General features: G+C 36.3%; 18 protein-coding genes and 3 non-coding genes across 36 annotated transcripts in view; 10 read left to right on the top strand and 11 right to left on the bottom strand.

Moving 5' to 3' along the window:
• Positions 1-13,723, top strand: part of LOC129786760 (autophagy-related protein 16) — a 125,803-nt gene extending 112,080 nt beyond the window's left edge. Inside the window, exons 5-6 of one of the 2 annotated variants that reach the window (XM_055821976.1) lie at positions 11,473-12,002; positions 13,172-13,723. In XM_055821976.1, the coding sequence (XP_055677951.1) occupies positions 11,473-12,002; positions 13,172-13,265 (624 nt within the window). In that variant the 3' untranslated portion in view covers positions 13,266-13,723. Of the gene's footprint in view, positions 1-11,472; positions 12,003-13,150 lie in introns of both variants that reach the window. The other variant, XM_055821975.1, reaches the window with a different exon arrangement.
• On the bottom strand, positions 12,699-16,807 carry LOC129786763 (isochorismatase domain-containing protein 1). The gene is made up of 3 exons (XM_055821980.1): positions 16,579-16,807; positions 16,043-16,294; positions 12,699-14,107 (listed from the first exon to the last, which is right to left on the bottom strand). The coding sequence occupies exons 1-3, from the start codon at positions 16,708-16,710 to the stop codon at positions 13,889-13,891; spliced, it is 603 nt and encodes a 200-aa protein (XP_055677955.1). The 5' UTR covers positions 16,711-16,807; the 3' UTR covers positions 12,699-13,888.
• A 57-nt stretch (positions 16,808-16,864) lies between these two features.
• LOC129786754 (mucin-2) lies at positions 16,865-38,805 on the top strand. 4 transcript variants are annotated; one of them, XM_055821959.1, is made up of 8 exons: positions 16,865-17,139; positions 23,060-23,397; positions 23,493-23,684; positions 24,995-30,123; positions 30,310-30,408; positions 30,510-30,654; positions 30,759-32,918; positions 33,885-38,805. In XM_055821959.1, exons 1-8 carry the CDS (start codon positions 17,109-17,111, stop codon positions 33,933-33,935), a joined length of 8,145 nt encoding a protein of 2,714 aa, XP_055677934.1. In that variant the 5' UTR covers positions 16,865-17,108; the 3' UTR covers positions 33,936-38,805. The 4 variants fall into 4 exon arrangements, with proteins under 4 accessions (XP_055677934.1, XP_055677935.1, XP_055677932.1 ...); XM_055821960.1 differs by having other exon boundaries at positions 33,790-38,805; XM_055821957.1 differs by having other exon boundaries at positions 30,759-38,805.
• An 850-nt stretch (positions 38,806-39,655) lies between these two features.
• LOC129786757 (S1 RNA-binding domain-containing protein 1) lies at positions 39,656-43,458 on the bottom strand. Its single transcript, XM_055821971.1, has 3 exons — positions 43,224-43,458; positions 42,232-43,157; positions 39,656-42,164 (listed from the first exon to the last, which is right to left on the bottom strand). Exons 1-3 carry the CDS (start codon positions 43,355-43,357, stop codon positions 40,825-40,827), a joined length of 2,400 nt encoding a protein of 799 aa, XP_055677946.1. The 5' UTR covers positions 43,358-43,458; the 3' UTR covers positions 39,656-40,824.
• A 942-nt stretch (positions 43,459-44,400) lies between these two features.
• Positions 44,401-45,248, bottom strand: LOC129786764 (uncharacterized). Its single transcript, XM_055821981.1, has 2 exons — positions 45,061-45,248; positions 44,401-44,974 (listed from the first exon to the last, which is right to left on the bottom strand). The coding sequence occupies exons 1-2, from the start codon at positions 45,179-45,181 to the stop codon at positions 44,493-44,495; spliced, it is 603 nt and encodes a 200-aa protein (XP_055677956.1). The 5' UTR covers positions 45,182-45,248; the 3' UTR covers positions 44,401-44,492.
• Positions 45,249-46,854: 1,606 nt separating this feature from the next.
• On the bottom strand, positions 46,855-47,647 carry LOC129786762 (uncharacterized). The gene is made up of 2 exons (XM_055821978.1): positions 47,490-47,647; positions 46,855-47,398 (listed from the first exon to the last, which is right to left on the bottom strand). The coding sequence occupies exons 1-2, from the start codon at positions 47,612-47,614 to the stop codon at positions 46,918-46,920; spliced, it is 606 nt and encodes a 201-aa protein (XP_055677953.1). The 5' UTR covers positions 47,615-47,647; the 3' UTR covers positions 46,855-46,917.
• A 1,809-nt stretch (positions 47,648-49,456) lies between these two features.
• Positions 49,457-65,756, bottom strand: LOC129786755 (PH and SEC7 domain-containing protein). 4 transcript variants are annotated; one of them, XM_055821965.1, is made up of 15 exons: positions 65,524-65,756; positions 62,369-62,435; positions 62,201-62,254; positions 61,616-62,121; positions 60,447-61,543; positions 59,461-59,852; positions 58,832-59,024; positions 58,563-58,756; positions 58,313-58,505; positions 56,307-56,473; positions 55,924-56,021; positions 55,557-55,832; positions 55,331-55,468; positions 54,979-55,265; positions 49,457-51,122 (listed from the first exon to the last, which is right to left on the bottom strand). In XM_055821965.1, exons 1-15 carry the CDS (start codon positions 65,656-65,658, stop codon positions 51,098-51,100), a joined length of 3,822 nt encoding a protein of 1,273 aa, XP_055677940.1. In that variant the 5' UTR covers positions 65,659-65,756; the 3' UTR covers positions 49,457-51,097. The 4 variants fall into 4 exon arrangements, with proteins under 4 accessions (XP_055677940.1, XP_055677937.1, XP_055677939.1 ...); XM_055821962.1 differs by having other exon boundaries at positions 55,557-55,835; positions 55,924-56,042; positions 65,524-65,730; XM_055821964.1 differs by having other exon boundaries at positions 55,557-55,835; positions 65,524-65,730.
• A 63-nt stretch (positions 65,757-65,819) lies between these two features.
• Positions 65,820-67,239, top strand: LOC129786765 (CDGSH iron-sulfur domain-containing protein 2 homolog). Its single transcript, XM_055821982.1, has 4 exons — positions 65,820-65,957; positions 66,298-66,349; positions 66,422-66,581; positions 66,740-67,239. Exons 1-4 carry the CDS (start codon positions 65,858-65,860, stop codon positions 66,827-66,829), a joined length of 402 nt encoding a protein of 133 aa, XP_055677957.1. The 5' UTR covers positions 65,820-65,857; the 3' UTR covers positions 66,830-67,239.
• Positions 67,240-67,311: 72 nt separating this feature from the next.
• Positions 67,312-67,383, bottom strand: Trnaq-cug (transfer RNA glutamine (anticodon CUG)). Its single transcript has one exon. It is a non-coding gene; the product is annotated as a tRNA-Gln (tRNA).
• Positions 67,384-67,928: 545 nt separating this feature from the next.
• Trnaq-uug (transfer RNA glutamine (anticodon UUG)) lies at positions 67,929-68,000 on the top strand. Its single transcript has one exon. It is a non-coding gene; the product is annotated as a tRNA-Gln (tRNA).
• Positions 68,001-68,918: 918 nt separating this feature from the next.
• Trnaq-cug (transfer RNA glutamine (anticodon CUG)) lies at positions 68,919-68,990 on the top strand. Its single transcript has one exon. It is a non-coding gene; the product is annotated as a tRNA-Gln (tRNA).
• Positions 68,991-69,043: 53 nt separating this feature from the next.
• Positions 69,044-72,121, bottom strand: LOC129786761 (transmembrane protein 181). The gene is made up of 7 exons (XM_055821977.1): positions 72,012-72,121; positions 71,188-71,863; positions 70,877-71,030; positions 70,723-70,803; positions 70,549-70,648; positions 69,870-70,475; positions 69,044-69,783 (listed from the first exon to the last, which is right to left on the bottom strand). Exons 2-7 carry the CDS (start codon positions 71,724-71,726, stop codon positions 69,644-69,646), a joined length of 1,620 nt encoding a protein of 539 aa, XP_055677952.1. The 5' UTR covers positions 71,727-71,863; positions 72,012-72,121; the 3' UTR covers positions 69,044-69,643.
• A 74-nt stretch (positions 72,122-72,195) lies between these two features.
• On the bottom strand, positions 72,196-74,250 carry LOC129786759 (pre-mRNA-processing factor 17). The gene is made up of 3 exons (XM_055821974.1): positions 74,005-74,250; positions 72,540-73,921; positions 72,196-72,451 (listed from the first exon to the last, which is right to left on the bottom strand). Exons 1-3 carry the CDS (start codon positions 74,179-74,181, stop codon positions 72,274-72,276), a joined length of 1,737 nt encoding a protein of 578 aa, XP_055677949.1. The 5' UTR covers positions 74,182-74,250; the 3' UTR covers positions 72,196-72,273.
• Positions 74,251-74,367: 117 nt separating this feature from the next.
• On the bottom strand, positions 74,368-78,178 carry LOC129786756 (probable serine/threonine-protein kinase kinX). Of its 4 annotated transcripts, none has more exons than XM_055821968.1 (6): positions 78,011-78,178; positions 77,753-77,866; positions 77,624-77,686; positions 77,294-77,560; positions 77,065-77,230; positions 74,368-76,999 (listed from the first exon to the last, which is right to left on the bottom strand). In XM_055821968.1, exons 1-6 carry the CDS (start codon positions 78,072-78,074, stop codon positions 74,443-74,445), a joined length of 3,231 nt encoding a protein of 1,076 aa, XP_055677943.1. In that variant the 5' UTR covers positions 78,075-78,178; the 3' UTR covers positions 74,368-74,442. The 4 variants fall into 4 exon arrangements, with proteins under 4 accessions (XP_055677943.1, XP_055677944.1, XP_055677941.1 ...); XM_055821969.1 differs by having other exon boundaries at positions 77,294-77,557; positions 78,011-78,175; XM_055821966.1 differs by having other exon boundaries at positions 77,065-77,560.
• Positions 78,179-79,000: 822 nt separating this feature from the next.
• Positions 79,001-94,771, top strand: LOC129786867 (myosin heavy chain 95F). 2 transcript variants are annotated; one of them, XM_055822116.1, is made up of 15 exons: positions 79,001-79,275; positions 86,815-87,005; positions 88,106-88,179; positions 88,325-88,454; positions 88,718-89,142; positions 89,234-89,640; positions 89,888-90,434; positions 90,502-91,129; positions 91,212-91,674; positions 91,753-91,983; positions 92,616-92,663; positions 93,061-93,181; positions 93,411-93,515; positions 93,591-93,717; positions 93,780-94,771. In XM_055822116.1, exons 2-15 carry the CDS (start codon positions 86,822-86,824, stop codon positions 94,016-94,018), a joined length of 3,729 nt encoding a protein of 1,242 aa, XP_055678091.1. In that variant the 5' UTR covers positions 79,001-79,275; positions 86,815-86,821; the 3' UTR covers positions 94,019-94,771. The 2 variants fall into 2 exon arrangements, with proteins under 2 accessions (XP_055678091.1, XP_055678092.1); XM_055822117.1 differs by lacking the exon at positions 92,616-92,663 and having other exon boundaries at positions 79,014-79,275.
• Positions 94,772-94,906: 135 nt separating this feature from the next.
• On the top strand, positions 94,907-97,044 carry LOC129786868 (putative nuclease HARBI1). The gene has a single exon (XM_055822118.1). The coding sequence runs from the start codon at positions 94,907-94,909 to the stop codon at positions 96,314-96,316; it is 1,410 nt and encodes a 469-aa protein (XP_055678093.1). The 3' UTR covers positions 96,317-97,044.
• On the top strand, positions 96,247-102,671 carry LOC129786869 (uncharacterized). 2 transcript variants are annotated; one of them, XM_055822120.1, is made up of 7 exons: positions 96,247-96,330; positions 97,548-97,682; positions 97,839-97,922; positions 101,121-101,290; positions 101,418-101,725; positions 101,806-101,973; positions 102,088-102,671. In XM_055822120.1, the coding sequence occupies exons 3-7, from the start codon at positions 97,871-97,873 to the stop codon at positions 102,164-102,166; spliced, it is 777 nt and encodes a 258-aa protein (XP_055678095.1). In that variant the 5' UTR covers positions 96,247-96,330; positions 97,548-97,682; positions 97,839-97,870; the 3' UTR covers positions 102,167-102,671. The 2 variants fall into 2 exon arrangements, with proteins under 2 accessions (XP_055678095.1, XP_055678094.1); XM_055822119.1 differs by lacking the exon at positions 96,247-96,330 and adding an exon at positions 97,197-97,482.
• A 170-nt stretch (positions 102,672-102,841) lies between these two features.
• Positions 102,842-105,966, top strand: LOC129786842 (pre-mRNA-processing factor 6). Its single transcript, XM_055822091.1, has 4 exons — positions 102,842-103,011; positions 103,083-103,142; positions 103,209-103,335; positions 103,400-105,966. Exons 1-4 carry the CDS (start codon positions 102,914-102,916, stop codon positions 105,908-105,910), a joined length of 2,796 nt encoding a protein of 931 aa, XP_055678066.1. The 5' UTR covers positions 102,842-102,913; the 3' UTR covers positions 105,911-105,966.
• Positions 105,967-106,003: 37 nt separating this feature from the next.
• On the bottom strand, positions 106,004-107,469 carry LOC129786844 (uncharacterized). Its single transcript, XM_055822094.1, has 2 exons — positions 106,717-107,469; positions 106,004-106,648 (listed from the first exon to the last, which is right to left on the bottom strand). Exons 1-2 carry the CDS (start codon positions 107,241-107,243, stop codon positions 106,207-106,209), a joined length of 969 nt encoding a protein of 322 aa, XP_055678069.1. The 5' UTR covers positions 107,244-107,469; the 3' UTR covers positions 106,004-106,206.
• Positions 107,470-107,499: 30 nt separating this feature from the next.
• Positions 107,500-109,321, top strand: LOC129786843 (adenylyltransferase and sulfurtransferase MOCS3). The gene has a single exon (XM_055822092.1). It carries the CDS (start codon positions 107,604-107,606, stop codon positions 108,912-108,914), a length of 1,311 nt encoding a protein of 436 aa, XP_055678067.1. The 5' UTR covers positions 107,500-107,603; the 3' UTR covers positions 108,915-109,321.
• On the bottom strand, positions 108,994-128,957 carry LOC129786840 (fibroblast growth factor receptor homolog 1-like). 4 transcript variants are annotated; one of them, XM_055822086.1, is made up of 10 exons: positions 127,919-128,957; positions 123,258-123,492; positions 114,005-114,131; positions 113,337-113,932; positions 112,685-113,140; positions 112,419-112,597; positions 110,628-111,548; positions 110,361-110,554; positions 110,152-110,292; positions 108,994-110,059 (listed from the first exon to the last, which is right to left on the bottom strand). In XM_055822086.1, the coding sequence occupies exons 2-10, from the start codon at positions 123,400-123,402 to the stop codon at positions 109,849-109,851; spliced, it is 2,970 nt and encodes a 989-aa protein (XP_055678061.1). In that variant the 5' UTR covers positions 123,403-123,492; positions 127,919-128,957; the 3' UTR covers positions 108,994-109,848. The 4 variants fall into 4 exon arrangements, with proteins under 4 accessions (XP_055678061.1, XP_055678062.1, XP_055678063.1 ...); XM_055822087.1 differs by having other exon boundaries at positions 128,364-128,957; XM_055822088.1 differs by lacking the exons at positions 112,419-112,597; positions 112,685-113,140 and adding an exon at positions 112,015-112,187 and having other exon boundaries at positions 127,919-128,936.
• Positions 128,958-137,299: the final 8,342 nt, after the last annotated feature.

Below are 137,299 nucleotides of genomic sequence, written 5' to 3'. Positions count from 1 at the left end.
TTGAGGCTCAATACCTGCAATATATATACATATGTACGTATGTATATTTTATTTAAAGGCCCCATGCAATGGGAATCTTCTCAATGGGCATCGGGAGAAAGAAAGAGGATTGCACTATTCACCTAGTTGCTTGCAATTTTATTACATGGAAGTATGAACATACAATTTTGCAACACGATGTGGTGCTCTTTATCAATAAATTGCCCTACGCTGAAACAATCATCGTACGATGCCCGTAATAACCGTGGGTAGGTCAATCGAGCAACAGGGAAATAAGTCATCAATGCAGGATATGTTAATCGATGTCCATCATCGTCGATATTGTATAAACGCGTGCATCATCTCGTGTATCAAATTGAATATTGAACACGAAATCATAGGTTGCACTTTGGTACAATGCAATTCACCAATGTAACAGTTCACGAAGGTATTTTCCTCATTCATCTTCCCCTTCTTTCCCCCCCAACACTCAACCATTTTGGTTGGTAAAATGCACACAACTTCCCAAAGGCCGCAAGTTTTAAGTGAGAGAAAAACACTCTGATTCATTAATGATGGCATTCCTCGTGCCAGAATTTTCTCCTTTGAAGTATTGTCGACACAATTAATTGACTCCACCACATCTCATGTGGATTTCATTGCATACACGCCATGACATTGCAAATGCCACAATTTGATGTATTTTATATGCCATGAGAATTATTCGGGGTCACATTGAAATTTAAATATGTATGTCAATACTTTATGTTTAGTGCATATTTCGGTTTACATTACGGATTACTGCGGTGGAGGGTTCTTAATTGAAAAATTCCACCAATTGATGACATCATGAATGAATCATCTGGGTGAAAGAGTCACAGAGACTTCATGAAAAAAAAAAACTTCTCCACCTAAAGAATTCTTTTGCAATAACTTTGGTAAATTTATCTTCATTCTTTCAGCTTCTTCTTTTTTTTTCTTTGCCATTAAGACTTCTTCAATGAATTTTTATTGCAACCACCACGTTAAATGGATGTCTTTACTTTTCGTCTTAACATTTTAATGAAATCATAAAATTAACATGAAATTCGATATGAAAAAAAAAGAACTCCAGCAGGAGAGACAATCATGTTTCATGTGTTAAGTATGTACTTAGTTGCAGGTGCAGATGTGGGTCAAATGATGTATCCGGTGAATTGATTATTATTAAAAATGATTTATGACTTTCGGTAGTTTTTTGCTAATCAATACTGATAATTTGCAAGAATCTCTCAAGTCTGGATGGACTTTTTTCTGCTAAGACTCATTAAATTTTCTCTCAAGTTCTTCTTCTTTGAGAATATTAAGATAAAATAGAAGAGAAATTAATATTTTATGCAATAGCCATTTTTTTTTAATTCTTTAAAAACCTCCTCAACTATAATTAGTCAAATGAATTTGTAAACAAATTCATTCAGAGATAAAATTAAAACTTTTCTCGTATCACCCATCTTAGCCAGATTTTTTTTAGTAAATAAATTTTAAAATGTTTACCAAATTGCTGTTTGGATAATAATTCAAATTTAGCTAAACAAAATACCTCTAAAACGAAACCGTTACAAACTCCGAGTAAACTATCTCTAAATTAGTGCAAAAACATGGCTAAAAAATTCACTTTTGAGAAAGGTTAAAAACGGCGGCGAAAACCATCTAAAAGACTCCTCTAGTGCTAAACGCGAGATATTTAATCAAAATATTCGAAAAATGGCCAAGAATGGGGAATTTTTTTTGTTATTTTATGATTCTTATTCATTTAGAAGTCTGGTGCGCATAATTTATGACTTAATTGATTTGGTCTCTCAGAGATGAAAGCAGGAGCACTCTTTTGGTCAATTTAGCCAAATTCATTCGCACACAAATTGGTAGAGGTAAATAAAGTTGGTGGCACTCCTGTGGGGATTAAGACGTGCACGCGGTGATTTCTTTCTCTGGCCTTTCTTGGGTGTCTCACTTGTTCTTTTTTTGGGCAAAACTCGCGGAATATGTCACAGAATGAATCTCTTTCGCTCGTTCGGTGGATGAGAGCAATTCCCACTTTAATCATCTTAATTTCACGAGCTGCGGGTTCTCGCTGTCGGATTTCTTCTTCTTCTATTGGAATGTTATGTCTAATGATGAAAAGTGATGAGAAATGTTAATTAAGATACCAAACGAATTTGCACCGATTGTATCGGGGGACATACTTTATTGAGCATTAAATAAAACGGTTAAAAAGTGGTCAAAAATCTCATTCCTCACTTGACGTATGTTATGTACCTATATGGATGGTTCTCACACGTTCTTTTTTTCTTTAACAAAACATTAATGTAATTCTCGTGTACTTAATTGAGCCTTTCTCTGGATTTGCTCTGTGTGCTCCCATCAAAATGTACCCACTGCTGCGGGATTTCTGCTGTAGTACATACAAGTCAACATTACCATCGAGGTAGAACGACGAGGGAAGAAAAAAAACGAAAATGCTGCGCATATTCACTTTCATTGAACCTTATCGATGTACCGGAGAATTGATGGGTAGCATACTGGTCAGGGTTTTATGTAGTACATACAAAAGCTAAACCATTCTTGTTGTGAGAGTTAGTTTTGTATCTAATTAATATAAGTTTTGTGTGAATGCGTGACAAAGTCACAGTGAGATCATACTGATCTTATGCTCTCTCAGTGCACATATTCCCAATGATCTTTTGCATAAATGGAGAAAGGAAGCCATAAATATGACCTCATGCTCAAATCGATGATAGTTTCTTCTCCCCATAGTGAATTGCTCTTATACCTTTTTCCACTCCATGTGTACCCCACCTTATTAATATGCAAATCGGTTACTGCCAAAGCACACACAAGTTTATGGTCCTTTACCTTCATGGTGTGCATCTCGTGGACTTTTCTCGCAAAGCGACAGAATCGCTGATCTCGTTGTCGTCGGCAGTCATTGCGCGCGGGTATGTACTATCATATGGATCTTACGGGTTAAGTCCACACGAGTTTTCCTCTCACCCAAAAATAAATTCATAAACTTACATTCACCTTGTTGAAAAATTCTTCAGCTTCTCACCAAAGAGGATTCTCATTTTGTGCTTTTTACATACACACTCCGCAAGCTTCTTTTGATGATTGTTTGTCCGCGAAATGGTTCTTTTGCTGTACTTTTAAGAGCTTTGGAGATATGTTGTATTTTGTGTTTAATTATTATGTATTTTGATACCCTTGAAGAGATGATAGAGAATAATTGTTAAATTTTAAAATAAAAATGAGAACATTGTGAATTCTCTCAAGGAGCAATTCTTATAGAATGCAAAAAACGAATTAAGAGAATGCTCACGAAAGATTAAAAAAAAAAACAAATATAAATGATACACACTCCTCCAGTTTCAGTCTAGGTCATGGATGGACCAAGTAAATTCAGCCAAAGAAAAAGCAATCCATATAGGAGGATGGTATCCCCCTTCCCCCTTCCTACATATTTTGAGAGATCTCGTGCGCGTGTGCCTCACATTTCCTAATGCCACCGGTAAAATTTATGCACGTAAATCCACTTGCTAAGTAACATGTCCCGAAAGGGGAGCAAACAGCGCAAAAACGCGGCTAGAGCATGAAGTCATGGATGGCATCGCTCCGGGTGCGCACTGCATTGAAAATTGGGATTCATATTTCATATTTAGTACGTGTACATGACATTTTCACGAGCTTGTGTGTCTCTCAAGTTGGTGCTTTTAAAATGAGTAAAAGAGATAAAAGACACCACCAATGAGCAAGAGACTTTCATCTGTGAACTAATTACACACCATCTTCGTATTCAAAGTGTTTCTTTATTTTTTTTTCTTCTTACCTATATGGGTTTTTCTTCTTTATGAATGAGCTATGATGGTGGAGAGGAGAGTATGCTCCTCATGGGGCCATTATATGTACACCACGGCTGTCCTCACAGTGTGGGGCCCATCGCGAGAGTGCATTGCGCATAATTTTTGCAAAATGCAAAGTATATTTTCACCAAAATTGTGACAGAGAAGAAGGTGCTCAACATTGCTCTCTCGTGATGCTTTCCCATTCACATGTGGGGGTATAATGTGTATGTTGCAGCAGTACAAAACAATATTCAAATTATTCCATCAGTATTCCAGTCAGCATCATTATAGTCACATTAATTGACGATATGTATTTGTGTCAATATCGCAATTATGGAAATTTTTAATTATTTTGCTTTTAACCGTAGTACAAGCGGAAGATACCATCTTTATTGCTCCGTTTTTTTTTTCTTCGCACCATTTACATGATATGTAATACATATGTAGGTATGTTAAAGGTATCAGTTTCCACCACAGATGCAAAAGAAGAGGTGCACTTGCGTCCCTCTCCACTCTGTCTCTCCCAATGCTTATAAACGCCTCTGCTTATCTTCTCAATGAATAATATCGATAATTAAGTCTCCTCTTGGGTTCTTGGGAGATTCAGAAGCAACTCAATTAACGTCCTTCGCGACTACGGAAGATTTTTCTCAACAAAATGCATCACCTTCATTATAAATGGTGTATTTGAATTTATTTTAATTTAACTCATATCTTGTTTTATCACTTCATCCCCTTTTTCAATGCCATAACCAATTTCAATGGCTTATGGCACACACATGTGCACCTAGTGTTAATTATGAGGTGCTCAAATTTCAAAACCTACACCTTGTGCAACATGTTTTATGACCACTGAGGTTCTTTTTTTTTCTTTATAATTGTCTATATATAGCACAAACCTTTGAGAGGGGAAAAGAAGTAACTATAAATACATATGTACATATGTAGGTACCTATATTACTTTTTTTACAGTTACAAAAAAAAGAAAAAGGTAAATTGTGCGTCCTTACTTGAAATTCATTGCGACATTGCCTCGGTCATCATTACGTAATTTCAAGAATATTTAACCAATTCAGAGAGCCGCGGGAGCAATTAAAATTCTCCAAGAAGTTGTCATTTCTTCCGCAAGTTATTCGACTTCTTTTCCATTTCACTCTACGTGTACAGGTACACATTGCTGGTGCAAAATAATATATATTCTGCGTGTCTGCAAAAACTTGATTTTGCTAAAATTAATCTCCATGCGAAAGTGATAGTTTTTAAAACTTGATTTGGAACATCTCTTCAAATCTCCTCTCTTCGATCAACTTGGGTTGCACACGCAAAGATGAGGAATTACCTGTAGGAAGAAGAAGCAAAAAAAATGAAAGAAAGAAAGATCACCGTCAACTTTTTAAGACAATTTTGTGAATTTGCTGTACTTTTCCCCCTAAACGCTATATCAAGTCAATGGATCTTTCATTGGATACCCATCTTTTTTTAGGCGTGCGCGCGCGCGACGAGAGAACGGGACGCATCCCAGCTGAGAAAATGAAAGAAATTCCACCTTGTGGATGGAAAGAAAGAAATAGTTTAGGAAATTACTGGGATGAATGGGTTAGGTTGATGTTGTTGTTGTGTATATATGAAAAACGGTTTCCATCTATAGTACAATGTATAGTTATAATGTTTCGTGCTCATGGAAAATAGTGCGATTGCCACTTCAACTGGTTTACTTTTGTAAAACATTTTATAATACAAAACCTAATTGCAAATCATAAATTTGCCCAATGAAGGAGGTGATTATTTGTAGCGCGGGTCGTTATATATCTCTCAAAATGGTTATTTAGATCAAATGTTGAAGTCGCGGAATTAAACTTACAGGAGAGGTACCACACCATGCTTTTCTCTCTGTTTGAAAATATGGTGAAATGCATGGAGAAAAAATTTTAAATTACGTGTGATTCGCTTTCAAGATGTTGAATTTAAATTACTTCCATCGAGTAAATATTGGTGGTAACATTTTGCAATTGGAGAAAAAAGATCCCTAAACACACTGTTAAAGTTTACACAACGTGTAACCACAGAAACTTGCTATTTAGTATGGTATAAATGAAGGAATAAAATGCGAAAAAATGTACAATACACTTGAAAAATCATAAACTTCCAACTAAAGGTTAATTTACCATACTCAAAGACACCTTAACCTTTATAGAAAAATTACCATTTTATGATCTTGTTGGGTATTGTAGTCTTTTTTTTTGCACTCTTGTTCGGTGAAAAAAATTCTCAATCTTATCTGACAAAATTAGTGTAAGTTACATACATAAAAAACAAAACTATTTTAACCGGAGAAGCTCATTTAAAAAATATTTTAGTTAAGAAAATTGTTTTTTAAACCTATTGTTTCGTATTCTTAAGGAATGTCATATTATTTTATTTATTATATATAATTAAAGCTTCAGAGTGATAAAAATGCATTTTTGCATAATTTTCTTTGTCATAACTCAAAACAAGAACACTTTAAACCGTCCCTTATACTGTGTTGTTAGCGTTCTTTAAAGATTTTCTTTTTTGCGCGATAGACTTTTCGTTCTTTGCGTGATAAATTTATAGGAATGTACCAACATAGGCGTGGTTAATTTATTTAAAACCATCGTTGTTGGAAGTTTATGAAGAACAAAAAATAAACAGTTTTATTGAGATGTATCTATATAATCAATTTTTGCAAAAATTTACAATCAAAAAGTAATTGGGTTTGCATCAATTGATTCTTCATGTTTAAACTGTTTTATAAATGATTGCGATATCATCTTGCGGAATAATTTCTCAAACTCAATGTTTCAACTTCTTTCACCTGAGCATGTTTTGTTGTTGTTGTTTTATTAAGAGCAATTGTAAATACATTTAAACAACATTTTATAATGAGAAATGATTCTTATCTTTTGGGTTGCTCTTATTGTAATGATTTTTTCGTGTTATTTAAATGTAACTTCCGCTGAATTCGCTGGTACGGAGCCGTGCAAATGCAAAAATTGTAACACATGAACTCATCTTGCTTTCGGTCCACTTCTTTCTTTTCTTCTCTTCGTTATAATTAAGATTTTTGCCCAAAAACATGTTGCCCCAAGGAAAACACGACGTTCTCTATATTATATTCTCAAAGTGAGAACATAAAGAAATTGTGCGAGGAAGTACTTTAGAGGAGGAGGAGGTTATGAAAGAATCCCGAGATGAAAGAGCCCCATCGTGTTGAATTTAAAGACTATCACTGTCGAATTCAATATAAATGATGATTTTGCTCTATATTGCAAATATGAGATTTTCTTCTTTTTTTCTTTTTCTTTCGACATACCTATAAACGTTCTCCATTCGGTACATCACACAGCACCAAGATAGTCGGAGAAAAATGTGCCCGAAGGTGCTAACAGTAGACAATGAAATACGACATGTATGTAATTTTATCATGCATAGAAAGTCGTTAATTCTTTAAGAGTTTAACGTCTCTATATTGAAAGTACTGGCGATGGTTGAAATATCTATTATTATTATAAATAGTCATATTATTATTGAATAAATGATAATAAAATCTCCATTGAGTTCATAACATTCACCTTCGAGGAGTTTGCATGCGCACCTCTCTCACTCACTTCCATTTTGCCATTCTCTATAGCAATTTAATTGATATTCAAATTGCCCAGGATACGCATCTCGTAAAATAAAGACAAAGTGATCAATCAAATTAAGAAGAATCATCCGGCATTTTGCACAGAGATATTTGCAAGGCAGTAGGGGATTGTGTCGCGCATACTACCTCTCGCAGGTACCTATATACTACCTTGAGGTGCATACAAAAATTGTTTTTTTTTTCTTTTTGTAAATTGAAAGAAGAAAACAGCATGAGATCATTGCGCCATTTCCACAAAACCAATAACTTTTTCACTGCCAACAAACATACTCCAGATTGTGGATTATGCTTCATAAATTTCCAATTCCACAACGGACGCGCTCAATGTATGCATATGGGAGTTAGGAGAAAGGGAGATTAAGAGATTGCAAGAAGTTGATATGACCGTGCGCCAATACACCAAGTACGCCCACGACACTTGGGGTTCACCTCCTCCCCGCATAAATACATATATATGTATGTATGTAGCATAAATAGAATATTAATGAGATCCATTCGCGACTATGGCACCAATCGACAGCACGACGGAATTCACATGCGGTTGGCAAATTATGGTCAAACAGAACAAAATTCCCTCCACACCTGATGGAGCACAGGGTTGTGGCAAACGTTGGACACAAAATATTGTTGGTAATTATTTATTATTAAAGTGGAAGGCGAGTCATTATTCAGATTCATTTGCTTTATAAATTAATCCTAATTCGCGCTTGAATAAATTATTGCATCAAATGTGTTGTGTGGAAGATTGGGCAGACAGTCGGTAAATCCTGCGCGGGGGCTGATCATTAATCGATTATTTTATTGTGACCAGTGGAATAGTTTAGAGAGGGTGCGTTGGTGATTAAACTAAAAGGTAAGACACCTTAGGTTCCAAAAAAATATTTTCAGAAATTAGAAAAAAAATCAAACATTTGAATAAATGTCAACCGTTAGGAATAGAACACATAAATGTTAAACGTCAAAAAATCAATGTCAAACGTTAGAATTTAACAGATTGTCAGAAGTTCGAATTCTTCTCAGTCGTTCTTTTTAATTCATAGCATTCTTTGAATAAAAAAAAATGTTTTCCCGAAACAAATCCCTTGAATAAATTTCCGACTGTTATCCGGAATTTTTGAGAAAATTATACCAGAAATTTTTTAATGATCCTATTCACCCAAATTTTTTATAATTCTAGTTGTAATTCTTTTCTTTACTTCTGTTTAATTAAATCAAAACATCTATTCAATGCTTAGAGACGAATCTCTGTTTGAGAAAATATTTGATACATTGCTCACCTGTGAAGAAATTAGAAGCCCCCGGTTGACCCCGGATGGCGGAGGTATGATTTTGCACACTATCCATAAGGTGGAGAAATTTACTTGTGAAGGGGAGGTGAGAGAAGTGTGGTGTGCTGTATTGAGAGAAGAGATGCATTTGAGCTTAATGATTGTCGTCAATTATCTGCTAAAGAATTGCAATCTAACATAGAGAGGAGAGGCTTCTCTTCCGCAATGGGTGTAAGAATAATATTTTTACTCCCTAATTCCCCTTTGGCCGCACCATCATGGTCCATGATGGGTATCTATATCCTACACACAAGTGTCTATTTGCACATAACAGCCTCCGAAAAGCGTTTGTAGGCATAGTGCATATGGGGTTCTCTCGCGGTAGCTAATGCAGCGTATATCGGTGGACGTTTCTTTCCTCTAAATGGAGTAGAGTCACGTCACTAATGGATTGGCATTGACTATGGCAAGTCTTGAAGTTGACACTGAAGAACTCTTAAAAGTGATCAGAAAGCCACTGTAGCCGTGCTATTTTATTTCCTCCCTGCAATCGCGCGCGCGCACTGTGTGTATGGTGCTCAAATGGGAGAAAATTAAATAAATTTCCATACTGCCAGCATCTCGTGCACATACTGACACAATGCGAGAAGAAATTAACGATGGAATTGTACGGAAGAATGGAGATAAGTTGAAGCCTTCAGTCAAATGAGAATTAATTGAATTCCTGTTTAAAAGTTTTGTAATAAGCTCCTCAAATCTTCCATATCATCTCTATATGTATACAACACCACATTTATAAGATTATGCTCCGAATGAAAACAATCTTTGCGATTGAGATCATTTGATTGGCACGATAAAAGGTTTTCTCGTTCTTTTTTTTTCTTTCTTATTCATGTTCCTTCCTCATCGCACAAGAGAGCCCACCATGAGACATTTCATATTCTAATGCTCACAAAAATCCCAATTTATACAACCTTTCACATTTCCCCAGAATGTTAAGCATAATATTCTTTAGGCAGTGTGGTATGATTATCAAGATGGGAAATAATCAATTTTACTTTGACTGAGAATGCGCGCAAAATCCAACAAACAAAGATTTTCATTCATGATCATCATTTTCATTTTGATTTTGTCTTCTATATCAACAGCAATGAGAACGGATGAATTGGGCGAAAGAGAACAAAAAGTGGCACCTCATCAATGGGATATGTTGTATCAAGAAAACGCCAGGAAATATCAAATCTTATACATCCCGCAGATTAAGAGATCAAGATTATGTGCGGAGAGCTTTTATTTATATTTCTCATGTTAAATGCTCCACAATTGCAAATTATGTATTGAGAAATCAACAAAATTTCTTCATTGAAAGAAGAAACATTCAGCAAACGCACGACAAACTGTCGGGTATGAAAATATACAAAAATTAATAGTAATTTGTTAAGATTTGTAAATAATGAAAAAGTGATCAATTTGCTGTTTCTCTTGCTGCAATTTTCATGCACAACACTCCCCATGATTGATGTTTACTGGGTGACACGCACAAGAAGGAATTCCAAGTAAAAGACAAACACCACACATTTGCCATCTTTTCAAATTCTTAATGATTTTTTCTTCGGCGAGTAAAAGAAAGAACTTCTTGCGTGCATTCTCCGCAGAGAGACCCACTGTTTGAGCACGCATCCATGGCGTTTTTCTCTTTCTTGTTCAATTGATTGGAGAGCAAACAGATTATTAGGTGTTTTGCAAGTTGAAAACCTATAATTATGATCATTTTTTTTCTCTCTTTAAACTCTCATGCTACTCTAAAAAAAGAATTCTTTAAACTCCTGAGGGAGTACGGGTGTTAAAAACTCAGATTTATTTATTTGTGTCTTTGTCTATTTATAGCCTTTAGGTTTTTTCTTATATAGTTAGTAGCACACTTATATTAACAAGGTAGAGCAGTTAAATGTTTCGTGCTTAACTCTTTTATGTCCACAATAGCTAATGCAGTGAAATTCCTATTTATTTTGCCATAATTCTGAATATTCTTGTTAGTTGCAGAAAAGTTATTCGTTTTTCAAGGCAATTCTCTATTAAGGTTTGCGTTGAAAAAATTTAAAATTCCGCCACGAAGTTTAGGGACGTCAAATAAAAATTTAATTAATTCTGTTCATTTTTCTTTGAAATTCTTGCTTGATAACTGATGAATTCTTGCGGAATAAATTGCTACCAATGCTAGCTATAGGTAGTTAATAGATAGAACACTATTTCTTTTAGATGAAGAAATTAATTAAAATACTTCCCTCTGGGATATTCTTTTCACGCAATTTTTATGACCCAATAAAATCACAAAATTTAGCTACTCACAGGATGCCCATGGCAAGAGAGAAAGAGGAGAAAAAAATTTGCCTGACCTGCACATCTGTGTGAAGTCCCTCACCTCACAATGTTACTTTTTTTTCGGAGGGGCAAGAAAACCCACAATTTGTCTGTTTCACGTTGGCTTCCCTTTTGAGTGGCGTGTATCGTAAATCATTCATTGGGTGTTTCTCTTAAAAATGCGTGTGATTGACCTCAAAGAGCGGGAATTACCTGTGTTTGTGCCCAAGCAAAATCTGTACCACTTGTTGGTATAGAGCATTCCCTTTGTGCCCAAAAACTCTAAACACGAGCATTTTCTCTTCTTGTCCAATTCCAGCACACTCTGACCGGGCACAGCGGGAAGGTAATGGCAGCAAAGTTTCTCAGTGAGCACACGAGGGTGGTCACGGGTAGTCACGATCGCACGCTCAAGGTGTGGGACCTGCGGAATCGCGCCTGCATTGAGACAAAATTCGCTGGCAGCAGTTGCAATGATCTCGTCACTACGGACGGGTCGGGATCATGCATCATCAGTGGGCACTTTGACAAGAAAATTCGCTTCTGGGACACACGCACGGATTCCTCATCCAATGACATTCTCCTCTCTGGACGCGTAGCATCACTTGATCTCTCGCGCGACTGCAACTACCTCCTATGTTGTGTCCGTGATGACACAATTAAAATCCTGGATTTACGTATGAATAACATTGTCAAGTCCTTCAGTCATGATGGCTTCAAGGTTGGATGTGATTGGTCACGGGTCTCCTTTAGCTCCGATGGAACATACATTTCGGCAGGTTCCGTCGATGGGGGTGTCTACATTTGGAATATCTCAGGACGTCTCGAGAATATCCTCAAGGATCACTCGTAAGTACCACCGCAACATTCTTTCCTGCGCGCGAGATTTGCATGCATTTCGTATTACATATTAGAAGCACTTTTGTGTAAATTATTGTGTAGTTTGTCTCAATTTGCACGTTTACGTGACTAATTTACCTTGTTGAATTTAACATTTTATTGTAAAATCTAAAAAAAATAGGTCGTTGATCTCTTTTCAACCCTTACACACTTAAAATTGAGCACTAAAACCTTTTCTAGTGTATCCTCGTACTATGAATCAGTACTATCTGTTTTAATTTCTTTGTAAATTCGTTTCTATATTTATTTGTATGTCCTGTAGATTTTTCTTAATTTTATTTATCTATTTTCCACGTCTGTTACTAAAAAAAAATTTTTTAAGTGGTGTCAGTATGAGTTTTGCACTTTTGCGCGATTTTTAATTATTTTGCAAAAGAAAACAAGTTTTTTCGTCTTCTTCATCGGGGTTAAGAACAATTAAATCAATGGGAAATAGAGTTTTAGATAATTTTTCCCAAGAAAGTCAGTTGGAAGAAAAATTCCAGCATAAAAATGAAACATTTGATCTCTTTATTTATCTTCATTTTACCAATTTATTAGCTTTTCAAAAAGAATTAGTTCAAGGGTTGTACTTAAAACTTTTTTGCTATAAAATTAATTCAACAAACTCCTCGACGATTTTCTTTAATGAATTAAAAGGCAAAATTTTTTTTTTAAATAAATTTTATTCACTCTTCCATACAAGTTTACTTACAAGAAATTTCTTTAAAAATAAATTTGAAATATCATTTAATTGAATATAAAAGGTCAACATAATACATATTAGTTTTTTTTGTTTTTTGTTTTTTAAGATACATAATGGCACTTTTTTATTCAAGTCTTGTTGCCTTATTTTTTACTTTAAATTGAAAATCAATGGGATTGCGTAAAGAATGGGTTTACGGCGCAGTTTTATCAATTTATATAAATCACCAAAAGGGGTTACGGAGAATCCTTTTGTTTCTTTGCCAAATTCGGACAATATGCAGCGACGCGGGTCAATTAGCGATGGTAAAAGCATGGAAATCTTGCACTGTATACACAAAACTAAAAAAATGTCTGTGATGAATGGATAAATTGTATATAAAATGACCATTCTGTTGTGTGTAAATCATGAGGAATGGCACATTTTTTGGCAGGTCTGCAGTTACAGCCACATCCTGGCACCCGTTTAGTTCGGTCCTCGCCACGGTGGATCGTTCAAAGAAGTGCACAATCTGGGCTGATGCCTGACCGCAATTGCATGCTTGCTGATGTGACTCCTCTTCCTCCGGCGTCAAAAGTTTTGCGAAAAATCAATTAGCAGAAAAATAAAAGAAAAGGTAAAACAACTCCAAGAAATTTAAGGAAAAAAAATCAAATAAAATGTGGATTGAATACAAATTCTCCCGTTGGGCAATGTTAATATGCTCACTCATCTCCTTTGCAGATTTCAATCATCCTATATATGTATATTTTCTTAAAATAATGATTGAAAAAGAAGTTTTTTTTTACAACAGCAGAGTATATATTGCGCTGTTTTGGACGTTGATATTTTTTTACATCACAAAATTATATATTGTTTTTCTTAACTATATACATAATATTTACTTTCAAACTCCTCAAGAAAAAAATCCCGAAAACAACCATGTACAGTTATGTAAAGTGGATTATTAAACATTTTTACCTTTTTTGGTTATATATAAACAAAAGCATAAGATATATAATTTTTCTTGCTCCTTTTTTGCCAATTTCTTTTTCTTTTTCAAACAATCTTCTTGTAATCTTAAATGCACAACATTACTGTTCTGGATCTTTCACCAATCCTCCTGTCTCTCCTGCATTGCCTTTTATGTATCCAACCCGCGCGCGGTGAATCACAATTTCGACAATCCCGTGTCTTCGGACGTGAATGTAACCAGTTTTCTCACTTCATTGAATTTCGGGTGGTTCTTGTCTTTCATGAGCTTGAAGATGATACTTTCACTGGTGGTAATGTGGCATCCAATCTCTCTAAGGCGTTGCAATGCAATTGCACGATCCTCAAGGGAGCGGGACATGGCACAGTCGGCAGCGATGTGCACTTGATAGCCCATCTGTGTGTGGTGGAAGATGGGGCGAAAAAGAAAAGAAAGAGAGAAAATGCTGAATATGCGGAAGGTGGCTTTTGATAATTTGTTAATTGGTTTGAAAAAGTAAATGAGATATTTTCAAGTCGAGATATTAATCACATGAGACCGCAAGTGCAGGTGCTCGTTTTTTTTTCACCTGTGTAATATGTAGAGTGTTGGTATATATAGGTTTTAAGCAAAGCGTCGGAAAGAGAAGAGAATTTACTCGCGCACAGAAGATGCTGTGAGAAATCCCTTATAAGTATCGTGATTTCATGTAGTTCCTTATCACACACAATTATGTTTTAAATGGTATAAATCTATGGAATTCACATACTTTGGTACTCACTATGTAATAGATTAGGGACAACTTATGGCTCATTTGATAAAATAAACTACTGAAAATTCTACACTCTCCCCTCTGACTACATAATCTGATTTGCAACATTGTAACTGCCGCATGTTGTGAGAAGAGAGAGAAAGATCTCAATACAATGATTGCTTATAGCCCTTTACCTACTTCTTTAATTAAATTTACCTTCCTGCCAAAGTCCTTCTTTTACGAGATCACACTCTTTCAATCTTCTCCATCAAAGAATTCACCAAGAAATTGCACCCAGATGATGCTATTGAAGCTCAAACAATTTACGTTTTACTCTCTGACTGAATGTACCCACTTGAGGGCAGAGGAATCAAGGCAAAAGAATCAAGTGCAATCTCCATCAAAAATCCCAAAGGCGATGATGAATGAAAATAAATCACAACCCCCCCTCGTAACATATCATATTTCATTAAAGAATTTTTGATTCATTTCCCAATAAATCATTTGCATAAGTATTTCCTGCGAAATAAACCCGTAACCTGCTTTATTTCTCGAGAATCTTATGCAGTTCTTCACACTTCATCAAGAGATATTTAAAAAGAATAAGAAAAAAATCTGCCAGTTGTGGATACTCATCCCATAACACTTGAAATGAAATAAATCTGTCTCTCAGGTTTATTTCTTTTACAATATATATTTTTTCCTTTATACTCTCCTTAAGTATGAATTGGTTTCGAGATAAAAACGACGCGGAATCCCTCCAACGATTGAACTACAATTATGTGGCAATTAAGGTCAGGTAATTGTAGATCTTTTCTCCTTGTTTTGAGTCTTTTGGTGACAATTACGAAAAGATTGCATTTTCACGGGGTGATTAAGATGCCACAGCACTGTGGCATCTCCACTCTTTACGAGTATTTATGAGACTGACTTATTTAATTTATTGTCTCATGAATAATACGTGTTTTAAATTACGCCAATGGATGGAAAACAATCATATAATACGCGCGCTGTTTTTTATTATTGATGTGTACCGCAGATAATTTCTTTTTCTATAAATAAATCTCTTAAATTGATTGAAAAACTTGAAATGAACAAATTAAAAAATTTTATTCAAGGTTCTCTATAGGTATATTTATAAAGCTATGCTTCAAATATAGAGCGTAGGTATTATTAAATTATTCTTGTTCCGTCCTCTATTGTAAAGGATCAAGAATCTTTATTTAAGATGATCTAAAACTGATCTTATTGAAATTCCTTGCTTTTTATTTATGCGACGTTTTGGAAATTTTTTTTTCTACTTCCTCGAGCATCAATAATTTGGGAATCTTTCGATCAATTTCTTGGTCACTCTTTGCATCCATTGGACAAAACTTCCGTTTCTCATCACCATAGCTTATTGACAATAAATTTTGAATTAATTAGTCTGGACTCCTTGCTTGCCCAACACTCGTATAGTCTTTGATTTTCTTCAAATAAACCCGACAACAAACATGAAGGTGATGATTAGTTTCCATTAGTGAGTATAATGAAGAATATAAATGATTAGATGTAATTGTGATCAGGACATGGACAGGACATCATTGTCTTCAACTCACATCGCACATATCAATGGCAGTCTGTTCCAGACAAATATGTGATTCCAGACCAAAGAGGACGATGGATTCCAAGTCTCCGGGAAAGAGTTCCTTCACCTTATTTCGCATTTCAGGTGTTGCCATACTGAAGAGTGTCTTCCCGTAAATCATCTTAGCATGACTTACGTCCAAGTCTTTAACAATTCTTCCCAATTTCTCTGGATAGTGTTCCGAAACGATTAGTGGCACCTCCAAATGTTTGCTGGCTGCAACCTTAAGAAGAGAAAAGTTCGTTAAATTTGAAAACTTGCACGTAGCGCCAATAGTGGTGGGTATACGAAGATATTGTGATATTACCGGTGCCATCTAATGGAAGGTTGGCTTTATTGGATGAAATTGAGAGAAAATAATCCTTTTTTAATATAAAAAAAAAGAATCATAAAATCTTTCAATTTCCACCAATATTACCTGATAATTCTGATAAGATTCTATGATGCCATAATGGTGTTATGAGATGTTATGCGAGGGTATAGGTAAGGGGAGTATATTTTTATTACCAATTTCTTACTGTTGTTGACCATTTGATCAAATAACTTCATCCCAGGTTTAAATTTATCCTGGATGTCACACAACAGGAAGAGGGTCTTCTTAATATCAAGCTGCCCAAGACGTGCCAATTGACGAGCCATTGCTGACGAAGGGAATTTAAATGAAAAATTTACGCACAAAAACAATTCACAAGGTCACGCGATTTTTATATGCTGCACAGTCAGGCAGGCAACTGTTCCCATGCGCAGAAAAATGGTAGCAACATGGCTGCCAATTGCCACATTATGCTGAATATGTGACAACTACACCATTCTGCCACAAGAGCAATAACTAATAATAATAAAAATAAGTGAGTGAATTTTAAAAATGATGTGGTACAGTGTGAAATGAATGCTGGTGATTATGATGTTGTTGTGTGCATTCTTAATGTTCTCCTGTACGTGCATATTGGACAGAAAGGAGTGAAATGTAATTCGGTGTGGCCTGGAAAGTGAAGAAATTCCTGGGCGCCGAATTCCTCCTGTCACACTCATATCAAATGAATCGCAGACAGTCTTTGGATAAAACAGGTAAATTTCCCATCATCCTAAACCCATCCAGAGGATCCTTGGGCAATGCATATGTAGTCTATTGTACATTTTTGGGATGAATTTGGCTTATAGGGAGTTTGAAATTTTGTGCAAGACTCCAAATTGGCACACACGGAAGACTCGCTCGGTACTTCTTCACGTTTTTCATCTCATAGATCATATACCTTCTCTCTCACTCAGCCGCCACCTGAGTTAGGTCCGAAAATTGGCCACACGTTCGAGAGAATTGGCGAAGCTTGGGCTTCCTCCATCTCACCAGGCAAAACTCTTCTTACTCACGACACACGGCCTTTCTTTCGCGGCGGAGAAAGCGCCATCAGCAACACAAGCTCGCGATTGCCTTCACCTTGCTTTCAATTGAAAGCACACACGATTGCTCCTTAGCATGAAGAAAATCCATCAAAAGGATCATCCTAGCATTAGCGTCTCAGTTGATCCTTGAAAATGAGGATCATATTGAAACAATATTTTAGGTTAGATAGTTACTTCAAAATATTTCTTTACAATTCGGTTTCTAATACGTTTTCCTACCCCCAACCCCTATGCGATTTTCTAATTTTATTTTTTTCATCTCCTTCATCATTCAATTCATTCAAAGATGCATTTAGTGAGAAGATTTAAGCCTAAAAAGGCAACTTTCTGTGATCTAAATTGTAAATTTGGTATTGAGGATGTTATTGCGGGATGAGTATGGCTGAGATGAGTTTTTTTTTCACCTCACACCTAAAATGTCGAGAATTTTACGTGTGCGGACGCAATTATATTAAAAATTTGTATTTTCAATGTTGTCAGCAAGAGAGTCTCTCTCTCTCAGGGGTGTCCCATTCTTAGTCTCTCTCTCACTCTCCATAGTGCACACACATACACACACAAATGAGCATTAGCATAGGTGCAAGAAAGGGAGAGAATGATAAAAAACCACCACAAACTAACAAAAACATATTGGGATTTGTTTTGTCGCGCGCGCACACACGCGATGAAAATGCTTCCTTCATTCATACATCGCAGCTGCACCACCATGAGCAAGATCAATATAATTGCTTCACTCATAAAAAAAATATGTATCCAACCAATACATTGGTAGGACATCCCTCTCCCTCTCTATAACAAGAGGGCGATGATTTACATTTTGCCATCTTTTCAACAACCCCAAAACTAAAATATTAATATGTACATTTATGCTTTTTCATAGTAATTAGTTTATCTTGCGACATATTTTCTCTATGATGCAAAAAAAATGTTGACATTTCGCACAAGATTTTCTCTTTTCTCATTTACACATTTTTGCAAAATAGGTATACGAATTGTTTATTCAATTTATATTATATTCTATTTTTACTAATTAAGTGGTAATTAAAACTACTACCTACACACAAAAAAAATCTCTATCATGTGACATTTTTTTTCATCGTCGTTGTTGTTTTCTCAAAAGATCTCAGGAAATAACATTTTTTTCTCAAAGAAAAAAAAAAGAGTTAATCAATGCAAATGAATTTGTTGCATTTTGTAAGTTGATTAAGTGTGTCCTGTTTTAAACGCGCTCAATAATATGGGTGATAAATGGTCTCCTTGTCTCCCCGTACAACATATGTACATAGAGCATATGTTCATCGCATTCACCCTTATCGTCATATCAATCGACTTATTCGCGCGAAATCAACACCAGCGCACTCACGTGTACAATTTATCGAAACAATTACACATACACATAGAAGCAACACACACACCCTCACATTGCGCATACATACGCATTTAAATCTCTTTTGGGAAAAGAGAGAGGGAAAATTAAAATCAGGTAGCAGCAGTTTTGGGATAAAAGAAAAGACCATGACTATGCTCGATGTTGTCTCTCTTTTTTTATGGCAAAAACGGAGCGTATAAGACGAAGGATGCGGAGAGGAAGTGAAGAAGGAGTATTTGGTATTTGACACGCGCATATATGATTCCCGAGACTTCTTCGACGTCGTCCACCCCGTTCTACACATGCCCCCCATCCTCCCTCGCATTATTTTGCTCATCGGAGGGCTTTTGGACGCCACCGAAAGAGAGAGGGTGGCGGTTGAGATGGGCAAAGGCCTAGACAATTTCGATCTTTGCGCTGTTTTCTCTTCGTCTGTGGAAAATGACAAGAAAAAGAAGTGGCGGGTATTATTTAAATTAAAATGAGACAGATATGTGCTCGTAGAATAACGGGGTTCTCTAATATTGAAGAGAAGAACAGTTTTAATAATTCGTCGACAAAGACATAAAACGCGATCTCTGGGATCGCGTCTCTTTTTTTTTTCTTTTCCTCCGCGAGATTTCCAGGTACTTATGGCCTAAATGTGGAGGCGCCTCCAACATTAGGAAAGATATACAAACTTTCAGATTTTTTTTTCATTTAATATTTTGTACACACAACAGAAACGTCTTGGAGATGGAATCACATAAATGGTTGTTATTTGTATTCAAAGTCAAACCTTTTGTTTTCCATTCAAGAGTTTCTGCATAGATTATATATTTATGTAAACGAGGGATTTGTGGTGGCTAATTAACTAATCACTTTCGTTAGCGAGTCTATTGAATGGGTAATTATTTAAGCATATATATTTAATAACATTAGTTCTCTGAGGAGATTAAACTGCAATGAGTCGTGAAAATAAACACAAGTGCGTGTATTTTGGGACTTTACACACAAAAGTACAAAGCCATACAACAGAAACGCAAGAGAATCATTATGTTGGATTTATCTTGATTTATCAGTAGGAAATTCTTCCTCTTCTTGCAAAGAGAGATACGTTTATCTCTATATTGTGGTCCAATTTTGAGATAAATTACCTATTGTATGTGCATGTTTCACATAAAGTTGGTGAAATTGTGAGACACCATGCCTACCACAGATATCTTATTTTAACAATCTGTCCCATTTGAAGCATCAATTACAAAATAAGTCAACTTGTTTTGAAAACAAATATTATGCAATTAGTGCGTCTTACATTAGAACATTTTGGAAGATTGAATTAATGCATTATGAGAGCTATTCCAGATGAAATTCAACGAATTATATAATTTCACAATAGTACATATCAAACTTAATGATTCAGTAATGGATTTATTTTTAACTCTTAAATGCATTAAAATTTAATTTAATTTATTGCATTTTATACTAATTTATAAGCGTCAAAACCAGCACTGCTCATTATAAATTCAATTAAAATAATACATATTGATTAATAAATTATAATAACTTTAGTCAGAATTATCTATATAAAATGCTACCAGATCCTTTTGGCTTTACTTATTTTATCAGTCATCTGCTATTTATTTTTTATTGCTGAATTGTAAAAATCTCGCAATCTATCCATCAAATGTACTAAAATGTTATGAATTTCAAATGTAAAACTTCATTAATTGCATTTTTATTATTCTGTATTTAAGTGCTGGAATACTCAGTTATGACTTTATACTAAAAAATTAAATCAAAATGCAACCGATAACATTTTTTTCCTAATGATATTATTCATAATAATTAATTTTATGATGATAATCAACATTAGCCTAAACAAAATTATCATAGCAAATATGATTGTGGAACCTATATAACAGCCCTATTCTGGAATATTATTAAAATACTAATATTGTTATTAAATTAATTCCTTAATCTACCAAATAATCATTGACATACTTAATTAATAAGAAATAGTTTCGATTTTTTTATCAAAGCTATTACAGAAAATGAAACAATTTAAACGAGATGTAAATTTTAATATTAATACCTAATTCATAAAGAAATAATAAATATTACATAGAAATTCTCTCGATGAAAATTAAATAAGTCAATCAGAAAAATTTTCTCATTGTCATCGGAGGTAAAGTGATAAAATATTCATGTTTGAAAATTTGATGAACATATTTTAGATGAGCATTGAGCATAAGAGTGTGGGAAGAGAAGGTCCTCCAATATTGCTGGAGTACATCCTGTGTGTAATGGTACTCACATTATAGACCACTCCCATGTATCCTATACTGATCCTTTTACTATATTCCCATTAAATATATATCTTTTCTATATACATAGGTAATCTAAACTACACATAGTATACAGAAAAAAAACTAAAAAGAATAACAAATAAAAGCTCATAGATAGTGATGCAAATTGAAGAAAAAAAATCCATAAAAAATGTCTTTTTCCCCTACAATTCCCCAAATATATACGGCGAACTTTTATTGATATCATAAACGTGAGCAATTATCGCTGTTGTATGGCATTGTTGGATCAACGAGCAAAAGCAGAAAAAAAGTGACGAAAATCTCGATATATACTTTTTTTTGTTAAAAATTTATTTCTGTCTCGATGGCACCACAATGTGGGGGGCGAGGGAAGAGAAGGAATGAGTATGTGTGTGCAATTTTTGGCAATTAAATTATGCCATTGTGAAATTGAAGGTGTCGCGCAAGTGGTTGAAAATATAACCATCTTCTCTCTATCTACTAAAAACCTTTTCTCGCTCTCTTCTCTCTCTGCAAACATTCTCTGTTCGCGTCATATATATGTATGTATATAGTTAAGCAATAATCTTCGACGACCATCCTCTCTCTCTCTTGGATTTGGATGATTTTCTTTCTATATTGAATGGCGAGAACATGAGTCACACGCATACAACTTCATAAACATTTTCCTCAGCATACACACATGCAGCATAAAAAAACATACAACATACAGGGTTTGCCCGAGAGAAAGAGCAAAGTTTGGCGCACGAAGGTACGTACAAACGATGGCCGAGAGTACGTTTGAGGATGGAAAGTCGCATAAAGAGAGGAATCAGTCAGAAGAGAGCGAGAGAGACTAAGAGTTTGAGAAGAGCATCGCATCAGAAAATATACCGTGTTGTAGATAGAATTGAGCATAAATTCGATGAGAAGCAAAATATGTATATAATCGTGTGCGATTGTTCCTGGGAATGAAATGGAAACAGTAGAAATGGATTTGCTTCTTGTGCGAGAGCAAGAGAGAAGGGGAGAGGCTGGGAGAGAAGAGATTTTGTATGTTGGGGAGATTCATAAAAAGAGCGTAATAAAGTGTGTGTGATTGACTACAAATGTCGATTTCTTCCAATATTTATTGAAAAATGGTGTTTATTGTCGCATTAAATTCCCATTTGTGATCAAATTGATGGAAGTACTTGGCGTGTAGTTGGATAGAGTTGAGGAAATACATGGGCGCATAGCGCTAAATGGGCGACAATTGATTGGCTGGAGTGTTTGACAATATCGCCACTTTTGTTTTGGTGTATATCAATCTACTCTTTTTGGTGCGAGACAAGAGAATCCCTCTATAAAGCCACAGAAGAAGAAGAACAAAAAAAGTGGACAAAAAAAACGAAGAGAAGAAAAAGGTGTAAGATTTTACTTTTGGAGGACCACTTTTGGCCCCTTTTTGCTTACTCGCATCTGGTGAAAAGGCTACTTTTTGCAATATATCGAGCAAATACGCTGTTTAGCCACACAATGGACAAGAAATTGGTTATCGCAAAATATATATACTACTGTTGGAATTAGATTGAAGACGAGGGACACAAATAAAAAAACGAACGAACGTCTCGCAAAGGAGGACTCATTCCGGGAGAGTCTCATATAGTCTGGCAAATATAATTGACTGCTCTTGGGCTCTTGAATGCTAATCGGTAAATAATAGCTTTTGAACTTGAAGAATAATTCGAGAATAATATTTTATTGCATTCGCCCTTCTCCCGATGTTCATGCAATATATATACCTACATATAAAGTGTTACGTGTAGTGCACATATATGTATCTATGTAGTGTATTCGTAAAAGTTGAAACATAATTTTGAGAATTGCCCATAATTATCTGAGAATCAATTTATACCTTTGAAATGAATTTATTTATTTTTCCTTCTAGGAATTCTCTCTCCGCCTGGTTCATTTATTGCACCTAGTCCGTCACCATCGATTCCGGCCAGTCCGCGACTGCAGCCGTCTCCCTCGCAGTCACCGTTTGGTCAGGATGTTCTGCTGGTGACCAACAATACGGTGGTGACTCAAGAGTCAGATCACAAGACAACGATCCCCACACGCCGGCCATCCTTCCATCAGGTGGCAAATAGCCCAAATGCCGGTACTGTTCTCTTTAGGCCGAGTCCCACGCAATCACCGGCGGGGGCGAGTACGTTTATCACGAACACTGGCACCGAACTCAATACAACCCTCGTGGGTTCCAACAATATCGCTCTAAATAAGGTATAATATACCACCTTCCTCCCCCATCCACTCCATTTTTTCTTTACAATAAACCCATTGTTAGAAATTAATATGCAAATTTGTTAATTTTACAGAAAATTGGAAAGAAAACAGCTCAACCCCATGGCGGCCATGGCCATGGAATGTCTGCAACGGCCAGCAGCCCAAAGGCATCCAAAAAAGCCATGTCGTTGACTAATAGTCCCATTACTAGCCCAAGTCCCATTGCCAGTCCAACGTTAAATACAACACTACGGCCGCCCACACCACAGCCAATTATTCAGCAGGTAATTTAGCTTAAAACATTATTTAGCAGTGAATCAAAAAAAAAAAACATAAAAAAGCCAAAAACTGCCCAACCCCAATATATTTATTTAAACCACAAAACTCAATACCCCCTTATGTAAACTCAATTTTGTGCAAAAGATATTGATTTCATTCCACACACTCACTCACACACAGAGATAAGAATATTCAAAGAATATATTGCAATCTTTACCTTGATTTGAATAAAGTCCTCTTGTCCTTGGAAGGCTCACTGATTTTATTAGAAGAATGACGTCAGACTTTTCCGGAAGTTCATGAAATAGAAAGCATCTTTATTTCGGCTCTGAAGAATCAAATTTTTCTATTTTCCTTTCTTGGAAGCTAGATAACTATGTATTCTGAAGATTTTCACTATATTTTACCCACTTACTTTGCAATTCTTGAGATAAAATTGATTTTCTAAGAAATAAACATTGGCGGCTTCTTCGGAGAAAAAAAAAACAAAAGAAATGTCAAACTATCAGAAAAATCATAGGTGGCGGTTTTTTATGTTTCAAACTATTTTTTAGGGGAAGGTGCGGTGTAAAGTGGGATAACTTTCAAAAATTTAATTTAATTTTCTTCCCTAACCTCAAATATTTTATGAAAAATTGTAAATAGTATAATTTTAATGAGAATTTGCCACACATTCTGTATAAAAAAAAGTTTTAATGACAAATTAAAATGTTTATTTGCTCAATTGACTGACAAACAGATTGAAAATAAGTTTAAGAAAAAAAAACTAAGATTTGCGTAAAGATATTAAAAATGTTTTTACGTTAAATTGCAATTATTTATCCGTTTTTATTGGACTTTAATTGTAAAAATCGAAAACAAAAAAATCAATGCTTACAGAATTACTGTTGGATTTATCGACAGTTAACACATCATTTATCATATCATTATGTATCGCATGAATGAAATTACCTAAAAGCCCTGAATTTATATCTGAAGCCTCCTGAGAGAGTCCTTAAACTGATTTGAAGTTCGATAGCCTAATCGAATATGTTGCAAAATGCTGATTGATATTGATGCTCGAGGGTCGTGTTGGGTTGCATAGGGCGGGAATGAGGTCAATAGCACCTTATGGCATTGAGGATAGCTCGTAAAAGGGCCAGTCCCATGTGCTTGGCGATGTGTTTCAAGGGCAGTGTGGTCTGGTTATTATAGTTTTTGGCAGAAATTCCCTTCAAAGTTCATCCACCCCTCAATATAGTATCTTTTGCATGCTCAAACAATCACTACCTACCGAAATGCGTCGCCTAATCAATGCCTTATCTCCATTGGGCAGATTCCGGTGATGAGTAGCGGCAATCAGTTGCTGCAGATAATCCAAGGACCACAGATAATTGCGCCACAGCGACAGGCTCACATCATTTCGTCGGCACAGGCCATTGCTCCGCAGCATACGCAGCAACCGGGCCAATTTGTGGGTCATCAGCAGCAACAGATAAAGAATAACAAGGCACCACAGCAAATCCTGCCAAAGCCCACGACTACGGTCCTTCAGGTGACTCCAGGTGGGAAGAATACAACGACTGTGGCAAAGGGGACGCTGCAGATTGGGCATCATCAGCCAAACCCATCGCAGCAGCAACAGACTCAGCTTCAGACACAAATTGTGCAGTCGCAGGCACCACAGGTTGTTCAGCAGGCACAACAATCTGCCCCACCGCATCAAGTGATCTCGGCAGCTGCACAAACAACAGCCACCGCCAATGCCACCCAGGGGAATATCATTCTCCCAACTGGGGGTCTCAATACGCAGCCCCTGCTGGTGAATCAGATGCCAGTGATTGTGCAACAGAACACCCCACAAGGTGTTCAGTTTATCCTGCGTCCGTCGGCACCGCAGATAACTGCACCCGGCTTGGTGATTCACAACACCCGGCCACAGCTTCCGCCCCCGCAGCCCCAGCAATTGCTGCGAATTGTGAATGCCAATGGATCGATGCAGCTGGCAGCAGCCACGCCGACATTCATTGTGTCATCCCAGGCGAATCTCATTCAGCAGAATTTGCAGGGTATCAAAACAAACACCGGCACACCACTCACACAACTCGGTGGGCTACAGGCACAGCGGCAACCGCAGCAAATTGCAGCAGCCATCAATCAACACCTGATTGGGCAGAGTGTGGCGCAAATACAGAATTTGCAACTAAATGGAAATCTCACGCACATCCAAATGCCCAATGGGCTCAATGGGCAGTTCATCTCGCAACTGCCGTCGCAGTTTCAGCAGAGTCTTACCGGTTTCAATCAGCTCAATCAGAATATAAGTTTGAATCAGATCAGCAGTACGAATTTGTCGCAAATTGCAGCTGCAGCAGCGGCATCGCAGAATATGGCTGCTTTCCAATCACCTCCACCACCGCAGCAATCACACGGAGGTGATTTGGTTGTTTCAGCCCAAATGCAATTTACGGCACAACACCAGAATACCATCACAGTGTCGCAGGCACAGCAATTGGCACAGCAGCAAATACCACCGATCCCCATATCGCCAATAATGTCGCCACAGCATCCAACAATCTTGCAATCTGTCACCCCGGAACCAGTGAGGAATCCACCAACTCCCGTCAAACACACTGCACACGGGAAGATGCAGCAAGTTGAGAAGATTGACAGCAAGAATGAGGGCTCATCGGGTGGGGGGAAGCACGACAGTGCATCCGGGAAAGCCACCTCAGTGTCCACGAGTAAGCCCAAGAAGGCGAAAAAGTCCAAAAAGAAACAAAGTTCATCGAATTCAGACACTGGCGGAGCTATAATGAGTACGGGGAAGTTGGATTTAGCGAATGTAATGAAGTTGTGTGGTATTATGGATGATGATGACTTAATGGATGGTGAAATGGACATGCCAATGACCACGGCGGATCCTCAGATGGAGATCAAGGAGACATCACCGCAAATGCAGCAGGAGCAAAATGTTGCATCCACAGCAGGAGATATAATGATAACGATACCCTTTTCAGGACAAAACACAGACATTCCATTCAGTTTTACAATTCCAAATAGTGTAGAGAATAGTGATACAATGCAGCAGCAGCAGCAGAAGGTTACAACGGCTGTGGCAAAGGTGACGCCGGAATTGAAGAGTGATCCCGTTGTGCAAACTGTCCAGACGAATTCAACTCCTGGCAGTGGAGCACCATTTATGATCACCATTGATTCAACTGAAGGTACTCTGGGGCAGCCGTATACTATCTCCATTCCACACATTCCATCCTCCGATAGTGGTGAGAAGAGTGGCGTTATCGTTTCGGGGCAATCAATGGCAACAGATGCTGGCGGAAGTGTCGGTATTACGCTTCCGCAAACATCAATGTGTGTACCAACATTTGTCAATACAGTCCTCAGTAGCACAGTTACACCCACACTTCAGAGTCAAATTAATGAGATTCAGAATCAATTGATGGGTGTTGTGACACCAACAACAACAACCACAGCCTCAGCAGTTCCATCAACAACTGCAAGTACCGCCAATACATCAACTGTCGTGACAATAGCGACACCAACAACACCCACGTCCACAACAAGCTCCACAACACCACCAGGAGGAACTGGCGGTGGTGGTTCGAATAAGAAGAAAAGCTCAAAGAAGAATAGCAAGAAATTGGAGAAAGCCGTGAAGAATCTCGTTGGTGTGGTACCAGGACAAATTGGGAATATACAAATATCTCAAGTGGATGGGACAAAAGCAGCCCCAATGTCGGCAAAGAATGTAATTGATAATCAAATTCAAATAACCCCAATAATGGATACAACGAAGGGGCAACTGCAACAAATGACTTCTGTTGCACCCCAACAGCAAATTATTGTAAGTGCAAGTCAGCAAGTTGTTGGTTTGCCTAATATTGTGACAACAGCCAGCTCCGGTGCAGGAACGAATGTTGTGCATCAACCACAGATACTGCAACATCAAATTGCCACTGCTGCGCCCATTCAGTCTGTTGCTGCGCCAAATGTGGTGAATTTGCAACCGAATATTGTTCAACCGAACGTCCAAATTAATCTACCAAACAATCTTCAGCCGCAAATTGCACCGCATCCCCTCATGCCACAACTCACGGGTGCATTGAGTTTATCACTCGCCGAGGATGGACGTTTGTTCCTGCGGCATGATGCAAATGCTCCGCAAGATGCTCAATCACAAGTTATCCTTCAAACCATTCTCAGTGGTGCTCTGGGGAATGTGACACTCATTACGGAACCCCCAAATGTGGAGAAGCAGCAACCGCAGCAGCAGCAGCAGCAGCAAGTTCTGGCTCAACAGCAACAATCAACGCCTGTGCAAAATCAACCCAAGATATTCACAAATAACATCATTGCACCACAGAAATCTCTCCCAACGCAACAGAGTATTGTCACCACGCATCAGGGGAAGAGTATTGTCATCCCCGCGGCAGCAGCTCAAGCCAGTACGGCGCATTTTATACCGCAAACACCAACATCAGCAGCTACAACGATTGCAAGTGGTGGTTCACAGCAGTTGAGTAGTGCACTGTTTAGCACGGCTCAGGGGCAAATTCTGCAGCAAACATCCCCCGTTGTGACGCAAAATACAATCTTTTCATCCCAGTCGAGTCAGCAGCCACAGAGTGTGCAGCTGACAACAACGGCATCTGTGATCCAACAACCTGAAGTGCAGCAGGGATTGAAGAATGTGCGAAAGGTGCAACAAGCAACGGCTCAGCTGCAAACATCAACTGCAACAATATCCCCGCAATCAACAGCAGTGTTGATGAATCCAAATATGCCCAAATTTGTGGAATTGCCAAAGATAGGGCCAAATCAGCAGCTATTCTCCCTCAATACGATTACAAATCAAATAACACAAATTAATCCGGGACTAACAACTGCATCCCTGGGTCCCATGGAGAGGTTACTCATTGTTCCGGCTGGTATTAATGCACAGCAACTGGCTCAGTGTTTGCTGCAGGGACAGATTCATTTCAATAACATCGGACAGGTTAATCAGGCGCAAGATCGCATTGAGTCGACGCAGCAGAGTCAGATGAATTCCCAGAAATTGCCTACAGTTGCAGGTCCTCAGGTTTCCTCAAGTACACTGCAAATCACCACAACAGCCGCAACGAGTGTCAGTAATCATCAAAGTGCAGTGCAGCAGCAGCAACTGTCGCAGTTACCAAAGGACCCGCCGAAGGTAACTGCAGCAGCGGTGAAAGTGAGTGAGAATAAAGTGAAGAAAGCAGCCAAAGTGAAGAAGTTGAAGCCAGTGAGTGAGGCAAAGGTGATAAAGATGACGCAACCGACAAAGAATGTCGTAATGATGGAGAATCGGACACTGCAGAAGTGCAATCATTTCAATGATAGCTCAACGAAGGCACAGGGACGTGCTTTGGTGCATCCGTGCACGGTAAGTTCCGCAGTTGCAACATCCAATGCTCTGAGCACAAGTTTGGGAAATGTTCAACTGAATACGACAGTTGTGTGTTCAACACCGACTACATCATCCGTACATGTGCCAAATACTGCAATAGTACGTCCGAGTATTATTTCAAACAATGCCCGGCATCAGGCATCATCAACAAATGCCCATTCACACCCAATTTTAAGTCCTGCCATCAATCAAGCTCAGCCGCAGCAGCAACCACAAGTTGTGCAACCAATGATTACATCACCAAGTCCCGATCACCATACGCATCATCAGCAACCACTGATTCAGCCCAAAGTTCACTCACAACCGGCAAATGCGGCAAATAGCAAGAATCATGCAACAGGCAGCACTGGGGGATCCCTTCCGCCCCTTGTGAGTGTCAATACAACCCTTCCGCGTGTTCAAACAATTCAACTGACACCGCAAAAGCAGCAAATGCTGAAGGATGTTCAAATGAAGATTCAAACACTTTCGGGGAAGTTGCAGAACAAGACTCTCCTGTCCACGCTCACCATTCCCATGGATTACGATGCTACGAGTTCTGTGTACAATCAACCCCTGCCAACACTCACGAATCTCCATGCAATGACCGATGCGGACATTCATGCGGCTCTCCAGCGACTGTTTCTGGAACAACAGAAAATCCTTGCAACGGGAAAAATTATTCCCACCATTCCAACATCACATTCCTTCCCCACAATGGCACCAGCAGCTGTACCAACAACGCAACTTCAGGTGGCTGTTGCATTACCCAAGCAATCTGCAACACCAGGCGGTGGCTTCCTCCCGTCGCCCATTGAGATAACACCCCCAATGGCTATAAAGCAGGAAATTCATCCATCACCAGCTGTAGCAGTCACCGCGGCAACAGCATCAACGGCCTCGCCAACAATCTTGTTGACAAATGCAAAAATATTGCCAGGAAATTCAAGTCATCAACTTCTTGCACCGAATGTCAATGCTGAGAGCATCAGTGCACCACAGATGAGTCCGAAAATGAAGATTCCCAGACAATGTTTGTGAGTATAAAGTAGCGAGTAGAGAGCATGTTTACTTCCTTGAAATTCCTCAAGAGAGTCCTTTTAAGCTCTCATCACGTTTCCCAATAGAGAGCACAGAATTTCAACAATTAAAAAGTTCTAAATTCTCAATAAAAATTCTTTGTTTTCTCCTTTCTTTTCTCCCAATTTTTTATTAAAATATAGATTTGAGAGGCAATTAGCAGTGGATCAGGAAGGATGTACAAATCCAGATGCTAAAACACCATTCCATAGTAAAGAGGATGCAATTAAGCGCTTAATACGGTATGTAATAATATGGATGATATTTAATATTTGTTTTGACTGTGGAAAGTATTTATTATTATTTATTTCAACAATGGCCTCAATGGCTCTTCCACTAATAGGTATCACTGCACATATGGCGATGGTGAGAATGAGGAGGAGGTTCAAAGTGAAATGGAGGCATTTGAGAAGACGGCAAATCAGTTTCAAGATCAATTCAATGGCATGATTAATAAATATCAGCTGCTACTTATGAAAGAATCAACGGTAAGAATAAAGCAAAATTCCACACGTGTTGTTGTGCTTTTGCATTGAATTTTATTTTAACAAATCATCAACTTATTCTTGTTCTCTTTCTCTCTCTTTTACAGCACCATGTTCAAACATCGGAATTGATGATGATTGATCGACTACTCGTGTCGGATATTCAAAAGGAAATCCTCAACATTCAGATGAATATTTCGAATGATTTGAATGTTTCGGCAAAGGTGCAGGAATCCAGTAGTGAAGCAGGTGAAATAGTGCCACCGTCGCATGTAAAGAGTGAGGTGAAGTGTGAAGTGAAGAAGGAGGATGTGATTGTTGAATCAAAGAGTGTCTCTGATGTGTCGTCAACTGCTGGCGCTGCTGCTGGAGATGTAACAACATCTGCCCAAAATCGACCACCAAGTAGAGCAACAACAGCAGTAGCAGCAGCAGCAGCAGCAGCAAGTGATGTGAAGCATGTGTCTGTTGTGCACTATGGCACAGCAAATAGTGGTAGTAGTGGTACAAATCAATTGAGTGCAAAGAATCCATCAAGTGATACGAAGAAGGAAATGGAACAATTTGATATTGAATCAGAAATAACGCCGAGTTTTATCATGAAAAAGTGTGAAAGTGCCCCAACAAAGAATCAAGATCTCGTTGAGGATGGTTATCAATTTGGTTTGGATTACTATCAGCAGCAGCAGCAGCAACAGCAGCAAGATGTTGCCATCAAGGATGCCGAACCACCGGATGAGGATTCCAAACCTGAACCGTACGATGAGTGGTTGTGCATCCAAAAGGAATTGGGTTACATAAGTGAGAGTAATAAGAGGAATGAGATGAAACTCAGTGAGATTTCCATGGGAACATCCCCAAATTCTTCGCCATTGGATCACAGTAAATCCGTGGAGAAGCAACTTTCGGAGATATTTGATCATCACAGCCCAAAAAGTGTTGAACATCAACTAAATGATCTCTTCAATCCTCCCTCAACGTCTGCAAAGAGTAACACGGAGAGTATTGTAACGTCTAACTCGCCATTGTCGGAATTCTTCAATACGGATTCAATTGTGGGCAATGCAGGTGATAAATCAGTTGAAACGCGCCTTGAGGCAATGTTTGGGGAAGCACCGGAAGATGATAAGGCGGATCTCGTGGAGACACGCCTTGAAGCACTCTTCCAGGGAGCCACGCAAGATTCCACAACATCCTACACAGCTATTAACCCGCATACAGCCAATAACCTGCATCCGGGGATGTTACAGAGTAATATGAATAAGCGACAATGGAATAATGGGGATATTCTCATGTCACCGGCAAGTGGGAATGATTCCGGGGAATCCACGTGCTTCCCCAAGAGATCCTTTATGGGAACAGCTGCGGATAATTTTGTTGATTCAACCACGCACATGGGGAACAACAATCGATGGATGTCTGATTACTCAAATACCCCAACAATGGATCATCATCCGCACTCGTTGGATCATCAACAGCCATCCAGTCAGCAGTATGACTTCATGGGGGATACAATGGATTGCGTTTTGGGTGAGACAAATCAACATCATCACACTGGGGAGGATGGAACGACGGAAATCAATAAGCGTCTATGGAATGGAGATCTCCTTGCGGCACATGCCGATGTGGTTCCGTCGAAGAAGATGTGCTTCATCAACAAAGATATGCTTGATAGGGATTTCATGGATATGGGTGGAACACCGACGCAACATCAAGTATCCGAGATGAGTATGCAGCATCATCATCAGATGAATCACACAGGATGTGGATCAATGAATACCATGACGATGGGAAGTGCTGGTGGTGCAGGAGGTGCTGTTGTAGCATCCCAAAACAATAGCATCTCCATCTCAATGAGTACCTCGAGTAATTTCGATGAAGACATCAGTCGACAAGTACAGAATGCCATTGATAGCATTCTCAATCTTCAGAGTTCCGAAGCGGATTCATTTCACTTCAGCCTGGATCAGATGGGATCATTCCTATCGGATACGGCACTAACACCCATCATACCCACCCTCCAGCAGCAACAGCAACAACCCACCACGAGTCAAACATCCGCCGTCACGAGGCCACCGTCTGTGGCCAAGAGGAAACAGCTACCGGCAACGCATTTCAATCATCACACACATCAAAATCAAATGCAACAACACCTCGAGGAGCTCAGCGATTGTCTCATGCACGGTGGCAGTGCAGAAAGTTCCGGGCATCACATTATAATTGATTCCTCACCTTCGGGCTCATCGTCATCGTCCTCAACAACAGCGGTGAGTGATTTCAATTCAGTGACACCATCCCATGATTCTGCTGGTCTCGACGATACCGTCAAGTCCATCATAACTTCCTGACAACTTTCTATTGAATTCACCACAGCGGCTCTCTAGGATGAACCAACAATACCAGATGATTTGTTTTTCTAATAATTAAAATTTCCCCTTTTTTTAATTCTTATTTATCTGCGATATATCCTTGAGAGCTAAAAAAAATTCGCTTTCTAACGCTTTAGAAAATTAGAAGAAAAAAATCACGCCAATTCTGCAGCAAAGCAATACAATGCAATTTATTTTGTAGCATCATTTTAGGGATTTTCTTTCTTTCAAATTGAACTTTTAACCCTTTCATGCACATTGGATCACACAGTGATGCAAGCATGAAAATTAAATATTCCCAAATTTTTGATTAATTTATTTGAAACCTTTGAAACAAAAGGAAGAAAATATTTTTGCCGAGAAATATCCTCTAAAAGCGCCCAAAAAATTTATTTGTGGAGAATGAGCGAGTTTTTCGTTGATTCATGAAGTCTCGAAAGGGTTGATTGGATACATTCAGAATAAAAAGGCCATTTAAAAAAAAATAAAAGGCAAAATAGGTGAAACAGATCAAACAAAACTGAAAAATCTTCTGAATTTTAATTAATTTTAATTTAGAAAAGTCTTTTTTGTCAAAAGAAAATAGGGCAAAAAATTAAGATTCTTTTAGCTTTAAAAAAAAATGTTGCAAAGTAAAATTGATTTTTACTTAATAAAAATTTTCATTTTTTTTTAATATTTCATTAACAAAAAACTTTTAATTGACAAAATGATGCTACATGATAAATTGCATGAAAGTAAAGAAAAAAAACAAATTCTAAATATTTAGTCAATCCTATTATGTAATATAATTCGCTAAATTCTGAGAATTGGCTCACTAATTGAATACGTAAATTGGATGGGGTGCCGATGAATGATTTGAAGTTATGTGAAAGGGAGGAATTAAGGATAAATGAAACTTCGTGGTATTTGTGATCAAATTAATAAATAAAAGGAAAATTAATTAAAAGCTTCTTTAGCTCAAATTTTTTTATATGAAATAAAACTGCAAAAGTTTTTTTTTCTGAATATATTCCTTTTAAAAAGCAAACAAACAACAAATTAATAAAATTCAAGAATATTCAAGGAATGGGACTACGTATAGGGATCCTAAAAAAATTATTTAAAATGTCATTTTTTAATCAAACATTTCACACAACAACAACAACAAAATTAATTGCATTGCAATGAATAAAGAATTTTAATGAAAATTACAAGAAAATTGAGAAAAAAAAACGCACGAAAAAGAAAAAGAGAAAAGGGGGAGTTAGTTGTGAATGGGGAGGAAAAAACTACCAATTACTGGTATTCATACCTAAACTTGTACTACCGCACATTTAATAATGAATGTATTAATATTTTATCAAGGTAAAAGATGAAGGAAAAGAGATGAGAGAAATGAAAAGAATCAATGAGTCTATATACATGTAGCTAAATTATTAATATATATAAATAGTAGATTTAGATAAAAGAAAGGAAGAAAAAAAAGGTACATAGTTATTAATAAGAAATTAAATTATAGTGGTATTTGTAATAAAGTGAAAAAGAAAATTTGTATATAAATAATTGCAAAAAAAACAGATTAACGACAATGACGCGTTGAGGCGGTAAATACGGTTCTTATTTTTTTTGTTTAGTTTTTAAATAATTTATATTAATTATCTTTTTTTTTCTCATAAATCTTTCTTTCCCCCCACATCACTTACGGCAACTTTGTATGTAATTTTTTTTCTATTCTACGTAGAAGATGAAAAAAGAAACTTTTCTTTGTTTTTTTTTTTTTTAAACGGTGAACGGTGTAATTAATAGAAGAGGAAGAAGAAAAATTAATTTAGGAAAAGGAAAACAAATTATATTAAATTATTTATTTTCACCGCAAATATCCCTATTTGAGGATATTTTAATAAACACAATTAACAAAAAATATCGATTATGCAAGTGATTACGCGACATGCATGGAATTTCGTGATGTAATAAAAAAGCGACCGTACTCTGCAATGAATTTCAACAAATCTAGCTTTTTATATTTAGGTGTTTAATTAAGCAAACAATATTGACTAACAAAATATACTTACAAAACTAGCTGTACGAATTTAAGGGGTCATCACGGTGGGAGGGACTTTGAGTTTAGTCTTCTTTAGTAGAATGTTCTTTTAATAAATTGCTTCAAGCAAGATTATTTATTTTATCCATTTGGGGAATTAATTAGAGAAAATTCGAATAATTATTTTTTTTACTCCCTTAAATATTCGTGGTAATTATTTAAAAATTAGTCTTTTCTCCTTGCTGATACTAAATTGATGAAGAATTTTTAACGAAGAACACAGAAAATATTATTATTCCTCTAAAAAACCTCAATGTAAACCCATCCGGTGTTTTTTGAACATTTAATAACTTCTTTTTCTTTATAAATGAAATATCTATCAGCAAATTATAAGAAAAATTTTATTAGACCGAAAAAATTAATTAAAAATCTCAATCGAATGAATATTCTTAATGAAGAAAGTTATTATCAAAGTCCCACTATAAGATCCCTAAACCATTTCTGTATCCTACAAAATAATTGAGTGGTTGAATGCAAAAAGGATATAAGTCTTTTGAAGATTCATAGCCCAGAAGGGTAAAAAAATACAGACTTTTTAATCAAAGCGGAAGCTCTTACCTACTTCTTTATTTTCAAACAAAAATTGTTTATATTCGATGATTTTTTATTTTTGTAGAAAATATTTCCTCCCTAGGTTTTGATATTGATTTGTCCCATAAAAATTCGAATTTTTTTTTCCATATAAAATCATTTTTTATTTAACAAGTCAATAGATTCAAATTCAATCAAAAAAATTATTAAAAAATTATTCTGAAATGTAGAAAAAAATATCTTCTTCTACATAAAAAGATTTGCAAAATTACAGGATCTTGGTGTCAAAAGTAATTAGGTAAATGACAAATAAAAACCTTTAAAACTGTCGCCCCTTATTACTCATTGGCGAAAGAAAACATTAAATCCAATTTGGATTTTTTAAAAACAATATAAATAAAAATTTCCTCAAATTCGAATTTCTTTGATGATATAGTCTAAAGAAGCAATAAATTAACTAAAGAGTTTTATCCTTTTGGTCATTCAACAATTCAAATATTCCCCTAAACATTGTTCCACATAAAACAGAGGGTCCACTCCAAACAGTCCAAGAGTACGGTCGCAAAAACTTTTTTCTTTTAAATGAATGTAATTCTCGTTTTTTGGCTTTCTTCGAAAAATAAAACTAAATAAAATAGAAATCAGCATAAAAGTATTATTTTTCAATTTTCAAAACTCTTGAGTGCAACAGATTTTCTTTTATTTTTTGTTTATGGAACTATAGGTAAATATCTTAATATTTTTGAGCATAATAAAAAATAGGGATGTCCGTAAATAAAATTCTGTGCCAAATATCAAATTGATCGAAGGGATTTTTAACAAATTTAAAAGAAAAAATGGAATGAAAAAGAAAAAAAATATCACAGTGCCCAAAAAAAAAACAAGAAAAAGGGTTAAAGAATTAAACAATAATAAAAGAAGAGGAAAAAAACTAAAATATATTACCTAAGGGATGGTCACGTTATTTTGGAAAATCGGGGACTTTCAAGAGCGATTTTAAGCCAATTTTGAAACCAAGAATTCGAAATTTGCTTGCACTCTTGTTAAATGGCCAAATATTGATAAGAATTCAGTATTTTCAATTTAGAAAATAAATTTTTGTGCTCAAAAAAATCATTTGAAATTCTCACATTTTGGCCATTTTGTTCCTGTAGAGTTTCCAAAATAACGTGACCATCCCTTATTTATATAGTGAGAACCATATCCATGACTGTGTGCTCATTGAGTAGAGGAAAGAGAAATTGATACAGTGTTTTTTTCCTTTGTAGGTATTCTTGAAATTAATGAAAGAAGATTGTAAAGAATTTTTTTAAAGCCATTTTTCTAAAAACACACAACATTAAACAAAAGAGGAGAAATAAATAAATTTTGACAAATACTCTCTTGCAACAAATGTACCTTGAATTATGTTTTTTTTTCGCTAATTATTTCGTACTTACAAGATATTCTGTGTTTTTTTTTTTCAACATAGCGCTACAAGATTTAACAAAAAAAAATTGATAAATAATTTATCAAAATGGTGATAAAAGAGGCACATTTAAGTTGCAGAATATATTATGAATAATTTAAAATAAAATGCAAGAAAACAAGGTTGTTTGGTTATTATAATGTAATATTTTTTTAAACATAAATTAATATAGAAAAAAAATAATTTTCAGCACATATTTTTATCAAAAAAAATTATTTTAAACATCACACACACAAAAAGAAAAATTCTTTCCCTCTCGAAAATCATTTCGCATTAAAAAAAAACAATTAAATAAAAAAATGTATTGTACATATTGTATTTGAAAAGAAAGAAAAGAAATGAAGAGAAGAAATAAAATCAATTAGACAAGATTATTGTGTTCTTTAGTTTGTAAAATTTTGCAAATAAGTAAAACAAAAAAGGAGTAGAGTAAATTATTGAAAATAATAAAAAAAAAACAAAAGAAAAAAATTAAAAAGCGTAATTAATTTTTTTTCAGTGTATTTGTCTCGATTTTCAATGAGATGCTCGCACGAAAAAGAGAGTAAAAACAATGTAAAAAAAAGGCAACAATTAAGTCAAATTGACCAGAGTTTGTATTAAGAAGTAAAGAATAAAAAAAAAATGGAAAAGAATTAATAAAAAAAAATAAATTGTTGAGTACGCAGTGAGTATTGCAATTATTCGAATATTTGGGTATAAAAGTATATATTTGAATTGACTTAATTTAAAAGAAAAGGGCTAAAGAAAAAATATATTTAAAAGAAAAAAATTGTTGGTAAATATCAAAATTAAGAACGAAAAAATAGGAATGAATTTTTGTTGATATAAATTTATTTTTATTTAATGAAAAACAAGAAAAAATCCAAATCATTTTTCTCACAATTTTTGCACTAAAAAAAGAGACAAACAAAAACAAACTTAATAATTAATTAATCAATGAATGAATAAGATGATTGGTGTCTAGTATTGATGATGATGAAAGTAAAAAAATAAAAAATAAAAGTGGAGAACAACACGACTAAATTACGCAAAAAAATAAAATAATAGTGTAAATGAAGAAAAAGGTAAATTATTAAACAAAAAAAATATTTCAATAATCTAATTCTCCGTATAAAGAAAAAAAAGTAAATGAAGGAAAAAATGAAAAACACGAAAAAATAGATCAGACAAAATGTTACGTTTAAGACTGAAACGGTTCTTGTAAATAGTGAAAATATTATTAACATTAATAAAATAAAATAAAGAAAAAAAGAGCAAGAAAAGAATAATTGTTACAAAATGCCCAACGGTTTTACGAGACAACAAAAAAAACATCTTTAATGAAGAAAAAACTTGAATAGGAATTTTTCACACAATAAAACAAACAATTTTTTTTTAATTTTTAATTCTACAAATTATTTCATTCTAAATTATTTTTCAACAACAAATAAAACTTTCATTCTATCAGCAAACAAAGAAAGAAGTAGAAGAAAAAACAATAAGAATTGTGAAGAAAAATGCGAATTAAAATAGAAAAAATGACTTTCCTATTCTTTGTAAATTTTTTATTTGCGTTCTGTGAGTAAATAATAATTATTATATATTTTGAAGAGACAAAAAATAGCGAAGAGAGAATAAAGATGAAATGAAACCTCAAATGAAACATTTTGATGTGTAATTCACCTTGTAAAAATAAAGTGACTTTTATTCCAATGAATTAAGTGCTTGTCTTTTATTTCTTTTTAACTCCATGTATTTTCAAAACATCTTTTCTTTTTTTTGGCATTGAAATTGTTATTTTTACCTATTTCTACTGGTTGTAGCATTTACGATATACCCGAAAGGAAAACTTAAGGTAAGTATTAATTCAGTTTTTTTTATCTAATCTTTTTTACTTATTATTTTCTCAATTAAATACTCTATTTAGGGCAAAAACATTTCATTAATTTCCATTTAGTTTCTATGTAGGGTTAAATGAATCACTATTAGACGTATAATGATTTTGTTTGAATCAGATTTTTTGAGTACCTATTACATAGAGTAGTTTTGAAAAAAAAACTTCAATAGAATAGAATAGAATAGAATAGAAGCGATTTATAAATCGAATAATGCAATTAAAGTAAAAGTTTATTAATTTCAGCAAATTAAGAGTTAAATAAGCTGATTAATTTCCAACAATTACCTTAAAACGCGTAATAATATTTTAAGATATTCGTGAATATCTAACTTCCTTTGGTGAAAGATAAATTGTTTTCATGTGAGTTAAGTTTTTTAACCCTTTGTGGACCATATTTTCGTTTCATTTAATTTAGAATATTTTAATTTAATTATATTTCCTTTAATTTTAAAACTCAATTTCCAATAGAAAATAGGAATAAAAATTCACAAAAGCCCCATCAAACCTCTTCCTGGAATTGCTGTGAAAATTCTTAGAAATGAAAGAGTATAAAATTTAGCAGCCAAGCATGTCGATGACACCCACTCTGCTATCACCAAAAACATTTTCCAAAAATAAATCTTGCGCCCTGATAAAGAGCACGATGGGAGTGTTTTGAGGACAAATTCAATTGGTTATAAGTTTTCGATAAAGAATTTTATTATGAAATTCTCATTTTGTTACAGAGTTAAAAAATAAATTTCAAAATGTCTTATGTTTGATTTGATTTTAGGAACTTAATTAATCTTCTAATTGAGAATTAATTCAGGAAATTCATCAAACAAGTCAAGAATTCTTTTTAGAAAAAAAAAAAGAAATGATAAAGAAGAAAATTCATGATTTCAGTATAAAGTTCTTTTTTTGTGTTTGTCAAAGCATTTGCGTAAGAGAAAGTTAATTAGAGAAATTAAAAAAAATGTTGAATTTGTATCCTGTTATCAGGCTGTTTTTTTCATTCTTTCTTTTGGCGTATTCTTGGAGATTAGAATCTTTCATTTTTTTGCACAGAGTGAGAATGCTTAAAAAGTCCAGGAAGATTTGCAAAAATTATCATTCAGTGTGAGAAGTTTCTGGGAAAACGTGTTCAGGAAAAATCAAAAATGAAAATGGAGCTGAGTTGGAGGAATTTCTTTGTGATTTTATGTGGAATTTGCGTTGTGTACGGGCAGGTGCCGCCGAATCCACTCTTTCAGAGTCAGGATGCCATTAATTTGTACCACGATTACTATGAGGATATGAAGACGGAGATTCGTGGCTATATGTCGGGATATGTGAGTGATGTAACGCGAGATCTTTTGGGGGTACTCTCTGAAACAATGGATACGTGGCGGAGGCAGCAGCAGCACAATGGTGCAATGTTTCGACGACTGGTGACGGCAAAGAGTACACCGGAAGTTGGGGAGACAGTGAGGGTGTGTTCAGTGGCGGCATTTGATCACATCTTTGAGCTGCAGGATGATGTTTTTCATGGACTGGAAGAGTGGACGGAGTACATTGCTGAGCTGCAGATGAGTGTTGTGCAGAAACTCACGGAATTCGACATTGTCCGGAGATATGATTACTTTATAGATGAATTCAATCCTGTGATCACTGAGGCCCACAATCGCTTCCAATTTGAATTTGTTCCCAGCTTGGAGGTGAGACTGCGCAACATGAGGGATGCTCACACTGGCATCGTTGAAGATTATCGTCAATGCATCTCCAGTGTACTCCGAAGGGAATAAAATCCCGGAGCCCCCGTTTTTTTTTGTCCCCCAAAGTATCTCGCATAAATAAATTCTTTTAAGAAAAAAATTCATTTTGTTTAGAGAATCTTCTCAAGTTTGAGCGAAATCCTCCCTTGAGCCTCATCAATGTTCATTATTGTTACTTCCACACAATCCCCAATTCCCGGCTTCATTCCCTGCAGGTGTTTCGTGTGAATTAGCCCACATTTCTCCACGCCAACATCCACAAAGCATCCGAAATGCGTTACATTTGTGATGGAACCCGTAGCCAGGGTACCCACCTTCAGATCACTCATCTTTGTCAAGCCCTGCTTGAAGTGTGGGCGTCTATTGATGTCATCGCGATAGTCCGTACTGGGTAGTCTCTGCAGAGCTTCACACACGGATCTTGCACATTCAGGTGCTGCCCCAAAGAGCTTAGCAATACGACTCATCTCCGTGAAGTTCACGGCAATACTCTTCATCTTCTCAATGAAATGGAACCTTCCGATTTCGCCCAAATTCAATTCTTGCTCAGAAATAATTGATCGAGCCAAATGATAGCTCTCCGGGTGAACCCATGTGGCATCCAATGGCTCAATGAGTTGTCCCGCTGTCTTTGCTTCAATACGCACAAATCCAGCGCATTGGGTGAATGTTTTCTCCCCAATTAGCTTAATCTTCCGCAATTCATCCCTCGATTTGATGCATCCATTCTTCAGGCGGTACTCAATGATATTCTTCGCCCTGGCCGGCGTCAAACCGGCCACAAATTGCAACAAATGCTCACTGGCTGTATTGATGTCCACCCCCACGAAGCTCACGCACTCCACAACAATCTCTTCCAGTGCCTCCCCCAGTTGCTTCTCACTCACATCGTGCTGGTACATGCCCACACCCAAATGCTTCGGTTCCACTTTAACCAATTCCGCCAGGGGGTTGCTCAGTCGACGAGCAATGGATACAGCACTAATGAGATTCACATCAAGCGACGGGAATTCCTGCTTAGCTTTGTCGCTACACGAATAAATGGAAGCTCCCTGCTCGCTGACTATGCAGTACGTAAAATCCACCCGGAAGGTGTTCTTTACCTGCTCTAGGAAGGCTTCTGTTTCCCGGCAGGCAGTCCCATTGCCCAAAGCTATAATCTTGCAGCCGTGCCTCTGCAGGAGATCCGCCACAGCTCCCATGGAATCCCGAAGATCGGCTTTCTTTGTATGCGGATAGATTATTTGTGTGTCCAGGACATTTCCTTGTTCCGAAATCATTGCCATTTTGCACCCATGCGAGAATCCCGGATCAATTCCGAGAATTTTCTCACCCTTCACGGGGGCTGTGAGCAAGAGTTGCCGAAGGTTATTGGCAAACACCTCAATTGAAGCCTTCTCAGCTTTTTCCTTCAATTCCCGGCGAATCTCTTTGGTAATCAACGGGAGGACTGTGGAAGAGAAATAGAGAATTTATTGCTGAAGAATCTGGAGGAATTTTCGCCGCAAAAAACTCACTTTTCTTTGAATAAATTTCACTGACAATCTTTTTGAGGAACTCCGTCCTTTCCGTGTACTCGGTGACTCCTCTGTAGAGACTGAGAATGAATACCTTCACATCATCCTGCATCTTCTGCGGAACATTCACTTTCACCGTCAAAACTTTATTCTTCTCCCCGCGATTTATGGCCAGTATTTGATGAGGACGAATCTGCGAGACGAGACTCCTGAAATTGAAGTAGAGCTCGTACTTTGTGGAATCCGTGGAGGTACTTGGAATGTCGGATGCTTTCACTTTAGCCTGACTCGATTGGATTTCAATGCGAGCCTTTTGCCTCCTCTCACGCACGTAGTCCAGCAATTGGGCATTCTTCATAATGATACTGGACACAAGGACACCCACACCAGCTTTCACCTCACTCACAGTACGCAGAGCTTCCTCATCCTTGTTGACGTACTTCTCAAAATTCACCAAAACCTCCCCCGAGAGAATCTTTTCAGCAATGGGTTTCAGCCCCAGATTTGTTGCCTTCTCCACGAGAGATTTCTTCCTGGCTGGCTTGTACAGCTCATAGATGTGATTCAATTCCTCCATCGTTTTAACTTTGCAAATTGTCTCCTCCAGATCCTCCGTGAGGAGATTCTCCTTCTGCAGTGTCTTTGCCACGGTGGTGACTTTTGTCTTAAGCTGCGTAATCTGCCCATACGACGTCTTAATCTCCCGCATCCTGTCGGGCTTGAGATTCCCCACCAGATGCGATCTGTAGCGGCAAATGAAGGGAATTGTGTTGTCCTGCTGCAGCAGCTCCACAATGTTCTGCGCAACAGTTGGTCGGAGGCTCTCCAATTCAGCCAACAAGTCCGGAATGGTCCATGAACATTGAATTTCATCACGCTTCGCACCAAAGGAGGAACTCTCAGCAGCAAATGGCTTCGGGATGAGTCTGCAAAAGTGAGCAAATCAGCTGAAATTTGATCCAACATGCAAAATAAGCAATTTTCTTTCTTACTTCTTTGACGGAGGCTCTGAAGATTTTCCTGTTTCTGCAATGTCTCGCTGTGTTTTGACTCTTTTTGGGGCATTTTCCTCACACTCCCGCAGAGGTTTTCTCTTCCTCACAGCCTCACTTGTTCCTTCAGACATTATTTCACGCAAATTAACGCTGATTTCTTGATTATTTTACGCGAAAAAACACGAAAGAAATGCCGGCGCAGCACGTGCTGAAGTTCAAAATAAACAACAACGGCGCAGAAGTTTGCCGTTACGTGTAGGGGAGAATGGCTCTTTTTGTGACCCTTGAAGTTTTATAATCCAAAATTTTGGTTAAATAAAAAATAAATGTTTACTTACTATTTTAAGTTTATTTTTTATTTAATTTTAACACTATCTGTTTTTTTAAAAGTTTGTTGGATGTAAATTATTTTTCATAAAAAATTAGATTTTGTAATTTTTGGTTTTTCTCTTGCTTAAAATTGCTAATTTCCTCTATTTCGTCCTTTGAGGAATTCATATTTTTACAAAAAACGATTTCTTTGTAAATTTTTAATAATTGAGCCTAATTCAGCGACCAAGAAACCCTTGAAATCTTGGAATTTTGTACTGAAATTTCAAGATTTCAAGCGAATTTCAAGGGTTTCTTGGTCGCTAAATAAAGCCCAATATTAGCTTCTTTGTTTTAAAAACCAATTTTAATAAAAATGGGCAACCGCGGGACTATATGCTTCAATTAAGCCAATTAGACATAAAAAATATTTTAGAAAGAAATGGTCAATATGCCCGAGTACTGATATCATGGTCCTAACTTTTAATGCTATCCATTAATTTCCACACCTATCTGTTTTTATTCTAAAAATCTTTTTAATAATCAACGAAGGAGAACACAACAATTTTCGAATAATTTTTCAGATTTATCGTTCTCAAAACTTTAGAAATAGGCACTTTAAAGTATTCGCAATTCTTCATAATTTTTCAATTTCATGCAAACATTAAGTGATAAAGTCATGAAATTTAAAGAAAATTATTTTTTTGGAAGATATATTTTGCTTAATTGAATGTTAATCAAGGAATATCAAAGGATCAGAGTTAGTTCCCTTGCTAATGTAGCATCCACCGTGTCCACCGCAAACTTACCACACGACCTATAGAAGCAAAGGAAAGACAGCAGAAGCCCATAAAATTAAAATTCATTTTTTTGTTGGATTACAATTAGATTTATTTTTATTTTGAAACATCACCAATATTTAATATGATCACAAAAAAAATTAAAAAGGGGAAATGATTAGCATGTCTGAAGGAATTTCTGGAAAGCCGCATTGATACATGCACGGGTTGTGTCTGGCAAGGTTGACGTAATACCAGCTAGGCCGGCAATTTCTTGTCCAACTTGGGCAACATAGGCGGTAAGTCGTGAACGGAATTCCGTGATAATTGGGTCAAAGTGACTGTTGAAGTCATCGTAATTGGTGATGACGTTGAACTCAACGAGTTCCTCAACTGTGCTGAGGGACACAGCATTGGAGGCATCATTCATGTCCTCGAGAATGTCGAAGATGGCATCCTGATGGGCAGCAATGGCCACAACGGCTGACTCTGCGCATCCACGAACAATCTCACCCTGAGCCTCTGTGTTGCGGAGGTGAGGGCACTGCTGCTTCACACGGAGACCCCAAGACGTAATTTCTTCCAGGACAACATTCAGGACGAGCTGCGAAAGGTGCCTAATGTGATCACCCATTGCGAATCTTGAGTCATGCTTGAATTCTGAAAGGAAGAATTATAATAAAATTCTCTTTAATTAAAAAAAATCTCATTTTTTGGCGGGAAAATGTTAAAAAGGTAGTACTTACCTTCATATTCATTGTAGACCTCCGTAACCCTATCCAGGACATCCAAGAGGGGATTACTTTGAGCTGAGATTTGGCCAACTGTGGCAAAGAGTGCCAATGAAATTAGAATAAAGCCCTTCATGGTAGTTCTCCGTATAGTTCCTCAGCCACTTCCAACGTGCAACAGAAAGACGTCCAAGTGAGGAGCTGACGATGCTTTTAAGCGTGTCACTTAAATTGACTACACCATCCTTATCGCTGAAGGAATCATCAGCAGCAACTCCCTATCATCTCCTCGATCAAATTAGACACCGTGCAGGTGTTTCGTTTCCTCTAACCGGTGGTGTGTTGCGATGAACAAATTCCATTTGTCTTGTTCTTCCCGCCACAGATTGCATCTCTTTTAATTAAATTTCTTCAGCGCCCTTTACTTCATCTCTTGATCATTTCTATACTCTTTTAGCTGGATTCTTGAGTTTTTCTTATGAACCTTAATAAAAGATAAAAAGTTGATTAAAAAATCTCTTGAAAAAAAAAAGATCAAGAGGATCAACGGTTAAGGATAACTAGTTAAAATTAGAATCAGTAGGTTTATTTATTTAAAAAAAAATCCTTATTAAAGTGATTTTTAATCGTTCAGAGATTAATCGTTTTCAATCATTATGATCATCGCAGCCTCATCCCTTTCAATCTCATCAAGAAAAGTGAAGAAAATTGTAAATAAAAAAATTCATCAAGCCATTAAGAGTTGAGTTTTTCTTATCAAAAAGTCTTCATAAAATTAAAGACAGAATTACAAAATTTAGATTCATCTTATATGTTAACAGATAAAAATAAAATCTACAACAATCCAATCATAAGGATTACATAATTTTATTTCCAGCAGGTGCTTTCTCATATCTTTTGCCATTTCTTTTTACATTTTCACCCAATATTTTGATAAGGATATCAAAGAATGATTTTTTTGCAATCTCTGCATGAATATCTTTTTTTTTGCAATAACGTTAATTAAATGCTTTCCTGGGAAATTGTCAACGTAAAACAATCTTCATTCATTCAGTTATTTCGTTGTGAAGCAGAATTTGTAAGTCAGAGCATGGATTTCAAGGGATTTGTGATCCTTCTTCTTGCCTTTGGGGCTGCAGCAGGACAGGAAAATCCTCTGCCTGACATCATGGACAGGATTTTTCATCTACACAATCAATATGAAGGTTCTTATTGAAAAGAGAATTCGCATAAAAAATAATTTTAAAAATGATTTCTTTCAGGATTTAAGGATACAATGCGTCTGACCATGGGTGTCCTTGGGAGGGATCTCTCTGCACGTGTTGTGGGTGTTCTAACAGATGAAATTGCTTCATGGCAGAGGCGTTTATTGCTAAAGTGTCGTCCAACTGCCCTGAATACCGAGGCTGCTGGAGAGATTCTTCGTGTGTGTTCAAGGGACGCTAGTAATGAAATCCAGCAACTTCAAGCGAATGTCTTTGATGCCATGGAAATTATGCATCATACCAGCAATGAAATCTCCGTCAGTATTGCCCGAGAACTTGCAGAATTCAACATTGTCCTCAACTACGATAGTTTTGGAGCACATTTTGATCCCATTGTGGCTGCCTACCAGGCACAATTGGATCAATATGTCTACGAGATCGGCATAAAATTGGCACAATTCATTGAAACGGGTGATGATTTGCCTGAAAGAACGCAAGAATGCATAGAAGCTGGTTTTACCAACATCCTAAAGACTTGCTTGTGATTTAACCATCTCCCTTTTCTCTGTGCAGTAAAATAAAAAAAAATAAGAACTCAAAATGATTTTTTTAGAGGTTTATTGGAATTTATTTGTTAAATTCTTTTGGATTTTTGTGTGAAATTTTCTCAGCACAAGCTCCTGAATTTGCGTGAAATAGCATTGACACAGGTCTGAGTTTGCTGCGGCAGAGTACTTTCAGCCTCAAGGATGGGCTCAAGAGCATCCTCCAGGCGTGGCACAAAGTGATGCTCAAGACGATCATAAGCCACATTCACGACAGATTGGAAGTCCTCCACGAAATCCGCATAGTCCTCAAGAATATTGAAGTTGCGCAAATGGCGCACAACGGCGAATTGCAGCTGCACAGATTCCTCCTGCATTGCTTCCAACTCCTCGTAGACATTATTGTGGATGTCATAGACTGTCTGACTGGCTTGCATGGCACAATCCCTCAGAGCATTCCCAATAGCCTCCGTATTGCGTGGTGACCAATTCTTGCATGTTGCTGCTCGATTGTTCCACGATTCAATTTCCGATGCAACAATTTCCATACAATCATCCAGGATATTTCGTGAGGTATCAGCCATGTAGAAGCGAACGTTGTCCCTTTTTTTGGAACAGCAAAAAATTAATTAAATTCTTCATTTAACAGAACAAGAAAAGAAAATTCCTCCCAAAAAAAGGAAGAAAAACTTACTTTGTCCCTTCGTACATCCGATGGTACGAGTGGATGATGTAGTAGGCATCCTGAAGGGGATTCTGGGCCAAAGCCACAGATCCAAGAAGAACACTCCCAACAATGAGTCCCAGAAAGAAATTCATACCTGTGCCGTGCCCGTAACTAAGCAAACTGAATGGAAAAGAAACTTGCGCGCGCGCTTCCTTTTGCGGGAGGTTTCTTTTTGCGAAAATTAATACAACACTTTGGTTGGCAATCTGAAGATGATCTTTTGTGATAAAAATGTCACCATGGAGTAGAATCGATAAGCTACAAGGAAGTGGCGGGGGGGGGAGTAAAGTTTCATAAAGAATAATCAAGTTTTAATTGTTTTTAACTAAATTTTAATAAAATTTAAAGAAGAATTCATGGAGAAGAGCGCAGAACAAGAACTTTGATTGGCTAATAAATTTAATTATGGGGCGGAGCCTTGTTGTAAGATTATTTTAAATAGGGTCTAAGACACATTTAAAAAATACTTTCAAAAAAATCAGATGAAATAAATTCTTCTTCTTAGCCATCTTCTAAGAAAATTTAAATTCTTTTAAAGTTCTGAGAAGAAAATATCATAGAGAACATCTAAGCCATTAATTTTTGGAATTTTTCTTTTGATAAATGGGATAAATGAATCTCTTAATTATCGCTAATGGGGGGCAACTTCCCATTGATACTACCTTTTTCTCCTTTGCAACAAATTTTCACAAAAACGTCCTCATGGGTTATTTTCTTCGTTCAATTTAGCCAGAAGTTACCAGGCACGTGGCTTTGGTGATAATGTATGTGCTCGGATGTTAAGTAATTGAAAAGACAAGCAAAGCGATAATTTTTGCGATTTTATCATTGATCAAAAAACAAAAATTTGTCGTGAAATAAAGGAAATTATTCTCAACTTTGATGCTCATTTGCTTCCCACCATTGTGCCTGATCGTATTGCTCCCGAAGAATTGTTGCAATAAGGAAAATGCTGAAGATTGCTTTTGTGCTGTGTGCCTTGGCCTTTATTGGCAGTATTAATGGGCAAGATAATCCTTTGACTGAGTGCCAGTACATTACGCAGACGTATCATCTGATGTTTGAGGGAACAGCCACCAATATTCGCACACGCATGGGTGAGTACATGCAGGACGTGAATGGTGCACTGATGAGCCTAATGGTGGAGGAGATGCAGCGCTGGGAACAGATGACACAACGCTGTGGTGGAGTCCTAAACCCGTGGCAGCGCAACACGGAGGCCATTGGGGAGGCAGTGCGACAGTGTGCTGAACGCAAAGCCGTTCAGTTGGTGGATCTGCAGAGTAACATTTTCAATGTCCTCGAAGACATCCATGTGCTGTCCAATGAGCTCGCCCTCATGCCTGTCACCCAACTCGTGGACATTAACATTGTAACGGACAATGAGAGCTTTGTGCAGCGTTGCGAAACCTTCGTGGTTGATCACTACAATGAATTTGAGGATGTTCACGTTGTCCGTCTCAATGATCACATCAACAGTCTCCTCGATGCTCGTGATTCGCTACCACAGGAACTGACTACCTGCATCAATGCTGCCATGACTAAGCGCTTCCCTCACGTCCATTCTTGCTAGGTCCTTTGTCTTTTTTTTAGTTGTTGAATTGTGAAGTTTAATAAAAAAAAATTGTGGAGAAAATAAAAATTGCCTTTTACGGGTGTTTTGAAAATCTTTTTGCAAGAAAATCAATTTTTCAATCAAAATCTAGCGTCAGGAAATAAACTATTTGGAGGGATTCAACAATATTAACGAAGCTTTCATAACGAGAAAGTTTCTACGAAAGACTTTTCATGCAAATTTTTCTTTGCAAATTTTCAAAGTTTTTAAAAACTTTTTGAAAGTTATACTAACCTTTTCTTATCCTGTAACCATTTCATTCCCCAATTTTTCTCTAAAAGAAAAGAAAACCAGAAAAATTCCACCCCAATAAGACACATTTTATGTAAACTTTCATTCTTTTCCATTTATTAATCTCATGATAATTTTTTTTTTGATAAAATATTTCTCGGAATCTTTCACATTGTTATTTTATATATCACCCTAATAAATCTTTGCATGAAAACAAATTAGAGCTGCGCATAATACCTCCTTCCTTTTTTTTTGTTCTGCAACATAGTGGCATTAATATATCCAATTTAATTAATTAAAGCAATGAAAAACTCTCAATGCAAAAAAATAATAATAATAATTTGTCACCAATGGCTCAATGAAAGGATATTTTGCAAAATAAAGCTACAAAAAAATGTTATTGTTGCGTTAAAAAATATTCGTGAACATTTATACATAAATTTTATATGTAAATTCCTTTTACACTCATTTAATAAAAAAAAAAAAGAAATGGTCCAAAATGAGAGAATATTATAGTACATTATACATAAATTCTATGCTTCTTCAGTTAATTCATAATCACGACCTTGATTTTTTCTCTCTCAAAAATGTTAAACAAAAAAAAACAAGAAATAGATAAATAATAAAGAGGAAAAAGAAAAATATTTTTGTATATAATTTTGTCCTTATATCTTTTACAATAATATAGAAATTCAGTTTATATATTAGAATTTCCTAAAAGCTAGTATCGATAGTATTGTAGGTATTAAAATGCTTTACTATTTTATTATGTATATAATAGTCCTTTCAATAAAATTCCTTTCACGCATCTCCTTTCTTTTTCATTAATTTTCTTTTTCAATGATTTTCCAAAATTGCAAAAAAAAATCTTTTAGCGCTTTTGCATTTTTTTTTTGGATTAAAGGAAAGAAAATTCTCATATTTTGATAATTCTTTTTTTTTTTACAGAAAAATTGCATTTTAATCTTGAGAGCCAATGTTTTAGAATCAAAATTTAATTTTTATGGATTTATTTGGAAAACATCTTATTTCCACAAATTTCTTTTTATCCTTTTTCTTTTTAAGTAAATGAGAATTTTTTTACAAACTAATATCACTTAATTTATAGAAAAATAGCACGTAGAACTTTTTTCTTTTTTTTATAATAAATGTGATGCTGTAAATGCCTTTCTTCGTAGTATATATTTTTTCAACTTACTGAAAGTTAGTTTAAGATTAATATAATTATAGTTCGAAAAGAAAAAGAAAAATAATAATAACTTAAGACAAGAAATACAAAAATTGCGCTTTAGGTATACAAAATATTTTTTTCACTTATTGTTGACACTATTTTTTACTTAGATATTGGACATAATAAGGCAAGTGAGGGATCTAATGATAAGTATTATTTATATTTAAAAAAAATCTTCGTCTTTTACACAAATTGCAAAAATTTGGGAAAACGGATTTATATTTTGGTAGAAGAGTTTTCAGTTTCCTGTTTTCATTATTTTTTTAAGTAATATTGTTTTTTTTTCTCTTAAAAAAAAAGCAATAGGTTTTCATTTGATATTACATTAATAAAGTAAATATTTCACATTTATATATTATTTTTTAAATAATAATAAAATACACTTTTTTCACATTTTACTCTTTTTTTTTGTTCAGAGATATATTCACGTTACCTATATACTTTTTTCTCCTTATATATATATATACTTTTCAAATATAATCTTTTACACACGAGTCTCTAAGTTTTATATTTGTTCTCCTTCCTGTAATTGTAATAAAGAAAAAAATTGTGTTGACTAATTAAAAAAGAAAAAAGTGAAAATTTTAAACAATAAAAAATCACAACAATCACCAGAGAAATAATTTAGGAAAAAAAAACTCACATATAAAAACAAGAAATTATTCACCAGAGCATAAAGCATTTTGCAAATAAGGAGAAAAGCACAAGTTAGTTATGTATTATATACATTAGTGAATGTTAGCAAAGAATTCCCATTGTTAGACATTTTTTTTCCTTTGATATTTACAAGCAATTAAAAAAATTAATTCAGTAAATTAATCTCCCAAGAAGAGAGCCTATTCCCACTCTAAAGGAATTATTTTACGCACAATTCAATGAATAAAAAAGAAATAAATTTAAAGTTTTCTCTGCACAGATAAAACGCGATTAATTACATCAGATTTATCGAAAATTTTGCATTACACTCCTTTTCTTTACTTATATTTCACACACACACATTTATATAATTTTGAAAATAGTTTCACCGATTATTTTGCAAGAAAAATCTCGCAAATTTTTTCATTTTACAATAAATCTAAATATATATTTTTCATTCAATAACAAATACTATATAAATCGTAAATTACAGCAAAATGTTTTATTATGAAGACATTTTTGTAAATTCAACAATTTCACTCATTAATTGGCTCACTGAAAATACTTTAGTTCCTACGCACTTTTAACGCAATTAGTTTTACTTTTAGTTTAAGTTATATTTTGGGGGCAGAAAGTAAGGCCAAGAACTTATCTTATACCTTCTATGCATACCCTACACACAGACTAGAGATTTAAACCTTAATGAGATTTGGTAGTTCAGAGGTATTTTCCATTAAAATTTTAAAACTTAATCTTGAATCTAATGGCTCAATTATTTAGAGAAATTATTTCGTCGAAAGTTTCTTTGGAGCTTAGTTCTATTTATTTTTAAGGTCCTATTTAAGGTTTTATTGGGATATAATTTTGATTTATTTCTTCATTAGTCCATAATAATTATTAAGAAATTACTTTTTTTTAATAGACTCAAAAAGAATACTTAAATTAAAAGAGTTTCAGGTCTTTCAAACAAATATTTAGTTAAATTCTTAAAGTTGATCTTTGAATTAAAAATTAAGGGTTACTTTTAAGAGATTCTTGATCGAAATTAATCTCTTGGCTCCCAATCATGTTTTAGTTACCAATTAAAAAAAACTGAACCAGCTGTCTATCTCTCGAATTTAAACCCCTAGTCTGAGATTTTTTTATGTTTATGATTTTTTTTTTTTAATTAAAACACGCGGAGGTTTTGCAGCACAAAATTTAGTTATATAGATTATGTTTCTACTAACTACATTTTTTAATTAATTAGATTATACGGAACTAAAGGTTAACTAAATAAACAAGCTACACTACTAGAAAAAAAAACTATTAATAGCAAAAAAAAATCTTTTTAAAAAAAATCATTAAGACTTACTCGATGTCCGGTAAACAAGTTAATCAAATTGCAAATATTGCAGGTTAATTAGTACTTCTGACTGAGATAGTAATGTGAGTCGTTATCAGTTTTTTCGAGGAAAAAGTGTTGTGTTTTAGATATAAGTGAGTATAGAATAAAAATCTGTGTCGATGTTTAGTCCGTTAAAGACTATCTTTCCTTTTATCAACCTCCGGTGATTCATGAAGATGTTATTTTATTTATTTGATAAGAAACTCTTTTGTCGAGCAATTTATCATCATGAAGATAAAATTTAATGCTTTTTTTATTACTTATTTTTCATAGTGATTAAATGCACGACTTAGTGAGGAATGGTGATAACTACCGATTATTATTTTCTATATAATAGCAAAGATGAGCATTATGTTTTTTTTTTCTTTTTAATATTTGAATCCATTAATCCGATTTTACCTACATTTTACTACATCGTGAACGATTTTCTTTTCATAGGTTTTTTTTTGTTTCACAGCCGTTATCAAATAACATCATACATGAACTTATAATCATTTATTATTTAGTATTATATAAATAAATTGAGAAAAAGTTATGTTTTCTCTTTAACTTGTTTTTTTTTTCTCTTGAATTTAATGAGTTTAGGATAAATACGAATAAAAAGAATAATATTGTTTATTAATATTTTTCTTGTTATCATTAATAATCCCCAAAACTTTTTTTGCAAGCAAAGTGGGAGTGATTTTCATTCATTTATTCTTTTTTAAATTTTATTGTATATAATATTATAAATACAAGTTTATATTATATATATTGATCAGTACATAATTCCTATAAATTCTAGGATTAAATTTGATTCACTTTATTTTTTTCAAAAGAGAATTTTAAACGTTAGTTTATGTTTTGGTTTTATTACGAATAATCTATCGCCATTATCTTATCTTAAACTTGTTTAGTTTTCATCATTAAATATGTTTTATGCTTAGGTATTATATTAAGAAACATTTAAATTCTTTTTTTTATGCTTTTAACTGTATTCTTACAAAAAGGAAAAGATAAAACGAATAAGATTGGAATTTATTTTGTTAAAATTTTTCTTTTCATTTCTTTTTTTTAACTGGGAGTTTTCGCTAGTACGGTGGCTTCTATTAAATAATTTCCTTAGTATTTTTCTTATTTTTTATCTTTTAAAAAATTTAAGAAGAAAAACCAAAAAAATTATATTTGAAATAATCTCTTAAAAAAGAAAATTTTGGTTCTTAAAGATGGGATAAAATTTTAATGTTTCAGTTTTCTAAATTTCTCATTGAAAAATTTCAACATTGTACCGAAGAAGAAATAAATTTGTACAAAGAAAAAAACTAAAGATAATCCATAATATAAAAAATATGACTAGAAATAACTCCTACACAACCTAATAAATTCTTCAAATTAAGAATTAAATTGAAAAATAAAAAAAAAATCCTGATAAATGCTTTCACGCATTCAATTTCCGCAAAAAGTCCTCCACTTTGCCGTTCAATTTATACGTTTATATAAATTAAACGGAAAAATAGGTCAATCTCTTCAGTACAACACACACATAACTTATTTATAGGATGAATAAGGAAAAAGAAAAGGAAAAGCATCAACATAAGACACGGAGGAATGTTGACAATTTCCTCCACTCATTCAATCATTCACTTTTCATGTTTGCTTCACATTTTGCAAAATGCAAAATAAATTGGATATGAATGTGGAATTTCAAATATTGGACCACCGCTTGTTTGGGTGAGGAGGTGAGTGAAAAAGAAAACAAATAATTCACGATGAATATCAAAAAGAGTGTGTGAAAAAGTGGAGAAGGAGGGTTCTTTCCTTCTTTTTTTTTTGGCCAAATTTGTTTATCGTGAAAATATTATATACAATATAGGATACAATGGGAAATAAGGGGAAGCAATATAAAATTGATTTTATGCTTATGGGGTAAAAATATGTTGTATAGCCAATTTTCCCTGCTTTTAGTTTTTTTTCTTATTCTTCTTCATCTCCTTCCTTTTATATTGAATCACATTCACCTCTAATATAACAAGAAAATAATATCATAGAGCCACAAAAATTGTTGATGTTGATGGAAAATATACAAGCATAGCCCATCACCCCATCACCATACAATTTGTTTGATTTTTTACACCTTTAAAAAACACACATAATAATAATAAAAAATCTCTCCCATTTCACCTCGCTCAGAGAAAGACATTTAAATAATTAAAAAAGCCAAAACGCAATAATTGGGTTGAAAAATAAAAAGAATTTAAAAAAAAAAAAAAAGAAGAAATAAGAGACCTACACCACACAAGCTGAGAAAACCCCCATAACACGTCAGCCGAGATCTTGCTGAGCTTCTGATCGATAGATAGCTGCTCTGTAACTATACCTGTTAGTTGCCGGTTGCTGCTGCTGTTGCATTGTCATCTGCATGGATTCTGCATGTGGTGGTTGCTGCATGGTGGCACCAGCATTCTGTCCACTCCCACCATTGGGTCCCACTTGGAAACCCCCACCTGTATTGGCTATTAAGGAATTGTGGTAGGTATTTGAGAGTCCCTCATCTGACAGCAAACCCGCTGGCGTCTGTTGCTGCGAGATGGCATTTTGTATATCCTGCTCACCCGACATCATACGTGTACTCAAGATTTCTGAGTATGTCTTGTACCTCTTTAGCTGCAATTAAAAATAAAATTTCTCAATAATTTCCTCAAAGAACACAAAAAATAACAAATTATTACCTCATAGAGGAGGAAACTTTCTTTTTCCTTATAATTCTGCAATGGTAGACCCTTTGTTGGCACTGGACCACGTCTGTGCTCCTCAATCTCATTCTCCAGCTGTATTATCTTGGTATCGTGCGACAACAATTGCTCCCTCTACCAAAAACCGATCAGTTTAATTAATAATTTCCCTTTCAACATAAAAGAAAAGGTAGGAAAAAAACAGGATTCTGTGGAAACTCACCAGAAGCAATTTTGTATGATTACTTGGTAACAATGGCCGTTGAAAGCGTTTTTGGCTACCAACACCCCCCTCAAGTGGGGGTGCTGAAAATGAGGCACACACACAATTGATCGTATCAATCCACGATTGTAATTCCTTCGAATCACTCGTCTGGAAGAGATACTCTGACTGATCGGCAGTTTGTAATCGAAAAACATGCTGCTTCTTCGTATAATCTGTTGCTTTTGTGGCGAGTGCATGATGAATTCTAATTGCATTGTGAACATTGTCAGACATCTGCTGGGAGATTTTTTATTTAAAAATTTATTTATTAATTGAAAATGCAAAAAAAAGTTAAAAAAAACTTTTTTATTTTTTAGAATGTTACCTGATTTTTTCTGAAACCATGCTCATCCTTGTGCAAATACAGCACCAAATCACGTAAGGTACAATAGAACATTTTCCAGGAACGTTTTCCAAATGGTGCTGAAAATAAACCACAAAAGCCTACGTCATAAGCTAACCTGTACATAATTTCTTGTTTTAACTCCACATATGAAATGGATTGTTAGCAACAACACTTGCAACGAGCACAGCACCAACATAAACGATTTTCTTCTTTTTCCACTTAATCCACAAAAAAAATCACATTAAAGCCATTTTTAATTGAGGCACATTGAGGGTGATTCTAGGTGAGCCTCTCATACACATAATGATAAAACCTTTCTTTTTTGCCACCATTTGCAGAATTGGGAAAACGAAATTACTTACTTTTCTTATAATTAGAATCATAGCAGCACTTTCGCATCACATATCCTTTCTTATATTCAATGGCAGCCACACTATTCATGGTATCCAAAAGGGAATTTGTTCCAAGTTGATTGCCCTGAATACTGTTGTCTGCACGAGATTTTTGCTGATCAGGTGATTCCTCATCCCTGTACACAGAATCCATTGCATTTCATTAACATTAGTCAAATTTATTCACAATTAATTCTTTTTTTTTTTGTTAAATAGATTGAGATGTCTTCATTAACAAAAAGTCAGTTGAAAATAATTTTAGTAAAAAAAATAACTAATTTGTGAATGAATGGAATGATAACGAAATCTCTTGCAAAGTATTGATTTTGAGAAGAAAAATTATGTTTTAAATTTTCTGTAGAAATTCAAATTAATCATTCATTGATTTGTAGAGAAGTAAAAATTGTGGAATATTCAAGGAATGAAATTTTTCAAAAACGTGAGTTGAAAGTTTATGCTTTTACCCACTTCAATCACCTCAGAGGAGAATACAAAATAAACAAAAATAAGACGGTAAAAAAAAACATTTTATATAATCTATAGAAAATAAATAATTATTTAAAGTAAAAATAAGTCGGATTAAATAATTTTCAAAAGCCCTTTTTGACAACAAAAAATAAAGAATTAAACACTGAAAAAAGCCTCCAATTTCATATTGTCTCGTATTTATTCAATTGTGACGTTTCGAGGGTTCGAGTTTCCTTCTTCTTCATGCCTTTAAGATTTTTTTTAAAGTAAAAACTGGAAAATCACAAAAAATTATAGACAGTTCTTAGAAAAAAATAAGGCGGAAAAAGGTTGATAAAAAATTCAGGAACAACGTACAGAAATCTCTTTTTCTTAACGTTATCTCGACTTAATTTTTGTAAGAATCTTCTGTAAGCTTTTCATTCTAAATTATTTTGTAAAATACTCTTACGCTTGAAGAACAAGGAAACCCAAGCTCTCGAAACATCACATTAAAATAAATATGATAAGAAATAAAAGTTAAGCTCCTTTCCGTGTTTGGTTCCGAAAAACAGAATTAAAGGAAAATAAAGAAAACTTTTCATTAAATCATTTAAATATCTCTTCTTAAATTAAATACAAAAATCCACAAATATTTTGTATTTAACATTTCAATATACTAAAAGCTTCATTATATTTTCGCTATAAAATAGATAATTTGTTTTGCATAATAAACAACAATCCCCTAAACCACGGACACGACCATAAAATAAACGACAAATAATGTGTGTTAGAATATATGTACATAATAGATTAAAATAGCACTCAACAATGATGTAATTAAATTATAAATAGTATTAGAGGAACATACTGAAAGTGCGCGTAAACAGAAATTAATCAATTTTGAAGATTTTCCTTAGTGGGAAAATAAACAAACCCTAATTTCATTAAACAATACCCAATCAACCCCATTAACATTGGGGACTTTTTAACAACATAATAAGATGATTAAAAGAAAAAAAAAGAACAATTTCCTCTCAATTTATTAATCTTCTATGCATCAAAAGAGCACGTTTAGGCAACAAGAGAATAATATAAAGAGCATAATTGGTTTTGCCATATATTTCACGGCCAATGACTTTTTGCCTTATTAGAAATTCCTTTTCTTTTCTCTACTACCTACTTCAGACAGAAAGAGCAAGCAAGAGAGACGGACTTTCTTTGCAGAATGAGTTGTTATAAATGCAACCAATTTACATTATGCAGATGCATTAGGTTACTGTTGAAGTGAACACAGATACACCAATTATTGTGAATTATTATTATGAATTTCACGTGAAATTACGTACAAAACACAATACAGAAATAAATTGCATTTAACTCCCCCTCGTGGAGCTCGTAAAGTATGTTGAAATTTTTGTTAAATTTAGAAGAACATCTCAATGCAACATGTGTAGTAATTTGTGCAAAGAATGTTTGAGTGAAAAATAAAACAAATAATTTATAATATTGTATAGCTTGGTACTTACAGTGCCCATTCCAATGGATGATTTTTAATGGCCTGATAGAGATACTTCAGAATATCCTTCGGGAAGTTTTCACCATCATTCAGCTCAGACAGATTATCAATAAATTCGGAGCAGGTCATCTTACGACCAATATTTTGACCATGAAGGTCCGTATTAAGTAACATTATAGCACAAGTAAGCGTATGAACAGCATCTGCGTAAAAGGAATTCAATTAATATCAATGGGCTAAACCGGGTAGATTTTTTTTACCTTGAGAATTAAAAGTTCCGGGATTGCAGTCTAGATATCTTTTGGAGAAGTGCACCAATACTCGTTCTCTCTCCTGTGTTTCCCCCGATAGGGAGAATTGCTGAAGGAATTGCCGAAGAGCCTCATCTAAGGTCAGTCGCTCAAAGTTAAAGTACTTCAAGTATTCATCAGCAACAGCACGTGTAAAGTCATTGCTGTGATAAAATTGATAAATTTCATTTTAGAATTTCTTATTAACTCAATAAATTCTTTAATTATTCAATTCTTACTTTTTACTTAAATGCCTAGAAACATCACTTTTCTTAAAACCATCCAGCGCATAGAGGCGTTTGGCTAGGCGAACTGCAGATGGCATATCAACAGCCTTCGGTGAATAATGATACGAATGCAACGAATCCACGTCGCTACCATCATCAGAAACAGGTGGTGACGACTCTTTTGCATCTTGAAACCCAGAAGATTCTACACAATCCACAAAGAAAGAAAGAAAACAAATGAAGGAATGTTTGTTAAACCGTGAGACATACTGGCGATATCCGATTTAGCCTCAAAAGTGAGTTAATTCTAGTTCCTACTTGACACCTACTGAGGTTTGTCTTTTTGCATCAACAACATGAGGTGGAAATGATAAGAGAAATAAGTAAGTAATACTCTCTCAGTGAACTAATTCCCTCCTTATGGCTTCACCTTGTTTATTCCTCAAATGTACAACAAAATGTGTTCCAGAAAAGAATTTTTTTCATTTGTTTTTGTCATTTTCTCTGGGGAGTTTCTAGTACAATGTGGGATTAATTTTTTTCCCGTAAATTGAGAAGATTTAAAATGTCAGAATTTTATTCTTTTTATGGTTCTAAATATTCATTTTCTTCTAAGAATTTTTTAAAGACAAAAAACTCACCAATTTGCATTGTTGGTGGATCCTCCGTAAGCGTGGCGAGTTCATCTTCTGAATTCTTGAGCTCTGAGTACCCGTGCTGGATGAATTGTGAATTTTGTTGGCGCAAATGAATTGTAATCTTATTATCTTTATCCTGTATCCTATGAACTGTATCTGACACGAGAATTGTTGAATCTGAATCACTTGGATCACTTATTGCCATTGCTGCCATATCCTTTGAACTCAACAAATTATCCTCATCCTGATAGTCGGGACTTGAGATATTGGAGACAGCTTCGGACACACTATGATCACCATTTGGTGGCCCAATGAGATTTTGATGTGTATCCATTCTGGCACTATTTGTTGCATTCTTCTCACCCTTTGAGCTGGAGTTTGAAGACATCACGGAACTAACATGAAAGGCACAAATAAATTCTTTTTAGCAAAAAATCTGGAATTTCTGTTCAAATAATCCGAATAATTCCGATGATCGGAATATTTTTATTTATTAAAATATTCCTTATTACAAAGTAATTAACTTTTTAAGCTTGATTTTAGTACTTTTGGTGTAAAAATCAGTACGTTATAGCATTGAATTTAATACCTACTTTTTAGGCTGAAATAAAGTACGTTTTGGGCTTGAAAATAAACTTTTTAGACATAAATTTAATAATTTTTAGGCTTAAATTTATTATATTTAGGCTGAAACTCGATACGTATTAGGCTTGAATTTAGTATTTTTAAGGCTTAAATTGAGTACGTCCTAGGCATGTTAAAATTCAGTATGTTTTGAACTTGGATTTAGTAATTTTCAGGCTAGATTTTACAACTGTTATGACTAAAAACTAAGAGGAGTCTATCTGTTGAATTTTTTTTTAAATTCTTTTAGCAAATCATCCGAATATTTCCAAATATTTCAATATTATTTTCACTCAAATAAACATTTTTTTTTATTTTCGGAGATTTTTAGAAGGAATTTTGTAATAGGAAATATTCTTTCTCACCTTGATACGGATGTGGGTGATGCTGGTGTATTCGTATGCTGTGGCGATGAACTAATGGAGCTGGAGTGTGATGTGGATGAATGTGCGGAGATTTGTTGAATAATTGGTGCATTGTAGGTCCATACAATACGATCCCTATCGCTACTTTGACTATCTTCGGAATCATGCCGCGTATCGAGGAGTGTATTGAGCGAACTATTGACATCTTCATCAATATCAATGGGTATCACCGCACTCAGGCCATCGCGTTGACTTTGCTGCAAATGATCCTCCGAGCGGCTTGTCCTAAAGCCAGCTGCATCGCATTTGCGCACAACACCATTATGCGTATTATTCGTACGGCGTAACTTTGTTTCTGGTTGCCCAGCAGATTCGGGGCTGGTTGGGACTGAATTGGCAGAATCGCGCTTCTTGAGCACCGCAAGATCCTCGAGGACAGGTGTTGTCATCGAAATTGGGGATGTAGGCACTGAAAAACACACATCGGGAGAACTCACGGCATCACTTTTGACCGTTGACGAGGAGGAAGATACGGAAGATGTTGGAAGATAGGATTTATCAAAGGTATGTTCTTTTGGCTGTTTTCTCATCATCATCATCTGTGACGAACACGATGCACCCCTCTCCGCCATACGTTGCTGTCCCGCACAATCAACACTGTCACTTGTTGCATGATTCCCATCATGTACCCATTGCCTATTATCCACAACTGCTGATGCTGCTGAATCATGCGATGATGAACTCTTCACCACGCTACACATATCCTTTCTGTGAGGAGCACTGTCATTAGCACTTAATGCACCACCACCACCACCTTCTCCTGTACTGTTACACATCACACCACTTCCTTTTACACTTTTACTTTTCTGTTGCACACTATTTATAGAACCACTGTGTTGCGATGCCTTTGTCTCAATGCTATCTATTATGGAATTGTTATCCTTCTCAATGAGAACCTTATTGGAATTGTTTGAGTCACCACTAAAGTCATCTGTTGAATATGTTGGCGATGATGGGGATGAATCGTATTTTGCTTGTGGAGCCATAGCACCATTTCTTCGGCTAATCCTCGACGGAGAATCCCGTAAACTATCCACCTGAAAAAAAAACATTAAAAAATGATTGAAATGAAGGAAATTTTTTTTTATAGCAAAGTTATTTCTTTTTACCTTCTTTGCATGTGATGTAATCAACCCTGAACTCTGTGGTGTCCTCGAGAGGTTGAGTATCAAATCTCCAGTCATCATGTAAGCTTCAAATCTTGCCTTATTATTTGCTGGGGGAACAATTTGGCTGTTATTGTTGTTGTTTGTCCCATTTGACGAGGGAATATGTGAGACATTCTTAATTTTATTCCCATGCGGTGACTGCGGGGCACTTTTTGTCGGTTGAGCGTGTGATGTGGTGACAGGTGGTACAGTTTGCCCACGTACAATTTGCGGTATCCTCGATGGGCGACTCTGTGTTACTTCCGAATGTTGCTGCTGCTGCTGCTGCTGTTGTCCCCGATAGGCCGGATTGTGTCCAAATCTTGCACCCGCTTGACTACTTGCTGCTCCCGCTCCTTTGGGTGACAATGCACTATCGTTGAGACTAAATGGCCGAATTTCAGCATCTGGATGCAAATTGCTAGTTTGCTCCAGATATTTCCGCACGTGTGCTTTTACATTGGGATCTATATGAGAAAACAAATGGAAAACAAATAAATTCTCTTTTCCTCACTCACTAGATAAAATTATTCTCTTTTCTTTTACCTCTTCTTAGCTCCAATGTGACGGGATCTTGAGACAATCTTAAGCATTTCAGCACTACAAAAAAGAGGGGAGAAAAATAAGAAATATTTTCTTAGGTATATTTATAGATTGCCCAAAAATAGACCCCAATTCCATGGGGGGATCCCAGAATAGAAGAAAAGAACGAACCTTCTTTAGTTGTATATCGATGAACATCCGTGCCATTTACTTTTACAATCACATCTCCAGCTTCCACCTGTGAAAAGGTTTCAAGAATGAAGACAAAATGAAATTTATTCTCCAACAAATGGACAAAGACAGCAATTAACATATCACCAAAAGGAGATAAGAAGACGAAAAAAAGGGGCAATAATGCCTAATAATAATCGATTTGCTGAATTGGCACTATAAAATGGCTTTAATTGAAGATTCTGCATTTTTGGATGTCTTACAGCTAATAAAAATTCCGCGTCACGCCTCTTCAAATTTCAATATCATGTACAACAGAATAAGAAAAAAAAGAAAGAATTTACTCCAAAAATGCTTTTGGAAAAAAGTGACAAAAAAACACAAATTTAACGTTAGATTAACATCTAGTTCAGTTGCTCGGAACGCGGAGAAATGTGATATTTTGTGCCCATTTCTTCTCTATTTTTATGTACACGCACATAATACATAATATACAACCGAAACTATAAACTCATCAATTTGCTGGACAAATATTTAATTTTCATTTTAGCAATAATCAGAATTTCTTTTCAGGCAAGTCTCCCCTGGCATCACGTTCTAACGCCAATACCGTGGAGGAATTTTTAGAATCCATCAAATGGGCTTTTTATGCTTTGGGCGTTGTGGCCAAAATCAATATCAAATGATTTAGTTTCCGCATCGCCTTTTCGCTCTTCGGAACAGAGATACATTATCTTCACCAATAAGATTTACACCATTTAAGCTCTCTGTGCCAATAAACCACCAACCACACTTATGATTTAAAGAAACGTTAGGAGAAATATTGTGCCAAAAAATAGCCATTTTATGAGGCATGTCTCCCATATAGTTATTTGGCCCTAAATCTATACACATTTATATATGTAGGTGTTACACTTTCAGCAAAGACTTCCGTTAAAAAGTATTATGTAGTATATTGTTTAATTTCCTGAACTTCATGTTGTTGTACCTGCCAGTCGGATAAACAATCAATAATTTCAGACAAACAATTTATAGAAAGGAATAGAGAACCTTGCAGTGCCAATTCCTGTGAAGGTTGCAAATTTTTTGCCTCTTATACACAAAGGATATAAAAATTCATTCAATAGTTTATCCTCTTTAGAAGAAACTCTCCTATATTAAAATGTTTAAATGGAGGATTAACGCAGAATGTTATTAAGTTCTAATTCAATCCATAAGACAAAATAGATTTTCTCTCAAGACTCTAGTATACCTGATGAATGGAATAATATCTCCGAAATGTTACGTGACGTAAAGAAATAGGTTTATGATTTCTGTAAGTTAGGAAAAGGGTTTAATAAAATTTCTGTGTCATTTGAGTAACTTCAAAAATTCGTGTCGTTTGAGTAACTAAGGGTCATAAGAGATTAGGCTAGGCAGGTGTATGGCTATTTTCATGCGTGTCTTTTGAGTAACATTCAATTTCGACTTAATTAATTAAACACTTACTACTACTACTGGAACTAAGAAGGCTTCTTTAATATCGCCTTAGTGTTTGTGTGTTGAGTGTTTGTGTGAAAACGATTTGTGTGGAATTAAACACTTAAAGAGTGTCAATTTTAGAAGTTCTTTTTTTTTGGATGTCGGACCATCAAACGTGAATGAGATAATTTTGATATCCATACTGGATAAAGAATTAAGGATTTCCTGTATGAGCTGGTATTTTTCTTGCCCTGTAGCTCCAGCTGTCAGGAATTAAGCAATAGGAATCTTCCACTTTCCATTTTTGGCGCTAACCGTAAACACGAGAGCTTCCTTTGCTATTTTCCTTTTGCCGATCAATTCTGTGTTGCCATAGTCTTCATACCCAATTATTTTATTTTTTTACAAGAACAAGATTTCAAAGAAACAAACTTTTTTTTTCTTTTTGTGCTTGAAGAAAAACGTTTTTGCTGTAAATTAAAATCGTACAAGACACAAAAAAAATCTTAAAATTAGAGATTTTCTTGAAATTTAAACATTTTCATCACATTGTTCAAAAATTAATTGAAAAAAAATCAAATTAAAACAAATAGAAATATTCCAAAAAAACAGATATTTTTGTTGTAAATTAAAAATCCTTTCATTTTATAAATATTTGCGCAATAAAACTTGTTTGTTATTAAAAACAACATCGACTGTTAGGTGTTATTAAAATAGGAGAATTTCTCTCTCTCTGCCTCCAATTGGAATCACCTCAACTGGAACTTTGCACAATGAATTTTCCTCAGGTGCAAAACATCCTGACTACGGTACCTGAAGAGGATTTTGGTAGGAGAAGAAAAATCGTGGGAAATTGAGAGAAAATTGGAGAGGTTTTTTCATTGGATTCTCCTCAATAAAAACTTGTTCTTCATGGAGTGAAAATTGAAAAATATATTAATACTGCCCATCGGGGCCATTGCGTGTTTTCTCTTTCTCACTCGCTTGTTGGTGGCTGTTTGGGTCGCGTCCGCTCGTGCGAAAGTGAGACTGCGGCGGCAAAATAGGTCTCTCTTTACATCTCTAATGGGACCCGCTTTGAGCCCCCATGCGAGCATGCACTTTTCGCACATTCCATCTTCCGTATTTTATGTTAGTTATTTTTTCTTCTTCTCCATCACAAATATTTCTCACGGCCGTCTCGCGATCGTCATTGGGTTAGAAAGTATAAGAAGTACCCGAGAGTCTCTGTGAGCAAAGAGGGCGTAGTCTCTCTCCTTATTGCTCCCCCCAAAATGTGAAAGATAAACCGAAAATTGTGGGGGCCAAGTAAGAGTGAAGAAGGGCAATCTGGAAGCACGGTGAAAATGCCGAATTAAATGACCTCGTTGGATGCGGAGGGTGGGTGCAATTTGGCTCTCCGGAGCGGTACAAAAAGTCAATGCGCAGCATAAATCACGCTACAACATCTTATTTTTAGTGACTTCCTGCAATTTTCCTCCACCCCCATCCGGCTGCATACTCCCGCAAATGCACTTCACACACATTTCGGGTCACCTGCGGCGCCACCGAGGGGATGCATTGGAGCAGGTTTAATCCCATTTGCGTGGTGTTGTACACAACACAAGAAAAAAACACACCAAAAGAGTTTTGCACGAAAACACAAGAAATGTCGCCCCAGCCAATTTTCTCGCGGGGCCTTTTTGCACACTCACCTCGCCACTTTCTGCCGCCGGGGAATTCTCAACGATGTCATAGATTACATGGGGCAGACCCGCAGCACTTCCGAGTAACGAAAAACCGAGGCTATTATCACTTTTTCTCAGAATTATCTCAAAATTCTCCTCCATGTCTCAATTTACCCAACTGACGGACAAGAAACATTATCGTCACTTACATCACCCACTCAATAATACTCCCCGCGGTTGCCCTTTTGCGCGAACACACAATGTTAGTCGACGATTTTTTTCACCACTATTTCCTAACCTCAATTCCCCTGCAATCTCACCATCGTAGTTTTTGACGAACGCGGAGACAGTGTAAAACGTCATGGCGGGTCTACTTTCGAGCTTAGTGAAGGAAACTCTCCCAAATTATCTCTCAAATCTCCCAATTCCCGATACATTTGGAGGATGGTTTAGACTAGGATGTGAGTATCAATCTACGTGCAATACTTTTAAGCCATTTTTAGGGAATTAAACGTAATTGGGTCACGTGAAAGGTTGACTTTTTGCTTCGCGAAAGACATTGACCTCCTCGACGGACAAAAAAATATTGCAAAATCCCGTGGAAATTAGATTTGTTCCGGGACTTTTGCAATCGGGTGATGCTGGCACTGAGTCTCCCCGTAGTTTGTGCATCAAACTAATGTTATGTAACTGCCTGTGGTGCTTTTTATCTCCAGCACAGCCAGAGAATAATCTTCCAACAATAACTCGTCCGTGGGGATTATGATAAAAGCTAATTGATATTCTCCCTCTATCTTGCAGTTAAAGATTGGGCTTCTCTGGTGCCACCAACGGCTCTTCTTGCTGGGATTGGGTAATTTTCAGTTACAGAATTCATTTTTTTTCGTACATTTCTTTGCTAACCCTCTCTCTTTCTTTCTTACAGGTACATGTCGTACTTAGCATTTTGCCCACATGGACGTCCCCAGCCAAGTGGCCAGAGTAACCAAAAGATCCGGAAGCATGAAGCAAAGGTCGTAGATACGATTGACATAGAGGATATTGCTGAGAAAGCAGCCTTCTGTCGGTGCTGGAAGTCCAACAATGTACGTAAATGATCCGGGAATGCTTGAAAAGGCAAAACTTTCTTGCCTCGTCACGTTCCAAATGTTTTTTTTAGCATATTTTTCTTTACTTAAAAATATTCCTCATAAATATTAATAACTAATCTATTAAAAATATTTTTTTTTTGTTTTCTTTACAGTGGCCTTACTGCGATGGGTCCCATGGGACGCACAACAAAGAGACTGGCGATAATCTGGGACCTGTGGTTGTGCGGAAGAAAGGCAACTAAAAGCCCCCGAAGCTTCCATTCTTAAACGAATTTTTGGTTTTGGATCGCCTCCCCCCCAAAATAAGATGCGGAATGTAGTCGAATATAATACACGAGTTTGTTAATGCCGTCAACATTTAGTTAAGTACTCAATGCAATTTATCACAAAATTCCTTTCAAATAGCATTCAAAAATCAATTTACCAGAAGATAGTTGCGATAAGCTCTGCCTTGTGAGCGCCCCAAATTGTTTAAAATACAAAAAAATTAAATTTTGTTTTGGGCCAAAATTATTGATATTACGGAGATTGCAATAAAAACATTTTGCTTTTAATATTACGCAGTTCATGTAGTTTTGTGCATATTAGTATTTTTGGAAAGGAAGTTCTTGTTTTTTTTTGGGAAGAAATAAAGTAAAATTTAAAGAACTAATATTGTGTATTAGTCAATTGTTTTAAATGGTTTTAATAAAAAAAATCATTCAAAATCGAAAAAAAGAACTTCAGGTTCCACCGAGAGTTGAACTCGGATCGCTGGATTCAGAGTCCAGAGTGCTAACCATTACACCATGGAACCGTTAATATATAGCTGATCAATTTTCATCATAACACGCTCTCTTGCAAAATTTTCGCTACTACGCAAATGCGATATTTTCCATAAAATTATTCAATTTATTTTTTATTTATTAGAAAATGCATTTAATGCAAAAACTAATTTCTTTTGTGAATTTTATATAAAAATATGCGAAAAGAGGAACTGAGCTTTTGCTATTTGCATAATTGGTCTCTTCAGGGGTAGATGGCGCAGTAAAATTGTTGAATTATCATTAGAAAACTTTGTTTTAAGAATATGAAAGAAATAATAAATTTATTTTAAAGAATTAGTTTTTTTAATATTAAATTTAAAATAATAATTACAAGAATAACAAAAAGATAAACAATAAAAAAGTCATAAAATAAAAAAAATTGGCATGTTAAATGGATTAATTTTTGAATTTAATAGGGATAATTTCATTTTATTGCTGTAGTACAAATTTATTTAATTTCTTGTCTCAATTAGCGTGCAATATATTAAATAGTTGAATGAATTTAGTTTTGAGACTTGGTGAGCGATCTACCAACGGTTCCATGGTGTAATGGTTAGCACTCTGGACTTTGAATCCAGCGATCCGAGTTCAAATCTCGGTGGAACCTTCATTTTTCTCTTTAACATCCTTCAACTATCATCAATATTTTGTATTCAATATTTAAAATGAAATTTTCAAGAAATAAACAATATTACATTTAATAAAATTAATCAAAGGAGAAGTAATGAGCTTTTGCTTTTTTTAAATTTGATTAAATATGCACAGAGCGTTCCATTCAGAAGGCAATTTTTTATATTTATTTTTGTTTTAATATTGCTCTTTAATTTTTTTTAAAGACTTTAAAGAAACTTTTTATCTCTATTTTGATTTTTATTTTTTAGATTTGAGAGGATCGTTCCTTGAATTGCTAAAGATACTCAAGTCATGAATAAGGTAAAATCCATATGAGACAGCTCACAAAAAATCTCAAATTATATTTTAAATATTTTCTAATGTCTTCCAAAGTCCTGAAGAAAGGACATTTAAGGATCGAAACGTCTTCGAAATATGAACTAAACACCCAAAGAAATATTCGTGTTGATTCATTAACCCTTTCACGATATCATCATCACTATGGTCAAATAACACAGTGCTCAACAACTTGGGCTATATGCACACCCCTTTCACGATATATTGATGCACTTATAGAGGATCTTTCTCCATGAAAATGATTTTTATACCCCTATATCAAGAAAAAAAATGGTTCAAGTTTTTTATTGGCTAAAACCTCCAAAAAGAATTATTTTGTAAACTAAAAGAAAACAAAAGGGATTGATGCATTGCGAACGGGTCATTCTGTGGCCTTTAAAGCTTATTTTATCCTTTAAAAATTTAAATAAAATACTTCTTGCTTACTTCCCTTAAAATGCTTAGAGAATCCTTTCAGTTTATGAAATTCTCTGCAACATTATCCTTGAACATATTATTTGGTCCTTGTCCGCAGGCATAGCATATGAAAAAACTTGGGGTCGTCCTGCAAGTCGATGGTTCCATGGTGTAATGGTTAGCACTCTGGACTCTGAATCCAGCGATCCGAGTTCAACTCTCGGTGGAACCTTGCTTTTGCTGCATCCTTAATTTTTTTTTCATTTGAAAATTCCTTCAAAATTAGCCCTTGAAATCATTTTTATTCTCAAAGAATAAGAAATGAAACAAAGAGATTATTTATACATAAAACTTTGGTTTACATACAAATATTTAATTTTGTTTGTTTAAATTCTCCATAAATTAATTGAATGATGTTTAACACCAAATTCTTTTCAATATACAGAAATATTTAATATTAAACTTAAAATTAATCCATTTTTTAATATATAATAATTTTATATTTAAGTTAAAGGGTATAAGAAAGGTCTTTGGCCTGTTTTTTTTTTCATTTGTTAATCATGATTCTTATTAGAACGTTGAATTTATAGTTAAAAATTAATTATTTATACATCGAAATTATGCTAAAATTTTACACATTAAGATTTATTTTGAAGGGCAGCAGAAAATACCCCCAAAAAAAGGTTTTCTTTTAGTAAGACGGTTAATCCTGACAAAAATTCGTCCTTTTCCCCAAAATCTCATGATAAATTCTGCTTTGCAGTCTCCAACTTATTCTAAATTCTTTAAACTAAATCCTACATAATTAACTAAACCAGACTTACCTGTGTGTGGGGGAGTTAACTTAATGACTCTCAAGAAGGAAGATTAGGGGGCGCTTTTAATTTAATCACTATCGTAGTCATTCCCTTTTGCCCCAGCGGAATTTAGGGGTCTCCTGCTATCGTCATCGGACCCATAAATTACATCCTCATCAGAGTCATTAATCATTGAGAATGCTGGATTATCCTTGGTAATTGCTGGCTCTGTAGAGAGAAAAATAATCATTTTTTTTTTCAATTAAATTAATGAGAAAATTAATTAAATAAAAAAAAATTAATAAAAGTTCTACCGTGAATTGGACGATCATGCGGGGAGTAGACGTAGGCCATTGTGAAGAGATAGAAATTGAGAAGTCCGTAGAAGCACATAAATTGCGCTGAGCTCTTGTAGGTTGTCTTGAGGGTTGCCATAAAATTATCCTGAAGGATCCCAAAGCCAAAACGGTATATTGTGACAGTCAGGGAGATGCTGACGACAAAGAGCATGAGCAGAGTGAGGAATTTGAGGCGCATATCGAAGTATGGCATTGATCGTAGTTCCGTGTAGGCACGGAGGATCAGCAGTCCCAGGTAGAGGATGTAGACACCACCCGAGAGGTAGAAGAAGATCTTGAAGGAGGAATAATTCCCCGTGTCCACGAAATGACTATACGTGGGATCCCTGAGCTCATTGCACTTCTCCCATGTGGCCAGGACAATGGCACAGAGCCAAATGGGTGCGATAACAATGAGTTTTGGGACGTAGAATGTCAAGATGCGTCGCTCATTCTGCCGTAAGCTGTGATACATACAGAGCCAGAACATGAGGAGAGCACAGAGGAAGGTGGCCTGAAAGATGGCATCCACCATGCCTGGAAGCCAGGAGTTCATTAGGAAGATCAACGGGAAAAGAGGATCTGAAAATTGAAAATCATTTTTTTTTTCAATAAATAATTAATTCTTTGATCAAATGGGGAAGTTTCTTCTTACTGTCATAGAGAAGGAGTAGAGGAAGTAGCACTGAGATCCATTTCTGCTCAATTGACCACTGATTTGCTGAATATTTCCTCAACGTGTGAGCATACCAGCACTGAAAGGAATGCGCAAGAAGATCACAAAATAATTTCTCAAGAACTTGATAATTATAAATCTAATAAAACTCACAGTGACGATAAATGTGAAGAGGAGGAAGATGAAACGGAACCAAATCTCAATCTGTGTGAATGCCGGATTGTATGTCTTGAACTGCACATGGAAAGAAAAATGTGGCAAGATTGCAAAAGGAAATTTTCTCAAATTAGATGAACATAAAACTCACAAAGAATTTAATCTCTTTTATATTGTAGCGCCGATGCACGGATTCAAGTCCAGAGAAGCGAACTGTAACGATGTAGTGGGCATAGTCGAGGAATCCCAGATGAAGCACGGTGAATTCCTCACAGGTGTTGCGTTCACACATCAAATGCCGCGTCCTTGAGGATGATAGACAGAGTAACATGATTAATTAAATAGTTTTTAGATAAGCTTATTAAACAATGTTGCTCCGATTGGAAGCATCAGCAGATCAGCCTGGATTGAGACACAGCAGATCTGCTGATGTTTCCGGAAGTAGCGGTTGCAGCACATTACCTATTTTTAACGTTCTCCCCAAAGAGAATGGGGACAGGTTTATGTTCCGCCGTGAGTCCATCAATTGAGAGGCTCACGTGGAAGCTCTTATCGTACGCTTCATCATCACGATTGTCCGTGAAGATTTGCGCAATGAGCCACAGCTGCTGGGCGTACATCGTCATGAGGGGACTCCTCATGGTGAAGGGTCCCGTGGCCATGATTAGCTTATTCTCCACAACTGAGGCATTGGATAGAATGGAGGTAGCACTAATTTCGGTGGTTGCGGTAATTGGAGGACCAGCTAGCCCGATAAAAATACCCAAACCGAAGCACGCAAAGAATGCCAGGAACACCATCACGAATTCCCGCTTATTCATTGAATACAAACGCATGTGGACGGATCGCTCGCAGCGATCATGATGATAGGCCGGGGCGATGTATTCATTGAATTCACTGAAGAGATCACTGAATTGTGCCAGAGACAGGGAATTCCGGACACGTTGAAAAAATCCACCAGATGGAAGGTGGTACGAATAGCCCAAACCCATTGAATCCATTGCAGGATGTATAAAATAATTTTCCTTTCTCCTAGTTCAGCAAAAAAAAATTCCCCCAAAAATTAGCAATGAGCACTATCCAGGAAATTCATCTTGAAGCTTTTTCGTCTTTTTTTTGCGTCTCAAAGTTGAATTTCCTATGAAGAAGAGAAAAAAAAGAGGAACAGGTAGTGCGGTGTGAGCTTTCAAGGGCCCTCAAGAGCTTTTGTGTAGAAATATCCTTAAATTCCTTTTTGTTAAAACTTTATTCTTATTGAAGATGAAATAAAGAAATGTTCCACTTACCAATCTTTGGGATTCTAATAGAGAAGAAGTGAGAAAAACGAAGAATTTTTTAACCTTCCATCAGCTGTGGAAAACCTCATGAAAAATTATCGATTTTCCGAGACTTTCCCTCAACAATCTACTTGTCCCTGTCTTGCGCCCTTTGGCTTTTCAAACAACACCTCACCGCTAAAGAAAAAAACCGTTTCAAAAATATATTTTCATCTCTTTATTGAGTTCTCTTCTCAACAAGATTTCTTCCTTAATTATTTTACATATAGGATTAATCCCAATACTTGATGAGCCCATCCCATCCAGCTGTAATGAGTTTGCTGGGTTCATGTGGATGCCACAGACAATTTATGCAGACACCATCGTGTGCTTTCCACTTCTTGTACAGCTTTGTTGTTCGCCAATCCCAAATGTAGCATTTCCCATCACCGTCTCCAGAAACCAGAAAACTAAAAAAGAAAATTTAAAAAAAAATTAATAATTTTTAATAAATTGAGAATTTTCTGAAAGATTCATTGAAAGAAAAAAAGAACTCACCTCATATCAGGTGAAAAGTCCAAACTGCAGGCATATCCAGCCACCATGTGTCCCGTAAAGGTCTTCTTGCGATTCATCTTGAAGCGATTTAGAGCTGAGAAGATGACAATCTTATTGTCGAGACTCTGACAAGCGAGCCATTTGTTGTTGGGCGAGAGTGTAACGGAGGGCATCGAGTGCATTGTCGGGTCAGCAATGTACTTCATATCCACCGGAATATCCCATTCCCACACCCTCAAGCTCTTATCGTCGGATGTTGTGACAAATCGTCGATTCCCATCGACAAAGGTAATGGAATTCACAGCTCCGAGATGCCTATCGTACTCCTGGACAATCTCACCGCTTCTCGTGTCCCAGCAAATGATCTTCTTGTCCGACGTCCCAGCCACAAAGAGGTACTGCTTGTTGTTGTCTGGGTAGAATTTGACACAGAAGGGAATCTTGCGCGAGGTGAAGCGTGACACCACCTGGCCAGTTTCCGTGTCCCAGAGCTTTATGTACCGATCATAGGCAGCAGAGAGGAATTGCGTGCCTTTGTTGTTGAAGCAAATATCCCGTACAGCTTGTCTGTGCCCTGAGTAGGTTTGTACGCAGCGTCGCTCTCCGTAAACTTCCCACAACTTCACCCGGGTATCCATGCTGGCGCTCAAGAGGAGATGACCTGTGCGCGGGAAGAGCCGTATAGCCGCTATACCCTTCGTGTGTCCCTGCCACGTGTGTATGTGTGATTTGGGCAGGAAGCATTGAGACGGTGGAGCGTCAGAACGCAAATTCACACCAACATCGTGAGGAGCATGCAAGAAGCTGCGTCCCTGATAGTCAATGGCATCCTTAATGTGCAGCACAGACTTCTCCTCAACAGGCTTCTCTTCCAGCAACTTGCCGCGTTTGTGCTTCTTCGACAGCAACTCCTCCAGTTCGGCTTTCTCCTGTTCCGTGGGCACAGCGACTGTTTTCTCATCCTCAAACTTCCCCCATGGCCCCAGGAATCCATTAATGTCCTCGGGTTTGTCATTCCGGTGCCTCTTTCGTTTACTCTGTGACGTTGGCAGGGTGGCGGGTTCAAAAACTGTCTTACCATCCGTATCGTAGGCAGCCTGAAGATCACCCACGTAGCTCTGCCCGTCGCATCCTTCCCCATCCACCGATGGATCCAATGCGTACCCGAATGTGTGAAAGGTCCTTCGTTGATTCTCAAACTGAAACGCACTAATATGTGCCTTCTCCACGAAGCCACACAGCATATTCTTTGTGGCACGCATTTGGTCAGTGAGAAAGGGGTTTTCCGGACCCTTCACTGGCGCAAATAATTCATCGTATTTTGGGTTATACTGCAATTCTTTCGTTGCTGGATCCACAACTCTCGACACGCTGGCTTCCTTCTGCAGACAAATCAATTGAATTATTCATAAAAATCACATTTTCTCAGTGAAAAATGGAAAATTTTCCTCAAAAAAATACTCACCACGGGAATTACAGTTGGGTTAGAGCAGACAGCGATGGATTTTGCAAGTGAAAATTCACTACTTCCGATGGGATTTTCAATCTTTTCCACTTGCTCGGCATTTTGCTTTGTGTCTTCTGAATCACTTCCTGTTTCACTTCCACTTCCATAGCCCTGGAGACAAGCTAAACTTGCCATTTCTTCTTTTCTGCGATGTGAAAAACAAATCCACAAACGTAAATAAAATGTGACGGCTGTCAAAATGTGACGTCTGTCAAAATGTGACGTCTGTCAATAGCAAGGTTTCATCAAATTCAAAAAATTTGGCAGTTGGATAATCGTTTTTATAGATTTTTTTCTTACGACATAAAAAAACACATAAAATTAGAAGAAAGCGGAATATAATTACATATCCTTATAATAAAGTTAATAAATTTTCACAAAACAAAGATTATTTCTTTAATTTCTTGTACATTTCTTTATCTTGCGGTGTATGAGGTCCTTCGAGGATTCACGAGAAGTTCCAGTTCCATATAATTTCGACTCCTTGAAATTCATCGCTGCATTCCCAGCCACGGATGGTTCAACAGTGGTTGCTGATGCCTTCTTGTTCTTATTCTTCTTCGTCTCCAGTGTTTTAACAACAAATTCCTGGTTCCCTCCGCCAGTCAGGACTTTTGTATCTGGCCGAAAATCACACACGGTGAACGTGCCAATATTTGGCCAGTAAACTTGTGGGAAGACCAGAGAAGGCTCAGGAATTTCCTTCTTTTTCTTCTTCATCTTTCGTTCCCGTTTAAATTGCTTTGTGACCCTTGCCTTCCGGATGAGATCAAGTTGGCTAAAGGCACTTAAGCGGGAGTCTTTATCAGTTACAAGGAAAGTTCCCACTTTTGTCTCGAGAGTTTTTGGAGGCTCAATACTCCTCCTTTTCACGGTAGGATTCTCATCACCATCCTCCCCTGTGCGCTTCCTTTTGGCTGAAGTAGAGGCCCCTGATGTCGATGGTTGGTTGTGGAGACTTAGGGGAAGACGCTTTGGCTGATCATTGGAACGCTTCTTCTTTTCTGACACAATTTGCACTTCCTGAATCTCCTCATGTTGGCGTTTCTTCTGCTTCTTCACTTTCGGTACTTCCGCTTCATGCGCTGGCTCAACATCTGGTTCTTTCTCTTGGGGTTTGACCTTTTTCTTTTTCAGCATTTGAGTCTCTGGGGGAGGATTTTCTTCAACCACAACAGCCTGCTTTTGCTTCTTCTTCTTTTTTGGCGGTTCTTGCAAGTGAGTATCTTCATTGGTAGATCGCTCGTTGGAGAACTTTTTCTTCTTTTTGACTTTCTCTGGCTGAGGAAGTACTCCAGCTGAGGCTTCTTCTGTTTTCTCCTTCTTCTTCTTCTTGGATTTCTCTACTTGAATAGATTCTTCAGAAGAGATTTGATCGTGCTGAGGCTTCTTGGACTTGTCCGCTTGTTGATGATCTTTACCAGATGTTTCCAACTTTTGAATAGCTTGCTTCAGGCGCATTTTCTTCTCCTTCAATTCCTGCTTTATCCTTTCCTGTTCGGCTAATTTTTCTTCCATCTCCTTCTTGCGTTGTTGCTTCTTCTCCTTCGCTGCTCGCCTTTTTGCCTTCTTCTCCTCATTTATTTGCTTCTGTGCGGCTTTCTCTTCATTGCGCTTCATCAAAAATTGATTACACCGTGCCAAGACGTCAGAGGTATTATCATTGCCAGAATTTTTCATATTTGTTTGCTGCTCTTCGTCCGTTTTATCATCCTCTTCATCTTCATCTACATCGCCATCTTCTTCTGAGTCTTCATCATCACTAGAATCAGTTGATTCTGCTTTATGAGCATCCTCCTCCTGATCTGTATCTGATTCCTCAGCATCGAAATATTCCTCAGGTGGAGAATCCTCTTCTTTCTCTTCTGCTGTCTTTTCCTCAATTTCTTTCACGGAAGGAGATTTTACCTCAACTTCTTTCGCAGTAGAAGATTTCCCCTTAACATCTTTCACTGGAGTTTTGCTCTTAATTTCTTTTACAGGTGAAGATTCTTCTTCCATCTCTTCTTCCTGTGATTCAGTTTCAACGACTTTCTTTGAACTTTCCACTTCAACTAGCTTTTCCTTGGGAGATTTTTCACGAGAAATGTTGAGAAGATCCATAGATTTTTGTGGTGTTTTCTTCTTTTCCACACCAGGAGAGGAAGTTTCCTCCACAATCATAGATTTTTCCTTTGGATTTTCACATTCACCATCAGCAAGATCTTCCTCAAGACTGCGAGGTTTACACTCAGATTTTCTCGGTGTTTTCTTCTTCTTCCCATCGGTGGAGGCGAGTGAAATCATTGTTACATCGTGATCAATTACTGGTGTCTTCGGATTCTCAAGCAATTTGGACAAAGTCATACCGGAGAATTTAGTCAGTGATGTGGATTTATAAAATTCAACTGTTTCTGAAACTGCTTCCGGAACTTCGTCATCGGTACTTTCTTCAGGCTCCACAATTCTCTTCCGGGCCTTTTTCACCGATTCTGCTTTCTCCTCGAGTTCATCCAGAGAGTCCTGTTCATCTGACGTAACCTCTTTGTCAGAGAAAACAATAAAATCATCATTTTCTTCTGCTTCCTCCTCATCTCCACCATTTTCGCTGTATGTATCTTCTGACCCAATTTCCTCTCCCCCCTCTGGAATTTCATTCTGCTCAAGGTATTCTCGCTCCTCAGGATCCATTGAATCTTCACCGTCTGACGCTTCCATTGCTTCATCATCGACAAATTCGCATTTTTCTTCCTCCTCCTCTTCTTCGTCATCTTCATCGGAATCTTTAATGGCCACCAATTTCTCATTCTTTTTCTTCAATTTATCCTTTTGTATTTTTTGCTTTTGCTCCTCCTCTTCATCTTCACTGGGTCCACGAACACCGAAAGCATCAATTGGCGCATCTGAACTTTTCCTTGACACAGACGTTGTCCAGCTGGTGGGATATTTTACGGTGTCTTCAAACTCCTTTGTGCTGCAAAGAAAAAAAAAGGAAAATGAGAATAAGATAAAACAATTCACTATTTTTAAAAAACTTACTCTGAAGAGTCAATACTTCCAGCACTCTTGTTGTGTTCCTCCATAGTGCTCTTGTTCAGTTGCTCTTCTTCTTCTTCTTTAGTAGTGGCTGTTTCATCTTCTTTAGCCTCATCTTCTGCAGTAGCTTTCTCGCCCAGATTGTCCTGCATTTTTTGGATCAACTCATCTGAAAGCATTGACGGCGTTAGACGAATTAATACCACCACAGGCTGTTTATCCGGGTGAATACCTCGCTGAATTCTTTTCGATAGCGTCTCCTTGATTTTTGATGCTTTTGGGGTTTTCGGGAACGTTTGGTGCTGTTTCTCCTGTTCCGGGGATTCATTGAAGGTGACCTCACGTGTGGTATGCCCATTCTGTGCCACAGAGACGTCCTCCACACTCTGACCCAATGCTGAAAGACGTCTGGATGAACGACGACTTTGTGGTTGAGGTGAATCCAACAAAGCCGACGTTTTCCGGGTCCGTCTTGTGGGGGTTGCGGTGCGAGAGTCTGCTAAAAATTAAGAAAAAACTTTCAATGATTGCTGCTAGGAATATTTTCTTTTCTTTAACTAACCTTTCTCCCGGATGGGTGACAGCTGCAATGCTTTTTTCGCCCCCCTTGTGGATTTCTCTTTCGCTATAAAAAAAAACATTAATTTTGGTTATTTTTTTTTTTGGCAAAAGAAAAACTTCCGGAACTTACGCGGTGAGCCATCTTCGGAGATTACATCGAGAGACTGCATGGATTGTGATCTTTTTGGGGTCCCTTGGACGTCCCTTTCCACGGATCCCAACCTCCTGGCTGTTGATCTTGTGACTATAGAGATAGAGCAAAAATTAGAGATTTTTTTCACAAGAAAATCCATTGAAAAAAAAAATGAAAAAAATCTGCGCGGTATCCACGCCAACGACGCTTCAATGTTTTCTTAGATATTTCCTATGAAAATAAAATAATACTTACCTCTCACATTTTCCTGGGACAGTAGGATGTCCTCTTCATCTTTTGTAATATTAAATTTAGACATTTTTAACACACTTTACAGGGAAATCAATAATAAAAAATTCACAAATTACGCGCAATGCAGCAAGTGATGATAGAACACGTGCGAAAAGAAGAAACGTCAAAGAAAAGATGAACAAACTTAACGAAAAAATTAAAATTTAAAATTATAACATTTACAAAATGTAGTTTTAGGGTAAAAATTCCAAAATCAATAAAGAAATAACATGTTCACAAAAAAATCATGAAATGAAACTAAAAGAATTTAGCAGTTAACATTTGACACCCCCTTTATCAATAAAATTAATAAATTTTAAAGAAATTCAATTACAAAAGTGAAAAATGAAGAAAAAAAAAGTTCTTAAGGAAAAATTAAAGAATTTTCCTCAATAAATCAATTACAAAGTTAAAAAATCTTATCTCAGATTTTACGCGACAACAAACGGTTTAATATTTTCTTAGTTTTTCCCTCGGTCTTTTGGCATGAAAATGCCAAAAAAGAATCACAGCTAAAAGCCAAAAAAACTCTATTCTTACCTCTCATATATTTTCCGGTGATGATGGGATCCTGACATGCTTTCCTTTATCACTTCGTGGCATTTTCTTTTGCACTTTTCAAAAACTTTACGAGGAGAAAACTAAAAAATTCCGGTGGACCACCACACTAAATAAATTCAAAATGATAACTGTGGAGAAATTGAACGAATGATCTAGTTATATAACGAAAATTAACGAAAAATGTACTAAAATTTTAATTTAACACTAACTTGTGTTAGAGTAAAAATTACAAAGTTCTCAATTTTTATTTAAAAATAATTTTTTTTCACCAAAAAAGAAAAACAAGAATCTCAAAATTTATTGTTATTGTTATTTTTTTTATTGCGATTTTCATTTATTAATTCATTAAGAAATCAAAAGAAAAATCATCGTTCAATGCACGTAAGTGTTAATGAAAAGTCATCGAAGCAAAAAAAAAAACATTTTTGTGCCATTTGTGCTCTGTTCGTGGACGGAAATTGACGCAGTTTGTGGGAAAATAAGTGGATAATTTTACTCAATTTCTTTTTCATTTGCTGCCCCCGTGTTCAGTGAGTGATTGTGCGATTGAGTGAAATGTTCACGAAGTAGTTGACTCTGTGAAGAATCTTTCTTTTCTTTGGATAATTCCTTTCGTCAACCCACTTCTTTGCTGCAATAGCACAAATCCAATTAGGAGAAATCAACAGGTAATAAAATAAGGCATTTCCCACGGAAAACTCATCATTTTCACACAATTGTCCTGAATTTGATGAGTGTTACCGTCCATGGGCAGTATCTGCATACCTATTTTCATTGGGAAATTCATGGAAAACACAGCCCATCTGCGGTACCCGACGTGCGAGGAAGTTGACACAAAAGTCCGCATCGCTCCCCCTTTTTTCACGAATCAGCGACAAAAGACAAAAGACAAACTAATGAGAGGCACCATTCATTGAAATTCTAGCTCACTGACCCGCAGAGAGAGTGGGCCACCGTGTCCGGAAGGCCCCACACTGTAATCTATAGTTAGTCCGGAAAGAAGTTTTTCGACTTTCGTTCTTGGGAAATTTTCTGCGAATTAGGAGGCTCTCTATTAGATCTCTGTAGGAGGGGCCGCTTTTCATAAAAATATAATACCTAATTTTAATTTTTAATTTGTTTTAGTCCGAGTTTTAGCTGATAAATTCAATTAAATTTATGTCTTACTTTCGGTCAAAGTAAAGGGTTGCATTGAGAAAGGGTGAAAGTGAGGAGTTTAATTTTAAGAACTTTTTAGTGAATCATCAATTACCGAACTTAATTGAAAAGCGAGAAGCTTTTAAAACGTTTTTTTTGGTAATAGAAGAACAAAAAAATAAATTTATCCGAAATGAATTTCCCGTGGGATTTGAACCCACAACACTACTATTGTTAAATGACGTAGTGTGGCGCTTTACTAAATTTGCAAATATTCCAACGAAAAGATAATATATAGCAAGACTCTTTAAATATTCATACTTCACAGAGAGATAATAATTTTCTTTGTTACGCAACTAATAGTTATTTTTCTCACAAATTCAAATGGAAATTCGCGGAATTCTCTATAACTAAAAAAAATAGTTACTAAAAGTTCTCAATTCATATAGATTACTACATTACTGAATGTAGCACATCGTCTCAATAACAATGGATTTCATTGAAAAAATTTTACATTTTCATCACCATTTTTGGGATCAATTGAAAGATTGTATTTTTGCGTAAAAAAATATTCCTAGAAACAGCTAAAATAGCTGGAAGACACGTCAAGTTGAAAATAGCATTAATGGGCCATGATAGCGAATTGTTTCTATTAGAGAGGTGTATCAACTTGGTATTTGCGGTGTTGTACTTCAATTGATTACACGTACGCTTTATTGGACACACAATAAAAGTAAATTTCATGTGATTGAATTTTTTTTTAAATAAAAGGTGAGCAAAAGTCTCCATTTAATATTATGGTTGAATGACCAGACAAAAAAGCATTTTTATTTCGCTTAAAAAGTAAGTTCCTTGTGTATCGTTTATCTGCTCGTGTGACTCACACAAAATGCAAAATAAGAGATTCATTTTCATGTGTTGAAATGAACCTCTTTTCATGGAAAAGAAAAGATTTTCTTTATACTTTTGCACTAATAAATTTTATTCAGGATTTTCAATTTTCATCTTTAAAATTGGCGAGAATTAAACCATTTCTTTTATCCACAAGTGGGCAACTTTACTTGGAACTTTAATTTAAATTATTTAAGGAAAAGAAAAGCAAGGATTGAGATTTAGAATTTTACAAGTTACTTTAAATGACTTTTATGTTGGGCGCCACTCGTCATTCGACGAGAATTGTTAAACATGAAACATAGTTACTTGATACAGGTTTCCGTTGATTCCTGTTTCTTCTGCGAGTTTCCTCGCACGCCACGTCCCATGGACATCCATCGGCATCTGGCTTGAGGACTTTCCCCATTCCCGGGAGGGAATCCATGTCAGCCACTTGGTGTTCTCTGGATGCTGCTTTCCCCAGTCCCGAGAGGGAATCCATGTCTTCCACCTGGTGTTCTCCTGATGCTCATCCTTCGGCATCAGGCTTGAGGACTTTCCCCATCCCCGAAAGGGAATCCATGTCCTCCACTTGGTGTTCTCCTGAAGCTCAACTCTGTGGAGGGCATCTTCACAACCGTCGGTCTCACGACGCACAGCACGCAGAATTCGTCTCCCACGACGAATATTGCAGCGAAGAAGCTTCTTCCGTCCTTGGGTACTCACTTCTGCCCTTCTTCTGCCATTGGCTCGGCAGTGAAAGGGTTTTCCTTTTCTCACGGAGCCCGTGGGGTCACATCCATCGAAATGGGGCATCGTAGACAACAGCATCTTTTCCCTTCCGGCAGGAGAGCGACGGCACCTCTCTTCTTCGCACTTCGGGGCCAGCCTCTTCCGGCTCAATCCGGACAATGGCCTTTTTCTTCCACTCACGCGCGGATCACTCCACGACATTCTTAGGGGCTTTTTGGGGTCAGTAGCTCGGGCTTCCAATTCCGTGCGGGTCCTCTGAGAATCGAGACAAAACTGATCTTAAAATTAATTTTCAATGAGGAGGGGACGTCACAAATCTCATTAATCTGTCCCACATAAAACCTCAGAAAGAAAGCAATTCTAGCAGTCGGCCAATATTAAGGTTGAGAGACTGAAGAATTTAATGAAATTTAAGAAATTTACGAAAGTTTGAAAATTCATGAAAATCTATGGAAAAGCGAACGCTACAGTGTCCGTGTCTAAAATAATACATGAGGGCTCCGCAGTGCAACTATGTATAAATTTCGTGCAGTTGCTATGAAGTATTGGTTTGGATGAATTTAGGGTTCTCTTTAGGGCATTTCAATCATTAAGTGAAACCAGACTTGATTTTATAAGCTTAAGTTCAAGTTTTATAAAATCAGGCTTTTAGGCTTTTAAGATTAGGCCCAGATGAATCAGGGCTTAATGTATTTTTTTAGATGATTTTGACGAATTGCAATTTATGAAAAACTGCATTCAGTTCAAATTCAGTTTGACTTAAGTCCGGTCTAAAGCACCTGACTTAGGCTTAAGAATCTATAACTAAAACGAACTTAGTTGTGAATTTTCCGCAATGTTGTTGAACAAAATCTAACATCTAAACTACAGATCATTAGTTAAGACTGCTATGAATGAAACCTCACTGTATGTAGGCACTTCTTATAGGTGCCTCACTCAATTGATTCAATTCCAATATATATATATATTTTTTGCTCACATGAGTTGGAGAGAATAAATGATTACCACACAAGTTCACCTTTATCTTATCACAATTGATTCAGGGAAGGCACTTCAGATATTATATATGATTCTCATTTTTAGTGTGTGCAAGAATATGGAATTCTTTGTCGTAAAGTGTGTTTATTAACACATATTCTTTTATTTTCTTCTCGACCAATTATTACAGGATATTTCAACCATTTCCTCCCTAAAAATCTATATAGAGATGAATGTGAATTTTATTTAAATTATGCCTCAACGCGTGGGCTTCCTCTGGCGCAGACGTCTTTTTTTTCCACTTGCTGGAAGTTTAAAAGCAGAGACAAGACAAAAATGGTTAATGCTCTTAGTCCAGCAGCGGCAGTATGAGAAATTTCAAGTTGTCTGACATTGGAAGAAAAAGAATTCTTTAACTCGTTTTCCACGCAGTCATTCTGCTGTTGCTTGTTAATCTATATTTGGCCCACTAGTCTGTTTTAATGCGGATCATCTTGCATTTCAATCCCAATGCACAGCATGCAGTAATATTTTTATTTTCATCTAAATGCTGTTTCCGTGTCATTCAATTCCATTTTTTTGAAGAAGACTTTATACATTTATATCGTCTCTCTCTCTTTTCTTTTGCTATCGCCATATTTCAAACAGACGGTGTTGCGCGCGTTTTAATGACTCATAAGACTGTTCAGAGGGGACACTTCCGAGCATAAAAGTATTGTCACACCTGTTAAATTAAATTAGCAAACTTATGGAAGATGTCCATCATTACCACTGACTCTGTGGATTATTACGTAGTCTTTTTTAAGCAAACAAATGAAGAAAAAATTAAGGAAAGTGAATGATGGATTAAATAGTTTAGAAGAAAGTTCAAAGCAGTTTAAGTACTTACAGCTTGTGGGATTAATTCATTAAATGGCCATTGTTGAAAGATGTGGAGGTGAATATTATGTTCCCATCTGAAGGCTCAATGAAGAAAGAAAATTGCAATTTTTTAATGTAATTTTCATTGAATAAATTATAAAGTTTAAAAACTAAAAAAGAAATATTATATTCATTCATTCAGTGTTTGCAATATTGTTGCAATTAAAGGTTAAAACAATTATGATGGGAAATTGCATTTTAGAGTTTCATTACCACACGTGAAAGCCGAAAGAATCATTTTATTAGAATGAATGTGATTTCTTTTTAATTGTTATCATTTTAGCATTTATTTAGCGCGGGGTTAGGCTATTAATTCACAATTAATAGTCAATTAATTAAGGAATTATTTTATTCAATCATGAACACGCAAAAATAATTTATTGAAGATTAAATTTATTTTTATTCGATTGGTTTTATTTATTCTACAGTTAGTATTAAAATTGTTGGAGTTTTTTTTTAACCCCTGAGGAGGGTTTCAATAGATCTTCGTGCTAAAATCATCACTGCTTGAGCTGATCTAAAATTAATTTAGGGTACTGTAATCGAAAAAATTAATTCTCACATTGAAATTAAATTTATTTACTCTTATTTTTTTTCGCAAAAGCTGAAAGTGAACTATAAATTACGGAATATGGTGGTTGCGCCCGTTTTGACACATTTCTTCAACATTTATTTCTTTTTATTATATCATCCTCTTTGGATTATTACTCTGCAATTTTCTCTTTACGAGTTCTTCCACTTCAGTAGTGGTTCACCTAATTCTTTCACCCAGAGAATATCTTTCTTCTCTGCTCCACAAAATGACATCGATATATAATTTGCATTTTATCACAGATGTTTCTCACCGCAACGTTGTGTTAATGGACTGTTTTTGTATGAATTTTCAATTAAAAATTCACAAAAATAGTTTTTTGCCAATGGCCGCTATGTAGAAGGAAAATTCGAAAGATTAATCAAATAAATTAATTTTTTCGTGGCAAATTTCTGTAGCTGTATTAAATGATTGAGAAACTTCTTCTTGTGCGCGTGTATTTGAATTTATTAAAGTGGATCTTTCATCTTAAAATGTCGCTGAAAATGGCTTAAATCTCAAAGAGATCTCGTTGTATTCTTCTCTTGGGTGTTTACCTGGAAAGCACCGTTCCAACATGAATGGGAAAAACGTTTCAAACTCTGCACAAAGTCCCGTTCTCCTTTACCTTCCATCAAAAGAGTTGAGAGTAAAGAAAAAGTTCTTGCAAGTGATGGGCGAATGTTCTGTTCAATGAGCTCTTTTAGTTTCTTTTTTCTAGCTCTTACGCCACACTCTTCTTGGTTTATAAGTTGTGCTTCTTTTGGGTATTTGCAGACAATTTATTTTGGGCAGTACTCTGTCCTCATTACCATAAATGATTTTTTTCTCTTTTTGGGATTGATGTGAAATTGCTTTTACCGATAAATATGTAATTTCTTGATTGAAAATAACAATGTCGAAATGGAAATTGCACAATGATTGAAAAATTGAATTTCGTAGTTCTCCTTTTTATTGTGAATTTTGCAAAATTTCATTCAGTGACATTCGCGGGGTTTTGGATAAAGAGAACTCTTTTTGCTGCGTAGGATTTTGTGTGCAGAAAAGCCGGTTGAATGACTCCAAAAGAGAGACCACACAATCAACAATAGCAACTGGAACAGAAGGCACAAAAGCACCTGAAGAGTGCACACAATAGTAAAAATATTACTTCATCAAGTGTAATGTTAAATTTTACCTCCTATTTTTTCCTCCAAACCGGGTGATTCAAAATATTATAAATTAGAGATAGTTTAATCTTAGGTTCTATCAAGTGATCTAATGATAAAACTCTCCCAAATTAAGATTTCATGAAAGGCTCTGTCTGAAAAAATAATAATTTAAAGGAATCTTTAATCTACCAAAACCAGGCGTACTTTCAGTTCAATTTTAGGGAGAACCTATGTTAATTGTTTTTAATACATATGTATATTATTGTAAAATGGTGAAATATGTTATTTTTCCTCTTTCAAAGCGGAAGTAATTCCCATAATGTAGTATACGCATTTTTGTAGAGCAAGGGAGGAAGAAAAAAGTAAAAGCAAGCCGAAAAATCACGATGCGAATCTCACAAATTGATACAAAACTCTATTAGAAAAAAATCCACACAAAAAGTAACATTTTTTTGTTAACCCAAAAGGTGTGGGTGGAAAAATGTTTCAATACGATTAATTGGAGGTGATAGTGAAGTGCTGTAATTGCTCAAGTATTTTCCATCAAAATCGCTGATTATAAAATTTGATATCATACCGCACGGTGAAGAAATAAAAAACTTTACACCTCTTTGATAAAAAAGAAGATATTTCTCTCTTTCCATGAAATGTTTTTTTTTCTTTTTCAAATTAAAATTTTCAATTCAACGCATCATACTCTTGTTTTCGCAGTTTTAAAGCACATTTATAATGGAAAAGATATTATGCTGTACATGTGCGGTATTAATAATTTAAAGAAAAATAGTGTTTGGCATGAAAAGCAAAAGTAATTGAGGGAGACCTTTAAATTAAAATCACACAACTGAATAAAAGCCACACTTTTAAAGCTCTAAAACGCACCAAAAAAAATCACAACGAGATAATGTTCCTCAATGGACGATCGCATGTAACACGGATTTTATTTATGAATCATGACAAAATTAAATTATTTTTTTTTACTCGTTTTGAAACACTTTGAACAAGACAATATAATTTACTTTTGCTTTTATTTTCCATTGAATAAAATCAACTCATTTGCTATTTCCTCTCCTATGGTGGAGTCATTTTAATCGCACAAGTCATAAATAATACATGTTCTGTTTTTTTTTTTTGTACAGAGGTGTTGAAGAATTAAATACAATTGACATGGAGATTATACTTTAATGGTCTTCTCGAGAGGTTCTCTTTTTAGCTGTGATTCTTTTATTTTATTGTCTAGTTCTTGACGCCTTTTAGAACTGATGAAGAATGATTTTCTTGCTATTTTAGGAGATATTTATTAGCTTAATGAGCCGCTACATAGCCGAGAGGTTTTAATTGTGCAGTGGAATGTTCTTTTGCCAAATGACGAGGGTTCGATTCCCGCGGCATGATCAATATCAATGTAATTTAACAAAACTTTAAACTGAAACTTTTTCTGTGATTCTATTAAATTTCTAATGCTATAAATTAAATAGATAAATCTCTGTTCTAAAATAAAGTATAAACAACACTCCTTTAAGCATTCACAAAGTATAGTTGCGATCTTTTTGCATAAATTCACATCCACACCCACACTTTTATAGGGGAAAAAATTAGCCAACATTTTTTTTCGTTCTCTCTGTTGTGTAAGAAAGTAATTAAAGAATGAATGAGAGAGGGAGAGAAATAAAACAATTTTCCATTGCATGACTTCTAATTGTTGAGTGGAGTTGAGATGGAAAAAACTCAGCTGGATTTTAAAATCCCACAATGTTAATAAATTTCGCAGATATTTCTATAACAGAATCTTATGTATGATCTGTGGTGTTTTTATTTCTTTGCAGATGAAAGATGGATCCACATATTGTTTGGGCACGTGATAGTATTGAGGGGTATGTGAAGGGACGCATTTCGGAAATAGGCAGTCATGAGGAATTTGAGGTGCAACCATTAGATAGCAAATTTCCAAAGCGTGTATGCGCTGTCCAAGATATCTTTCCATCGTGCGAGGGAGAACAAGATCACGATGATAACTGTAAGTGTATTTTCTTTTTTATTTATGTGTGTTCTGTTTTTATCTTTCAAACTGACCCACATTATTCACTTGCAATTCTCGCTGTATGTCACAAATTATACATATACCTGTGATCACCTGGTATGATCTCAAAGATGGTCTTTTATTAGTTTAAATACGGTGAAATTATTTCAGAACAATTTCTTTGGTGGAAAGATTCTCTTCATTGCGTGACAAATTGATATATTATGTTCTTCATGCAATATTGTAGTGTTTTGAATGCTGCGATGGTATAGTCTTTACCGTGGTAACGGATTTGTCTTAAAATTGATGTTTGTTTTGATTAAAGATTAAATTGAAATTGAAGGAAAAGGAATTGCCTTAAGTAATTCTTCTAATGACTTTTTTGTAGCTAGAATGGCTATTTCTTCTGTTTCCTTCATCAATTGGTTTCATATTTTAAGAGAGTATTCTTTGAACGAATATAAACTCTGCTAAGAGTCTTATTTCCTTGATGAGTGCTTAGGAGATTAATGAATTTAATGTAATTTATCAATGAGTCATTAAACTCTTTTTTTTTTATTAATAAGAATGAAGCATTCAGAATTTTCGTAGAGCTTCAGGGAAAGATTAATTTAAATTTAAAATAGCTCCAATTTTTTTTTATTAAATTGCTTCAACACAAATATTCAACAATTGTTCTAATTTTATTTCCATACAATTATTTTTTTTATCTTAAATCACTGCATAAAATAACACAGAGATAATAAAAAATAGAGTATGTATCTAACAATCAGTTGAGGTATATTTTCACGGGGAACTTTCATTATATTCTGTAATCTGATAAAAATCACAAATTGGGTGACTAAAAATAGATTAACTTTCGGTGCTTTTTGGAGAATAAATTTGGTAAACATTTTCTCCAGCAGCATGTGAACCAAAGAACATTATACACTGCAGTTGATCATAAATCATGTAACATTACAAAGTATAGAATGATTCATTCAACATCTCCTCTGTTCTTTTTTTTATGTTCTACAGCGAGCTGTAAAATTAAGAACATATGTGGATAATGTTCTCTTCTAAATTTTCTTTTCTTTAAACTTTTTTTTTGTAAATAGGTGAACTTATGTTTCTGAATGAGGCCACACTGTTAGACAACCTGAGGACGAGATACTACAAAGATAAAATTTATGTAAGTGGCTAAATTTACTTACCTACATTCGGTTCTTGTTGCTGTTGTTGCTGTTGTTTCCTCCCGGTGACTTCTTTGCCATTTGTCACATGCAATTAAAGCTTGAAGAAATAATATAAAACAATTATGCTTGAAATAATTGCAGACATACGTTGCGAATATACTAATAGCTGTGAACCCATATAAGGAAATTGGAGATCTGTATTCATCAAGTACCATTAAGAAATACAATGGGCGTTCATTGGGCGAACTCCCACCGCATGTCTATGCCATTGGTAATGTTTAATTTATTACTATTAGGTGATTTTTTTAAACGTTGTTGTGTAATTGACAAGAAAATTAAGACAAATTTTTAGATTTATTTCCCATTAAATTGCTTTAATATAAAAAAAAATCTTTTTCCTTTCTTTTAAGTTTTTCTGTCATTAAAAAAAAGATCTCTGTATATGTTTGCTATAAATACATTCAATGTCAATTCATTTAGCAAATTAATCATCATCATTGCCAATAAAACAATCTTCTCCTGACCCTTTTGCAGCTGATAAAGCAATACGAGATATGAAAGTGCTAAAAGTGTCACAGTCGATAATCGTTTCCGGTGAATCTGGTGCAGGAAAGACTGAATCAACGAAATATTTATTGCGCTACTTGTGCGATTCCGTAGCAGCGGCGGGGACTATTGAGCAAAAAATTCTCGATGCCAATCCCATCTTGGAGGCATTTGGTAATGCAAAGACAACGCGAAATAACAATAGTTCGCGTTTTGGGAAATTCATTGAGGTGCATTACGATGGAAAGCATACCGTAGTGGGTGGCCATATATCCCACTATTTGCTGGAGAAGAGTAGAATATGCACACAGAGTCCCGATGAGCGCAATTATCATGTATTCTACATGCTATGTGCGGGTGCACCGCAGCAATTGCGTGAAAAACTCTGTCTGGGCAAGCCTGATGATTACAAAGTAAATTGAGAGATTAAAAATTCCATTTTTTTCTTTACATTTTTATTGAACATCATTCTCTATTTTTTTTCTTGTATTGCATAAATTGTAGTATTTGAGTGGGTGTACGCAGTACTTTACAACAAGTACCACGGATAAGAAGATACCAGCAGCGTACAAGTCGAAAGATCATGCAAAACGTGGTGCACTGAAGGATCCAATTTTGGATGATTACGAGGACTTTGTGAATCTTGATCAAGCCCTTTCGCGCTTGGGACTGTCCGGGGAGGGTAGGCTTGAGATTTACAAGCTTGTTGCCGGGGTACTGCACCTCGGCAATATCTCCTTTGAAGATAATCCCGAAGATGCCAAAGGGGGATGCAAAGTTTCACCAAGTTCCGAACAATCACTCACCATTACATCCACCCTCATCGGGGTGGATCCATCGGAAATGCGTCAAGCACTCATCTCTCGTGTGATGCAGAGCAAAGGTGGTGGAGTTAAGGGGACTGTTATCATGTGAGTTCTCTCTCTCTCTCTCTTAATATTTTCTTTTTCTTAAAGACATTAAAAACTTGTCTAATATTCTAAGTTTTCCAAGAAGATTTTCGCAAGAAAAAAAAAAACAAGTTAACTGCTAGAAGATTTTTTTATGTCATGATGGTGGAGAAATTAATTTTTATGAGTTAAACGTGCGCAAATTCTTGGAATCTCTTCTCGCGAGCGTAGATAAAATTAACAAAGTTGATAATGATGTCTTTTGTAGGGTCCCACTGAAAGTCTATGAGGCAAATAATGCACGCGATGCATTGGCAAAGGCATTGTATAGTCGTCTATTTGATCATATAGTGTCAATAATCAATTTGAGCATCCCCTTCAAGGCGTCCAGCTTCTATATTGGTGTACTCGATATTGCGGGCTTTGAGTACTTCACGGTGAATTCTTTTGAGCAATTTTGCATTAACTATTGCAATGAGAAATTACAAAAGTTCTTCAATGACAACATCTTGGCCAATGAGCAGGAGCTGTATAAGCGCGAAGGACTCAATGTGCCCCAAATTAAATTTACCGACAATCAGGATGTGATTGAATTGATTGAAAATAAGGCCAATGGAATTTTCATGATACTCGATGAGGAATCAAAATTGCCCAAACCATCATTCTCGCACTTTACAACTGAGGTGCATAGCTCATGGCAGGGGCACTATAGGCTCTCCTATCCACGATCGTCACGCCTAAAGGCACACAGGAGCCTTAGGGATGATGAGGGATTCCTCGTGAGACATTTTGCCGGTGCTGTGTGCTACAACACGGTTAGTTTTCTACAATTTGTGGTCAAAACTTTGAAATTCACAAAAAAAATCAATTTTTTACTTTTAGAATCAATTTATTGAGAAAAACAATGACGCACTGCATGCATCGTTGGAATTCCTTGTGCAAGAGTCCGAGAATAAGCTCCTCAATCGGCTCTTTGCATCTGGATCGTCGGCATCCAAGGGGAAATTGAGTTTCATATCGGTTGGATCGAAATTCAAGACACAGCTGAGTGAATTGATGGAGAAGTTGGAGAAGAATGGTACGAACTTTATACGGTGCATCAAGCCAAATAGCCGGATGGTTGATCATGAATTTGAGGGTAGTCTCTGTCTGGCGCAGCTAAAGTGCTCAGGTACAACGTCCGTGCTTGAGCTAATGGAATACGGCTACCCATCACGTGTACCATTTGGGGAGTTGCACAAAATGTACAAATCCTACTTGCCACCAGAACTTGCCAAACTCAGTGCACGTACCTTCTGCGAGGCAATGCTGCATTCGCTTAAATTGCACGATAAAGATTTCAAATTTGGCATCACGAAGGTCTTCTTTCGACCAGGAAAATTTGTCGAATTTGATCGTATAATGCGATCAGATCCGGAAAATTTAAAGGCAATTGTGGCAAATGTGAAGAAATGGTTGGTACGATCGCGATGGATAAAATCAGCATTCTGTGCCATTTGTGTAATAAAGCGTACGTATATCTGATTTGCAAATTAAGCATCATCTTGCAGGAGATTTGTGCAATAAAAATAATTATCTTGTCTAATTTTTAGTGAAGAATCGCATTATTTACCGCAACAAGTGCGTCCTCGTTATGCAGAAAGTCATTCGGGGTTACCTGGCGCGCAAGAAGCATCAGCCACGGTTCAGGGGATTGCAAAAAATTCGTGCAATCAAGACGAATCTAATCAAAATGGAAGAAGTTGCTAATCAATTGAAGAAGGAGAAGGATGTGATGCTGAATCAAGTGAAAACTCTCTACGGAGCCATCGATGAGGCAACGAAGAAGATCAAAACGAATCAATCGATCACACCGAAGCAAATTGATGAGCTCTACGAGGGTCTCATGAAGAAGATCGATCAAAATACATCGCTGCTCAAGACGAAATTGCTCGAGCAGAAAAATGCCGAAGAGCAGGAACGTCTACGGAAGATTCAAATTGCCCTGGAGGCTGAGAGGAAGGCAAAGGAGGAGGAGGAGAGGAAACGACGGGAAGAGGAAGAGAATAGGAAGAAGTAAGTTTGTTTTGTATAAAAGTGAAACTTTTTTACAAATTTTGCTTTTAATACAAACATCGTGTTTTGTGTGTGCAGAAAAGCCGAAATGGAAGCAAAGAGGAAGGCAGAAGAAGCCGCTCGGCTGCGTCAGGAGGAATTGGATCGCAAAACAGCGGAAGCACTGCAGAAGCAACTCCACGAGGAGGCACTGCGAGACAGCAAATACCGCGAACAGCTGGAACAGGAGAGACGTGATCATGAGTTGGCCACACGACTTGCCAGTGAATCCAATGGTCAGGTGGATGATAGTCCTCCACTTATTCGCAAGTATGTTGCTTCTTCTTTGATTTATTACTGTTTTTATTTCTTTTTTTTTTGTTTATGGTTGACCAAGAAAACACAAACTCAGATTTTTTTTTATATACAATACAAACACTTTCATTTTCATTTTATATTTCTTTAATTTGATTGTGAGATAAAAAAATTGAATTTAAAAGCCCGGAATGATCATTAATTTTTGAAAGGCTTTTTGGGTGTTTTTTTTTGGGGGAATTGAGAGTAAAAGTTAAATGAAGATCACGAAAAAATGCTCACTAGTTGTTTTAATTTTCTTGTAGAAAAAATTTGAAAATAATTTTTAGTTAATAAATAAGTTTGAAAAAAATCTTATTAAAGAGTTTATGAAAGAATTAAAATCAAAAAGAATCCTTCAAGATTCATTTTAGTCCTTTCCTAAAGGTTTACTTTAGCATTGTTAAAAGTGATTAAATGAATTGCTTAAGTGAATTGTTTTAGATCCTTTTCGATAAAAAAAATAGATTTCTTTCGGAAAAAATTTAAACATTTAAATTTATTTCAAAGATAAAATCAGAATATTCTATTATTTATTTTTCTTTCTAAAATTGGTTTAAAATAAACATTTTTAATTCATCTTCATTCCTTATCGTCCATTCTCACAGTGTTCCACACGAAGTGTCGTCTTTGGGTAATCCAAACAGATTGATCAGGTACATTATTCCTCAAAGAATTCGCATACAGAGTATCGCTATATATTGCATGATTTGCTTTTAATAAACAACATATGCATGCTTCAAAAAATTTATGTTTTTCTCAGCACTTTTGCTTTTATGAAATTGCAAAACTTTTTTAAGGCAAAAGAAAGATTTTTCCTTGAAAATTAACCCAAAGAAAGAGTTCTTTTAATTACCGAATAGATTCTAATAATTATTACTAAATTATAGTGCTTATTATTATGTGTTAATAATCCTATTAACAGAAATATATTCCAATTCTAACCACAAGCTTTTAAAAAAGTTTATTTGCACAGAGAAAAAAAAAAGAATTAGTTGGAATGAAATTAATTGATTTCGATTTGTTTTTTATTATTTATTCTCTCAATCATAGATCAGAGAATATTCGTGCTCAGCAGCAATTGATTGGGAAGCAAAAGCATGATTTATCAAAATGGAAATATTCCGAATTACGTGATGCAATTAATACATCGTGTGACATTGAACTCCTAGAGGTAAGCCATTCAGTTTTTATTTTCTTTTGCAAAAAGCTTCAAAGATGGAAGAAAAATCCATTAAAAATATTAATTGGTTATTAATTTGATTTCTTTGTCAATTTATTTCAATTTATTCATTCAGTTTTTGAAGCTATAAAATTGAGAATTAACGTAACAAAAGAGGGAGAGTTTAGTTAATTAAACAAGAAGAATTTGCAAAAAGTTATTGAGAACTTTTGTTTATTAGGCTTGCCGTCACGAATTCCATCGACGTCTGAAAGTTTATCACGCTTGGAAGGCAAAGAATCGCAATAAGAGGTCAACAATGGATGAAAATGAAAGGGCACCAAAGGTAATGAAAGACTTCGCGCTCTAACGATGTATTTTTAATTTATTTTTAAATTAATCTTAAATTGTTGTTGTTTAGAGTGTTATGGAGGCTGCGGCGAAAGCTTCAACGAGGATTCAACCACGTCAGGAAATTAATTCAACCACATCAGTCCACCGATACTTTCGTATTCCATTTGTGCGACCAAATGACACGAATGATCCAGGTATTTAAAGAAAAAACATTTTCTTTAGAATTTCAAGTTATAATTTGAAACATTTAAAACAGGAAAGAAAGGTTGGTGGTATGCTCACTTTGACGGGCAGTATGTAGCACGTCAGATGGAATTGCACGTGGATAAGCAGCCAATTCTCCTTGTGGCTGGTATTGATGACATGCAAATGTGCGAATTGAGCCTGGATGAGACGGGATTGACGAGGAAGCGTGGCGCTGAAATTCTCGAGCACGAATTTAATCGCGAATGGGAGAGAAATGGCGGGAAGGCGTATCGTAAAATTGCCAATTAATAATTTTAGAAAGACAATAATTCTATGACTTTTCTTGCAATTATCTTTGAGTTTTTTTTTTAATTTTATTTCCAAAAAAAAATAGAATTTCGAGTTAAAGCGAGCATGCACCCCAGTTAATTAGGTTTTGATCCAAGAGGTGATTTTATTTAAAATTTCTTTTCACGTTTCTTTTCAAAAAGAATTTTAAAATTAATAAAAAATAAACAATAATTATTGTAAAGTATTTTTAAAGAAAATATCAGTATTTTCTCTTCAGCATTGTTGATGAAAAAATGAGTCCAAAAATTCCGCGAAAAGAATTAAAATTAGTATTAAAAAAATCAAACTTTCCGTAAAAAATAGTGCCTTTAATAAGACGAAGAAATTCCCAAAAGATTTAGATTAGACTGTTATGAGGCACATTCCGAGATTTTCGATATTACAATTCCAAGAGCTAATATAGAGGAAGCAAAAAAAAAAAAAAGAAATTTTATTATAAAGTTTTAAATAATATTTATGTTCAATTAGAATGAAAGCTATATATTAGATTTATTTTTTTTAGAATATAATGAAAGAGTTGCTTGAATTCTATTTAATGCGATTGAAAGACTACGTAAAAAAATGTTTTTTCCCATATTGTCACACACTTAATATTAAAAAAAAGTATTAATTATTAAGAAAAAAAAGGTGGAAGATATTTTATTAGAATTCTATTGTATTTAAGATGTTAATTATACACGCATATTAAGAATAAAAAAAAATATATCAAAAGTCAATTTTTTTGTGAGCAAAAGTGGTCAAACTTGTTGATTTGACGTTACCCAAAACTAGCGCCGTTTGTGTAAAATAGAAAAAAAAACTCTAGAATTTAGCTCTGAATTTTCAAAAAAATAAATAAAAAAGAAAATGTCTCTGACCAAAGAGAAGTTTAGTTGTCTTAAAGGAGAGATTAACTACTTAGTGCAGAACGAACGAAGAACTTTAACACCGTGGAGAAAATATTTCTTAAAATCTCTGAATGTTATCAAAGAATGGAAATCAATGGAAATGTGGATGAATGGGATGATGCAGGAGACAAAGAGCTTCATGATGGGACAAGTAGCCAATGAATTGTCGAATTATGCTGTATTTGAGGGTAAGAAAATCCTCCTGGCATTCCTGCTGAAGTATCAACATGATGAACGCCCTCCACGTGGCAGCTTCTTTCCCGCTGAAGTTGAGGCTGTGAAGGAGATTGTGAAGATTGTCAAAGAATACGAAGGAATTTGCTATGAAGATGGACAAATTCTTCCTGGTGCAAGATGCAAGAGAGACTATGCAGGTGTTGTTGTGGAACTTCGAGCGAATGATGTAAAATTCCGGAAATGGACAGGAATGTCACAGAGTCAGTTTAATATTCTCCTTGAAGACATTGAGCAAGATCTGGAGGACATTGAAATGGGTGCAACTGCCCTTCCGGGTGACTTTAAACTCTTGCTCACGCTGAAGCATCTTGTTCTTGGGCATTCAGTGAGGAAAATCCACAGAGACTACCTCCCGTTGGACTATTCGACTACAGCTGATCTCCTCTACAACACTTTGCGTATCATTGTGGAGCAGAGTGCGGATTACATGTCAAGCACGGACACAGCGCAGGAACAACTAAATGCAATGTACCTGAAACATCGATTGCCCAATTGCAAGGGATTCATTGGGTGTAAGCATGTGATGATCAAGGAGCCAAGATATCGCCCCGAAGAGTACCTGAACTACCGGAATTCTCACTCTGTCCTCCTCAGGCTAACATGTGATGCTCATGGAAATTTTATTCATGCCACAATTGGCCAGGAAATTCAATTGGAGGATGATGAAGAGGAGATTGCGCAATTGAAGGGAGAATTTCCACTCCACTGGGTTGGTGATGGATCCTACGAAGCCACAGAGCGCATAATAACCCCATATAGGAGAATAAATCTCACGGAACAAGAGCAAAATTACAACATGCAGCTCACATTGGGACTCAATGTTTTGGAGAGATCGCTCGCGGCGATTGTCAATCGCTTCAGAGCAATGCAGGGAAAAGTTAATGCTTACCCAACTGAGGGTGGTCTCCGGGAGGGACATGCCGATCTTATCATCAAGGCAACCATTGTACTTCACAATTTCATTAATCACACCGCAGACCGTGATACCCCCAGGGTGTCCACGGCCATGCCCCCAAATTCTGCAATTTTCGATCAAGCCCCAAACACAAAGACGTCCTCCGCTTCAAGGGATGCACAGGAGCTGAGGGATTCCCTCAGAGATTACTTCTGGGACACAAAGCCATTGCTATAAAGAGGAGCTCACAGGTTCGGTTTCTTTGATGTTCTTTTTTTTTAGAATATTCTTTTAATTATTTATTATTTCAATTTTTTCGTTTTATTTTGTGTAATTTATAAAAATTTTTTAATTTACAAACCAAAAATGCTTTAATATTTAATTTAAAAACTTCATAATGCACGCCTTAAATAAAAAAAGAAACAATTAAAATTATGAGAATTATAAAATAAATTTGCAACAAATTAAATGGAAAACTATAAATTAAAAAAAAAGAAAGACGTCAATTTGATTAAAAAGTTTATCTAATTTTTTTCATGGCAAAAAAATAATACCCAAAAAAATAGCAATCATACGTATTTAAGAGCAAATCCAAATTCTAGTCTAAAGTATTAATTGTTGAATTCTTTTTTACCTTGATACTACACTACTTAATAAGAAATTTAGAACTTGAAATCTTGAGTTGAGAATTTAAGCCAATTAAGAATATTCGGAATATTGAATATTTGAAAAATCCTTTCTTCAATATTTTTGTGTAGGTAATATTTATCTGAAAATTTATTCTTGTAATTTTACCTTTAAAATTTTTAAGAAAAATAACAGTTTCGTCCTAAGAATTCTCCTCAGGTGCTCAAATGTGTCTTGATCCTAATATCCTTTCTCTGTAGTTTTTTTGTTCTCATTTACATAAACCAAAAAGAAGAATCAACGATTTAAAAAAATAAAGATTAAATGAGAAGAATCAATTTTAGTTTTCGCGCCAATTTTCTCAAAGCAAAATTTATGTTGCGCCTATGTGGCTGCTGTTACACAAGAACTTCCCCCACCATAAAGCATATGAAAAAGATAATCGAATGCGCCTTTTGGAATAAATATTGTTGCTATAACAATTCTTCGGTGGCCGTTGAAGTGTAGTGATCCCAGAAACGTCGCGGACTCCACACGCTACACAATGACGCTGTAGAGAGACTGGTGGAGAAGTTAGTGTGTATACCTTTGAGAAGAGAGTTGTGCACGAAGAATAAGGTCTGCAATTCCATCCCAAAAACTAAAAAACTTCTTATCAGCAAACGTGCGAGTGATTGTGAAAAAAAACGCGACTCGGTGGGATTGAGTTCAGTCGGAGAGCAGTGGAAAATAAGGGAAAAAGAGAGAGAGAGAGAGTGAGAGAGAAAATTCTATATGTGTATACCTGTGCTTGATTGATAAGATAATAAAAGTAAAATATAATTAATGGAACATTATCAAGGTTGATTCGTTGGATGACGGAGTGAAAAGAAGCGCGCGCGCTGCAAGAAAGACGTCGCCTACAATTAAAACTCGTTTCGTGATCATTGATCTTATAAAGTGGAAAAATTTGTGCAAGAGACGATAGTAGCAATTTGTGAGTATAAATAACAAACTACCTATATTATGTACATACCTACATATGTATCAAATTGTTATGTAGGTACATAAAATGATTTTCTTCATTTTGCAAAAAAAAAGTAATTTGTCGAGAAATATTTCTCAACTCACTTTCAATGAATTTTCATTTCAGGAAGAAAAATCTGAAGCAGCCACACAGCAAAAATGGACATGACAATTACTCTTTGTTTTAGTTTAGTTCTTCTCGGGAATTCCGGTAAGAGCGCAATGCGTTAAATCATCCACCACACATATTTTGTTTATTTAATCCAATTAATCTATTTAAAGAAAAATTGCCACTAATACTACATTTTATTGAATGATTGAATGTGATTTTTCGTAGCAAGTACATACGAACCCAGACACTCAATCATTTTATAGGGCAAACATCTCCACAATGCACTTTCCAACATATAAATAAGCGCGCGCGCGATCACGATGCTCAAGCAGAGATGGATTTTGTCAATGTACATGATGATCAGATCATGTTTCAAGAAAGTCCAAGAAAATGAAGTTATTTTCTGCAGAAGCCCCAAGAAAAAGAGAAAAGAAAAGAAAAATCACATGATAAGACTTCCCCATCGTAAATGTAATAAAAGCTTATATTGAGAATCAATTGTTTCGAGAGATAATTTTGAGATAAAGAACAAATATAATGTACATTGTATCGTGTCGAGAGATGCGATAAATAAGCATTTTATGACGTCCCACGCGCGTTTGAGTACTTTATGACAATTTTGTTGTGTTGCTGGCGAAAAAGTTGAGTGATCGTGAATGGTGATCAGTGCTGGGCACTCAATAATACCTACCTAATATACTTCTTCTAATTGCCCCACTATCACTGAATTTATTTATTTATTTTTTGTTACGTGGGTACGATGACTGACCGAATGTTATGTTGTAAATAAAATGATTCAGAATTCATAAATACAATTTACACGTAATACCATTACTCTCCTCTCTCTGTCCATTACATACATACATATGTACATACATATATTGCTATCTTATCCGCGAGGGCATTTTGGGTGGGAGAGAAAGCATTCATCGTTCTATATCTATATTTATTGTACATAACATAACATACTCGACCCTAAATACCCTCCAGTAGATGAGCTAAAAATAGATTCCAACAAATAGCCTATCTTGTCCGCGCGCGAGGTGTTTTCTCATCAATAGAGAGAGAAAAATAAAATTGAGCTTTTGGTGGACTTTTTGACTATATTCTTCACGCGGGGATTTCTTATCTCATCGCAACAGGTTCTCCACTTTTCTCATCTCGTGTGCGATGTTATTTCCATCAACAAACTAGCAAACAACACGTTAAAAAAATTCATTTTGAGGTCGAATCTCATACATTGTTCTCATCTCCTCATACCGTGAGCGCGCATGTTGAGGAGGGTGGCAAGAAAAAAATAAGACAAACCGCGAGGATATTTGCTAAATTCTAAGAATTAATGAAGATTTAACTTTTTTTGCACATGACAAGAAGGCACACATGCTAATTGAATAAGTAAGGTAATATACCGCACAATATGTCTAAGACACGATTCCGTTATTGCATATGACCTTCACATACATTATTTACGGCCTTTCAAGATCATTAACGCTCTACACCATTTCACAAAATGATAGTTCCTCCTATTCCATCACGGGGGCATTTATATTTCCACATTACATTTTCACTATGTCGTGGGATTTTTTTCTTCTTCTTGAGGGGCAAGAAAATGTTTCTTTGAGTTGCGTAAGAAAAAGCTCTTGAGTGGAGGGAAAATCCAAATTGGGAATGTCTCATTGGATTGCGTTTGTATAAACACATTCCATTAAAAAGTGTTTTTGGGATTTCCAATTTATTTTCAAAACGAAGGATTTACCAATCAAATCAACTTGCGTCTTTTATTTCTTATTGCCTTCTAGCATAAAATGTGTTTGCGTGGGTGAATAGGATGCTTTGGTTGTTGATGGAGAGAAAAAACTCCTATTTGCGGATATAAATATAACAATTTAGTCAAATATTTATTCTTTAGAGTTAAGAAATGTCTTTTTTTAGTTAATTAAAACTCGATTGTTTTACAAAAGAAAAGAACTACTTTTATCAATAATTTCCAAAAGAATTATGCATAGTAAAACATCAGAAGGAGTTTATGCATTATTTAGATTTTCTAGATTATTTGGAAGATCACATTTGAGAGAAAAATTAAGGAATATGATCATTTATAAAACAATCAAGAAAAGCTTGATAGATTTAGCTGGACGAATAGGATCAGATAGAAAAAGTTTTAGGGGGATAAAAAGATCAGTCAACTGTTGAGAAAAAGTTAAAAATATCCTATTTCCCAATAAAAGAGAGCAAAGATGTCTAAAATGGAGTTATAGAGTAGAAAATTTCGCGGAGGAATCTCTGATTTTTCCCATTTTACTGAGAAATTATATTATGAGCTTTTAGCATGAAAATATTATAAATTTCAATAATTTCAACTTGAACTTCCTGAACTTTTAGGGGATGTTTAAGACACCTTTTGGAGAAGTTTAGAAAACTTTTTTTTTTTTTTTAACTTAATTAGCTCTAGAAATTTATTCAATGAATTTCTTTATTAAACATTATTTATCAATTAATTTTACTTTGCAAATAACTTTTTTCATGTTTCATTACCGCGAAGAAATTCACGAGAATTCAATTTTTTTTTAAATTTGTTGATCATCGCATTGATCATAATACAAATAAAAATCCACAAATCCGTGATTGCCATTCTCAAGAGTATTTTTCAAGCATTTCATGCTGAACGGTAAAAAATTTTCCAGCTAATCTCAACTTTGGTATTTTGCCTTTTGATCACATGATGTTGGTGATCTTTGGAGCTTTCCGCGCGGGTTGTGACTAAAGTTTATATTTAGTTTTGGTTGTCGCAATTATGCAAATATGCAAATATGCAAAATATTCTTCACCTCTAAAAGTTATAGGAATATGAGAAAAGTTGAAAGAACTCTCCTTTTTTTTAACAAATAAATTGAATTGAAATTCGTCTTTTTTATCGTTGAAAATAAAGAGAAAATGTGGATAAAAAAAATCCCCCTGCTTATGGAAAATCCATTGAAAATTGATTAATGTGAATGAATGTGACTTCTTTGTATTGATCAGTGTTGTGGGTAACAAAGGCATGCGGATTTTCGCACCTGCACGGATAAATTGATCTTCCTTGAAAGCTTTTTCGCGCTACTTAAGCAAATCTAATGCAAAGTCACATACACACATATTGCGGCGGAGTCTCTCCATTCTGTGTGAGCATTAATAAAATTAATGAAAGTGTTTGTTGCATTAAAGCTTCAATCGTCGTAAAGTTGCGGCTACAACTACTTTTCCTAGAATGTTTCCCGCACAAATTGGGGATTAATGAGAAAATTGTTTTCTTTGCAGTGGCGCATGACGCATCGGCAACATCAACAATACCATCCACAATACCATCCAATAAAGTTCCTCCGCTCCTATTCCCCGAAGATGATTCCCAGTATAGGATAATTAAGCAAAATGAAACTGCAATACAGCACATACTGCAAATTACGAGTAAGGATGATGTCATACGGGAGGTAATGATCATGAACAATGATGTATTTTTGCATGTGTCCTTCAGCATGAATTGGCAAAATTTATTTTATCAATGCGATTATGCTTTTTTTCTTCTTACTCGCATATTTGTGGCTCTGCCGACAATAGATACCATTAACAGAAGGTCAACCCACCACTGTGGAGATGATCAATACAACAACAAAGGTGGATGAGCCACCAACAACCACAGCAGCCGCAACAACAACAGCAAAGCCTGAAGTGCCACCAATGAATTCCCAGGAGGATGAACCTTCCCATGAGGAGTCTGAGGAGGAAACTGAGGAAGATGATTCAATTTATTACGATGATGATGATACGCCTGATACTACGTCTAATGATCCAAAGGAGCAAGTTGAGAAGATTCAGAGTGATGGGAAATACAAGACATCTCAAGAGCTTGAGGAGCAATTCAACAGGTAAGAATAAAAACGAGAATAACGGATAAAATTCTAAATTTATATTTTAATAATTGTTTGACCACTCCCTACACGTACAGGAACAATGAGGAGGAGAATAAGAAGTCACCGGAAATCGTCGATATTGTGGTTGATTACCCAAACCAAATGGATCATACTCATATTGTGGCAATCGTAGCTGTTGTCACAATAGCTATTTTGGCATTTGCTGTCTATTTTGGACTCATTTACTGGAGATACCATCTACAGTAAGTTTCTTCACCACATAATACGAAATTTTGCACATTATATTCTTTTATCTAGCTAGCACCCCCCATTTGCTTATTTATTTGTATAATAATTCCAATTGTTGAAAATTGCAGAAAGATATACGGCTCACGACAACGCCTCGTCACTGAAGATGATTGGTATCACAATGATTCCAGGGATTTCGAAATTTAAATTCATTAAACTAGTCAATTTTTTTTCTGTGTGTCCAAATGCTGTTGAACTCTTTGCAATATAACACCAAGCATTTATTATGTATATTGCTAAAAAAGAAAGCCATAAATTGAGGGTGATTTGTTAATCTTTCATAGAGAAGCTACTATATATACAAATTATATTGTGGAATAAATAAAAATATGCTATTTTTAGGAATTTTTAGAAATGAACAAATATAAACAAAATCGACTGATAATGAGGTATTCCTTATGATAAGAAGAAAAAATAAATAAAACAACGCTATCAGCTTACTGAAGGAGATCATTGCATTTTCTTATAAACATTCCGTTCGTAAATAATATTTGAGGAGAGAAATGGTTAAATTTTTAGTGGAAAATCACCATGATTTGTCATTTTTATAAGAAAAAAAAACAATTCTGTATAAGACAATGACGAATTTTATCACTATTCTATCGTTTTTATGAGGATATTACCATGGAAGAATAAAATATTATTCGATTAAGCGAGTTATTTTATTTTATTCTCATTACAAACATTATTTTGAAGCATATTCAAAAATTTATTTTGCTCGTACTTTTCGCATCGTTTTAATTTTACGAATTCCGTTATTTTAAATTCGGAATATTCAGCGTCCATTTGTAATGTGCTGAAAACTTTCCTTTCATCACAGTCAACATAACCTTACATTTGAACAGTGTTTTGATTTTTCTGGAACGTCCTGTTTGTGTGAAAAAATTCCCGGATATGGCTACAATTCCGGCATCTGCTTTGGCTAACAGGAACAAGAAACATTTCCTGGGTGTTCCTGCACCATTAGGCTATGTGGCTGGAGTTGGTAGAGGGTAAGATTTCCCTTAAAATCTATTTCTAACCTCGAAAACGTTTTGATTTGTTTTCATTTTGGCATTTTCAGAGCTACAGGATTCACAACGAGATCAGATATTGGTCCTGCCAGGGATGCTAATGATGTTTCGTGAGTATTAACTTCCCATTTTGATTGTTATGAGGAAGAAATTATAAATCCTGACGTATGTTTCAGGGACGATCGACATGCCCCACCAGCAGCCAAGAGGAAGAAGAAAGAGGAAGAAGAGGAGGATGATGAGGATCTCAATGATTCCAATTACGATGAATTCACAGGCTATAGTGGCTCTCTCTTCTCCAAAGTATGTTTCCGGCGTAAAAATTGAAAAAGAAAAAGGAATTAATGAGAATTTTTTTTCTTTGCAGGATCCCTACGATAAGGATGACGCCGAAGCAGATGCCATTTATGAATCAATCGATAAGAGAATGGATGAGAAGCGCAAAGAGTACAGAGAGAAACGCCTAAAGGTGGATTTGGAGAAGTATCGTCAGGAACGACCGAAGATTCAGCAACAGTTTTCGGATTTGAAGAGGAATCTGGTCACCGTGACAGAGGATGAATGGCAGATGATCCCTGAAGTGGGTGATAGTCGCAACAGGAAGCAACGGAATCCACGAGCGGAGAAGTTTACACCACTTCCGGATAGTATTTTGTCCCGGAATATGGGCGGAGAATCATCCACAACACTAGATCCCCGTTCCGGATTGGCTTCAATGGTTCCGGGAATTAATACTCCGGGAATGCTGACACCCACCGGAGATTTGGATTTGCGGAAAATTGGCCAGGCTAGGAATACGCTGATGAATGTGAAGCTTTCTCAGGTGTCGGATTCCGTGGCTGGACAAACGGTTGTGGATCCCAAAGGATATTTGACTGATTTGCAAAGCATGATCCCCACGTATGGGGGTGATATAAATGACATTAAGAAAGCCCGACTGCTGCTAAAGAGTGTCCGGGAGACAAATCCCAATCATCCCCCAGCGTGGATTGCTAGTGCACGCCTCGAGGAAGTCACGGGGAAGATTCAAATGGCCCGAAATCTCATTATGCGCGGATGTGAGATGAATCCACAGAGTGAGGATCTCTGGCTCGAAGCTGCACGTCTTCAGCCGGCTGATACGGCAAAGGCTGTCATTGCTCAGGCTGCCAGGCACATTCCCACCTCTGTCCGGATCTGGATTAAGGCGTCAGATCTCGAGGATGAGCTCAAGGCAAAACGTCGGGTATTCCGGAAGGCTCTGGAACACATTCCCAACTCTGTGCGTCTCTGGAAGGCTGCTGTGGAGCTGGAGAATCCTGATGATGCTCGGATTTTGCTCTCCCGAGCAGTTGAATGTTGCAACACAAGTGTGGAACTCTGGTTAGCTCTGGCACGTCTTGAGACGTATGAGAATGCCCGGAAGGTGCTGAATAAGGCACGTGAGAGTATTCCCACGGATAAACAAATCTGGACGACAGCTGCAAAGCTCGAAGAGGCCAATGGGAACATCCACATGGTGGAGAAGATCATTGACAGGGCCCTCGTGTCGCTGAGTGCAAATGGGGTGGAGATTAACAGGGAACAGTGGTTCCAGGAAGCAATTGAAGCGGAGAAATCCAATGCTGTGCATTGCTGTCAGGCCATTATAAAGGCAATCATTGGCGTTGGCGTGGAGGATGAGGATAGGAAGCAAACGTGGATTGATGATGCTGACAATTGCGCCAAGGAGGGTGCTTATGAGTGCGCTAGAGCCGTCTATGCTCATGCTCTGCAGGAATTCCCATCGAAGAAGAGTATCTGGCTTCGTGCGGCGTACTTTGAGAAGAATCACGGCACAAGGGAGAGCTTGGAGACACTCCTGCAGAAAGCCGTGGCTCATTGTCCCAAATCGGAGATTCTCTGGCTCATGGGGGCAAAGTCCAAATGGCTTGCTGGTGACGTTCCAGCTGCCCGGGGGATCCTCTCCTTTGCCTTCCAGGCAAATCCCAATTCTGAGGATATCTGGCTGGCAGCTGTGAAGCTGGAATCGGAGAATAAGGAATACGAACGAGCAAGGCGTCTCCTGGCCAAGGCGAGAGCTTCTGCCCCCACACCGCGTGTCATGATGAAGTCTGCTAAGCTCGAATGGGCGCTGAGTAAGCTCGATGCAGCCCTCGGGCTACTGGAGGAAGCTGTGAAAGTCTTCCCGGACTACCCACGGCTATGGATGATGAAGGGACAAATTGAGGAGCAGCAGAAGAAGTTGGATGCAGCAGCAGAAACTTACTCTCTCGCCCTGAAAAAGTGCCCCACGTCCATCCCATTGTGGCTCCTCCTTGCAAAGCTAGAAGAGACGCGTGGAGCCCTGACAAAGGCTCGCTCAGTGCTGGAGAGAGGGCGTCTGAGGAATCCCAAGACTCCCCTTCTCTGGCTTGCAGCTATTCGTATTGAAATTCGCGCAGGGCTCAAAGATATGGCCAATACATTGATGGCACGTGCACTGCAGGAATGCCCAACAGCTGGAGAATTGTGGGCTGAAGCAATCTTCCTCGAGAGTCGTCCGCAGCGGAAAACAAAGTCAGTCGATGCGCTCAAGAAATGCGAACATGATCCCCATGTTTTGCTGGCCGTGTCGAAGCTCTTCTGGTCAGAACACAAAATCCAGAAGTGTCGCGATTGGTTCAATCGCACCGTGAAGATTGACGCTGATTTGGGAGATGCGTGGGCGTACTTTTACAAATTCGAACAGCAACACGGTACGGAGGCGCAACAGGAGGATGTGCTGCAGAGGTGCATCGCAGCTGAACCCAAACATGGCGAGGAGTGGTGCAAAGTCAGCAAGAACATTGCCAACTGGTGTTACAAAGTCCAGGACATTCTGCTGGCCGTTGCGAAGGAATTAAAATGTCCCAACTAGATTTGCTTTTTATTTAATTCTCGCTTCTTGTGGAAATATATTTTAGATCTAAGGAATCTTTGAAATTGTTTTATTTTCCGAAAAAAAAAAGTCTTTTGGCAATATAATTTTTTTTATATTTCAGACGTATAATACAGGATTTTTACTACACTAAATTAGTCAAAAACAGGAAGTTCAATGTATAAAGTGGGGGGTGCTGAAAAAAAAAACGAAGAACAAGACAGAAAGGAATCTCGTAAAAGAATCCTTTTATGGCAGACATTCCATGGAGTTGACGTCATCCGCGGGGGTGCCGTCTATTCGGAAACTTTGGTGAGGTATTCCAAAGTTGAGAGGCACGCAGTCATATTTTCGCATTCGCTGATCATCTCATTTATCTGTGACGAGAGCTGGCTGAGGCGATCCTCGCCAAGGTGCTCCCCCGCCTCCTGAAGGGATGTCTTGCAGTGGAAGGCGAGTAGTTTGAAGCAGTGCCGGCGTATGGAGTTGTGGGTGTGATTTTCCCAAATGGGGGTGCTCCTTACAATGGGCCATGCCATGAGGATGTAGTCCATGAGGGCGTCAAAGTGCTGCGATTGGCTGAGAAGTGTGGCTTGATCGGCAATGGCTTTCTTGAAGGCAGTCAAGTGGAGGGATGCCCTGGAATAGGCCACACTGTCGTTCTTCTTCACCAATCGCGAAGACGGAAGGCTGCGGTAGATGCTCTTCTTGATGAAGATCAGCTGGCTCTCGAAAGGTCTGTAAAAATGAGCCCCCAAAGTCTTTAAAAAAAAGCCAAAACTTTCAGAGATAAAGAAAAAACTTACTTAATGTCTGGAACCGGAAGTTCACTGCGAATAGCCTTTTCGAGGGAAGCATTGTCCCGAACGAGCTTCTGTATGATGCTAGCCAGTTGTTCCTGACTGTAGCCTTTGAGATATGTCGCCAGGGGTATCTGTGTGTTGATTTGTGCCATGGATTTCTCCTCAATTCGTAGCTTCTTTGTGTCCTCAACAATCATCCTTGGGCATACGCTGGATTTCCCATCGGACATGAGTAGCCTCTTTCGCGGTGAACTCCGCAGCACCATCTGGGACATATTCTTCGTGGGTGTCTTCAGTGGTGATGCCTTCTTCCCGTTAGTTTTCTCCTGCCCCGGCGACCATGTAATCGAAATACTTCGCCGTCCACGCTGCCGGATAACAATTTCATCCGGGGATGGCACAGGGGAGGCAAAGCTGCGGGATAAATTGCTATTGGGGCTGTCCAGGAGTGAGTCGTCCAGGTAGAGATTGTCCGATGTTGCTGAGAGTTCCTGCAAAACGGAACGTCGCCGCGGCATCTGAGTTGTCATTCTTGTTTAATGTACCAAAACCCGGAAAATGCTCAGTGCGATCGCACAGATTCTAATGCCAACGCTTAGGCGGAAGTTTCTTGATCCTCTTGCACAAATTACGATTATTCTTGGACTTGTACGAAAGCCAGAAAATTTACGGAAAAATTCCCAAACAGAAAGACAACACAAAAAAAACTTTAGGATGCAGAATAGGCGCCAAAAAGTTAGGTTACCGCACAACATAACGACAAAAAAAAATTTTTCGGAACAAAAAGATCCAAAAATAACCCCAAAAATTTCTCGGAAATTCATCCAAAACAGCGTCTTTTTTTTTATTTTGGGTCTTTTGTGTTCAAAATTTCTTTTTGTAATCTTGCGATGGCTGGTATGCGTGAATTAATCAAAGAAATGGAGGAGGAAATAACTGAGCTGAGGGATAAGTTGGCCAAGAGTGAGGAGGAGTGTAAATTGATAAGCTCAGTATTGGATAAACCACCTGAATTCCCGGATAAGTTGTCGAACAATGAGATTGCACGTTACAGTCGGCAGGTTTTGGTTCCTGGCATTGGTGTTGAGGGGCAGGTGAAGCTACGGAGTTCTTCGGCACTCATTGTAGGTGCTGGGGGACTTGGATGTCCAGCTGCACTGTACCTAGCAGCAGCGGGGATTGGAATGATTGCTGCTGTGGACTACGATAAGGTTGATTTGAGTAATCTTCACCGGCAGACTCTCTACTCCGAGAGGGACGTTGGTATTAGCAAGGTTTTCGCCATGGGAAGGGCTCTCGATAGAATCCACTCAAAATTGCGCTTTGATGCTCATAATACTGAAATCAATAGCACGAATGCAATGACGATCATTGAACAATACGACATTGTCTTGGATGCAACAGATAACGTCGCTACGCGTTATTTGCTGAGTGATGCATGCGTTCTGGCAAAGAAGCCACTCGTCTCCGGGAGTGCCATTCAGTTTGATGGACAGCTGACGGTGTACAACTACAAGGATGGCCCATGCTACCGATGCATCCACACGCAGCCACCAAATCCGGATCATGTGCAGAATTGCGGTGATTCCGGCGTTATGGGTCCAGTAACTGGTGTTATTGGATCCCTCATGGCCCTTGAAGCTATAAAGGTTCTCCTCAATCTCGACGGAGTTCTATCGAAGCAATTGCTCGTCTACGATGGCTTTGAAGCACGTTTCCGGACACTGAAGCTTCGTGGAAAGATCAAAGATTGCGCTTCATGCTCTGAGAATCCCACCATAACTCAGCTCATTGATTATGAAGCATTCTGTGGATCTAAGGCAAATGACAAAGACCACAGTTTGAAGCTTTTGGATGAATCTGACAGGATTACTGTGCAGGAATACAGGAGGATTTTCAAAGCAAAAATTCCGCATGTGCTCGTGGATGTTCGTTCACCGAATGAGATAAAGATTTGTGCCCTAAAAAACACCAAGAACATTCCCATTGATGACATAAATAGTCAGAAGATTGAGAGAATTGCCGAGGATCTGGGCAAGATGAACCTTCCCATCTATGTGGTGTGTCGTCGTGGAAATGACTCCCAGAGGGCCGTTAAGAAGCTCAAGGAATTCATAAAGGGCGACAATGCCCCCAAGGACATCATCGGTGGTCTTCATGCCTGGGCAAAGTACATCGATCGCAAATTCCCCGTCTACTAGAGAGGACTTCCCATGCCGTGCGTAAGTACTTCGTACTTCCTCTCTGAATTTAGCAAAATAAATAAAATCGAAAATAATATTTTTTTAGATGGTAATTTTTATTACAATTTCTCATCTTAATTTTCTAAATAATAAATTGCTAAAAAGAAATTTATTTACAACCTTCTTCGTCACTCTTCAATCTACAGAAAAAGAATTTTCTCTTTTAGAAATACTGACTTTAGCACTAAATTCAATTTTTTTTAAAACAATTTCTCTTTATATAAAATATTACATCCACATTCTACATTGAATATATGAAACAATTTATGCGAGAAGGAGGTTGAAAAGTTCCTGAACTTTTTATAATGTAAGATTCTTTTTTATAATTAAAATTTTGAAATAAAAATCAAAAATCATCCAAAAAATCTTTTAATTCTCAGTACGAAGACTCTTCAACCTCCCAACCCCAAAAATTCACTCTCTGACCTTTTATTTATTAATTTATTCGTTTTTTTTGTTCTTTATGATTAATTAAACTCCAGTTGAGACCACTTTGTACTTAGAATTATTTCATAATCTTGTCGGATTGATCTCAAGGTTTTCACATTGAACAGAATTTAAAGGTAAAAAGTTGCTCTATAGCGCTCTCAAATTAAAATACAGTCTTAGCGAGATTAAATAAACACTTAAAAAACACTAAAAAAATTACCTTAAAACTAATTTATATAGAAATTACATTTTCTCACGCACTGTTTTTGTAAATTCTCGAGAATTTCTCTAAAGGACATACCCCCATTTTGCCCATTTGTAGCAAAAGTTAGAAATTTTCTTCAGTCCTTTCTTTGGTTCTTTTGCTCTCTCTCTCTCGTATTTTAGAGCGCCTTTTTGAGGGAATCCATAAATATAGAGAATATTATTGTTGAGGATTTACTGGGAGGGAGTGCGATTGTTCTCAGTAATTCGAGTGTAGAAGTTCTCTGTGGGCTTCTGTGTCGGATTCTTCGTCATCACTCGATGGGGGTGTCTCAAGTAGGGGCACACCCAAATCTAAATACTCATCGTTGGCCGTTGCACTCAGAATCTTGTCCAGATCGACGACAAGCTGCGAGAAATTTGGCCGATCTTGGGGATTGAATTGCCAACACTGCCTCATTAGCATGTATCTGAAAGAAATTTAAAAGTTTTGTTTTAGGGAATAGATTCAGGGAGAGATTTACGTGTAGATTCCTCTTGATTGCTATAGAGTTCTACTTACATGTTATTTGAGCAGCGTTTTGGCTTCTCAAGACGATGATCGCATCGTAGGAAAATGTTGAGATCATCGGCAGAGTATATCGATGGATATGGTTGCTCACCAAAGGACATAATTTCCCACAGTAGTATACCATAGGACCATCTTAAAAAAAAGGAAGAAGATATTCATTACATAGCTTATTACAAGTTAAATAAATTCTCAAAACATACACGTCACTCTTTGTATCGTAGAATTTATCTGTTAGTGATTCAGGGGCCATCCATTTAATGGGTAGTCGCCCATTTGTTGCTTTCCTGTAGTAATCCGTATCCTGTATATCCCTCGCTAGGCCGAAATCGGCAATTTTCATGACGTAGTCATCACTGACAAGAACATTCCTTGCTGCCAGATCTCGATGGATGCACTGCATTAAACAGAAAAAAAAAACAAGAAAAGAATAGAGAAATTCTTCTCAGAATTTATTAGATTCTTCTTACCCTTCGTGAGGCTAAGTACTCCATTCCTCTTGCAATTTGGAATGCAAAAGAAATGAGATGCTTCTGTGTTAGATTCTTCTTGTCCGGATCGTATTCTTCCTCCTCAGTCTTGGCAATGAAGGGGATGTCAAATTCCGATCTTGGTCGATTCTTTTTGAGGAAATCTTTGAGATTCCCATGCGGAGCGTACTCCACAATGACATACAACGGACCACCTTGGCTGCAGCATCCGAGTAAGTTGATAATGTTAATGTGCTTTCCAATCATCTTCATGACTTCCATTTCGTGTACCAAACTCGCCATATCGGAGTCCGTGTGACCCTCCTTGACCATTTTAACGGCCACAACGGAGGCAAAACCATTCTTAACCAAACCATTTGCCTCAGCCATTACAACCCGTCCAAAGGCACCTTCTCCCAATGTTTTACCCAAAACCAAATAGTTCCTTGGGAATTCCCAATTTGAATCCATTGGGAATTCATACTCAGATATTGGTTGTGGATCATTGTTGGCACTCTGCATTTGGGTTGTGCGTTGCTTCTCAATTTTAATAATGGGCACAATGACTGCTTCGGGATTGGATGCATCTGGAGCTGGTTTGATTACAATGACCTTCTTGTTCCACTGATGAACCGTCTGCATTCGATGCTTCATTATCAACTTCTCCCGATTGAGCTTCTTATATGTGCAAACAATGAGGATTGACGACAGGAGAAGGAGGACGGAAAAAGCTATGACGCAAATGGTGTAGATGCTGTAGTTCTTAATTGGTGCAACAAGGGGGGAATCCTCATCGACAACATGCAGGTAGGCGCTTGCAGTTGTTGCGCCGAGGGTATTGGCTGTGAGGCATGTGTACCATCCTTCGTCGCTGTAGGTTACATTCTCTAGCCTTAGAATCCCAGGATCATTGGGGTCCGTCTGTGAATTTTGAGGAATTTAGTTAAGCAAAATTCGGACGCCAAAATCATGCGCTTGTTTAGCCTATGATTTGTTATAGCGTTAGATGGTTACAAGCAAGCTCAGAAAATGGAATAGATGCGGTTTAGTTTATAGGTTTGAAGCGTAGGTAACTTAAGCTACTACATAATTATTCCATACTAATAATTAAAGTTTTTTTTTAAGATCTAGAGACATTTCGGGTAAGTTTATTCCATTCTTCATCCCCCGTCATCTCCGTTTTATTAAAAAAAAATTATGTGAGTGAGATAATTTAATCAAAATGTCGTTGGAAAGTCAAAACTACGTACAATTTTCCTTTAAAAAAATATGTTTTCACGATCTTTATTAATTTTTAATTGTTTTTAATAAAATTTTTAATCAGTTAAATGGGTAAAATAGGAAAGATCATGCGTAAGATATTGTCTCTTCATGCAACAACCTTCACCTTAGCAGACATTGTGGTATTTGTTGAACAATTGTTTTCACAAAAGCCCGCCATCCATTCAATGTGTGGATGATAGTTTGACACCACTGTGCACTTCATTTCCCCAGAAGCGCCAGGTGAGAGTGTCAAATTGTTTGGAAGTGGAATTATGATTGGTTTGTGGTTTACAATTTCTGAAAATGCAAAAAGATAGGAAAAGAATAATCAACCACCACCTACAATAAAAAAATCGTTTTTTTTTTTAAACCAGAATATCCTGAAAGAAAAAAAATTAAGAAGAAGAATTTTATGCATAAAGCCCTCAACCAGGACGAAAAGAAAAAAAAGCCGAAACAGAGAAGACCAACCACCAAGAACAGAGGACAAGACATGAGAGAGATTTTTTTTTGGAGTGGAATTTGTACCTTGAGCTTTGTATGCTCTGGAAGGTCAGTTCCGTTTATTTCCTTCGAACGGAACTTATACCATTCAGTATGGGCTTCCAAATCACTGATACTTTCGCATGAAAAGGTGATATTTCTTTTAACGACTGCAGTTTGATTAAGGGGTGGTGTCATAATATACGGTCGTGAAGGGAAACGATCTGATAGAAGTCAAGAAAAACAAAAAAAAAAACGGGAATTTAGATGTTGATTCTCTTTTGCAACAGAGCCTCAATAATGATTTTTACCCATGACCATGAGTTGATATGTGAAATTGATGCAGGCTACAATGTTGCACACGTTGCAGGTGTAGTTTCCTGAATCGCTCGGTGTGAGGGAATCCATGCTAATGCCTGTTTTTGAGTACCTAATTCCACCCAGTTGTCGATTTATTGTTCCATTGCTATTATTTTTACTCCATGTGATTGTTGGTTGTGGATTTCCCGAAGATGCACATTTGAGGGTGATAGAGTGTCCCGTTGGATGTGATTCTAAGAAATGCATACTGCCCTTTCGTGTGAATACTGGTGCACGATATCCTTGACTTTTATTCTGAACCATTTGCTGATTGAGATTTTCCTGCGATGAATCGGCTATTTCATTTGTACCAGGATCAAGAATTCCCTTTTTATTGGCCGTGATGACATTGTTGGAAACTTGATTATGTATTTCTAAACCTCTCAAATCATTACCCATGGTTCTGTCTGTATATAGTTGATAGATAAGAGATTTTTATTATGAATCTTCTCTCTTTCTGAATAATTTTCAAATTTTATCAAGAAAGGGTTTAAGGCTAAAGATATTTCCCATATTCTATACAAGTATTTTCCCTAATTTATCTGAATGTCCTTCAATTACAAAAAAAAAAAAATAATTTCCTTATTGAGAAAAAATATTTACCTTGAACAATGAGCTCCGTTGTGTGGTTGACACATCCTAAGTCATTGCAAACGTGACATGTGTAATTCCCAGCATCTTCCAGCACCAGGTCCTCCAGCGTTATTGCCCTCTTCCCATAGTTTACATGCCCGAATTTTCTCTCAATTGACTTCCCATCCTTGGTCCATGTGATGTTTGGTTCGGGATTTCCACTTGCAATGCACTTCAATTTCACCATGTTCCCCGAAGGACGAGCTAAGAGGCGCGAAAGGGTGCTAGCTTTTGTGAAATAGGGTGCTACGTGGACTGATGATGGATCTACAGTATCACCATCGGGGGTTCTTGTTGAAAGATCAACATTCTCCTCCTTGAGGTCATTTCTCACAGTTCGAAATTGTTCCTCAAAGTAATCATCGGTGTCCACATCATCAGTCAATGCGACATTCTCAGATACTTGAGATTGAATCTCCAGATTCCCCGTGAAATGTGTGTCATCTTCAGGGATGGATCTCAATCTGTTATCCACAACAAGTGTTAGATTTGACCATTCACCACCCTCTGTGGAATGACATGCATAAACACCCGCGTTTGCCTTTCGGATCCTCTCGAATTTAATTCTATTTCAATAAAGAGAAAAAATATTTTTTTATTGAAGAGATTTAACTCTCCCACACAAAAGGAGATCTTACATTTTTGTCTGCTTCGTGGTTGTCTCAAGTGGTGATGCATTCTTAAACCAAATTGGGCTGTTGAATGTGCATTTAAGTACAACTCGTGCGTAGAGTGGAACATTTTCGCGAAATATCCTCTTTTGTCCTGTTGGTAAGAAAAAAAAAGAGAAAATTTCATTCTTCTGTCCTCATTATTTTCTTGGAAAAGAACGAATGATTTTTCCATGGTACTGCGTGGCAAAAATAACGTTCATGACGATACGCAAATGCCCGTTAAATTGAACACACACTCACGACGATGATATTGGGAAAAATAAATGATTTTCATTGCTCGTGAGCTCGCAGTGAGAGAAAATTCAATATTAGATTGAGCGCTTTGTTGGTTTGGCCTCTTTGGCCTTCTGATCGGAAATAGCATTTGTTTAAAATTTATGAAAACGTTAAAAAGCAAAATGCTCCCCGTATGTACTACATAAAGTCATACCGTACAACACACCCAACTTATTTACTCTTTTCCATTTTTTTTCTCTTTTTGGGGGGAAAACAGACGAAACGTTCGATGGTGTGAAAATTTCCGGGCTTAATTAAACATTTCTTATTTTCCGCACATAAATGAAACATGAAAGGATAACGATTAGTGTGCTAATTTTCCCCCAAGAAAAAAAATATCTTCTCATCGCTTTTAGACAAGAAAATAGCGCAAAGAACAAACTAAATGAGCACCTCAATCGCAAATTGTTGAACTTCTCAATAGTAAATATCTTGAGGAAGACGAAACGTGTCTTTTCTCTCAATTCCCTGTGGTGGAAAATTGTAATTTTAGCAAATTGGGATTTGTTGATGGAAAAAAGAAATATTTGTATTATTGGCATGCGCAGCAGCACGTAGAGAACTTTTACAGGCACGTGGAAAAGCATCCAAAGAAGACTCTATAGTGCAGAATTAAAATGAATTAGTTTTTTTTCTATAAGAAATTAATTTGAATAATACGAGATTAGAATTTATTAAATAGCTTCACTGAAAGATATTTATCTAATTGTTTTTCCCAATAAATCGCTATTGACCTTGATAGAGGTATAATAAAGAAAAATCGTTTTTTTTGTATAAGAAAATAAATAATACGAAGATGATACGCAGAATTTTTTTATAAGAAAAATAATTAAAATGTTTTGCAAAATTCTGCTGAAAAGTTCTAATCATTTCAATGGATTGGATTCTTTTCTTTGGATACCTGACTATAATTTTCTAGGCTTTATTAAAGAAAAAAAACTTCATTGAATAAATCAAAATTAAATAAAGTTCAAATCATAAAAAAGAATTCGTATTTTGAATTAAAAAAAATTTGTTGATCAATTGATTGGATTGATTAAGAAGTATTTGAGATATTGAGTAATAAGAATGCAATGTAATATGCTATGTATAATGTGTATGTTAGAGGAATGGCGCATAAAATCAAATAAGACGAACAATGAGCTTTTTGTGAGCAACAAAAAGTATTTATAAAGTCACTCATACAGCCAATATTATGATAATTATGAAAGTTTAACATCATTTATAATGTACTGTGTATATGCCTTCAACAACAAAACAAGTCATTTAAGCAATTCTCCTCTTGATGCATTCACCATCATTTCATACACCACACACGCATCAATGGACTGATGGTGCCGATAGAAAATCATGCGGATTAAATTTATTAATAAACAGATTATTATGGACTGAATGGTAGTTTGGTTCCTTTTCCTTTTGACGTTGAGCCCATAAGCAGAACATGCAGCACATGGGAGTGAATTAGGCGCAAAAGATGCTTCGTTGAGAGAATAAAATTGAAATTAAATTTTCCTTGAAATTAATCCGGGTTATGCTGCATTCTATTTTCCACCTACAGTTGAGATCTTTCTTCCACAACATAAATCTCTTTTAAAATTAAGGAGAAGCATTCTGGCAAGGTGGGAGACCTTGTCCATTCGATACAATTATTTACAACAAAAGAATTTGAGATTTGTCTTCGTGCTGGGAATCAATAAGTAATTTTTAATTTACCGATTCACCTATTTGCCAGCCAGAAATTTAATGCTTAACTAAGAAAACACCGTATATGTTAACCGTGGCGTGTGTTTAAATGAAAAATCATGTTAATCTTTGGCAATAAAATGGTATTTTATAGCACAAAGGCGTGATTCAAGTCTCACACATTTTATTTGTTCATATCTGGCGGTATTATATATACTGTAGGTATTTATGTTTGTATATTTAAGATGTGCACACGTTCGTAAATTAAAGAAATGGACACTAATGCAGTGAGACAAGGAGACGACAGGTCTTTAAACAGCCATTTAATTGATTTTATGACTTTTTTCACATTCAATTACCCCCCTCATGGGTTGAGTTTGTTTTGCGAATTTGCAAGGATTTATTTACAGAATTGCTTTTCTTCTTCTTTACAGATAAATGCAAAGATAGGATGCTGTTTGCCGGGATTCTTTGTCTACATAATGGTAAGAAAACAAGAAGAAATCTCATCTAAAATGAAGAAAACAAGGATATGAAAAATTACTTAATTTATTTTATTTATAAACGATAGAATCGGATGTGATCGCTGTGAGGGCTAAGCAGAAAAGTCCTCATCACAATGATTAATCAATTTATCAAAAAATAACTCGTCTAGACACTTTAACGATCATTAATAAATAATTGTGTTGGTGTTTTTGTTAACAAGCACACACACGATTTTCCTTCGGATGCATCTTCACCCAGGCACAAGCCTTTTAATTGATGTCTTATATTGAATGTTCCTTTTAGTTCTTATTTCAAAGTTGTCTTCTTTCGCGTCTAAATTCAGTCATTCATTATGTGGTGGACGGACACACAAGTTAAGTCGTCAAACATTATCGTAAATTTGTCTTCGAGGAATGGACGAGGTACATAGTTGGGTGAGAAGACATAATTCCAAGGGTGCTAACCAGGTGAGGCATTCCTATCCTGGTATGGTGTTGAAATGATGTCAATATTGTGGGAATGATAAGAAAGGAGCTATGTGACATATTTTTCATTAAGATAGCATCTTCATGGGGAAGAGAAATTGATTGGAAGCAATTTAAATGCTTCTCTCTAGCAGCTAAAGAATTTTAAATGCATTAAAGGATTTAAATTTTTTAAAGTTCTCAACAAGATTAGGCAATGCTTAAAGCAATTTTCAAGAATTCTAATTTAATAATGACGAAGATTTGTGATTAATATAATGGCGTTAGAATCCATGTACATTGAATTACATAGAATTTAGAGAGAAAAAATCCCTAAACTACATTCAAAGTCAAACCGCCATGCCCAAGAGGTCATCCTAAACATAAAAGTTGTTGACTTTAATACTCATAAAGGGCATAAAAGTCAAGATATAATACTTCTCTTCCTTCTAGCACGTTTTTAGATTTTTTACTTTTCCAAATGACTCAATTACCAACAATTAATTTGAGCATTCATAAGAGGCTTTTATTGTTGCTTTTTTCCTCACTCTCTCCTAAATGAATGTCCAAGCTGAGGAACAAGCAATAAAATGCTAGATTTCGCTTTCATCTCAAACGAAAAAAAAAATGATGAATAAAAAAGAGCTGTATATTCATTTTAAGTGTCGGTGGAGCATAAAGCAAAAATATTTATTTTATTTATCTGAAAACACGCACTTTTTGACTTTTTTCCCTTCTGTTCTCTGCTGTAAAAAAAAGAATTTTTTCTTGACTGCGGTGTGGAAGGTAAAAGTGAAGAACTTTGTGGTGTAGTTTTTAATGTGAAGTGGTCTTTGTTCTTTTTTATTTCTAACCGGAAATCTTTCAACTGCTATCGCAGGAAAGCTGCGTACATGGCATATAAACAGGAAGGAAAGCACCCAGAGTGAATGAGAGAAAGACATTCATTGAATACACGATGCCAAAAAACATGCGGAGAACCATGCGAACTATTCTTTAGCTGCGTGCACGGCGCAAATTTAATAATTTAGCGTTCTTTGACATCCATTTTGGTTTTTCCAAACAATTGGCGATTTAAATTAATTCACAGAATTATTATGTAATTTATGCACAACAGGTATGGGTATGAATTATGAATTGTAAATGGTGTCAGAGTGCCATCATTTATTTAATTGCGCGTGCAAATTGATAATGGTGCGGTGCTGTGGCGATTGGCAGCCGGATGGAGCATTTCGGAAGCCACGCAAAGAGTGTTGGTCTACGTGAGACACATTTGAGTGCAATCAACTCAAAAGGGCTGAAGCGAAGAATTTGTAATTTGCAAATTGCGCTTGCATATAAATCTTTCATTTAGATTTTCAAGACGCTCAGGATAGGAGAATATACACGTCATGGCTGCCATTCTCCCTCGCATTTTCACAAGTATGCACCACATGATGATGGCAAGAGACACACCGTTTTGTAAGCAATAGTTTTTTTCCCTCATCTTCTGCACTTCTTTTCCATACCAATGTGCAGTGGAAGATGTAAAAAAAGACACATAGAGGGGTGCCTGCACATCTGTAGGACACGTGTTCCCCATTCGGAGGACCTTCAGCCGACCAGAACCACATTCGTTCTGGATTGGCTGCATTTCGTATCATATTTAATGACTTCTATGTTGTACCATGGAGGATATCTTTCCAAACTTAATCCTGTTTCCCATCCAAAAATCGATGGGACTCAATTGAAAGGCAATTAATTGATGATGAACATTGGTTCGTGGCTCTCAATTACCCTCATGAATGACTTCTGAAGAGGATTTCTCTTCTTGAAGAAAAATCTCAATAGGGGTAGTGTCGGTGGTGTGAATCATTTGACATTGTTTAAATGAATAATTGAGTTATAAGTGTCTTTGCATTTGAAGATTAAATTATGAATCTTCATTTAGTCCATTGCAAGCCTTCATGAAGTCTGTATAAAAGTCGAAATTCCGGTAGAACAAGAAATCATCTCCGGGAAATTATACTTCAAAGTAATTCAAATTCAATGTCTACGGTTTAAATTGAAAAGAATTCTAAATTTAATACCATAAACAAGAATTTTATTTGCACCATTTGCACAAATCTCAAACAGAAGTCAAGTATAAAATGAAATGTTGCCATCGTCTCGTAAGAATGTTCTTCAACTTGCAACATTTCTGAACTCTTGTCAAGCAATACGCTATATGTATGTTCTTTTTTTATTGTGTGCAAAATAATAAATCAATACAGCACAACATTTCCAGTAAAATGCGAAAATTGCAGTTGTTGGAGAATATTAAAATTCATCCGCATCTTGCGGTGCTTCTTCCACTTAACAATTCGTGTAGAACATAAATTCAATGCAAAGTATTACAAGTAATAAAATGATGAGCCGTGGTGTCCGTGTGGCTTTCAATAGTCATGCAGCAGCAGCAGTGGAGCAAATTACACAAGACGATGAATAATTACAAAAAAAAAAGAAGAAGTTCCAACAGAAAACGTGATTCTCCTTTGGCAGAAGGAGCAAAAACCGCTCTTTGGACAATTTAAGCGAGCCAGTCAAAGATGGTGGCGCGTCAGGAGGAGCGTGCAAAAGTGCAAATGATCTCCATATGCGCGGTGGAGACAATGAGTTAATTAATCTGGCAGTTCATCAAGCCCACCGCATCCACACTGGAGAGCGCATAACAATGAGGCGTCAAAGGTGCACACGAATGGAGTCTGTACTGATCAATAAATCAGTGTCGATCACTCATCTTCTCTCTCCACTCTGGAGGAATGATCATCAATGTCACAACAGAATACGCCGGATGAGTGTTGGAAGGAAAGTTATTCGTTAAGCATCAGAACTCTGAACTTATCACTCTTGGATCCTCATTTTTGGGATGATGTGAGTGGTGTGGCCTCAAGAGAAAAAAAATCCAATTCACCAGAGTGTGAACAGACAAATGGGACCATTAAATGGATGAAACATGAAAATGTAACCACCATCGCGAGAGGGGGAAGAAAGTATTGGGTTCCATTTACTCACAAAAGTAGATCAGAATGCAGTGATGAGTTACAAATGCCCTCAACTGTAAGATGTTTTAATCATGTACTTACACCAATTACATTTTAAATGCTATGCTATGTGGATAGGGGATGTTCTCCTTGGAAATTATTGGGTGTTGGATTTGTTTTTATAGTCTGGAAGATATTAGGGAGTCTGTCTATTCTCATAATTTATTCTTTAGTGTTCTTATTCTTTGAGTTATTTTATTTTTCTATTTTTTATGAAAATTGTGAAAATTTTTCTAACTTGCTTTACTGATTTTTCAATGATTTAATTTCAATGTTAGTCATAAACTTCTTAGAAGTATTGGCCTGGCTATTTTCCCCTCAGAAGATTGACATAAAGTAGATGATAAAATTCGAAATGAATGGCAGTAATTCTCGTCATTTCAAAATTCACGATGCCACTCAAAAAAAAATGGGGCAGTTCTAGCTGTGTACAATAGATGTTTTTTTTCCTTCGTCACAAATCCCAAAAATCACGAGAAGGAGAACACTTGTAAAGCACGCACAATTCAGTGTCTGGTTGGTTTGATGATGATGGACACGAAGGCGAATTTTAAAATAAACTCATAATGTGAATTTTCTCATTCTATCTTCCTAGAGATTCGCAAGAAATGAAGAAGAAAAAAAGTCATGCAATGTGTTGTGCCTAATCGTCACTAATCTGTCTGGGTTCTTTCTTCATCACCATTCAGCGAGTGATTTTCGCACCTCCAAAGTGATTCCTCCGCAGATTATATGCTTAGTTTTTGGCCACAGCTCAATTTAGTTTGAAAGGAAAAAAAATCTAAAATTGGAAATTTCATTAGAATATTTTTGGATGTCGATTTGGGTGTTTGAAATGTTGATTTTTTAAATTTAACGCGCGTGGAACGGAAATGGCCAGAAGTAAGATGAATTTTAAGAGAGTTCTTTTGCACATGACTTTTTCTTGTGGGATATTCTTCTTAGAAATGATAAAATTCATTGTAAAACACAAAATGCGCCTTTTCCTTCATCCTTTACTGTGCCAGATGCCAGTGCTTTTTGGCATATAATGTACCACAGACAACAGCAGCAAAAAGAAACGAAAAGGAGGAAAAACGTATTATGCTTCATTATTAATTTAACTCATGAATGAAGTGATTCAAAGACAATCTTTTAGAGAAAAATCTCCTTGTCCACAGCAAATTTTGAGGGTAGCATGAAGCTGTTCCATCACACAGTGAGAACTTTACCATATTGGTGGCTCTAAATTTGATTTATGCTCACAATATTCGTCAATGCGTTGGATAATTTGGAACACAGAGACTCCCAAACGTTAAAATACTAAATTCATTTTTGACTTTTGCTCCATTTTTTCCCATAAATTTGATAAACTGGATCAAATTTTACGACCCAGACACAAGAATATAAAATATTCTGATAAAAAAAGCAGAGACCACAATAAAGTGTTGATGCACTCATTAGCATAAATTAGAATGAAAAATCTGCGGAATGTTAACTTTTTATATTTGAGAGAATCATATATTTTATGGGTATTTTATCACGATGATTTGTTAATGTAAAACCACACAGTGTTGACCATATTTTGTGTCGATATTTTGGTGATAAATAAAATTCTTGAAATTGCCTAAAGATTTGCCTAATGAAGCTGGATGAATTAATTTGACAAAAATCAGTGCTCATGCTGAGAAAAGTTTATTCGAAATTTTTCACGGGGGCACCGCGATGTATGTCACAGCTATTGAAGCATATTAAAATAGAGGAGTGTTTAATCGCTTCGATAACGCTATCATCACATCAAATTAATGTGAAAAAATCAACGGAAAATACAAAAAAAAAAAACTAATAAATTTCCTTCTCAGTTATTTTCAGATTTCAAGAAATTCACAAATAATCTTCAAAAGGAGGTGGTTACATTTTAAATCCCAAATCCAATAAGATGGGTAAGTTTAATTTATTCTCTTTACAAGCCAATCTATATAGAAAGAATATCTTAACTATATATTTTATCGGCTTTTGCATATTCCTCTCCTATCGTGTGAATAAATTGATTAAAAGTCATTCTTTTAGGCTCTTAAAATAGTGTGAACATTTAAAACATAAATTTCACCTTTTTCCAATTAATTTGCAAATATCTCTCGAAAGATCCTGTTAAATTATCCCTCCCGGTCGTTATCACCTCTTCTGCTTTCTCAGAATCTTCTCGGCCTCTCTCTCAAATACCTAATTTATTCATATTGCTAAATGATTTACGAATGAAACGATAAATCACTTATGTAGCATTTTAAATATATATTAACAGCTTCGTTTTTTTCTTCTACTTTTCTTTTACCACCTCTTTTCCTCTGCATTTTATATGCATTATATTAGTGTCTAATCCCTGGGTGATATGAAAAGTCAACGTAAAATAATAAATTATATTTTTCTTGTCGTAAATTTGTAGAACGAAGTAAAAGCACAATGCTATGAAGGCAAAGTGTTAAGAAAAGTATTTAATAAGAAAAAAAAAGAAAGCAAAAATGCTTTTGGAGCCTTTTGAAAATCATTCTATACGGAGGGATTTGAGTCTTGTGTAAACAGGGATTATAGGAGTTCGAAGCACAGAGCGAAAATAAAATGAATTGCTTTTCTATGTGAATATAAATTATGTTTATCGTACCGAAGAGACTCTTAAGTGGGCGTTTGGTTAAATTTGTGGCCGATAGAGTTAATTAATCAGAGAATCGTTGAATAGGCTTGTGCTGAAAAGCCACCGAATTATACTACATAGTAGCATATTTTTTTTCTCATTCATATACATAATAACTGTATATAGTAAATTCAATTTTATGTGGAATGAATTCCTTCCAGATGTCACTGAATTTCACGTAAATTATTCGTTTTATTATCTAATTTAGCATTTTTAAAAAACCATCCATCAAAAATCTTATTTCTCTTTCCTTAATAAATTTCTGAGCATAGTCGCAAATAGAAGGCAAACATTAGCACACATATAAATGTTGTTGTAGGACAAAAAATCTCAAATTTCATTTCCCAAATGTTTCTTTAAATGTCCTTTCTCGACCAATTTTTGGTGTTTTCTTTTCAATTTTTAATGACCTTGTGAAATGAAGATCTTCCTCTTCAAGAGGATCCTCAAAATATATCAGCATATGTTTGTACTGAAAATCGCACAAGTTAAGGGAGCTAAAGGATCCCATTTGTCTTTAATGAGAAGCCCAAGGATCTTCTGAAGGAACATCTTGTGGCAAAAACAATTCCACTCACCTAAATTAATGGTAATGCCTTCGGTGTCTTGCGCTGGAATCTTCCTTGAGGAAACCGTTGCAACCATTAGCAAAATATGCAGGAATAGAAGAAATGCTATCCGGCTGTGCTGTATGTCCATGATGATTCTATAAATTAAATCCATGGCGTTGGCCGTGTAAGGTTCCCCTCTTCGTTGGTAGAATATTCCTCACGCCGGAAAGGAAGTTGTTGTCATTTTATGTTGCTAAATTATCTGAAAATTTTAGAGAGAGAGGAAAAAATTAGAAACAGGTGCAGAATATTAATCTAAAAGACTTTCAAGCAAAGATATTTCATGAAAACTTTTAGTGGAAAATTATATCTTATTAAAATTCATTTAATGCTCAATTTGCCACTTTGGGATTACTTCGCCACGCGAGCTTTCTTTTTTTAATAAATGTGACTAATCCATGGTATTACCGTAGATTACTTAATTTTAATCAATTCCAAGAAATCTGTTATAGATTGTTGGTAATTTGTTTTTATTGCACTAATTCGCGGATGTGATAACAATTTATCTACCAATTTATTTATTGAGTAAGTCAATCAAAATGTCGCTGTGTTGAAGTTCTTATTAAAGGTCTAGTGGAGACGTTACTGCACATAAAATTAAACAAGAATTGTTTTTTGTAAGAATAAATTAGAAATTTCTAAGAATATTCGTTGAAAATCAACAGAATGGTTGCGATTTTTGGCACTGCAAAATTTTCACAAAGTCATAAAATCTTCTTTTGAATTATTCGATTTTCTAAGAAAGCGTCAAGCAAACAATCTGTTGTTATCACATATTTTATATGTTAATTCTTAAATAGAAATATATAGGTATTGTGTTGAATTTTAAATTAGAAGAAAAAATCACGAAAAGACTTAATCGCATAACAAAATGAAATAGCAAGAAAATCATTTGGATAACTTTCTTTCGTTAAGAAAACGAAAAATTATGATCGAAATATGCTAAAATCATTAATTTTTTAATCTATAATTTAGCTATATATTTTTCTCATCTACTTTATATTCAGAGAGCTAAATGCAAAATATTATTTGTGCGAAGAAGTATGCAAATTTATTAACTTGTAGCTCTACTACACGCTTCATCGCATCCAAAGAGATGATTCAGCATGAGAGCCAAGATGTTTGGCTCTAACATTGTTATGTGATGAGATATATAGCAAGAATGTTACACATGATTGTCTCCTTTCTGGAAAACACTGCGCGTTCTCCTCCATGTGTTGCCCCCAAGTCATTCGATAGCAGTTTAAATTCTATTTTTGGATTTGAATCTATTTTTGCGGAATCATTTTGTAAGAAAAAATTAATTCTCAATTTATCTTCTTTTTATAGAAGTTTTTTTTGGCAATTGAGGTATTTTCTGATTAATATCAAATAAATTTAAATTGACAACCTGTGAGGCTTCTGAATTGATCTGGATGACTTTCCCCTTGAAATTTACTCAATTTTAATGTGTGTGGTGTAAAATAATGCGCGATGCCTTAAATTCATGCACATTAGAATATCTCTTTTGGGATGCAAATGTCGCATTTACATCAAGTTGATAATCCCCCAAATAAATCACAATCTTCTATAGAGTAGAAACCCATTTAGAGTATATGTTTGTGGAAAGAGATTTTATACGGTGAGCTTTTAAGCTAAAAGATAAACATGATGGTCTTATGTAGGTTAATATTTGTGTGGTTTTTTTTTCATTATGGTGTTTCCTTTAAGAATGAGATCTTTTCTTGGGAGAAAAAAAATATAACTTTCTATTCAGAATTTGTGAGATTCCATTTGGTAAATTGATTCAAAATATGCATAAATGCTATTTTTGTTTGGATTATATAAAAGGAGTTCAATCCACCTCTAAATCTTGAGTTCTCGCCTCACATCATTCCTCACCAATAGTGCGGAGGATCGTCTCCTATCTACCTACCAAATTATACAATAATGAATGTATAACAAAAGCTTAATCATTCACACGGCAATAAATTTTCGAGAATCATCTTTCTCGCGCGCTTCGTCTCTTGTGAGGTGTGCGTGGGTGGTGATGCTCACCCATTTAGTTTGGATCTCTTCTATATGGTACATATATGCCTCAGAGGCACGCAAGCAGTGTGTGGTGAAGAAATTTTTAGGTAAATAAATTACAAAATGCAGCCTATTTGTCATGTTTTCGGAAATTGCTGTTGAAAATAGTGTTCGCGTCGGTGCTTTTCGCGGACAATATCATGTGATGAAAATTGAAACATCGCACACAAGTCATCCCGTAAGTCATCACGCGGAAGATCTTTTTTTCACATCAAGGAGTGCCCATGTAAGAAATCCGGTAATTGCTTGTTCTACAGGTTGTTGGAGTTCACACGAATTAAATTTTTCTTTGATTAATTCACGGTGTGAAATGAAAGTGACAGTGATTAAAGTTTCAATCGCATGGCACTGAATTTATTCCAAAATGCTCAATGTTAAGCTCATAAGAACATGCGTGGTACCACAGAAATTCTTTCGTTCTCTGATCCCTATCAGGGTGTGTATTTTAATTCACGTGAGAGAGAATATATCAATTTAATTATGAGTTTTTCGTGGTAATTGAAACATAAACAGAAACATCAATTTTCAACCAAACATATGGCCAAAGTGAGAGAAGTTCCTCGACTTCTTAATGACACTTTCTTGCACTCAGAAGAATTCTTATTTATCACGTTTTTCTTGAGCTAAGAAATACATAATAATGGGTTAAGAATGATTTTTTTTTGTATTCTTGAGAAAATGACACAAATAAGCTTTTGTTACCTGTAATTATGCTGCCTTGTTTCTTGCTTATATATATGCTTTATAATTTATTCTAAAAAGTTTCTTCTTATCTCGATACGAAGTTCTTAATTTTTTTCAATGAAAAAAAAAAGTAAAGGACATTTTTTTAACTAAAAATTTTCAATTTCTTTCAATAATCGTGGTTTAATTCCACCCACAAAACTTGTCAAGATTTTTAGTAATTTTCTCTGACTGCACATCCTCATCTGTCCATTTAGCTTAAATTCTCTGTCTATGGCATTCCATGGGTTCTATCAATAAATAATTGAGCAGGTTATCCCATCTATTGAAATTCTAAGCAATTTCTCCATTCGCTACAACTCTTTATACATAAAGCTTTTATTGACGAAACTTTCTTCAAACAATTTGTCACACGTCAAGCTCCCAGCGGGATTTTCTCATTTACAATAATAATTAACTGATCATTCGGGTGTGGGAACACAACCAAAGAAATCCATTCAGCTTCCATTCCTTAATCTTGATGGTCAATTCAGCCAACTTCCTTTTCTTCTTGTTTTTTTTTCTTATTCTTCTTCACTTCTTTTTCAATTCTTATGGCAATAAATGAGGACGCAAATCGATAAGTGATCTTCACTGTGAACATGGCGTTGCACTTGAGTGCGAAATCCATCCACACACACCCGGGAAGAGGCAGAAAAAAGGCGAAGAAGATCAATATTTGGAAAACGGAATGCAGGAATGTCTATTGTTTCCACGTCTTTGTTGTTTTCAATATTCCCGAGAAGAGGAGAAAAAAGAGAATTTTTACATAAATTAATGATTTTTTTTCGCGCACACAACATTGAGAGATTTCCTTGAAAATGCGTTTGCAAGAAAATTAAAAGTCTTCTTACTTTCCATCTGGGATCATTCAGTTGAAATATTTATTTATTTTCTATAAAAGTTTTATACGATGAACCCCAATTTTTTTTTTCACTTTGCGTCATCTCTTGCGCGTTAAAAATAGTGTGATCTATAATTTTTTATTACTCATCTGGGGTGAAGATATGCATTGTTTTCAATGAAAATAACATAAACATAAGAAAAGAAGAGAAGGTCTTCTATTGGGAACGAATTTAATGGATAAACGAAATGTTTATAAAGAAGTAGTTCATGTTTTGGAAATTATTGGGGGCTTTTAAGACAAATTCAAAGAGAAACTTATTTGTTTTACAATGAACCATTTAATATTCGATTAAAAATTTATATAATTGTGACTTTTTTTTTTTAAGATTTAAAATTAAATCAAACCGAAATTCTTAGGTTCTAATTACAGCTCCAGGTTGTAAAATTAGAAGATTTTAGAGGCAAAAAGTTAATCGTTGTGGAACTTTAATTGCAGGAGAACCTCTTTTCTAAGAAATACCAAACTTCTCGATCTCCTCCTTTTCTATTTTCTAAATCTATATATTCCTCAAAAATAGCAGCTCCAAGATACATATAACCACTTATGACATTTCATTGATATTTGACACAATTCCGAGAACTAAATGTGCCTTCTTCTTTGATAAATAAATTTTCAATCAAACTTCAAATACATTTCACTTTTCACACAGATCTAATCTCTATAAATATTTAGTTAGGAAAATCACTTAGAACACTCTTTTGGTAAACTTTTAGGAGAGAGAGGGAAAAAAGAAGAATCGTTGATCTCGGAGCCTTGCTTATTTCGAAATTAATTCAATAAATGTATATTGCTGATCATTTATTTGATTTAAGATTATAGGCGGGTTGTTTAACAAATTAATGGCTTAAATGGCGTGCAGGAGATTTTTTATTCTTGTGGTAAAGCACAAAAGATAAATTGGGCAGGAAAAAAAAGGTTTAAAACTAACCTTTTTCTTATAAATCGTTCTTCTCCTTTTTTGTGTGTAATGTGTGCCTGACTACCCTCCCTGTTTTATAAATAGAGAGAATGAGAGGGATTTGTCGGCAAAGACGAACCTTCTTTCAATTCCACCAACAAAACGATTTATCGCAATTGATTTAAAATTCACTTGGCGCTCCTTTTCAGGTGTATATCTCTGTTTGAGTTTCGTCTTCTTGTGTTTTCTTGCGATCAACAACAAAAAATCCCAAAATCCACCAATCAGCACACAAATGTGTACAAGAGACACCACAATATAAATCCTATTTGGCGACGTAAAAAAATTGTATGTAATCCTCACAATAAAAATTGGTAAGATACTGATTTATGAGGGATGAGCATCTTTTTTTTTCAACAAGCCACACACAAAAAATACGCTTCACTGCACTATCATGTGTAAGTCTTTTGTATACCTTTAATCCTCCGTGAAAAGACCCTTTCTTGTACAATCGCGCGATAAGCAGTTTACATGCACCCAACCGATTTGAATACACACACCGTTTTTGTCAAAAAATACTTTTTTTTGTGCTCAAAAATTGTTTTTTTCTCTCTCGTATGATTGAGTTAAGAAATCACTTTTCTTATTTATCTCGCTCCTTTTTTTCACACTGATATTCCAAAATATACATCAAACAAATATTTGCTTTTCCAACACAATTTTTCTTGTTCTTTTGATAAATTGATAAAAAAACGCTTCACTTTTTTTCTTAAAAAAAAAGTCAATCGATCAATAGAATTTTTTCACAAGACACCGATTAAAACACAACTCGCGATTTGAATGGAAGAGAAGGAACTTTATATTGTGATCCTCTGAAGATTGACAAGCACAAGACAGTGCCGACGATTCGTTCTTTTTCTTGTGTCAATTCTTTAAGACTCTCCTGGTGAGGGAGAAGTAAAATCGCTCAAGAGACACCGAAATGTGAGACGTCCACCAGCCAAGAAAGTTGGTAGCATACTGAAATGAAAATCAGTCAAAACGAACTTCTCGGGATTAGCTTAAGTCGCGCCGGCACAAGTGCGATAGCCGGCTGAGCATGTGGCGTGTGTATTGGTGCTGCGCGACGCTATCAGGGGCCCCGGCGTTTCTTTGCACAAGACCCGAAGGAAAATGTGGGATGTGAGAAGTAGAAATGGATGGGAAGTTGGTGCGTGCACTTGGCTTCCAAGACATCGAGCGCATCCTCACATTTCCCCATTTTATTCCATCTAAAAATGCAATCGCAAAGTTTGCTGGGGGTTCTGTGAGGGATCTTTGAATGAAATTCTGATTTTTTTAGCAGAATTTACCTAGAAAAAATAAAATTTAAATAATCTTTAAGATCATGATCATTTATCTTTTCCATTCAATTGGTATGAAGAAGATTTTTTAAGTTATTAAAGACAAAAAGAAGATCATTCTCGAGCAGGTTAACATTCAAAAAAAATCCTGATCATCAGAAATATTCAACCTCAGCTGTTGCTTTCTTATAGCGTTGTGAAAAATCAATTATTTCACGCAATTAATTCTGTTGATCTGCTTCATCATCTTAACTCTTTTTTTGGACTTTTTCTTCGTGTTTAATTTCCATATGAGGGAGCAAAAAGAAGTTTCGTGTATTTCTGTGTTCACAACAAATTAACTGTGGAGATGACGAATTAAATGAAGAAACATTAAAGACGTTACAAATGAATTAGTGTGTGTGTGATTGAGAAACTGAATTAGTGTTAGTGAAGTGTGACGAGGAAGAAGGAGTTAGTAGGCGATGAACATCAAAAGCAGGAAAAACAAAATTTTTTTGGTGAGTCATTTTTCTAAATAAAAATCCTACTCTCTATATGGGGGCTCAACCGGGATGGACAATAGGACTTCCCGATAGCCATTAAAGACGAGGATTGTGAAAGTGCGGTGAAATTCGCGAAAAAACTGTATAGAGGGGACGCGTCCGCCATTGGAGCCCGAGTGCCCCATTTGGGCGAAAAGTGTAGTGCGACTATTTGCCGCTAGTGGACGATTGGCGCGAGTGCGAAAGTTGCGAAGTAGCGCAGTGTCGCGAGTGTTTGCCGGTAGAGTGTGAGTGGCGCGTGTGTCGCGGTATTGACATTGACGTTTGCGAAAAGCAAAACAAACAATAGACACAATTTTGTGGAATAGACGTGAATTGAATGATTTTGCGAGAAAAATCAAACAAAATGACGACGTTTAAGTGGTTGATGGATCATTTGACGCGGTGCACACTGCAGGAAGAGTGCACAAAGAGAAATCTATCAAACAAAGGTACAAAAGACGCTTTGGCGAAGAGGTTGGCTGATGCCATGAGGAAGGCAAACGAGGAACCAACTCTTCGAATCACTGCAAGGAATGAGGTGTCTTGCAGCAATGACGGCACAAATACGGGATTACAAGACGGATCCCCGTGCAACCATGACGAAGATGTGGCAGCAACAAGGGTTGAGCAAAGCGGATCGGAAGACGATGATTCTCAAAATGAAGAGGATGGAGATGATCACAATGACGAAGATCCCTCCAACGATGACGCTCCTCGGAATGCGAGAACCGGACGCAACGCTTCATCCAATGTGGCCAAAAAGACGAAGACGCGTAAGTCCCAGAGACGCAATGGGCAATCCTCAGATGATGATGATGATGATTCGCTTTCGGGTGAATCAACAAGAAGTGCAAGACGAAGACGAGTCACGGAAATCAAGACGTTCAATTTCCGGGACATTGAAGGAAGTTTGGAAGAATTTAGCGGAAGTAAGAAGCAAGATGTGAGGATGTGGATGAGTGAATTTGAGGATGTAGCCGACATGGCTGGCTGGACATCCCAACAGAAGATTCTTATTTGTCGAAAGATGCTAAAGGGAACCGCAAAGAATTTCATTTTCGCAGAGAAGAGTGTGAAATCGTGGCGCACATTGAAGAAGATGCTGCTGGAGGAATTCGGCAGAAAGGTGAATGAAGCTGAAATTCATAGAAGACTTGCGGGAAGGACGAAGAAGAATGACGAGAGTTATCTCGACTACGTGTACGAAATGCAGCGGATCGGTAAGATGGGCAATTTGAGAGATTCAGCCATAATTGAGTACATTTGTGATGGAGTTCCTGGTGACGCGATGGAGAAAGTGAATTTGTATGAAGCTGATTCAATTCGGGAACTCAAAGAGAAGCTCGAGAGGTACGAGAGACAGAAGGAGAAATCTCAAAAGAGTAAGACGAAGCATTCAGGTGAGAAAAAGAATGAGAAGAAAGACGGAAAAGATGTGAAAGACGTACGATGCTACAATTGTGGAGAAAGAGGGCATAAGAGTGATGAGTGTCCTGACAAACAGCGTGGAAGAAAGTGTTTTAGCTGCGGAGAGTTTGGGCATAGCTCACACGATTGTACGAAGAAGTCAAAGGACGATAAAAAGAAGAAAGATGAGAAGAAGAAGGACACAACAGTGAATGTTATGCACGTCCAGGGTAAAGATGATTTTCAGGTGGAAGTGTCCATCAATGATGTGAAAGTGTCAACTCTCGTTGATACTGGCAGTGAGATTTGCGTGATACGTGATGATTTTTGGGGAAAGATTCGTACTCCAAAATTGACGGTTAAACCAACGACGATGAGGATTCATGGCTTTGGAGGTGGTGTGAAAAATTCGAAGGGAAAAGTTGTGCTGGACTTTACCGTAGATGGTCACAAATACAAACAGATGTTCCACATTGCTCCGAAGGAAGCCATTTCAGCGCAGTTGCTATTGGGTACAGATTTCCTGATGACGGTAAATCATCGCATTGATCGTGGGAGGGTGAGTATCTCTCCATTGGAGTTGTCAGATGAAGATGAAAGTACAGAAGAAGAGGGCGTGACGACGGAGGATTCACACGATGAAAGATCAGTTGAGGGTGATGGTTGGCTTTTGCAAATCCAAGGGGATAATGATGAGATTGATTGCCCAGCGGTGTACAAAGGTCAAATTGAGAGCTTGATTGAAAAATATGATCCTCAAACGCCTGAGAATGTTGGTGTCAAAACTGTGATTAAATTGCACGATGACACACCAGTGATTAGCCGACCACGACGATTTGCACCATTGGAGAAGAGATGCATTGAGAAGCAGGTGCGTGAGTGGATCGAGGAAGGAATTGTGAAGCCCTCGGTCAGTGAATATGCAAGTCCAGTGACACTTGCTAAAAAGAAGGATGGTTCGTATCGGCTTTGCATAGACTATCGTGAGTTGAATAGCCGTGTAGAGCGTGATCGATACCCCATGCCGTTGATAGACGATCAAATTGATAGACTGGTGGGTGCGAAGGTATTCACGACGCTTGATTTGAAGAATTCATATTTCCACGTACCGGTGCAGGAAGAAAGCCAAAAGTTTACCGCGTTCGTGACTCATGAGGGCCAATATGAGTTCTTGAAGACGCCATTTGGACTGTGTCTTAGTCCATCAAGCTTTGGACGATTTATCAGTGCCGTGTTTCGTGAACTGATTAATAAAGGGATTGTGTTGGCATTCGTGGACGATTTGATTATTCCATCTGAAGACGAAGCGAAGGGATTGGAGTCATTGAGATTAGTGATGTCTGTAGCTGAGAAAGCTGGACTTCAGTTCAATTGGAAGAAATGCCACTTTTTGAAGAGGAAAGTTGAATATTTGGGCTATGAGGTATCTGAAGGGCAGATTGCTCCTTCCCCGAGTAAAGTTGAAGCTGTGATGAAGTTTCCTCAACCCAAAACTGTGAAGGAACTCCAAAGATTTCATGGGATGGCAAATTATTTTAGAAGATTCATTCAAGGTTTTGCGAGAATTGCTAAACCATTGACGACGCTGCTGAAGAAGGATAGTGATTTTGTGTTTGGAGAAAATGAAGTGAGTGCATTTGAGGCACTAAAGAAAGCGTTGTGCGAGGCCCCTGTTCTTCGCATTTACGATCCTGAAGCTGAGACGGAAGTGCATACAGATGCTAGCAAAGATGGATTGGCGGGAATTCTTATGCAGAGATCCCCAGATGACGGTGCAATGCATCCATGTCACTTTTATAGCCGAACGACGCAAGGTAAGGAGTCAACATATCACTCCTATATTCTTGAATTCTTAGCTGTGGTGGAGACTGTGACGAAATTCCGTGTATACCTCCTGGGTATAAAATTCAAGTTGGTGACGGATGGCTCTGCGATGAAGCAGGCATTGTCTAAGAAAGATATTGATCCAAGGGTAGCAAAATGGGTGTTGAGATTGAGTGAGTACGAATATACGACGGAGCATAGACCAGCTGAGAGGATGCAGCACGTAGATGCTTTATCACGATGCCAAGTGTTGACAATCACGTCGGAAGTGTTGAGTCGGATGCAAGCTGCCCAAATGCAGGATTCGTACATCAAAGCGGTGAAAGATGCACTTAAAGCTGGACCACACGATGATTTTACGTTGGAAGGAGATATTCTCTATAAGATGTGTGATGATAAGAAGCTGTTGGTTGTGCCGGAAGCGATGAAGGAGGATATTGTGAGAAGGTGCCATTTGACTGGGCACATTGGAGAGAGGAAGATGAAATCTAAATTGATGCAGCAGTATTTCATTCCGAAGATAGACGAAGAACTGAGAAGATGCCTTACAAATTGTGTACAGTGCATTTTGGTGGAGAGGAAGTCAGGGAAGATGGAGGGAGAATTGAAGCCGATACCCAAGGGAGATTTGCCTCTGGATACGTGGCATATTGACCATCTGGGGCCCCTGCCATCAACAAGGAAGTCGTACAATTATATTCTCACAATCGTAGATGCGTTCTCAAAGTTTGTGTGGATATTTCCAGTGAAGGGTACAACTACAGAGGAGACGATCAAGAAGTTGTCATTGCTTAGCGATGAGTGGGGAGATCCAAGACGTGTGATAGCCGATAGGGGAACAGCGTTCACCTCGGGACAATTCAAGGATTATTGTTCCACGCGAGGAATCGAATTGCATCATGTGACGACAGGAGTTTCAAGAGGAAATGGTCAGGTGGAAAGGATACACAGGATTATCATACCTATGCTGGCAAAATTGGCGATTGAGAAACCTGAAGAATGGTTTAAATACGTTGGGAAAGCACAGAGATTCATCAACTCTTCATTCCAACGCAGTGTACAGATGACGCCGTTTGAACTTATGACTGGAGTTAAGATGAGATGTCCGGAAGATGAAAAAATGATTGAAATTCTGGAGGATGAGTACAGAAAGGAGTTGAACGAAAAGCGTGATGAACTACGAGAGTCTGCGAAGCGTCAAATTGAGAAGATTCAGGAAGAGAATCGTCGAGGATTTAATGCAAAGCGAAAGCAAGCCGTGAAGTATGAAGTTGGAGATCTCGTTGTCATCAAAAGAACGCAATTTGGAGGAGGTTTGAAGTTGAAGCAGAAGTTTTTGGGACCTTATCGTATCGAGGAAGTTTCAGGAAATGATAGATACAAGGTCAAACGTGTTGATGATGGAGAAGGCCCAGAGGCAACTACAACGAGTGCAGATTTTATGAAGCCGTGGGTCGTGGCCACCCGGCGTAGTGGCCATGTCAGGAAAGGCCGTGTGGAGATGACGAATTAAATGAAGAAACATTAAAGACGTTACAAATGAATTAGTGTGTGTGTGATTGAGAAACTGAATTAGTGTTAGTGAAGTGTGACGAGGAAGAAGGAGTTAGTAGGCGATGAACATCAAAAGCAGGAAAAACAAAATTTTTTTGGTGAGTCATTTTTCTAAATAAAAATCCTACTCTCTATATTAACCTTTAATTATTTTCCGCCCATTTACATTAAGCCTGTAAGTACTCACTGCGGTGAGATTTATCTTTTTTCATTCTACTCTCTGGGGTACATGATTCTCATTTTGGACTGATGATCTTTCAAGGGCTTTTCAATGGGCTTTTCGGAGGAATGCATTGGTTCTCCTTGAATTAAAATTGAGAAGGTTGAATTAACTGTGCAGGAATTTCCCTGCGTGGTAGGTCAAAAATGGGTATTAACCTCGTGAGATTTGTTAAGAAAGCAAAAAAGGCAAAAAAAGTGAAAAGAATTCGATGGCGTCTTGGAGGAGCTATATAGCAAAATGGTTTTGAGAACTTCGTTAGAGGTCTGTTTCGTGTGCTGATTTGCCGATATTTATTGTCATTGCGGTGGCCATTTTGGTGGCTATGTCGGTGATTGGGAATGAGAATCACGAATGAATTCAAATTAAACTTTTATCTCATCGCGAATGCCCGTTTCCTGGGCAAGTAATTAATTAGAGAAATGGCAATCGACATGCCACACACTGTCCATCGACACTCTTGGCGAAAAATCAATTTATCCAAATTGATGATTATAGCTTCGGGTGTTGTTCTTCTTTCGCAAATTCTCACATTCGCTCCTCTATCGTGACTTTTATCAGCAGCAGGTAATATTTTTCTTTTCGTTTTTTTTTCTTGATCGCGCGCAGAGGATCATTTTCTTCTCTCTGCGATCTTCTCTTCTTTTTCATTTCGTTTACGAGGGAGATTTTCCACCGCAAATGCTGCAAAGATTTTGCGCTAAAGAGTAAATTTATTATTGTTTGTGTTACATTTTCATGAAAATTTAATTGTAAATAAGTGCAAGTATGGCTGGAAGATCAAACGATTCCCTTTCACGCCAAGGTATTTTCTGTATAACGAAAATCACCCATATTTCTACACCTCCTCATCACGGTGAATTTACATTTTTTTTTAACACATTCACCACGCTTTGTATAAGATTATTGCAGCTATACTAAAAATAATGATGGCAGAGGAAGATGCTTCTTACCGATCGTGTGTACAAAAAAATATTGGTGGAAAAAATGCTCTGCCACAGATCATCTATTGGAGAGGCAAAGTGAAAGCATCATCGGGAGAATGTAGCATATTTGGAAAACCCCCAGTGTGTGTGACTTTGAGGTATCGAGAGACACGATCACTTGGTGATTGTGGGCACAGGCTCGTTGTCTTTCACCCACCTACAACTTCCGACTGTCGCAAAAGAATCTCCCGCGTGTGCACGCGGTCCAAAGGAAAATGTGGTGTAATATTTCATATTATTTATGAACATTTCACATGAGTATGGGAGTTTTCCTCTCTTTCATTCCGGTAACTTATGTGAAGCATCAGAAAATTCTTCCCACCCAGCATCTGGGGGATACAGTTGAAGGTGCATCTCAATAAAACTTCTGTGTAAACATAGCGGATGAAGGAGATCCGCTGAAGCTAAATTTAGAGAAGCAGATAAATCCAATATATACGTTGCATTTGAATATTATGTGTTGCAGAAGATGTGCACTTTGGAGGTAGATCGTTATTGCGGGGGTGAAGGATAAAACTGAATCAGGGAGAGAGAGATTAATGTGTCAAGATAGGAAACAGAAGCTTAAGAAACAAGAAATACCAACATTCTTCCTTATGTTGAGAAGAAGTTAAACGAAAAAAAAAATAACGACAAGGGATGCCTTTTGAGATCTTAATTGGTCCCTACCGCTGATGGCTCACTTTTAGTCTCGAACGGCTCTCGAGGGGATGAAGCATCACTGTGGTGTTTAACAGCAATTTACGATGTAGATATTGACCGCGATAGCGACGAAATGCGACAGAATCGATAAATTCTCATACAAGGAGGTTTTGTGGACTGAACGATCACTACCTAATGTATGCCCACAGCGTCTAAATTAACACAGTGTCGTAAGTTCTTGGTCCTGTTCTAGGAATTCAGCGTGCAATAATTTCCTTTATAATTTTCTGTGTTTCTCTACCAAAGCCCTTCTTTGCATTTATCGCCAAAGAAATCATCTCACGTGATAGGAAGACTCAAAAGCAAATAAAACAAATCAATTAAGTTTGACGGACTCACCGATTTACATTGTTTTGATGGTTTTGATTGAATTTCTGATCCAATTAAGATATAAACCTAAATTACAACAGAGTTGTTTATTGATTTGTCTAGCCAGATAGCTAGTATGTAGATTTTAAAATAAGATACGTCTCAGCATTGAAAATTAATTCCCCATACTATAGACGTCCTGTCTAAATATTGAGATAGAAGAAAATTGAAATTATGACAGAGATTTGTAAAGAAGGAGATGAACCTTTTCTTATCTCACCAATCTCTCGCATCCTTTAACTTGACTTTACTAGGTGGGGGTCTCTCTAAATTGCAGTGTGTCAGCACTTCTTGTTCCAAAGAAAATAATTAATGAACCAGCTAATCGAGTTGGTGTTGTGTTTAGGAAACTTCTTAGGGCTTTAACATGGCAGAACCGAGAAGATTCAGAATAAATTTTCATTCTCAAAATGATTTGTTATGCGTGGAAGGCGAAGAACGTGTAAAAGACGTAAAAATTTGTCAAATTTATTAAAAAA

Source organism: Lutzomyia longipalpis, chromosome 1 (genome assembly GCF_024334085.1).
Source record: "Lutzomyia longipalpis isolate SR_M1_2022 chromosome 1, ASM2433408v1".
NCBI classification, from domain to species: Eukaryota; Metazoa; Arthropoda; class Insecta; order Diptera; family Psychodidae; genus Lutzomyia; species Lutzomyia longipalpis.
This window is presented reverse-complemented; position numbering and strand designations above follow the sequence as displayed.

What these genes read in the sequence shown, in the direction of transcription:
- LOC129786763 (XM_055821980.1), bottom strand. Translation starts at nt 16,710, where the DNA reads ATGGCTCGTCAATTGGCACGTCTTGGGCAGCTTGATATTAAGAAGACC. An exon ending in TCAACAACAGTAAGAAATTG is followed by an intron (nt 16,295 to 16,578) that starts GTAATAAAAATA and finishes TCTCTTCTTAAG; the next exon opens with GTTGCAGCCAGCAAACATTT. An exon ending in CTGCCATTGATATGTGCGAT is followed by an intron (nt 14,108 to 16,042) that starts GTGAGTTGAAGA and finishes CACCACACACAG; the next exon opens with ATGGGCTATCAAGTGCACAT.
- LOC129786754 (XM_055821957.1), top strand. Translation starts at nt 17,109, where the DNA reads ATGAATCGCAGACAGTCTTTGGATAAAACAG. An exon ending in CACAGCCAATTATTCAGCAG is followed by an intron (nt 23,685 to 24,994) that starts GTAATTTAGCTT and finishes TCCATTGGGCAG; the next exon opens with ATTCCGGTGATGAGTAGCGG. An exon ending in TACTTATGAAAGAATCAACG is followed by an intron (nt 30,655 to 30,758) that starts GTAAGAATAAAG and finishes TCTCTTTTACAG; the next exon opens with CACCATGTTCAAACATCGGA.
- LOC129786757 (XM_055821971.1), bottom strand. Translation starts at nt 43,357, where the DNA reads ATGTCTGAAGGAACAAGTGAGGCTGTGAGGAAGAGAAAACCTCTGCGG. An exon ending in TCAGAGCCTCCGTCAAAGAA is followed by an intron (nt 43,158 to 43,223) that starts GTAAGAAAGAAA and finishes TCACTTTTGCAG; the next exon opens with ACTCATCCCGAAGCCATTTG. An exon ending in TGAAATTTATTCAAAGAAAA is followed by an intron (nt 42,165 to 42,231) that starts GTGAGTTTTTTG and finishes TCTCTTCCACAG; the next exon opens with TCCTCCCGTTGATTACCAAA.
- LOC129786764 (XM_055821981.1), bottom strand. Translation starts at nt 45,181, where the DNA reads ATGAAGGGCTTTATTCTAATTTCATTGGCACTCTTTGCCACAGTTGGC. An exon ending in GGTCTACAATGAATATGAAG is followed by an intron (nt 44,975 to 45,060) that starts GTAAGTACTACC and finishes TCTTCCTTTCAG; the next exon opens with AATTCAAGCATGACTCAAGA.
- LOC129786762 (XM_055821978.1), bottom strand. Translation starts at nt 47,614, where the DNA reads ATGAATTTCTTTCTGGGACTCATTGTTGGGAGTGTTCTTCTTGGATCT. An exon ending in CGGATGTACGAAGGGACAAA is followed by an intron (nt 47,399 to 47,489) that starts GTAAGTTTTTCT and finishes TTCCAAAAAAAG; the next exon opens with GGACAACGTTCGCTTCTACA.
- LOC129786755 (XM_055821962.1), bottom strand. Translation starts at nt 65,658, where the DNA reads ATGGAGGAGAATTTTGAGATAATTCTGAGAAAAAGTGATAATAGCCTC. An exon ending in CACATTGGAGCTAAGAAGAG is followed by an intron (nt 62,122 to 62,200) that starts GTAAAAGAAAAG and finishes TTTCTCATATAG; the next exon opens with ATCCCAATGTAAAAGCACAC. An exon ending in TCACCCACATCCGTATCAAG is followed by an intron (nt 59,853 to 60,446) that starts GTGAGAAAGAAT and finishes CTTTCATGTTAG; the next exon opens with TTCCGTGATGTCTTCAAACT.
- LOC129786765 (XM_055821982.1), top strand. Translation starts at nt 65,858, where the DNA reads ATGGCGGGTCTACTTTCGAGCTTAGTGAAGGAAACTCTCCCAAATTAT. An exon ending in GCTCTTCTTGCTGGGATTGG is followed by an intron (nt 66,350 to 66,421) that starts GTAATTTTCAGT and finishes TCTTTCTTACAG; the next exon opens with GTACATGTCGTACTTAGCAT. An exon ending in GGTGCTGGAAGTCCAACAAT is followed by an intron (nt 66,582 to 66,739) that starts GTACGTAAATGA and finishes TTTTCTTTACAG; the next exon opens with TGGCCTTACTGCGATGGGTC.
- LOC129786761 (XM_055821977.1), bottom strand. Translation starts at nt 71,726, where the DNA reads ATGGATTCAATGGGTTTGGGCTATTCGTACCACCTTCCATCTGGTGGA. An exon ending in TAAAAGAGATTAAATTCTTT is followed by an intron (nt 70,804 to 70,876) that starts GTGAGTTTTATG and finishes TTCCATGTGCAG; the next exon opens with TTCAAGACATACAATCCGGC. An exon ending in TCTTCACATTTATCGTCACT is followed by an intron (nt 70,649 to 70,722) that starts GTGAGTTTTATT and finishes CATTCCTTTCAG; the next exon opens with TGCTGGTATGCTCACACGTT.
- LOC129786759 (XM_055821974.1), bottom strand. Translation starts at nt 74,181, where the DNA reads ATGGCAAGTTTAGCTTGTCTCCAGGGCTATGGAAGTGGAAGTGAAACA. An exon ending in ACCCAACTGTAATTCCCGTG is followed by an intron (nt 73,922 to 74,004) that starts GTGAGTATTTTT and finishes ATTTGTCTGCAG; the next exon opens with AAGGAAGCCAGCGTGTCGAG. An exon ending in GACTTTTCACCTGATATGAG is followed by an intron (nt 72,452 to 72,539) that starts GTGAGTTCTTTT and finishes TTTCTTTTTTAG; the next exon opens with TTTTCTGGTTTCTGGAGACG.
- LOC129786756 (XM_055821966.1), bottom strand. Translation starts at nt 78,074, where the DNA reads ATGTCTAAATTTAATATTACAAAAGATGAAGAGGACATCCTACTGTCC. An exon ending in GTCCCAGGAAAATGTGAGAG is followed by an intron (nt 77,867 to 78,010) that starts GTAAGTATTATT and finishes CTATCTCTATAG; the next exon opens with TCACAAGATCAACAGCCAGG. An exon ending in GTCACCCATCCGGGAGAAAG is followed by an intron (nt 77,561 to 77,623) that starts GTTAGTTAAAGA and finishes CTTAATTTTTAG; the next exon opens with CAGACTCTCGCACCGCAACC.
- LOC129786867 (XM_055822116.1), top strand. Translation starts at nt 86,822, where the DNA reads ATGGATCCACATATTGTTTGGGCACGTGATAGTATTGAGGGGTATGTG. An exon ending in ACAAGATCACGATGATAACT is followed by an intron (nt 87,006 to 88,105) that starts GTAAGTGTATTT and finishes TTTTGTAAATAG; the next exon opens with GTGAACTTATGTTTCTGAAT. An exon ending in GAGGAAGAGAATAGGAAGAA is followed by an intron (nt 91,675 to 91,752) that starts GTAAGTTTGTTT and finishes TTGTGTGTGCAG; the next exon opens with AAAAGCCGAAATGGAAGCAA.
- LOC129786868 (XM_055822118.1), top strand. Translation starts at nt 94,907, where the DNA reads ATGTCTCTGACCAAAGAGAAGTTTAGTTGTCTTAAAGGAGAGATTAAC.
- LOC129786869 (XM_055822120.1), top strand. Translation starts at nt 97,871, where the DNA reads ATGGACATGACAATTACTCTTTGTTTTAGTTTAGTTCTTCTCGGGAAT. An exon ending in AGTTCTTCTCGGGAATTCCG is followed by an intron (nt 97,923 to 101,120) that starts GTAAGAGCGCAA and finishes TTTTCTTTGCAG; the next exon opens with TGGCGCATGACGCATCGGCA. An exon ending in AGGATGATGTCATACGGGAG is followed by an intron (nt 101,291 to 101,417) that starts GTAATGATCATG and finishes TGCCGACAATAG; the next exon opens with ATACCATTAACAGAAGGTCA.
- LOC129786842 (XM_055822091.1), top strand. Translation starts at nt 102,914, where the DNA reads ATGGCTACAATTCCGGCATCTGCTTTGGCTAACAGGAACAAGAAACAT. An exon ending in AGGGATGCTAATGATGTTTC is followed by an intron (nt 103,143 to 103,208) that starts GTGAGTATTAAC and finishes CGTATGTTTCAG; the next exon opens with GGACGATCGACATGCCCCAC. An exon ending in GTGGCTCTCTCTTCTCCAAA is followed by an intron (nt 103,336 to 103,399) that starts GTATGTTTCCGG and finishes TTTTCTTTGCAG; the next exon opens with GATCCCTACGATAAGGATGA.
- LOC129786844 (XM_055822094.1), bottom strand. Translation starts at nt 107,243, where the DNA reads ATGACAACTCAGATGCCGCGGCGACGTTCCGTTTTGCAGGAACTCTCA. An exon ending in CTTCCGGTTCCAGACATTAA is followed by an intron (nt 106,649 to 106,716) that starts GTAAGTTTTTTC and finishes TCATTTTTACAG; the next exon opens with ACCTTTCGAGAGCCAGCTGA.
- LOC129786843 (XM_055822092.1), top strand. Translation starts at nt 107,604, where the DNA reads ATGGCTGGTATGCGTGAATTAATCAAAGAAATGGAGGAGGAAATAACT.
- LOC129786840 (XM_055822086.1), bottom strand. Translation starts at nt 123,402, where the DNA reads ATGGATTTAATTTATAGAATCATCATGGACATACAGCACAGCCGGATA. An exon ending in ACCACGAAGCAGACAAAAAT is followed by an intron (nt 113,933 to 114,004) that starts GTAAGATCTCCT and finishes TTATTGAAATAG; the next exon opens with AATTAAATTCGAGAGGATCC. An exon ending in ATATCAACTCATGGTCATGG is followed by an intron (nt 112,598 to 112,684) that starts GTAAAAATCATT and finishes GACTTCTATCAG; the next exon opens with ATCGTTTCCCTTCACGACCG.